Consider the following 142,572-nt stretch of genomic DNA (forward strand, 5'->3'; position numbering starts at 1 on the left):
ACTTTAATAAAGTTGTATTTCCTGCAACCACATGAAATATCACCCTCTAGCTGATATTCCAGGGCTGAATAAGAGCCACTGCCTGACCAGCCACAGAGAACGTAGACCATCTGGAGCTGTGGTCAAGTCAGTTGAGGAGCCCCTGAAAGGGCACTGCCTGGAGTGGGAAATCAACTCACTTGGTGCCTTTACACCAGCTTGTGGACTTTCTTGTTGGGGACCAGCAGGCCTTCAGAGGCTTGACAGACATGAGACATCACCCAGCAAGTAGGGGAGACAGAGGCTGAGGCTGGAGACCCCATATGCACGTGCATGTGTGCGTGTTCAGTTGTGTCCGACTCTGTGATTCTATGGACTGTAGCCTTACGTCCATGGAATTTCCCAGGTAAGAATACTGAAGTGGGTTTCCATTTCCTTCTCCAGGGAATCTTCCCAACCCGGGGATCGAATCTATATCTCCTGCATTGACAGGCAGATTCTTTACCACCGGCACCACCAGGGGAGCCTGGAGAACTCCATCTTTCTCCACAAACCAGTGTCACATAAGGTGTTGAAAGTCCATGGGAGGAAATAAATACAATGGTTGCAGAAACTGTCTGAGTCGCCTACATGGAGACTGGACTGTATCTAAAGGGGCCATTTCTTTTTTTTTTTCCTTCCCTAAGTCTTTACTGAATTTGTTACAGTATTGCTTTTCTTTTATGTTTTGGTTTTGGGGCTGCAAGTCATGTGGGATCTTTAGCTCCCCGGCCAGGGATCAACCCCCCACCACCTGCATTGGAAGGCAAAGTCTTATTAACTGGACCACGAGGGAAGTCCCTAAAGGGGCTCTTTAATACATCAGATTGGACTGGTTTTTACATGAGAGCAAACATTTAATTCTGTGTTTTCTCTGGAAATAATGGATAAGACCTAGGAAAGATTATGAAATTTGAGACAATGGAAACATATACTTTTTCTCTCTATTCCCTAAACATAATATATGTTTAATTTGCCACAGAGGCCATTTCCAGTGGATTCGAAATTGTTCCGCAGGGAGTGATTGACTTATAGTCTCAGAGGACTCATTTCCATACACTTGTTCAAAACTTCAGGTTTGTACAGGCAACTATTACCTCAAGAAGAATTAAACCTAAACAACATTTTCCCATCTCATTATCTTTTATCACAAATCCTATATCAACAATATGAAGCTTAAGAAAAGTTCAGTTCAGTTCAGTTGCTCAGTCATGTCCAGCTCTTTGCAATCCCATGGACTGCAGCATGCCAGGCTTCCCTGTCCATCACCAACTCCTGATGTTTGCTCAAACTCATGTCCATCGAGTCGATGATGCTATCCAACCATCTCATTCTCTGTGGTCCCCTTCTCCTCCTGCCTTCAGTCTTTCCCAGCATCAGAATCTTTTCAAACGAGTCAATTCTTTGCATCAGGTGGCCAAAATATTGGAGTTTCACCTTTAGCTTCAGGCCTTCCAATGAATATTCAGGACTGATTTCCTTTAGGATGAACTGGTTTGATCTTCTTGTAACCCAAAAGACTCTCAAGAGTCTTCTCCAACACCAAATACAAAAGCATCAATTCTTTGGCACTCAGCTTTCTTTATAGTCCTAATCTCACATCCATACATGACTACTGGAAAAACCAGAGCTTTGACTAGATGGACCTTTGTTGGCAAAGTAATGTCTCTGCTTTTTAATATGCTGTCTAGGTTGGCCATAACTTTTCTTCCAAGGAGCAAGCATCTCTTAATTTCATGACTGCAGTCACCATCTGCAGTGATTTTGAAGCTCCCCAAAACAATGCTGTCACTGTTTGCCCACCTATTTGCCATGAAGTGATGGGACTGGTTGCCATGATCTTAGTTGTTTGAAGGTTAAGTTTTAAGCCAACTTTTTCACACTTTTCTTTCACTTTTCATCGAGGCTCTTTATTCTTCTTCATTTTCTGATCATAATGAGACAAAAGCAGAAATTACTTCTAGGAAAATGTGCTTCCATCTGGAAACTAAAATGGCGCATTGTGTTAAACAACTCTGGTTGAAAACAAAAATACAAACTGACTCTTTAGAATTTCTTAAAGATCATAATAATGAAAACACTAAATATCAGAAGCTTAGGCTTCATTGAAAGAAGTGACCAGAGAAAAATGCATTGCACCAAAAACTTTTTCAATAAAAGTAAAAGAAAGAAAGGGCTTCCCTGCTGGCTCAGCTAGTAAAGAATCTGCCTGCAATGTTGGGAGACCTGGGTTCAATCCCTGGGTTGGGAAAATGCCCTGGAGAAGGGAAAGGCTATCTACTTCAGCATTCTGGCCTGGAGAATTCCATGGACTATACAGTCCATGGAGTTGCAAAGAGTTGGATACGAGTGACCTACTTTCACTTTCACTTTCACAAGAAAGAAAATAAATTCTCACTTAAAAAACAAAACCTGCAAAAAGTAAAGTAAGGTAAATTAAAAGCAAGTACAAGTACAAAAGACAAAACTTTATGTATTAGCAAATAGGTGCCAACACCACCATTAAGAATGTGATACTTCATGACCAAGAGGGATAGAAAACAGAGGTTGGTTGAATATTGGGAAATCTGTTAATGTCATTCACTCAATTATTTTCATGGATGATTCTTTAAAAGTCTTTAATAAAATTCAATAGTCATTCATGATAAAACCCCCAAGAAAATAGTGATCGTGGGATACTCGCTTAATATGATTACACACCACACGCAAACACAAATACTTGTAATACCCTGCTGGAGTTCAGCTGCTATCTTACTTGCCTAATTGGGAAACACTCAGGGTGGGTGTGATATCTGGTCGGGAAGATCCTTTGGAGTAGGAAATGACAACCCACCCAAGTGTGCTTGCCTGGAAAATTACATGGACAGAGGAGCCTGGTGGGCTGCAGTCCATAGGATTTCAAAGAGTCTGACACAACTGAGCGGACACACACATGCACAAATGAAGACATTTCCAGGGAGAAAGCAAGCGTTCCCATGCACTTCTATTCAGTGGTATAATGGAGGTTTTAGCAAACAAAGAGCAATCAATTAGGGGCATAAGAATACATGGAGGCATGCACGGCTCTGTGGGGCTCCTGGGCCCAAGGCCTTTGTGTCCCCTCTTTCTCTGATCACAGGAAACAGCCTTCACTCAGCCTCCATGACCTTCCCTGAGCTCCAGTGGGCAGATTCAAGCAGTTGTCAATTAGGGAAGGAAGGAATTGGGAAACCAGAGAAATAGTCAAGAGGAGCCTTGGGGTAAGGTCTTGCTTCCCCATCAAAGGATACACACAGTAACGCCTTTGTGTTTGTTTACAGGTACTGAAACCACTCCTGGTGGCAGCAGTTAACAATTAACCATGGTATGCTCCCCACAGCTTGTAGACCCTAGACCAGTTGGACCTGAAGGATGATGATACTGACTCTTGCTTACCTCACCACCAAGCCATCAGAAGACCATCCAAGAGCTGATCACACCCTCTTTGGACAATAAAACTTCTCACTGTCTTCCCCAAGTGGGGATAGAGGGCTTTGAAAGCATGAGCCCACTGTGTCCCCATTTGCCTGGCAAAGCAATGAAACGCTCCTTTTCTACCCAAAACTCTGTCTCCAAGATTTGACTCAGCGTTGGTGTACAGAGAAGCTGAGCTTTCTCTGGTGACCCAAGGACAACAGAGCAGATAAAACCAAGGCGGGTCTTGGAATGCAGGAACAGAAAACCAGACCCTTATCATCCTTCCCTCCCCCGTGTTGAAACTATTAATGGATTTCAGGTCCTCCTGAGCAGTATAACCTGTCTCCCTTCCTACCCCATAGGGAGAAGGCATTTGCCTTACTCTTCCCCCCAACCCAGTATATGTGACTCATCCAGTCAGCAAATGACCCCTATCCCACTCCTTGCACTCTGGGTATAAAAGCAGACTAAGGACCCCTGTTTAACATCAGTTTTGCCTCGAGCTGGCCCGCTGTTGTAACAGCGTCTCCCACTCTAATAAACTTCATTTCCCTTTCATTCTGTCTCATGTCTGGAAATTCTTTTCCAATCTGCGCCTGGACCATGGCACCTTCTTCATCATAAGTGAAGGAGAAGTGAGAAGCTGGGATACATCAGTAAGATGGAACACTATGTAGCAATAAAGGAGAACAAGCTCTTGGCACATACAACTTGAATGACTCCCCAAATCATTATGCTAAATGAACGAAGTCAGTCTCAAAAGGGACTTTGTTTTCCTTATCTCTAGATTCTCAGTGTCTAGTATAAAACCTACCAGCCAGTGCAAACAACCAATCAACGTCAATAAAAAGATGAACAGGCACAAACTTCCAAAACTTTTGAGAGAAGGAAATAAGCTTCATTCTTCTATTGCACTAATCACAGTGCATAGTATTAATCTGTCTGTCTTCTACCCTGGGAGGCAATGGGCACTACTGCCCTCAGCATATGCCACATGGGCTACTCTTCCCTGTGATGCTCAAGAGCAGAACCGGTTTTCTTAGAAGAAATCTAAGAATTGGAATTTGAGGATTTGGGAGGCAGTTCTTCCTGGGTTACTAGATCAGCTTTGCAAAATTTCCTAATTGTCTTATCTCGAGCAAGTTATTTAAGCTTTCTATGTTTTTATATTTCCTTCTGTAATAGAAGGTAATCAATCATAATTTCTGGAAAGTTGGGAGAATTAGAAAAGTACTCACTTAAAGTACTCAGGACAGTGTTGGGCACACAGGAAGCACCTGGAAGTTGTTAGCTGTGATGATCACCAGTTCATTTTACAGAGGAGGCAGCAGAAATCCAGATGTGGTTAAGGACTTGCCAGAGGTTAAAGTAAGAGGGGCAGAACCAACCGTGCTTGTGCAAGTCATGACTGCTTTAAGCCTCTGTCACTTGAGCTGCAAAATGAGGGGGTTGGACAACATCTTCTCTAGAGAGCTTCCAGTTCTACAGTTCTCATTCTACTAACTGGCAGCCTAGGACTTAAAGAATTAATTTACCTGCCTGAATGGTCTAGTGGCTTCCCCTACTTTCTTCAATTTGAACCTGAATTTGGCAATAAGGAGTTCATGATCTGAGCCACAGTCAGCTCTGTGTCTTGCTTCTCCATTTCAGCTTCTCCATCTTTGGTTGCAAAGAATATAATCAATCTGATTTCAGTATTGACCATCTGGTGATGTCCATGTGTAGAGTCTTCTCTTGTGTTGTTGGAAGAGGGTGTTTACTATGACCAGTGCGTACTCTTGGAAAAACTGTTAGTCTTTGACTTGCTTCATTCTGTACTCCCAGGCCAAATTTGCCTGTTACTCCAGGTATCTTTTGACTTCCTGCTTTTGCATTCTAGTCCCCTATAATGAAAATTACATCTTTTTTGGGTGTTAATTCTAGACGGTCTTGTAGGCCTTCATAGAACCATTCAACTTCAGCTTCTTCAGTGTTACTGGTCAGGGCATAGACTTGGGTTACTGTGATATTGAATGGTTTGCTAAGGAAACAAACAGAGATCATTCTGTCATTTTTGAGATGGCATCCAAGTACTGCATTTCAGACTCACTTTTTTATCCTATGATGGCTGCTGCATTTCTTATAAGAAATTCTTGTCCACAGTAGTAGATATAATGGTCATCTGAGTTAAATTCCCCCATTCCAGTCCATTTTAGTTCTCTGATTCCTAAAATGTCAGTGTTCACTGTTGTGATCTCCTGTTTGAACACTTCTAATTTGCCTTGATTCTGGATCTAACATTCTATGTTCCTATGCAACATTGCTCTTTACAGCATTGGACTTTACTTGCATCACGAGTCACATCCACAATTGGGTATTTTTGCTTTGGAAGTGATGGGATTCCAGTTGAGCTATTTCAAATCTTAAAAAATGATGCTTTGAAAGTGCTGCACTCAATATGCCAGCAAATTTTGAAAACTCAGCATTGGCCACAAGACTGGAAAAGGTCAATTTTCATCCCAATCCCAAAGAGAGGCAATGCCAAAGAATGTTAAAACTACTGCACAATTGTACTCATCTCACATGCTAGTAAAGTAATGCTCAAAATCCTCCAAGCGAGGCTTCAATAGTATGTGAACTGTGAACATACAGATGTTCAAGCTGGTTTTAGAAAAGGCAGAGGAAGCAGAAATCAAATTGTCAACATCCATCGGATCATCAAAAAAGCAAGAGGGTTCCAGAAAAACATCTACTTCTACCCTATTGACTACACCAAAGCCTTTGATTGTGTGGATCACAACAAACTGTGGGAAATACTTCAAGAAGTGGGAAATACTTCAAGAAATTGGAATACCAGACCACCTGACCTGCCTCTTGAGAAACCTGTATGCAGGTCAGGAAGCAACAGCTAGAACTGGACATGGAACAATAGACTGGTTCCAAATAGGAAAAGGAGTACCTCAAGGCTGTATATTGTTACCCTGCTTAGTTAACTTCTATGCAATGCACATCATGAGAAATGCTGGGCTGGATGAAGCACAGCTGGAGTCAAGATTGCTGGGAGAAATATCAATAACCTCAGATACGCAGATGACACCACCCTTATGGTAGAAAGTGAAGAAGAACTAAAGAGCCTCTTGATGAAAGTGAAAGAGGAGAGTGAAAAAGTTGACCTAAAACTTAACATTCAGAAAACTAAGATCATGGTTTCCAGTCCTATCACTTCATGGCAAATAGATGGGGAAACAATGGAAACAGTGATGATTTTATTTTTGGGCTCCAAAATCACTGTAGATGGTGACTGCAGCCATGAAATTAAGAGATACTTGCTCCTTGAAAGAAAAGCTATGACCAACCTGGACAGCATATTAGAAAGCAGAGACATTACTTTGCTGTCAAAGGTTCATCTAGTGAAAGCTTTTGTTTTTCCAGTAGTCATGTATGGATGTGAGAGTTGGACTGTAAAGAAAGCTGAGTGCTGAAGAATTGATGTTTTTGAACTATGGTGTTGGAGAAGACTCTTGAGAGTCTCTTTGACTGCAAGGAGATCCAACCAGTCCATCCTAAAGGAAATCAGTGCTGAATATTCATTGGAAGGCCTGAAGCTGAAGCTGAAACTCCAATACTTTGGCCACCTAATGTGAAGAACTGACTCATTGGAAAAGACCCTGTTGCATGGAAAGATTGAACACAGGAGGAGAAGAAGACAACAGAGGATGAGGTGGTTGGATGGCATCACTGACTCGATGGACATGTGTTTGAGCAAACTTCAGAGGTTGGTGATGGACAGGGAAGGCTGACATGCTGCAGTCCATGTGATTGCAAAGGGTTGGACACGACTGAGCAACTGAACTGAACTGACCAGGCTGAATGCCTTTATTATTGTTTGGAAATGACTTACCACACAGCATCAGTAAATTGGTAAAAAAAAAAAAAAAAAAAAAAAAAGACAGACACCGGAGTGGGAGACTCTTCTGCTGCATTAATAATATACATATATTATCTATCTATCTATCTATCTATATTGATATATGTGTGTTTGTGTATATTGGAGAGGGGCATGGCCACCCATGTCAGTATTCTTGCCTGGATAATCTTCATGGACAGAGGAGCCTGGTGGGCTACAGTCCATGGGGTCCCAAAGAGCTGGACATGATTGAGCGACTAAGCACAAATGTGTATGTGTGTGTGTGTATAGCTGTTCAGTCATGTCCAACTCTTTGCACCCCATGGACTGCAGCACACCAGGCTTCCCTGTCCTTCACCTTCTCCTGGAGCTTGCTCAAACTCATGTCCATTGAGTGAGTGATGCCATGCAACCATCTCATCCTTTGTTGTTCCCTTCTCCTCCTGCCTTCAATCTTTCCCAGCATCAGGCTCTTTTCTAATGAGTCAGTTCTTCGCAACAGGTGGCCAAAGTATTGGCCCTTCAGCTTCAGCATCAGTCCTTCCAAAGAATATTCAGGCTGTTTTCCTTTAGGTTTGACTGATGTGATCTCTGTGTAGCCCAAGGGTCTCTCAAGAGTCTTCTCCAACACCACAGTTCAAAAGCATCAATTCTTTTGTGATCAGCCTTCTTTACAGTCCAACTCTCACATCCATACATGACTACTGGAAAACTCATAGCTTTCTCTATACAGACCTTTGTTGGCAAAGTGATATCTTTGCTGTTTAATACACTGTCTAGATTTGTCATACCTTTGCTTCCATGGAGCACGCATCTTCTAATTTCATGGCTGCAGTCATCATCCACAGTAATTTTGGAGCCCAAGAAAAGAAAATGTGTCACTGTTTCTACTTTTTCCCTTTCTACTTGAGATGAAGTGATGGGACCAGATGCCATGATCTTTGTATTTTGAATGTTGAGTTTTAAGCCAGCTTTTTCACTCTCCTCTTTTACTCTCATCAAGAGGCTGTTTAGTTCCTCTTTGATTTCTGGCATAAGGGTGGCATCATCTGCTTATCTGAGGTGATTGATATTTTCTTGGCAATCTTGATTCCAGCTTGTGCTTCATCCAGCCCAGCATTTCTCATGATGTTCTCCACATATAAGTAAAGTAAACAGGGTGACAGTATACAGCCTTGTCATACTCATTTCCCAATTTTGAACCAGTCTGTTGTTCCATGCAAGGTTCTAACTGCTGCTTCCTGACCTGCAAACAGATTTCTCAGGAGACAGGTGAGGATGTCTGGTATTCCCAACTCTTGAAGATCACAGTTTGTTGTGATCCACACAAAGTCTTCACCATAGTCAATGAAGCAGAATTAGATGTTTTTCTTGAACTCCCTTGCTTTCTCTATGATCCAACGGATGTTGGCAATTTGATATCTGGTTCCTCTGCTTTTTGTAAACCCAGCATGGAAAATTGTAAATATTATTATATATTTATTATATATGTGTATATATATCATGCATATCTTTTTAAAAAGTCACATGCCTTATGTATCAGGGAAGGGAGCCAAATCCTTGGTAATTAGTAAAGCTAGTGGAGGTGATAGAATTCTGGCCGAACTCTTTAAAATTCTGAAAGATGATGCTGTTAATGTGCTGCACTCAGTGTGCCAGCAAATCTGGAGAACTCAGCGATCCCCACAGGATTGGGAAAGGTCAGTTTTCATTCCAGTCTCAAAGAAAGTGAGTGCTAAAGTATGGCGAATAATTACATTGAATATATTTCAATCCATTCTTGGATGTGTCTCAGGGACATTTACACTGCACATTCTTATTACAAAACAAGTATTCATGTACCCATGTTCACATTATTTTGATGAAATGATTAAAGTAATGAGATGGGAAATAAATAGCAGAACGATTTTCTTTGTGTCATCTACAGCATTAACCTGGGATGCAAGAACAAGAATAACTGAATGTATTTATACTGAAAATTACCACTGCAGCTAGCTTGTTTTCTTTTTTCATCTTAAGCCTGAATTTAATTTTCTTTGAGGGGTATGCATGGTTCTTTGGTTGAATATTTGCTTGTGTTGTAATACAATACAACACAAGTTTTAATATAATAAATACAATATTACATTATTAATTAACAATTTCTTATAATTTACATTATAATATTACATTACTAATGCAATATTGTATTTATTGTAATACAATAAAGTTGTAATACAATAGCATGTTAAATTCACACCTAACAATTTTGATTGAGACACTGATGATGAAAACCGTAGAGACCAAGTCCTCCCACATTCTGCAGAGTGAAACAGAATCTGTCCACTCAGAGTGACCGCCTCTGCTGGAGCCCTGTGCTTCTTCGCCAAGTGCTTCTCATATCTTTGAGTCTTTGCTAAATTCCCGGGTGGCTCAGATGGTAAAGTGTCTGCCTACTATGGGGGAGACCTGGGTTCAATCCCTGGGTCAAGAAGATCCTCTGGAGAAGGACATGGTGACCCACTCCAGTACTCTTGCCTGGAAAATCCCATGGACAAAGGAGCATGGTAGGCTATAGTCCATGGGGTCACAAAGAGTTGGACACAACTGAGTGACTTCACTTCACTTTAGCAACAACAGCAATAGTTTCTTTCCAATAGTATGTTAGTTTCTACAGTACAGCAAAGTGAGGCAGCTATAGATAGATAGCAGCTGTGTTAAAGGTATAGTCCTGTTTGTTTGGGGGAAGTCAGGGCAAGGCATATGTCCTCTTTTGGACAGAATGAGTGAGGGCATGGAGAAGATGATTTTAAGATGACCAAGCAAGGAGAGTTGGCATAGGTCACATGTGACCTCCAGACCATGTTGGAAGAACATGGGAATGTGCTTGGGGAAAGCCTACAGTTACTAGGTGAAGAGGACCCATTGGAAGAGGAGAAAAGTGACAGGCATGTCTCTATTTTATCCATAGATTTAAAAGAATTTTTGTAGCAGGAAAGCCACAGTGGTCTCAGAAACCTTGGTTACACATAATTTCTACCAGTACATAATGATGAATCCAAGGAGAATGTAGACTTTGACTGACAGAGGGGTTGAGAATGTGGCTCAAACCTTCTGGGGGAAAAAGGGGATGGGAGATGTCTGGAGGGTGGACCAAGCCTACACCAAAATCATCTTGGACTTTCACAAAAAAGCTGAAATTCATCCCTGTGTTCTTAGAAGGAGTAGTGGTGCTCTCCAAGGGGCGGTGGAGGGGGGGAATTCAATTTGCACAAATATGAGAGAACAGAAAAGTTTTATTAAAATAACAATAAGCAAACAATTCATCTGCATGGGGCAGCTGTTAGTTTCACAGGAAAAGGAGAGAACTGGTTATTCAGCAAACTGGTTGTTGTTGGTCGAAGATTTCCTACAGATACATCTGAATACACCAAGCATTATTCTCTTATCTGTTGAATATCTTTTGGGACTTTTGGCATTTCAAGTAGTTGAGTTCTGAAAAATCTATTTGCCAGAGAACTCTTTGTTCATAATGGTCAGTTGATAAGGAACATTTTGAGGCCTTCAGTAAAATTGTAAGTGAACAAATTTTCACTCATCTAGAAGGATTTCTATCAGTACCTCCTTCTGTAAGCTTAACTAAAGGAAAGAATCGATCTTTCTAATAAACTAAAAGGGTAAGATGATCAGCGCCATCTAAAGACAAAATAAGTGAGAAAAGCTGTAGGGGAAGATCACCCACCAATCTAGAAAGAATCTAGAGGAGAAATCTCGTCTAGGGATAAAGAGAGAAAGCTCGGGGGCATCTTCTTTGGTCTCCTGCATTCTCTGTCTTGGTGTCTCTGAGAAAGAATTCACAAATAGGGAGCATCAATACTTTCTGCTTCAGAGTTTCACAAGTTGAGAATTTATCCCTTCCCTGTTAAATCAATCAAACATATACCAATTATCAATAGTGAGCTTACTCTCCTTAGCCCTGAGAGTCTCAGAGAAAAAGGAGAATTCTCTGAGTTACATGGGGCAGGACCACCCGAAAATATGCAGGAAATATAGACATATTTTCATGAAGTTTAATCCTTAAACAGAGAAAAAAAACCTCGTAACACATTAAGGATGATTTCAAGTATCTTATCCTGACTCAAAACATCTTCTCTGGCTGTTTGCTGCCTTGAAACCCAGTAAGCTTCCCTTTCTGCCAATTGCATTTCCATTTCCACCTTCCGCTTTTGCTGTTCTAGTTCATCCTTCAGCTTTCTGATTTCCTCTTCGAACTCCTGCTTTATCTGAGCTTTCGCTCTCTCAAGCTCTGCTCTGTAATATTCTTGTAACACTTGGGTTTGCTTCTGAATCTCCTCCTCGGTCTTCTGATACCGGCTATTCGTGTAGTATCTCCCCTTGCACTTGTCCACCATATCCTGGACCAGGGTCAGCAGCTGCTCCCTCTGGTCCTCCTGCTCAGCTCCTGTGGCCTTGTTGTTGAAAACACAGTAGCGACCTCTGAACTTGTGAATCAGCTCTTGGATGGCTGTAGGAGCTTGCTTTAAGTAATCACGGAAATCCATGCCATCTAAGTCATCTTTCCGGGTGAATAAGAGAATCATGTGTTCCCTAGCACTCTCTCCAAACATCGTCAGGATCTTCTCTGTGGCTTTCTGGCCTTCGGGTGTGTAACGGCCCAGTGGGATGACCAGGAGCAGAGCATGAGGCCCCGGGGAGGTCAGCACCATGCAGCGGGTAATCTCCTTGACAGTCTCAGCATCTGGGGCCTCCGTGTCAAAAAGGCCAGGTGTGTCCACGACGACAACTTCTCTCCCCTTCCAGGTGCTGCTTCCTTTCTCACAGTGCTTGGTGATGGATACAGCCGAAAAGCTAGACAGAAACACTTTCTTTCTGAGGATGTTGTTTCCTGTTGCACTTTTTCCTGCCCCAGTCTTACCCACTAAGACAAGTCTCAGCTGGAAATCTCCGGAGTTTGCAAGCCCTGGAACATAAGGAAACAGAAGATCCAGTGTTTGAATGAACTTCAAATGTCTCCCCTGCAAGGCTCTGGCCCACTGAATAAATATTCAACCCTGAGTATTCATTGAAAAGACTGATGCTGAAGCTGAAGCTCCAATACTTTGGCCACCTGATGCAAAGAGCAGACTCACTGGAAAAGATTCTGATGCTGGGAAAGGTTGAAGGCAAAAGGAGAAGGGGGTGGCAGAGGATAAAATGGCTAGACAGCATCACCAAATCAATGGACATGAATTTGAGCAAACTCCAGGAGAGAGTGGAGGACAGAGGAACCTGGCAAGCTGCACTCCATGGGCATGACTTAGCAACTGAACAGGAATAAAAACAGATATTTTTCAGGATCCCTTTCAGCTCTTACTTTGACCTTGTGAAAGCAAACAGCTCATAGAGGAGGAAACAGTGTGATTAAGAAGAGGACTCTGAGTTGCTGCCAGTAGCTGTTCTTCATAAGATAGGAGGTAACACAAAATTGACTATGCATATTGAGGTAACACAAAATTGACTATGCATATTCTACTTCCTAGGAAAGTTGAAAGTTAATATCAGAGCAGTAGAGCACAACAATTGAAACCTGAATTTAAACACCAAATCTTCTACCAGCTCTTTCTGTGCTGGTATTCAGCAAGTCTCTGCATATCTCTGCAATGTCAAAGTCCTCTGGATTTGTCAGGCATAGACCCAGGACCAGAGGGAAGGCAACTGACAATCACACGTGAAAGCTTGTTTTTCCGAGAAGGCAAACTTTACTGTCGGGCCCTTGAACTTAAGGGTCTGATTCCTGCACGAGGAATTCTATGTTATATTTACCCATTTCTGCTTTGAGACAATGCCTACATTATCCCATGTACAACATCATAGACACTGTTACCAACTCCAGTTTATTTTCAGAGCCATCACCATTCACCCAGGTCCTCAGACTGGAAAGCTAGGAGTCACCCTTGACTCCCCTCTGTCCCCATTTTCCAGACCCAACCCATCAGCATGTTCTCTTGGTTCCAAATCTGTTCGCCTGTCTCTGGTTTGAAGATCATCATTCCAGTCCAGATTCCACCACCACCCCTGCCTCAGCAGTCTCCTAACAGGTGTCTCCACTTCTGCTTTGTTCCTTTCAGTCTATTCTGTGAGGTGGGCTAACCTTGAAAAAATATCAGTCAAATAGGACCAGGAACTTGCAAAAACCCCTCCTGTGATGTCCACAAAAATCTGTAGTTAATCTCCATCTCCCACACACTTTCTGATGAAGTGTTTGCTGCTCCCTGAATCCCTAAGGCAGAGTTTTCCCCATTTCAGAACCAGAATCCTGGGATAAAAGAAGTAAATTTCCCAGTGCTGCAAACAGTGGATATGGGATGGCTAAGATTTATCTGAGACAAAATGTACATAAGAATTCAGAGTATTCTTAATAGTTAGCTTCACAGTAGAAACTTCAACCTAAGGAGATCCCAGGGCATTGGTTGGCCTTAGAGAGAGGGTGTAGGAAATTCATGGCATGACAGTGAAAATGCACCAAGGCCAGTGCCAACACCATAACCATTGGCCAGTGCTGATAATGAATGGATGGCAACCTCTGAAGATGGCAGCCATAGCCACGAAGGAGTCCATCTCTGCACTCGTGCCTCTTGGGAAGGTGGATTCTCAGCTCCTCTCATCAGGATGCTGAGTCTGTTTCTCCAACCCTTCAGTCTGACTGTGCCATGTGACTTGCTTTGGACCATAGGGTCATGGAAACATGGTTAAGCAGAGAATCCGAAAGCACTGACACATTGTGCTTGGCCTTCTCTCTGATTTTTGGAACCCTACACCTGCCCTGGACTAGCCTACTTGATGAGGGACACGAGGCCCTGTTACCCTGTCTGCCTGGCCAACCCAGAGCTTGCTGACCACCAGACACATCTGTGAGGCTATCCAAGATTCTTGTGTTGCGTCCTGAACCACCAGCCGAGCACCCACACATGAGTCAGTCTGGCTGAGATTAGCCAGGTGGGTCCAGACCCAAGCACAGCCCAAATGAGTGACCCTCAAAATTAAGAGTCAAGTAAATTGTTGCTGTTTTAGGTTCCTAAATTGCAGAGTGATTTGCTGAACCAGCAAAAGCTCAAATGATAGAGTCTATTCCTAGGACAAAGGGGTAGAGGGAGGGTTATATGAGAAAGGGAGTGATCAGTCTGTTGAGTGTGTTGCTTAGAGGGAGGCCACCGGGAGCAAGGAAATTGGGGGCCTGAATGAGGCATTGATCACCCGCATGTTCCTTCTTCCCAGTCCTCTCGGGCTGAAGAGAGGGGCAGAGAAACCACCTGGGAGGCCACAACCCCTGATTCGTGTGCCCACATGGCAGGAAGTAGCAAGTAAGAAACCTCATCAAGCCCGGGAGCAGTCAGGGTACTGGAACTCTCCTCCTGCTCGCTGTTAAGCTACATCACAAGGAGGATGCAGAGAGGGTGGAGAGAGTGAGAGAGCAGAGCAAATGAGGGGAAACTGAGAAATGTGGTTGAAGATGTTTTGCTCTTGTACAGGTTGGCTGGATGACAGGGCAGGAGAGTCCCAGCCCTCCCCACCAAGCCTGGCTGCCCTTCTCAAGCAGCGTCTCACCGTGGCTGGTCCTGGGGTCGCTGAGGTACTGGGCTGCCATTGTGGTTTGGATTCCTGGGAATAAAGAGACAGAACTATGTTATGTCAGGGAAATGCAGAACAAACGGGAAACATTGACCTCCTGTAAACAACATCTTCTCTTTATTCATAAACTTGCTAGTTGATCTCTCTTCTATTTCTCAATACTTAATTCTGCTCTCAGTCTCATTTTCAGACTGCCAAACTTCTTTACACAGATGTTAGTGCTTCAGGTGCTTCCTTGGCACTGGTTCTGGGTGCCCTTCCCTCCTCTATTCAATTACTACTCTGAGTGCCATTTATATGTAGTCTGCAGCCTGGACCCTTCCCAGTGTTACAACCTTTTCTATCCCAGTCAGATTCTCCATTTGGCAATTTTGTGGGCATCCCAAACCTATTTGGACAACATGAAACCCTGACTTTCATCCCCAGCCTGGTTCGAATTTCAGTAAGTGGCATCACAAAATGGCTCATGAAGAACCTTGGGGTCATCTCTAAAACACTTCTTTCCTCACTTGCTTACAGTCCATCACCAAATCCTATAGATTTTAATTCCCCAAATGAAAAATTATCCTTTTCTCCCCATCTCCATGTGAGTCCAATCCTATCGTTTGATTGCACTGTAGTAGGCTCCCAGATGATACTGTATCTTCAATCCCCCCTCTACTCAATAGTCAGATGCCTTTTTAAAATTTATGATCAAAGGATAATTGCTTTACAGCATTGGGTTGGTTTCTACCAAACATCAACATGAATCAGTCATAGGTTTACCATGTTCGCTCCCACTTGAACATCCCTCCCACCTCCCTCCACATCCTGCCCCTCTAGGTTGTTACTGAGCCCTGTTTTCAGGTCCCTGAGTCATACAGCAAATTCCCATTGGCTACTTATTTTATATATGGTAATTATATTTCCATGGTCCTCTCTCTATACATAGTCAGATGCCTTTTTGATATTTGGCTTTTTTTCTCATTTAGATTTTCTAATGGATTGCTTTTTTTTTTTTTTTTTTCAAATAGTTGAAAGCCCTTGGAATGATCCCAAAGGCCTTGCACGATCAATTTCTCTCTCAAAAAGCTTTAATCATACTGGCCTCCTCAGTGTGCCCTGAATCCTCTAAGCTCCCCCCAACTCCTAGATCTTTGAGGAGCACTTACCCCTCCCCAGAGCACTCCCACCCCCACCCAATGGCCAACTGGTTTCTGCTCAGCGCTGAGGCCTCAGTGTTTTGTTATTTCTCCAGAGGGGTCTCTCCACCCACATCATCAACCAACAAGACAGGTTTTGTTCTAACTACACCCAAGAGTTTCTATAGAATACATACCACGATAGGAAGTGGTTTGATTTTTTTTTACTGTCTCCTTGTAGACTGCTAGCTTTGTGATGGTGAACCGTCTGTGTCTTGCATACCCCCTTGTTCCTGAGGAAAAAAGCACAGTATTGGACAAAGCATGGATCTCAAAAAATGTTTGTTTAATAAATTAATTGATTAAAAAATACCCCACTGTTTCTTGCCTCCTCTGTGACTGAGCTTTATATCTTGCTTGCATCTGACTGTGAAAAAACTTATCTTTTCCTTATTAAAAACACATTGCTCTTGAAACATGACATTACATTTTAGATGTTTTATTTTCTCACTACATTCTAAGGTTGGGCAATGGAGAAAGCCATTTGAAGAATTCTTAGCAGAGCAGATTTTAACTAGAACAGGCTGAAAATGCTATTTGCTAAAGATAGAGTCATCTGGTAGAAATGCATCAAATACAAATCTGAAACACTTTCTTTTGAAAGTTGATTAGGAATAAGAGTAGGAAACAGCTTCTTATAAACTGGGAGGTGAAATCACAGAATTTTAAAGAATAAGCTTTGTTCATAAAGCTGATGTTGGTTGTGGATGTTAGGAGAAGGAGTAACATACCCGAAATAGGAACACGCAAGGTTAGGGTTATTTCTTAAAGTCTGCTGTCCAGTCTGTGGACTCTGTCTTCAGCATTCTTTAATGCTGTTCTGTTTATCCTAGTTCAGATACTAAACCAGAGGACTGACGTTGTCTACACACTGACACTAGATGGCTGGATTCTCCTCCTACTGTTTAAGGAACAGGCATCAGTTGGTCCCCTGCTCCTCCTGAATGGTAGACAGTAATATGGGTTGGCGTCTCCCTCCTCCTGTCTTCTAAAAGCTTCTCTTCTCCAACTAGAGGTGAGGCCCAGGAAGAGGCTGTCCCTGAGGACGCAGGTCCAAAGGGGCAGCTCTGAGCAGAGAGTTAACTGGGTAACAGACTCACTGGTCCTGCTCTGTGTGCTGGTTTTGCAACAGGGGAAGTGCTGAGCTGTGCCTCTTACATCCCCTCGAGCTCTTCTCACCACCAGCTTCCCACAGAATGAATTCTGTCTGCTTGGTCAATGCTAATCCTGAAAACTTCAAGTTTTCTTATAAATTTTATGAATGGTGAGAGGAATCATTTGTTTGCACAAGAATCCTCTGAGCCATCACCATGGAAAGAGGCATCAATTTGTAGGGCTCAGCCTTCAAAACAGATTACAGCCTAAAACAGCAAAGAGAAACCCAATGAGAAATATATTCTGAGAGCAAGTTTGCAAGGAGGTTTAAGATATAGATCCAGGGGAGGAGTCCCCGTCCATCAGATCACACAATTCCCTCCCTCCCTCTCACTCCCACAAACACACCTCTTCCCTTACCTAGAAAATCTGGGGCCTGCTCCCTTCTCTTACTTTGAAGACAAGGCTGAACCAGGAGGTGATGCAAAGCTATTAAAAGGAGGAGGCAGGAGGAGACAGGAAGTGAGGGCGGAGCCATCCAAACTCTTGCAAAAGACCTGCTGCCCCTGTGATCATCTAGGAGAGTTAGAACTCTTTGCGAAGATGAAACTGTTTTGTGTGGTTCCGTAAGGTTGCCCTGAGCCACATGGGTTATTGAGCTCATGAAATGTAAGAAGTGTAATTGAAGAACTGAATTTTACTTTTTATTCCAAATTGTTTAATTGAAAGTTACAGTTGAATGGCCACACGTGCCTAGTCACTACCATATTAGGCCATGCAGAGAGTAGTACAAAAGGGAGGGAAACAAGATGGGGCATGCTGTGAAAGTTGAGAAAAAACTACTGGGTCAAAATCAGAGTGCTGACGCTCAGAGTCTGGCCAAGATGGCAGGGCAGGAAGACCCTGAGCGCAACTCCTCCTATGGGCACGCCAGAATTATAAGCATCTAGAAAATAACTATGATCTAAGAAGTAGTAGAAAAGATTTACCACAGCTAAAGGTAAAAAGAAGGAACCACAACAAGACAGATAGGAGGGAGTAAGGTCAAGACCCACATCCCTAGGTAGGCGACTTGCAAATGGGAAGATAATCAGAACAACAGAGGTTTTCCCCAAGGAGCAAGGGATTGGGCCCCACTTCTGGCTCCCCAGAGAGGGGGGGTCCTGTAGAAGAAAGGTGAGCCACCAAAATATCTGACTTTGTTATATCATTGTTAAGTTGTGTCTGGCTCTTTGTGACCCCATGGACTGTAGTCCGCCAGGCTCCTCTGTCCATGGGATTCTCCAGGCAAGAATCCTGGAGTGGGTAACCATTCCCTGCTCTGGGGGACCTTCCTGACCCAGGGATCGAATGCACGTGTTCTGCATTGTGGGCAGATTCTTTACAACTGAGCCACCTGAGAAGCCCCAAAACATGCAACTTTGAAGGCTACAGGGCTTACACATGGGAGAGCGAGAAGGCATGGAAAGCAGAGAGCCCACTCTCAAAGGGCATGGACAAAATCTCTCATGCTCTGAGACCCAGTGCAGAAGCAGTGATATGACAGGAGCCTGAGGGAGACCCACTTGCTGATCTTAGAGAGCCGCCTAGAGAGGCAAGAGGCAACTGTATATATATATATGTTCATGGATTGGAAGAATCAATATTGTGAAAATGTCTGTCTTGATACTGTTCTATACTATCCAAAGTTATCTACAGACTCAATGCAATTTCTATCAAGTAACCAATGGCATTTCTCACAGAATTAGAACACAAAATTTTACTATTTGTATGGGAACACAAATGACCCTGGATAGCTAAAACGATCTTGCCAATAAAATGAACAACATGGAAGAAGTGGACAAATTCTAGGAAAGGTACAATCTCCCAACAGTGAACCAGGAAAAAATCAAATATATGAATACACCAATAACCAGTTCTATAGTCTCCCTATTGTGAAATCTAACCCAGTCTCCCACTTGACAGGTGGCGATACTGGTAACAATCCACCTGCAATGCAGGAGACCCAGGTTGAGAAGATCCCCTGGAAAAGGAAATGGCTACCCACTACAGTATTCTGGCCTGGAGAATTCCATGGACTGTAGAGTCCATGGGTTCACAAAGACTCGGATACAACCGAGGGACTTTCACTTTCACAATAACTAATCATGAAACTGAATGTGTTATTCAGACCAAGAAACAAAGTCTAGGACCAGATGGCTTCACAAGTGAGTTCTACCAAACATTTATGAAAATGTTAACAGTTATCTTTCTCAAATGATTTTAAAAAATTGCAGAGGAAGAAATACTTCTGAACTCACATCTGAGGCCAGTATCACTCTGATATCAAAATCAGAAAAGATAACACACAAAAAGAAAAGTATAGGCCAATATCACTGATGAACATATATGCAAATGTCCTCAACAAAATATTGACACACCGTGCTGGGCTTTCACTCTAGAGTCACCTTCTGCATCTCTCAGATGGTGCCTGCAAGCCACTCCCCTACCCTGCCTGGCTGGGCCCTCCTCTTCCAGGGACCAGGCAATGGGTGGGCAAGGGGTCGATGGGTTAAAGGGACGCTGGCCTGGAGGTAGGCTGCCTCTGCCCACAGCACCTTATCCCCTCAGTCCCGCCAGGGTGGAAGATGCTCCTTGAAGGCAGGTTGTGTGTGGGTGGCCCAGAATCAAGCAGTTGGGAAAAGTTTCTTGACCCAGAAATCACAGAGAGCTATTCCAAAGTAGAAGGAATGCACTCAAACTAGCTTGGCCTGAAGGTAGAAAGTGAGAAGAGGGTCCTTCACCAGTTGCATTGAGAAATGAAGAGCTCCTGTGTGAATTCGCCAATCTGATTTCTTGCTCAGGGAGGCTGGAACATCTATCTCCAGAAATGTCTTTGAAAAATAAAAACCAAGATAACCTTTCATCTGAGGACTCTGTTAAAGGAAATAAACAATGCAGGTCTCCATGTAGGATCCCCCTGGAGCATGAAGAGGAATCACATAACAACTTTCAGCAATTTGAGACCAATGATCATAGCAGACCTCATCCTAGGGCCCACTTGGAGCCTTAAGAGAAACCAGATACTAACTTCAGGCAATTTGTCACAAAACCTACAGTTTCCAGTGCAATCCAACCAAACCCCAAAATATCATTTTTGGTTTCCTTCCTGTTTTGCAGTGGCTCCCAAAATGCAATCTGGAGGAAAACATTTTAGGGGATGTGATGTCTGTCTTGATTGTGGGCATCTTGTTGGTGCCCCAGCCCACTGCTTATTCTCTCTCGCCTGGCCAGGAACATATCCATGGTCTACACACATCTTTTGTCGGCTTCATTTACTTCCTTTTGGGGACCTCCATCACATCTCTGTGGGCATTTTGCAGTGTTGTGCCTTATGATCAGTCAGCTGTAGTTGACTGACAACTGTACGGAACTGTCTATGACGCTGCCCATGTTGCGCCTTCTTTGGGAGTGGTTTCAGGTGGGAGCACATTATTAAGCCAGACATCAGGCAAGATATGTAACACAAGTAGCTATGACATTATAGTTGACAGTACGGTAACCTCGAAGGTTGAAGTGTATCAGGCAGCCATGGGCTCTATCAAGCGGGCTTTGTTTCAGTCTATCTCTCAGATGCCTTGCTGAGGGGATTTGTCACCTGTGCCTCCTTCACAGCTGATACATCTCAGGCCAAGTATCTCCCTGGACTCAGACTCCGTTGGAGTAATGGCGGGGATCATTCATTACTGAAAGTGAAAGTGTCAGAAGCTCAGTCATGTCCGACTCTTTGTGACCCCACGGACTGTAGCCTACCAGGCTTCTCTGTCCATGAAACTTCTTCAGGCAAGAATACTGGAGTGGGTTGCCATGCCCTCCTCCAGGGGATCTTCCTGACCCAGGGATACAGCCCATGTCTCTTAAGTCTCCTGCATTGGCAGGCACATTCTTTACCACTAGTGCCACCTGGAAAGCCAGATCTCTGGAGAGCCCTATGTAAATTTAAGAATCTGCCCAAGATGTGGGGCTTTCCTGGAAGCTCAGCTGGTAAAGGATCCTCCTGTGATGCAGGAGACTCCTATTCGATCCCTGGGTTGGAAGATCCCCTGGAGAAGGGAATGGCTACCCACTCTAGTATCCTGGCCTAGAGAATTCCGTGGATGATGTGGAGAATTAGCTGAATGGATACAGTTATCTCATTTGGTACTGCGATGTCCTCTGAACTAAGTACTGAAATAGGCCTGCTTATTGGGGTTGGTTTTTCTATGTTTTGGCTCATCCTCTACACTCAGAAGTAAGACTTCACTGCTTGGCCCAACAAAAGAGCCTGAAATCTTTGAATCCATGTCTGCCTACAAGACCTATCAGGCTAAGTCAGCCATCAAGGTTGTCCACTTTGAATCCGCTCTCTATTACATGAACAGAGAATATTTTAAATCTTCTTTATAAACTTCCCCATCCCCCAATCCAGTCTTAGTAACTTCAGTTCAGTTCAGTCGCTCAGTCGCGTCCTACTCTTTGCAACCTCATGGACTGCAGCTCGCCAGGCCTCCCTGTCCATCACCAAATCCCAGAGCTTGCTGAAACTCATGTCCGTTGAGCCGGTGATGCCATCCAATCATTTCATAGGCAGCTCAGAAGAAGGTAGCAAAGAAAAAGATCAAAAGGGAAATAGCCGCTCTCACTGGAATCCAGGATGAAGTTTCAGTGCGACTTTCCCATGACTCCTTAGAATTCCACACCATTGTGATTGACTGCTGTGCAGCACAGCTTTTAGATCCAGCAGGGATCCACATGATGAAAGAAGTTCTCAGGGTTCATGAGGCCATTGGCATCCAGGTTCTGCTGGCTAAGTGCAATCCCTCTGTGAGGGACTCCCTGGCCCAGGGAGAGTGCTGGAGAAATGAAGAGGAAAATCTCTTTTACAGTGCATGTGAGGCATGACTTTTGTAGAAGACTCTCAAAATTTGAAAGATGTGTATGTTCCTAATGGTCTGAGCTTTTCCAGTGATTGAGAGTAGATGGAAGGGAGGAGTACTGTCTAGCCAGTTGTTTAAAATTTCAGGTGTGCAGCATTTTGTACCGTGGACCTGGAAATTGTCACACCCCCCTGCTCCCCGGGAGATGTTGGCCTTTTGGCTGGACAGAACTGTTCCTTTGAAGCTGATGGCCATCGTCAGTACATAAATGCAGCAGAGCTTTTAGTTAGGCAGAATCAAAAAGAAGAAACTACCGAGGTTTTCAGCTTTCTTGCACATATGGAATTAAATGAGTATCTGTTGAATTGAACTGTAGTTCAGTTCAGTGGCTCAGTCGTGTCTGACTCTTTGCCACCCCATGAACTGCAGCATGCCAGCCTCCCTGTCCATCACCAACTCCCGGAGTTCACTCAAACTCACGTCCATCAAGTCGGTGATGCCATCCAGGCATCTCATCCTCTGTCATCCCCTTTTCCTCCTGCCCCCAAATCCCTCCCAGCATCAGAGTCTGTTCCAATGAGTCAACTCTTCGCATGACCAAAGTACTGGAGTTTTAGCTTTAGCATCATTCCTTCCATAGAACATCTAGGACTGATCTCCTTTAGAATGGACTGGTTGGATCTCGTTGCAGTCCAAGGGACTCTTAAGAGTCTTCTCCAACTGTAGAGTAGCTCCCAAATTTAATGACCATCTTCTTTTAGGAGATAAGCATCTGGACTCTTCCTTCCTCGGGAGGTGAAGGGGTAGAGATGGCATTTACATGAGAAGTACTGGAGCCTGTCCCAGGGCTCCCTAGAGAGGGAGTAGAAAGGAAATAGGGAAAGAATACTGTGTCTGCTCCTGTAAGAGCAGGTCAAGAGGCTTCCTGAGTGCAGGTTAGTAATTAGACAAGCTTGTGGGAGAAGGCAATGGCACTCTTGCCTGGAAAATCCCACGGACGGAGGACCCTGGTGGACTGCAGTCTATGGGGTCGCTAACAGTCGGATAAAGCTGAGCGACTTCACTTTCACTTTTCACTTTCATCCATTGGTGAAGGAAATGGTAACCCACTCCAGTCTTCTTGCCTGGAGAATCCCAGGGACAGGGGAGCCTGATGGGCTGCCATCTATGGGGTTGCACAGAGTCAAATATGACTGAAACGACTTAGCAGTAGCAGTGGTCACTTTGGGCTTCCCTAGTCTTTGTCTTCCCTGCCCACCCCACCCCTCCTCCCCACCCCCAGATGGCACTCAGGTCTCTGACAATTCCTTTCAGACAAAGTCTTACCAAGAGTCTAATGGCTAAGCAGGTTTACAAAATCCTACCAGCCAGCCCCACTTTATACAGAACACTCTTGATGATATATTTGATGCTTTTAGTCAGGCTTTGTGTTTAGGGTAAGTAGGTAAGAAAAGAACTCCTCAAAATCAGCCAGCGCAATGAGAATCCTCCCTGTCTCTTCTGTGATCCCTACCTGTCCCTGTTTCTGAGGACTTCTTCCCATTAAGTGCCATGTGCTTCCCATGGAATCTGTCCTAAACTGCTCTATCTGATGAGCAGTGAGTAACGAGTTGGCCAGGCAAAAGGAAAAATGCTGGCTGGGTAATTTTGTGTAGCCTTTACTTTTTTTTTTGGCTGCACTTGGTCTTTGCTGCTGCACCTGGGCTTTTCTCTAGTTGCAGAGACTGGGGCTAATCTCCAGTTGCAGGGAGTGTGGGTTTCTCTTGCTGGGAAGCATGGGCTCTAGGGCACGTGGGCTTCAGTAGTTGTGACACGTGGGCTCTAGAGCACAAGCTCAGTACTTGTGGCATACAGGCTTAGTTGCTCTGCAGTATGTGAGATCCTCCCAGACTAGGGATGGAACCTGTGTCTCTTGCATTGGCAGGAGGATTCTTTACCACTGAGCCACCAGGGAAGCCCATAGGCAGCCTTTTAAATGAGCCTGAAGCAAATTGTTCAGGATAGATTGCAAAAAAGCATGATTGACAGCTTCCCTCAAGAATTTATTTATTTAGCAGTGCATTGTTTTTTCCTTCCCATGGTATTTTAGCAAGGTCAACTGGAAATTGACAGTCTTTTGCATATTGAGAAGCTGCTGGTCATCTTTATTTACTCTGCAAGAAAAATTTATTGTAACCAATGGAAAAGAATGCACATAAGTGATAGTCTGCCTCCCAAAGAACATCAGTATTTAGTCTGTAGATATTTTTAGTGAAAATAGAGTGAAAGCTTACTGCCATGCACCCTGTTGATGTACAAAGAATACTAATGACAGTGACAGCTTTTAACTCTGTGAAACAAGGTAAAAATGAAAGTCACTTAGTCATGTCCAACTTTTTGCAACGGGAATTCTCCAGGCAAGAACACTGGTGTGAGTTGCTATGTCCTTCTCTAGGATGTTTTCCCAACCTAGGGATTGAACTCAAGTCTCCTGTATTGCAGGCTCTTTGGATCATCTAAACCTATTATGTAAGAGGATATAGAAGCATCACGTTCATACAACCCAGATTCTGTGGGTGGATTATTTATGATAGCTGATCACAGGTTGTGGCATAGCAATATTTCCTTTTCAAAAGCAAGTACGTCCAACATTGAAAGCTTACAGTTCTGTATCTGGACTTTCGTGGGTGAAGAAAATAAACAGATTTTCCAAAGCTAGGACTAGGAGACTAGTTTATGTGAAAATGAATAGCACATAATTTTAAACAAATGAGATAAACATAGAAAAAATGCAACATCATTTTTAACCCACTCCTACATTCTAAAATGACTACTGGTTTTTCCAGTAGTCATGTATGGATGTGAGAGTTGGACCATATAGAAGGCTGAGTGCCACAGAACTGATGTTTTCGAACTGTGGTGTTACAGAAGACTCTTGAGAGTTCCTTGGACTGCAAGGAGATCAAACAAGTCAATCCTAAAGGAAATCAATTCTGGATAGTCATGAGAGGGACTGATACTGAAGCTGAAGTTCCAATACTTTGGCTATCTGATGCAAAGAGCTATCTCATTGAGAAGACCCTGATGCTGAGAAAGATTGAAAGCAGGAGGAGAAGGGGAAGAGGATGAGATGGTTGAGGGTATCACCAACTCGATGGACACGAGTTTGAGCAAGCTCCGGGAGTTGGTGATGGACAGGGAAGCCTGGCATGCTGCAGTCCATAGGGTTGCAAAGGGTCAGACAGCACTTAGTGACTGAACAACAACAACATTCTAAAACGTTAAAGTATTTAGGAAAAGCAAAACTGATGAGTAGAGCAGCTATTAGAGGGGGAGACTTAAAAAGTGTTTTTATATTTTGTTTTGGAGTATAGCTGATTAAGGAGTGGGACACTTTAAAAATATCTTTTTTGTTGGCTCCATAAATTGCAAGTGTTGCTTTTCTTTGTGGAAAGCTCTGCCCATCATGAAAAATGCCTTTCTGTTATTAAAACAAAGCATGAGCTAGATTTCTGTTTTGAGGTGATTGACATCATGATTACATGTCATAGGGTCCTGAGTGTTGTCATCCTTTTAGAGCTTAAGTCTAGAAATTCAGAAATGTTAGCCACTGTTTGTATTTGCTTTTTGTTCATAGTTTGTAGCCAATATTTGCTTTTTCTCTTCAGTCTTATGAATAGTAAAATTTTAAAAATTAGCAAACCAAATCAAATAATACATTAAAAGTGTCATATACCGGGATCAAGTGGAATTTATCCTAGGGATATTAGGATTTTTCGATTTCTGCAAACCCATCAGTGTGATATACCATGTTAACAAACTGAAGAATAAAAAAAATCCAATTATCTCAATAGATGTAGAGAAAGTTTTTGATAAAATTCAGCATACATTTATAATTTAAAAATCTCCAGGAATTGGACATAAAGGGAACATCAGTACAGTTCAGTTCAGTCACTCAATCGTGTCCGACTCTTTGCCATCCCATGAACTGCAGCATGCCAGGCCTCCCTGCCCAGCACCAACTCCCAGAGTTCACCCAAACCCATGTCTATTGAGTCGGTGATGCCATCCAACCATCTCATCCTCTGTCGCCCCCCTCTCCTCTCACCTTCATTCTTTCCCAGCATCAGGGTCTTTTCAAATGAGTCAGCTCTTTGCATCAGGTGGCCAAAATATTGGAGTTTCAGTTTCAACATCAGTCCTTCCAATGAATATTCAGGACTGATTTCCTTTAGGATGGACTGGTTGGATCTCCTTGCAGTCCAAGGGACTCTCAAGAGTCTTCTCCAACACCACACTTCAAAAGCATCAATTCTTTGGCGCTCAGCCTTCTTCACAGTCCAACTCTCACATCCATGCGTGACCACTGGAAAAACCATAGCCCTGACTAGACGGACCTTAGTCGGCAAAGTAATGTCTCTGCTTTTCAATATGCTATCTAGGTTGCTCATAACTTTTCTTCCAAGGAGTAAGCATCTTTTAATTTCATGGCTTCAGTCACCATCTGCAGTGATTTTGGAGCCCCCCAAAATAAAGTCTGACACTGTTTCTACTGTTTCCCCATCTATTTCCCATGAAGCGATGGGACCAGATGCCATGATCTTCATTTTCTGAATGTTGAGCTTTAAGCCAACTTTTTCGGTCTCCTCTTTCACTTTCATCAAGAGGCTTTTTAGTTCCTCTTCACTTTCTGCCATAAGGGTGGTGTCATCTGCATATCTGAGGTTATTGATATTGCTCCCGGCAATCTTGATTCCAGCTTGTGTTTTTTCCAGTCCAGCGTTTCTCATGATGTACTCTTAATATAAGTTAAATAAGCAGGGTGACAGTATACAGCCTTGACATACTCCTTTTCCTATTTGGAACCAGTCTGTTGTTCCATGTCCAGTTCTCACTGTTGCTTCCTGACCTGCATACAGATTACTCAAGAGGCAGGTCAGGTGGTCTGGTATTCCCATCTCTTGAAGAATTGTCCACAGTTTATTGTGATCCACACAGTCAAAGGCTTTGGCATAATCAATAAAGCAGAAATAGTTGTTTTTCTGGAACTCTCTTGCTTTTTCCATGATCCAGTGGATGTTGGCAATTTGATCTCTGGTTCCTCTGCCTTTTTCTAAAACCAGCTTGAACATCAGGAAGTTCACGGTTCACATATTGTTGAAGCCTGGCTTGGAGAATTTTGAGCATTACTTTACTAGCATGTGAGATGAGTGCAATTGTGTGGTAGTTTGAGCATTCTTTGGCATTGCCTTTCTTTGGAATTGGAATGAAAACTGATCTTTTCCAGTCTAGTGGCCAGTGCTGAATTTTCCAAATTTGGTGGCATATTGAGTGCAGCATTTTCACAGCATCATGTTTCAGGATTTGAAACAGCTCAACTGGAATTCCATCACCTCCACTAGCTTTGTTCATAGTGATGCTTTCTAAGGCCCACTTGACTTCACATTCCAGAATGTCTGGCTCTAGATGAGTGATCACACCATCTTGATTATCTGGGTCATGATCTTTTTTGTACAGTTCTTCTGTGTATTCTTGCCACCTCTTCTTCATATCTTCTGCTTCTGTTAGGTCCATATCATTTCTGTCCTTTATTGTGCCCATATTTGCATGAAATGTTCCCTCGGTATCTCTCATTTTCTTGAAGAGATCTCTAGTCTTTCCCATTCTGTTGTTTTCCTCTATTTCTTTGCATTGATCACTGAAGAAGGCTTTCTTATCTCTTCTTGCTATCCTTTGGAACTCTGCATTCAGATGCTTATATCTTTCCTTTTCTCCTTTGCTTTTCGCCTTTCTTCTTTTCATAGCTATTTGTAAGACCTCCCCAGACAAGCAAATCCTAAATGAAACTCTGACCAAATTAACAATCAAACTCCATCAAGATTGGATTAAATTCCTCCCTTTAGACCTCTTAAAGGTCTGGGCCTTACCAAGAAACCCTGTAAATATCAGTCCATTTGAGGCCATGTATTGGTGGCCCATAGTACCTTTAAGACCCTCCCCTCCCAGGACAGTCCCAAACTGCCATCCCACCTTCCTTTTCCCTTACTTGCCCAGATACACGATGCCCTTTGGCAACATATAGATAACCTCGACCACTCTCCAATCTTCCATACGCATCCCTCCAAATAAGAGACGAATTCTCTATGACAGTTCAGTCCCACTCAGATCTAACCCCTAAATGGCAAGGACGCTACAAGGTATTCTGCTGGCCCCTACCGCTGCAAAATTAAAAGAATACCTGTGGTGGATTCATGTTGATGTATGGCAAAACCAATACAATATTGTAAAGTAATTAATCTCCAGTTAAAATAAATAAATTTATATTTAAAATAAAAAAGAAACCACCCCTTGGGAGCACATCACTCAGCTTAAAAAGGTTATGCAGCCCACTGATGAGAATGCTTACCAGACTAATACTTATCAAGTTTCTCACACAGACCCTACAGCTCTAAAGTTCTCATGGCTTCCACCAGCCCCAACTGGTGATGGATGAGCCTGTTGATTTCACGGTTACAATTATTTCTGGAACAACTCCCGGCAGATATCTGGGTCTCGAGTCATCAAGGATCCACATTTGAACACGTTGAAGATTATATCTTCACCCTGTGGCTGCAGGGAACCATTTATAACTTTTACCCTTCTGAAATCCAATTTTTATCCATAGTCAGTTCAGCTCAGTTAAGCTTTTTCACTCTCCTCGTTCATGTTCATCAAGAGGCTCTTTTGTTCTTCATTTTCTGCCATAAGTGTGGTGTCACCTGCATATCTGAGGTTATTGATATTTCTCCCGGCAATTTTGGTTCCAGCTTGTGCTTCTTCCAGCCCAGCATTTCTCATGATGTACTCTGCCTAGAAGTTAGATAAGCAGGGTGACAATATACAGCTTGACGTATTCCTTTTCTTATTTGGAACCAGTCTGTTGTTCCATGTCTAGTTCCAACTGTTGCTTCCTGACCTGCACACAGGTTTCTCAAGAGGCAAGTCAGGTGGTCTGGTATTCCCATCTCTTTCAGAATTTTCCACAGTTTATTGTGATCCACACAGTCAAAGGCTTTGGCATAGGCAATAAAGCAGAAATAGTTGTTTTTCTGGAACTCTTGCTTTTTCCATGCTCCGGCGGATGTTGGCAATTTGATTTCTGCTTCCTCTGCCTTTTGTAAAACCACCTGGAACATCTGGGAGTTCATGAATTGCTGAAGCCTGGCTTGGAGAACTTTGAGTGTTACTTTGCTGGGGTGTGAGGTGAGTGCAATTGTGCATAGTAGTCTATCTTATATTCACTTACCCAAATGCTGGTTAGCGTCTTCTTATCTTTTTCCTTTCCTCTGCCCCAAGAACTCTTTCAAAACCCTGACCACAACTATCTACTCCAGATCCTTAATGTAACCCATACTCTCAATTCTGCTAACCCATGATTGGCTAAAGACTGCTGGATATGTCTATCCATAACTCCTCTAAGAGATTCAGCCCTCCCCATATCCATCCTCGACTGGACACTGGTAACATATCCTTACAATACTCATATCGTGGGGAGCCTTTATTCATCTCATATCTTAAACATCTTCACACAAGTGATCAAATCTGGATTCGGACAAAGTCTTAGAATCTTTACTCACTGACCTTCCCTCCTACAACAGTAAATCTCCTATGACGCTCTATCACCTAGAAAGTAAGACTATTACAACCAGCTCCTTTTTGCATATTTAGACATTCCCAAAACAGTTCATATGACCAATCCCTGGGCATAATCCCTAAACCCATGTGTAACCATACCTTCACTTTACTCTTTGCCACTGGAAAGGCTATATATATATTTCTGGTCCTACAGGACAATCTTTAAGCTTTATAGGACGATTTCCCTCAGCATAGTCCTCCACTTCTCCCATCGTTGGGGCTACCTTAGCAGGGGCCCTGACCATTCTTGAACGAAAGATCAAACCCCCTCCCCGTCGACTCCTCTTAGCCATCGACTTCAGCTGTTGTGTTGAGACACCTGGCCTGTTTTTCTTGTGTGCGGCATCTACATATCTCTGTTTACCTACTGATTGGGCTGGAACCTGCACCCTGATATATTCCAGTCCTAACATTTTTATAGCCCCCAATGATCAACCCCTACCTATTCCTTTCATTCACAAGCAAATGAAACAAGCCATTCATTTCATTCCCCTTTTAGTGGGACTAGGAATAGCGGCTGGAAATGGAACAGGAATGGCCAGCCTAACCACCTCCATCCAAAACTACAGGTACTATCTAACGATCTATCAGACAGCCTCTAGCAAATGTCCCAAGGTCTAATAATTATTCAAAATCAACTTGATTCCTTGGCGGCTCTAGTGTTACAAAATAGAAGGGGATTAGATCTACTAACTGTAGAAAAGGGGAGGGGGTGGTTGTGCCTTTTTCTGGATGAATCCTGCCGCTTCTATGCCAACCAGTTGGGTGTTGTCCAGGAAGCTGCAAAAAACCTTACAGATAGAGCCTATCAAATTGGCCAGAAATTAAGCAACTCCTGGCAGTCATGGTTGACAGACTGGAACTGGATGCCTTGGGTTTTGCCCCTTCTCGGACCATTCATATTCATTATCCTCCTATTCATATTTGGACCGTGTTTGTTTAATCTTTTCCAGGGATTCCTCCAGGACTGAATTTGAGCCATTTCTCAACATCAAGTCAGCACTGTTCTTCTGCTCAAGACCCTGGCAGCTAGGATGGAAAATCAACATTACGGGCCTTAGACTTCCTTCCTCCCAGACCACAAGCCCCCGCCCCTCATTTACCAGCACGAAGAAGCCAAAACATTGACAACGCCCATCTCTCTTTCTCTTTCTATATATTCCCTAGGGCCAGGAATGAAGGAACGCTACCTGGCTCAAAATAGCCTGGAGTTAAAACTCCCCTCTAGGTCCTCCCCACCATTTTATACAGAATAAAGAACTTTCTACCTGAAGAAAGGAATGAACATGAAGCTTGGTTACGTTCAGCTCCCAGCTGATCCCAGTCTCCGGCCCGTCTCAGGAATTCCTTGCCCCAGTGGTTGAAAGTGAGCTAATCAAAAGTAATCTTGAGGAAAAACAGACCCCCTCAAAACAATATATCTCTGCATACATATGTTTTTTATATATACCGCTCTCTTCTTGACTTAGTGCAGCAGTTCCGTGGTCTGACTGCTGCCCCTTCTCGCCTTATTAAAGGTGATCTGTTTCTGTAGAGTATTGGTCTCATTCTTTCTCCGAACCTTGCCTTCTCTAGTTCCTTTACCCTATGATGACTACATCAAAAAGTCAAGAAACAACAAGTTTTGTGAGGATGTGGAGAAAAGGGAACCTCATGCACTATTGATAGTGTTAGGTAGTTAGAATAGGAAACAGGTGTCCAAAATGGCAGTGGCTAAAAGACAAGGAAGGGAAAATCCCATGAAAATAGAACAAACCAAGGTCAAAGAAAGGTCCGAGGACCTGAGTGAGGACCTCAGGTAGTACAAACAGCACTCCTGGCTAGCCCAGTTTACATAGGGCAGGCCCATGGGCAGGAAAAAAACATAAGAAGAGGAGCCAAAGGAGGAGCCAAAAGCCTCTCTCACTCTCTCTCTCTCCGTATCTTTCTCTCAGCACTGGTTCACGTCTTTGGGCCGGCATGCCCTCACACCTGGAGGATGGATTCTCCTGCTATTTTCTAAATAAAATAGAGGTGTAACACAGAGCTGTAAAACTGATTTGTCTAAGAGCTACAACACGGTCTGTTCGAGACCTTAGAGCTGTGACACGCCAAGGACTTTAATGTCTGTCACTTCAAATCATTGTTGTGATGAGAGAGAACTGAGGAGCATACACTCGCCTGACATCTATGGTGCTGTGACTCGGATTTTACCTGGCTGAAAGAACCTCCACGTGGCCCCCGCAAGGTGGAGGCCAACTACAGCAGGAGCCCAACTCAGCAAAAGCTCCCACAGTAGAAGCAGAACAAGAAGAAACCTCAGCTCAAGGAAACTGACAAGAGGCCCATCGTGCTGGAAACTGGGACAGCGAAAAATGAACTCAGCAGAAAGCTCACGCAGCTCAGTCTCAGATTCCAGAAGACGTCCAATTAGGGTAGGAGGTCCTCGCTCCTATGGCTGTAGGGACAGATGCCTAACGAAATCTCAGTTCCGTTACAATCTCTCATTCCTTGTTTCCTCGAACCCCCCATGAACAGATGGGCAGAGTGGGCACAGTTCAGGGACTCTTGAGAGGCTAGTCTTTGATATGTCCCAAAGGCACTATCTGCTGAGCCCCAGTAGCTGTTACCCAAGCCGGTGGGGGTTCAGCTGTCCTTACTCTTCTTTGTGCCAAGGATCAGGCCAATGAAAACTGTGAGCACCGGTCAGATTTTGGATATTTAGCAGATTTTTAGCAGATATTTAGCGGATTTTCCAGCAGGCTATGAAGGGGATTCCTTGGCACGTTTTCCCCACTGCTTTTTCCTTCTTTCCTTCATATCTCTCCTGGGACTCAAGACAGGCCAAAACCCAGGATGCCTGGCTTCAGGACCTAATGAAGCTCAGGCTCTGATGTCTCATTGCAAAAATTCAGTGAGAGACAAAGCAATAAGTAAGAGGTGAATTTGTTAGGATTCAGAGAGATGTGCACTCTTTAGGGTGTGGGCCATTGCTAAAGACAAGGGCTTGGGCCATGGAATGCTGCCTGGCTAGGTTTTGCTAGCCAAAATGAATTCATATGCTGATGAGGGGGAGGATCATCCCAACCATTGGGGAATCACCCACTCCTCCATCTTTTGATGGTGACTTAGAGCTGTCCTGCCACCTCTGGGTGTGTCTTTGGCTTTCAGATTGGAGATTAAGGTTTACTTGAATTTGACTTGTCATCTTGGACACAACTGATTTCAGTCGGTGTACGTTATGCCCTTGTGCTATGTGATTCTTTCAAAGGTTGTGCCCTGCCCCCTTCCCTCCTGTTTCATGCTCTTTTCCTGAGCCCCGTCCAGGCCCACAAGGTTACCTCTACAATCTTCTGGAGGGACAACCAGAAAATAGCTGGCCCTTGGGAGGGAAATACTGTATAATATCCAGTCCATCTAGATATTCAGGCCTTCATCTTCCATGTTTCCTACAATGTATGCAACATCAGCATCTCTTAGTGAACCCCATAGAGTGGGAGACAGGCACACAATACCTGCTAGAAGTCCATCAGTTGGCATCCCTTCAAAGGCAATTGGACTTCCAGGGATAATGTTTGCCACTTTGGGAGTTAACCCTGCAGGCTGTTTGGGCTCAAACCTTTACCACCCTTCTCCTAAAGTTACAAACATACCCCTGGATCAAATCTCCACTCCACTTTTCTGGAACATTTGGTCTGTTGCCTCTTGACAAATTTGTTCTTAAGCCATTACTAACTCCTACAATCAGGACCCTGCCCCCATGTAGGCAATGTTGCTCCATCAGGGCCAGATAACCCACTTCTTTGTCACTACTTGTGTTATTACCTAAAGTGGGTCTATGACAATGAAATGTTTACCTGTGGAGATACCCTGCTCTTAAGGAGGACTAGGGGAAGAAATCAATGACTTAAATCCCTTAGAACAGTAAGAGGACAAGGCTTGTGACTGTTTCACTGTTTCCCAGTCCCAGGGCGCAGGCTTGGATTGCTTTACATCATGATATCTCTTCCCATCTGTGGCGAACAAACTGGCAATGAGTTAAAATTACAACCCCTTAATCTTCCCCAGCAGTGGTCACACTGGAGACCTTGGAGATGCCCAACTCCAGTCCGGAGGTCCCAGGAGGTCAACCTGCCTTGACCTGCCTAGGGGTCTGGTCCTTGAAAGGTTGTCATGCCTCAAGCTGCTCTGGGATCTGCCAGTCCAGGGTCCCAGGAGGTCGTCATGCCTCGACCTACCCAGGGACCCAATTCTTGGGAGGCATTCATGCCTTGACCTGCCAGGGGATTCCATATCCAGGAGGCTGTCACCCCTCAGCCTGCCTGGGGATCTACACCCTGACCTGGGGATGCCTGGCTCTCAGGTTGCAGCAGTACTGGGTAGGATAAGCCTCAGAAAGACTCACCCCTAAGAAAGTCCACCCATGGAAATAGAAGGAAGCCTATTACTTGTTGGACTATGCCCAGTCTCAGCAATAACTCGGGAGCCCAATGAGAACCCCATTGCCTTTCTGGAAAGGCTAAAAGAGGCCCTCCTAAAGTTTACCAATCTGGACTTAGAATCTTATGAGGAACAGGTGATTTTTTTTTTTAAACTTTATTTTACTTTATAATACTGCATTTGTTTTGCCATACATTGACATGAATCCACCACGGGTGTACATGCGATCCCAAACATGAACCCCCTCCCACCTCCCTCCCCACAACATCCCTCCAGGTCATCCCTGTGCATCAGCCCCAAGCATGCTGTATCCTACATTGGACATAGACTGGTGATTCGATTCTTACATGATAGTATACATGTTTCAATGCCATTCTCCCAAATCATCCCACCTCTCCCTCTCCCTCTGAGTCCAAAAGTCCGCTATACACATCTGTGTCTTTTTTGCTGTCTTGCATACAGGGTCATCATTGCCATCTTTCTAAATTCCATATATATGTGTTAGTATACTGTATTGGTGTTTTTCTTTCTGGCTTACTTCACTCTGTATAATTGGCTCCAGTTTCATCCATCTCATCAGAACTGATTCAAATGCATTCTTTTTAATGGCTAAGTAATACTTTAATGGCTAATATAATACTTATATATATGTATCACAGCTTTCTTATCCATTCATATGCTGATGGACATCTAGATGGTTTCCATGTCCTGGCTATTATAAACAGTGCTGCGATGAACATTGGGGTACAGGAACAGGTGATTATAAAGGACAAATTCCTGTCCCAATGTGCATCAGACATCAAAATTAAGTTACAACAGCTTCAGCAGCAGGACCCTGCTTCCTCTTTAGATGAGATGGTCCAGACAGCCACCAATACCTTTTATAACAGAGAACAGGAGAAAGAGGCCAAGGCCAGGAAAGGGAGAGAAGGAAAGAGGCAAGGCATGCCCAGATGCTGGCTACCCTCCAGGGAAGCCCAATTTCAAACCCTGAGTCCTTAAAGGACAAGGCATGAGGCAAATGCCTAACCTATAAGCAGGTGGGGCATTAGGACAAAGAGAGTCTAAACTGTGACAAGTCTCCTAAAACGGCTTGCTACAAATGCCATCAACTGGGACATTGGGTGGCACTCTGCCCTGGGGACCCAAGAGCCTCAAGGTCAAGCACCAAGCCTTCCCTCACGATGGTTCAACAGGACTGAAGCAGTTCACCCCAGCCAGCCCACCTGTCACAGATAACCACCATGGGGATGGAGCCAAGGGCACAATTGGATGAGGCAGATAGGTCTGAGAATTTCTTGGTTGACACAGGGGCTGCCTACTCTACCTGACTTCCTACTCCGGAGCCTTCTCCTCCCAAATCTGTACTAGTTTGGGTGCTCCAGGAAAAACAATTACAAAAAGATTCACTTGAGCACTTCTTTGTTGCTGGGATGGACAAATATTTTCCCGCCAGTTTCTGGCAGTCCCTGAGTGTCCTACTCCCTTATTGGAAAGAGATATACTCACTAAACTGGAGTGCACCCTTGTGATGGGAAGCTTTTCAGCCCCTAGAGCCCTACAGCTCCTGGTTACTACTGAAGAACCCATTACACCTTATACAATAGAGGGGCCAAAAACTATGGGAGGACAAAATTAACCCCCACGTGTGGGATGAGGGGATTCTTGGACGAGCCCACCAAGCTGAACCAGTCACCATTGTCCTCCGAGATCCCACTCGGTTTTCTAACTGAAAACAATATCCTCTCAGAAGAGAGGCTCGGGGGAGGGACTACAGCCTTTAATAAATAAATTCCTTGCTTGTGGGCTATTGGTCCCCACCAGTTCACCATGTAACACCCCAATCCTCTCAGTAAAGAAAAAGGATGGAACCCGGCAAATGGTTCAAGATCTCTGGATCATAAATGAAGCTGTAGTCCCCTCCATCCCACAGTACCCAATCCCTATGTAATCTTGGGAGAAATCCCACCCAACGACAAGTGGTTTACAGTCTTGGATCTCAAAGACGCTTTTTTTTTTTTTTTTTTTTGCATCAGTTCAGTTCAGTTCAGTTGCTCAGTCGTGTCCGACTCTTTGCGACCCCATGAATCTCAGCACGCCAGGCTTCCCTGTCCATCACCAACTCCTGGAGTTCACTCAGACTCACCACCATCGAGTCAGTGATGCCAGCCATCTTATCCTCAGTAGTCCCCTTCTCCTCCTGCCCCCAATCCCTCCCAGCATGAGAGTCTTTTCTAATGAGTCAAATCTTCTCATGAGGTAGCCAAAGTACTGGAGCCTCAGCTTTAGCATCGTTCCTTCCAAAGAAATCCCAGGGCTGATCTCCTTCAGAATGGACTGGTTGGATCTCCTTGCAGTCCAAGGGTCTCTCAAGAGTCTTCTCCAACACCACAGTTCAAAGGCATCAATTCTTCGGTGCTCAGCCTTCTTCACAGTCCAACTCTCACATCCACATATTACCACAGGAAAAACCATAGCCTTTACTAGACGGACCTTAGTCGGCAAAGTAATGTCTCTGCTTTTGAATATACTATCTAGGTTGGTCATAACTTTTCTTCCAAGGACTAAGCGTCTTTTAATTTCATGGCTGCAGTCACCATCTGCAGTGATTTTGGAGCCCCCCAAAATAAAGTCTGACACTGTTTCCACTGTTTCCCCATCTGTTTCCCATGAAGTGATGGACCGGATGCCATGATCTTCATTTTCTGAATGTTGAGCTTTAAGCCAACTTTTTCGCTCTCCTCTTTCACTTTCATCAAGAGGCTTTTAGTTCCTCTTCACTTCACCCCGAAGAATTGATGCTTTTGAACTGTGGTGTTGGAGAAGACTCTTGAGAGTCCCTTGGACTGCAAGGAGATCCAGCCAGTCCATTCTGAAGGAGATCAACCCTGGGATTCCTTTGGAAGGAATGATGTTAAAGCTGAAACTCCAATACTTTGGCCACCTCATGAGAAGAGTTGACTCATTGGAAAAGACTGATGCGGGGAGGGATTGAGGGCAGGAGGAGAAGGGGATGACCGAGGATGAGATGGCTGGATGGCATCACGGACTCGATGGACATGAGTCTGAGTGAACTCCGGGAGATGGTGATGGACAGGGAGGCCTGGTGTGCTGAGATTCATGGGGTCGCAAAGAGTCGGACATGACTGAGCGAATGAACTGAACTGAACTGAACTGAACCTGTTTTGCCTCTGACCAGGTCAAGCTACAACATGCAGTGCCAGTTCAACAAATATATAAAACTAAAGCTGACCAACAGAATATATTACTCACCCTTAGGTGGACACTGCTTTAAGGAGTCTGAGGCCTGAGCCTAGCAAGAGGGGGAGGCCCAATTCCCCTCGCCAACCCAGTTCAGGGGTAAGTAGCCAGAAAGACCTCGGCATCCCTGTTCTGAAAGAATTGGGCCTTCCCTTTGTTGAGGGGCTGAATGTTAGGTAGTTAGGATAAGAAACAGGAGTCCAAAATGGCGGTGGCTAAAAGACAAGGAAGGGGAAAGCCCGGGAAGGTAGAAAAAAAGAAGGTCAAAGGAAGGTCTGAGGACCTGAGTGAAGACCTCAGGTAGAACAAACAGCACTCCTGGCTAGCCCAATATACATAGGGCAGGCCCAGAGGGAGGAAAAAACATATAAAAAGAGGAGACAAAGAAGAAGCCAAAGGGCTCTCTCTCACTCTCTCTCTTTCTCCTGTGCACTCGTTTGCATCTTTGCGTTGACATGCCCTCACGCCTGGAGGATGGATCTCTTGCTATTTTCTAAATAAAATAGAGGTGTAACACGGATCTGTAACACTGATTTGTCTAAGAGCTACAACACGGTCTGTTCGAGACCTGAGAGCTATAACAAGGTCTGTCCAAGACCCGAGAGCTGTTGCCGAGGGCTTTAATGTCCGTCACTTCAAATCTTTGTTGTGACGAGACAGAACCGAGGAACAGACACTCACCTGACAATAGGAATACAAAAAAGTACAGCCACTGCAAAAAACACTATGGAGGCTCCTCAAGAACCTAAGATAGAACTCCATATGATCCAGCAATCTCAGCTCTGAGTATTTATCTAGAGAAGATGAAAACACTGACAAGTAAAGATGGTTGTGCCCCCACGTTCATTGCAGCATTATTTACAATAGTCAAGATATGGAGACAATTTCCGTGTCATTGATGGATGAATGAATAAAGGAATTTTGGTATATACACACACATACACACACGAATAGTATTCATCCATAAGAGAGAAGGAAATCTTTCCCCTTTGACAACATGGATAGACGGGAAGGCATTATGGTAAGTGAAATAAGTCTAACAGAAAAACAAAGACTTTGCAAACCAATTGATATATGGAATCTAAACAAAACAAACGCCAAACTCATAGATGCAGAGAACATATTGGTGGTTGCCAGAGGTCGGGACTGACAGTGGAAGTGGGAGAAATGGGTGAATGGGATCAAAAGGCAAAAATAATAAAATAAAATGCATACTCATTGCAACATGTATACACATATATGCTAATGGGAAATACCAAGACTTAGAAATATTTTTGATTGATGTTTGAATCTCCTGGAAAATGCACAAATTTTTATTTCATGCAAACTGAAATTCAATAAAGTTGAAAAACTGCAGTCATTTAGGTACAATTGGATGTGAGCAGCATAGTCAAATGTAAGAGATTGATGGTAAAATTGGTCTAAGTTGTCAAACTACCTTGTCTCCAGGCCCTTTTATGATGTTAATTTGGATCTCTTCTAATGCTGAGTTAGGACCTATTTTTGCACTTCTTGAAGCTCAAAGACTCAAAAGCTTTGCAGTTTTACTTTCAATAGTTTTTAGTCTTTTAAGCATTTGCTGGTTTTTTATTTTTCATTTCCTGTTTTTTTCAACCCACAGACAACCTTCTCATGCATGTAAAAATATCTGTACCTATTTGCTAGAAATTCTATGATAAAGAGACCAGAGGATGATTTTCACAGTCTGCAAGAAGTTTGTGGTTGACCCATTTCTCAGAATCTTCTCACAATAACAAGAGTGGCTGTTATAAATTCACATGTACACAGGCAGAACCATTTCCTTCCTGCCTCATCTCCTTCACCTTTGGCCTGACCAAGGTCCCCTTCCCCTCCTCTACGTGCAGTGATGTTCATCAGACTTGCTGAGGAGGCCTGACTGAGGGCAGTCGCAGCTCTGTTGTGAGCTGAGGGAAAGAACCAGTGCAATCAGTGGATGCAGGCTCTTCTGCCTTCCTGACAATGGAGTTTTAAAAGCCTGAACATCACAGAAAACTTAAGAAGCCAATTTTCTTTCTCTTTGCCTATTTTGAAGTAATAAAAATTTGAAATTAGTATTAGAAAGTCTCTATCTCCAGGTTGTAGATGACCACAAATAATCCTGTGTATAAATATGTAAGAGTAGTTTGCACGTTCTCTCTTATTGCCCTTTATTTCTATGTATCAGGAGATCAGAGATTTCAGCATCAATTTAGCAAACTAGTCGTATGCCAACCATTCTGAAAATGGATTGAGATCAATTATAGACCACAGACATTTCATTTTTGAAATCCCTAATCAAACTGGGATGTCACAGCAAACTTAGGAGCATACATATGAGATACAAGAGGATGCAACAATTTCTGGAAGGAGCACTGGGGCCAGACATTCACAGTCAGCATGGGCCCAGAAAGGCTATAGCTGAGGCGTCCACAGAGGAGGCAGAAGCACCGTGGGGAGGTTGGCCTCAGACATTTCAGCTGTGAAGGGATGGGGCTGCGGATTCATTGAGGATGTGACCGTGAGATGGCTGGCCTAATTGTCTCTTCACATCCCCCTGTTCAGAGGCTCACACTTCAAGGTCTCTCTTCCCAAGTGCATAACTGAAGGATTCTGCCCTTTGATTAGAGCATCTCCAGAGAAAATCTTCCACATTTGGGCATTTTGTGTTTCGTCTCCATAACAGCCTGTCCCACAGTCACCTCAGGTGAGACCTGCACTTAGGACCCTCACTCACAGGTGAAACTTGCAGCTTTTTGAATGATTTATTCCAAAATTTGAAAAGATAAACAGGGAGAACTGCCATTTGAGGACAAACTGCAATATGATGGAGAGATGCAAGAGACAAAGATAAACAGAAAAAATAACCTAAAGGGGCCATTAACTCAGCAAACAAAACCATGAAAGAAACTAACCAAGGGAAAATAAATTTCTCTTTCAGATATCTAGATTAATCATCCTCCCACTGAAATCAACTAAAAACGCTGAAAATGTATTAGATACATTTTCTTAAAAGCACGTATGAGTAGGCAAGTAATAAGTACTCTCAGAACTAAGTGGGTGACAAGTGGAGTGCAGCAGCAGGCTGTCTCTCTGAGGATACTTTACCAGCTCTGGAAAATTTAAACTTTACTTCTGGTAGCCACTTTGACATGAAAATCATAGTCAAGGCAAAGGGGGAATTCAAGGTGGGAGGGGGTGGGTATCTAATAGAGGAACTTGTATCTCTAAGTCCAAAGGGACACTCCCTCAGTGAAGAGTGACATAGGGGTCAGTGACTTCTAGCCAGTGAAATGGATGAGAGATTTGAAAAAGAAAAGATCAGAATGAAGTTTAAGGAGCAAAAGATGCTTATAGAAAAAGAGAGAGAGAGAATAGGCTAGAGGAAGACTTTAAAGTAATAATGGTTGGAATTTTTTCTTTTTTTCCTGAGCTGACAAATTCAGCAATCAACACATTCACAAAATCTGATACAAAAGAAATTCATTAGGAAAGAATTCACACCGTAATGTGTAGTAGTGAAACTGTGGGGAAAGAAATGGACCAGAATGAATAGACAGATGACCTTTGAAAAAAGAAAGTAGGAACTGGTCTGATTTCTTAGTAATGACAAGCTGCTGCTACTGCTGCTAAGTCGCTTCAGTAGTGTCCGACTGTCCGACTGTGCGACCGAATAGACGGCAGCCTACCAGGCTCTGCCGTCCTGGGATTCTGCAGGCAAGAACACTGGAGTGGGTTGCTAAATGACAAAGGAAGCCACAAAACAGTGGATCAGGCTTTCGGTGTGCTCAAAGAAAATAACTGTCAACTTAAAATTCTACACCCAGGGAAAATAGCTATCAAAAAGAAGGCAAAAGAAACACATTTCAGACAATACAGACTGAGCATCTTGCCACCAGCAAAACTTAACTAGGATTTGTAAGAGTGTACTTGAGCAAGAGAAAAGTAATCCCAGATGAAAAAGAAGAAAGAAAGAAACAAAGAAGAGATACTATTAATAATTTCTAGGGCTTTCCTGGTGGCTCCGTTGGTAAAGAATCCGCCTACAATGTAGGAGTCCAAGTTTCAATTCTTGGGTCGGGTAGATTCCCTGGAGAAGGAAATGACAATCCATTCCAATATTCTTGCCTGGGAAACCTTATGGACAGAGGATCCTGGTGGGCTACAGTTCATGGGATCATAAGAGTTGGACTCGACTTGCAGACTAAATCACCAGAGCTTAAAAAGGAAAAAAATAAGAAAATTAAAATACACAACAACAATACTGTAGATATAGGGGTGGCAAGTAGGAATAAAAACTAAAATATTCTAAAGTAGTTGTTGTATAACAGAAAGATGAAAACATAGAATTCCTTTTAAACTTTGACAAATTAAAAATATATGTTATATAGGGAATAAAGCCAATATTTTGTTATAACTGTAAAAGATATGTAACCTTCAAAAATTGAAGGAACATTAACAATTTCCATACAAGTAAAGGAAAAAATTAGAAAGTGAAAAAAATAGCCAGATAATCCAAATTAAGATGCAAAGAAGAAAGAAAACACAAATTATGAAACAGGTTGGTCACGTAGTCAGCAGAAAGTAAAATTATGAATGCATCCAAATAGATTACAGATTATAATTATGATAAATACAGCACAGACTTCAGTTACAAAAATAAATGTGTTTTGAAGTGGATTGCAAAAGTAATCTGAATCTAAAACATGAAACTAGAGATAGATTGAAAGCAGAAGTAAAGGCAAAACACAGCAATACAATTCTAAACAAACACAAACAATATATCAAATGAAATAGGCTTTTCATTCAGTGTCTAGTGAGAGCCTATTTCATGCCAAGTGCTGTTCTAGGCAACTGGCTATATTAGCACATGATAGCAGGTAAAGATCCCTGCCTCTCCAGACCTATCAGTGTTCCTTGAGGGGACAAACAATGAACAAAAAAGGAATAATTGATAAAATAAAGAATCATTATAGAAGATATTCCCCTATGTAAGAATAAGACCTCAGGGAGCATGGTAGAGAGGACCCAGGGTGGGAAGGCAGGGGAAACTTCAACAGTGTGGAAAGAGAACGCCTAGCAAGTCCTATTCTGCAACATGACCACTGGTTAATTCCAAATCCCAGAGAATGCAGCCCAGGTTAGGAAGGGATTTAGATAATTAGGATGCTGTTTCACAAGAATAAAGAACTTTGAGATTGGTTGCCCTGGATATTCCAACAAATATATGTTCATAAATATAGATGAGACTGATTTTTTTAAAATGTACGTTGGTTTGCAGCTTCCTTGGGATCTATCCAGGTTTCATCTGAAACCTGATGGTGAGGCAGACCACTCCAGGCTGCAAGCTGGCAGGTTTAATACACAGGGAACTGACTCAAGATGCTTGTCTTGGGCAGCCCCAAGAAAAGCAGTTCTTCACACCTGTCTGTCAGAATCTGAAACGCTTATAGAGAGGCCTTAAGTGGGTTCTATCATATATACCATCCAGACAGTATCAGTTTCTTCTCGAGGCTGTATCCTTGGAGGGACTTCTGGAAGTGGGAAAGGCAAGCAGAAAGCACATTTCTAGGACAAGGAGTGGCTGGGGAGCCCTTGATTGCATGGGTGCAGTTTGCTGGTCCACCTCTCAACCCCGTGACCAGCTCTCGCGATCTCACAGGCTCCCCTCTCCCTGGGCTTTCACCAGCATGGAGGTGGCTGCTCTGGTGGCTCCCTGGCTGCAGTGCAGGCAGAGGCCACAGTAACAATAGAATCACGTGTGAGAGAACATGGGTGAAGTCACAGTGATTCCCGATGGATTGACAAATTTTTCTGCTGAAAATCGTAGGACCTGAATCTTGGATTTACAACGTCCCCCATGTAGGGCGTGGGATCCCTCAGGTTGTTCACTTGTGCCCTCGTGTGACTTAATAAAGAGGACACATGAAGTTTCATCAGTAGGAACACACTACATTCTGTTTGGATAATGGTTCCGATACTTCCTAGGGAGGAAGTGACCATGTTCAAGGCCACTTTTTCAGTTCAGTTCAGTTCACTCACTCAGTCATCTCTGACTCTTTGCGATCCCACGAACTGCAGCATGCTAGGCTTCCCTGTCCTTCACTGTCTCCTGGAGCTTGCTCAAACTCATGTCCATCAAGTCGGTGATGCCTTCCAACCATCTCATCCTCTGTTGTCCCCTTCTCGTCCTGCCCTCAATCTTTCCCAGCATCACAGGCTTTTCTAGTCAGCCAGTTCTTCTCATCAGGTGGTAATATTTGAGCTTCAACTTCAGCATCAATTCTTCCAATGAATATGCAGGATTGATTGCCTTTAGGATTGACTGGTTTGATCTCCTTGCAATCCAGGGACTCTCAAGAGTCTTTTCCAACACCACAGTTCAAAAGCATACATTCTTTGGTGCTCAGCCTTCTTTATGGTCCAACTCTCACATCCATACAGGACTACTAGAAAAACCATAGCTTTGACTAGACAGACTTTTGTAGGCCAAGTGATGTCTCTCTGATTTTCAATATTTTGTCTAGGTTGGTCATAGCTTTTCTTCCAAGGAGCAAGCGTCTTTTAATTTCACGGCTGCTGTCACTATCTGCATTGACTTTGGAGTCCAAGAAAAGAGCGCCTGTCACTGTCTCCATTGTTTCCACATCTATTTGCCATGAAGTGATGGGACTGGATGCCATGAGCTTCATTTTTTGAATGTTGAGGTTTGACCCAGCTTTCTCACTCTCCTCTTTCACTTTCATGAAGAGACTCCGTAGTTCTTCTTTACTTTCTGGCATTCGGGTAGTGTTTTCTGCATACCTGAGGTTATTGATATTTCTCCCTGCAATCTTGACTCCAGCTTGTAATTCATCCAACCTGGCATTTCGCATGACGTATTCTGCATAGAAGGTAAATAAGCAGCGTGGCAACATACAGTCTTGACATGTTCCTTTCCCAATTTGAAGCCAGTCCATTGTTCCATGTCCAGTTCTACCTGATACTTCTTGATCTGCAAACAGATTTCTCAGGAGGCAAGTAGGGTGGTCTGGTATTCCCATCTCTTGTAGAATTAGCCATGGTTTGCTGTGATCCACACAGTCAAAGTCTTTAGCGTAGTCAATGAAGCAGATGTTTCTCAGGAATTCTCCTGCTTTTTCTATGATCCAATGGAAGTTGGCAATTTGATCTCATGTTCCTCTGGCTTCTCTAAATCCAACTTGAACATCTAGAAGCTCTCAGTTGATGAACTGTTGAAGCCTAGCTTGGAGAATCTTGAGCATTACTTTGCTAGCATGTGAGGTGAGTGCAATTGTGCAGTAGTTTAAACATCTTTGGCATTGCCTTTCTTTGGGATTGAATGAAGACTGACCTTTTCTGGTCCTATGGCACTGCTGAGTTTTCCAAATTTGTTGGCATATTGAGTGCAGCACTCTGACAGAATCATTTTTTAGAATTTAAAATAACTCAGCTAGAATTTCATCACCTCCACTAGCTTTGTTCTTAGCGATGTTTCCTAAGGCCCACTTGACTTCACATTCCAGGATGTCTGGCTTTAGGTGATTGATTACTCCATTGTGGTTATTTGGGTCATGAAGATTTTTTTTGGTATAGTTCTTCTATGTATTATTGCCACCTCTTCTTAAAACCTTCTGCTTCTGTTAGGTCCATACCATCCCTGTCATTTATTGTGCCCATCTTTGTATGAAATATTCCCTTGGTATCTCTAGTTTTCTTAAGGAGATTTCTAGACTTTCCTATCCTATGAGCTTCCTCTCTTTCTCTGCACTGACGGCTTAGAAAGGCTTTCTTATCACTCCTTGCTATTCTTTGGAACTCTGCTTTCAGATGGATATATCTTTCCTTTTCTCCTTTGCCTTTAGTTTCTCTTATTTTCTTAGTTATTTGTAAGGCTTCCTCAGACAACCATTTTGCCTTTTTGCTTTTCTTTTTCTTTGGGATAATCTTGATCACGGCCTCCTGTACAAATGTTATGAACCTCCGTCCATAGTTCTTCAGGCACTCTCTCGGTGAGATCTAACCCCTTTAATCTATTTGTCACTTCCACTGTATAATCATAAGGAGTTTGATTTAGTTCATACTCAAATGGTCTAGTGGTTTTCCCTACTTTCTTCAACTTAAATCTGAATTTGGCAATAAGGAGTTCATGATCTGAGCCACAGTCAATTCCCAGTCTTGTTTTTGGTGATTGTATAGAGCTTCTCCATCTTTGGCTGCAAAGAATATAACAGTCTGATTTTGGTGTTGACCATCTGGTGATGTCCATGTGAAGAGTCATCTCTTGTGTTGTTGGCAGACGGTTGTTGCTATGACCAGTGCATTCTCTTGGCAAAACTGCTAGGCTTTGCTTTGCTTCATTTTGTAGTCTAAGGCCAAACTTGCCCGTTATTCCAGGTATCTCTTGACTTCTTACTTTTTCATTCCAGTCCACTACAAAAAGGACATCTTTTTTTTTTTTGCTGTTAGCTCTAGAAGGTCTTGTAGGTCTTCATAGAACCATTCAACTTCAGCTTCTTCAGCATTAGTGGTTTGGGCATAGACTTGGATTACTGTGATACTGAAAGTTTTGCCTTGGAAACAAACAGAGATTATTGTGTCATTTTTTGAGACTGCACCCGTGTACTGCATCTCGGACTCTTTTGTCGAATATGAGGGCAAGTCCATTTCTTCTAAGGCATTTTTGCCCACGCAGTAGATGCAAAGGCTATCTGAATTAGATCTGCCCATTCCGGTCCATATGAGTTCACCAATTCCTAAAATGTAGATGTTCACTCTTGCCATCTCCTGTTTGAGCACTTCTAATTTACCTTGATTCATGAACCTAACATTACAGGTTCCTATGCAATATTGTACTTCACAGCATTGAACTTTACTTCCATCACCAGTCACATCCACACCTGGGTGCTCTTTTTGCTTTGGCTCAGCTTCTTCATTCTTTTCTGAGGTATTTCTCCACTCTTCTCCAGTAGCATATTGGGTTTCTATCGAATGTTCAGTGTCATATCATTTTGCCTTTTCATACTGTTCATAGGATTCTCAAGGCAATACCGAAATGGTTTGCCATTCATTTCTCCAGTGAACTAGCTGATTCACAAGGGAAGCCCAAGCATACTGGAGTGGGTATTCTCCAGTGGATCTTCCTGACCCAGGAATAGAACAGGGGTCTCCTGCATTGCAGGCAGATTCTTTACCAACTGAGCTATCAAGAAAGCCCCTCCAGTGGACCACACTTTGTCAAAATTATCCACCATGACCCTTTCATCTTGGGTGGCCCTACATAGCATGGCTAATAGTTTCATTGCATTAGACAAGGCTTGGATCCATGTGATCAGTTTGATTAGTTTTCTGTGACTGTGGTTTTCATTCTGTCTGCACTAACAGATATGGTTATTTTGAGGACAGCTTTTCTCATTAGAGATATGTCAATGTTTATAAGGACAGGCTTTGATGGCCACCACTCAAGACTTGCTGAGTGTAGTCATCAGGGGCTTCTATGTGTGCTATCTTCCAGGAATATGTAATTTTGAGTCTACATTCAACAGATTGATTGTGACAAACGTTTGGTTGTTCATGGGTTCTGTACACAGCATTGTACAAATGACTGCTGCATTTCAGACATGCTTCCTTGACCTTGAGGACTCTTTACTCAACATCTCTGGAACCCTTCTGGTGAAGTCATCTTTGAACTTAAATGCACAGTGGAAAGAAAACAAGTCTGTGATTTGTAGCTTCTTTTTATTTTCAACCAAAGCATGTATTCAAGCTTGGTCATTGACTTTATTCACCAGATTGAGACTCTGTCAAAAACTAAAGTCATTCTCATCAGGTCAAGTCATGATCTCTAAGACCAGTCAAAGCGTTTGCCAGAGTTATCCCCTACACTTGTTGTGAGAATCTCCATTCACCTGCTTTCTCTTCAGTCACAAGGACCTGGAGACTCCACCACACAGATGCTTAACTGGTCAAGGCTGGTTTTTGGCTGATCTTGAGTACATAAGGATCAGGGCTCTGAGGGACACTTCTACCATTTCACATATGCACATTCTACTTCTGACTGTGGGATTTATATATAAATACCAGTCTGTGAGAGGGATATGGCCACCTCAAACTTCTTCCCATAATCTGAAGGAGCACAGTGCTTTTCTGGACTCCTGCTACACCACTCAGAGCATCCAATGCTGCTATTTCAGGAATAGAAGGGGAAGATCTTGGGGTTCTTCTGTAGAGTGCTCTCCTCCACGGCAAACAAGGTGATCTATATCTAAGCCTTGCACTAAGTAAGAAAGACATCACAAAGAAGGAAGACATTTATTCTTGGCTCCTACAGACCCGTCATGCTGGCTCCATTTGTGTCTCATGAAGGAAATCTTGGATAGCTGCTACCCTAAGCAGAAACTCTCTCCATCCACTGCTCATCCCGTTTGTGTAATTAAAGCATCCAACCCAATAATCAAGCTGAATTTCATTGAAGGGTAAAGCCTCTCCTTCCCATGGCTTGTGCCGGCTTCTGCTGAAGGTTGAGCAGTGTGTACAGGGCTGCTTCCATCGTTGTACCCCTGCCCTCACCTTCTCCTCCTCCAGCTGCAGGCCTTGCTTCTGACTCCTCCTTGGTTGGAGGAGAGAGAAGAAACCACTGAAGACAAGTCTGGCACAGTCTGGTCTTTGCCGAATGGAGACACACTTAGTGTCTCTTTTTCTCATGGGGCTCCATTAATGACTCTGCAGATAGCCTCCCCTGGAAATCTACCATGACATGTCCAACTGCTGACTGCTGTCTGCCCTCCAGATGGTCCTTTCAACTCCAGTTCTTGGCAGAGTTGGGATCCCTGGTAAACTTCCAGTCAAGTCCCCTTTAAGCCGGCTTTGGCTGGCTCCCTCCTGTGTGGCCTATAGCTGATTAGTGGGAAGAACACAGTTGGGTCCCACAGGCAGTGAAAGCTATGGTTGCTTCAAATCAGGCTCCTCAGTTATTATCCTCTGGCACATGACAACATCTTTTATATTTCCCCCAAGAGCGTCTGGCTCTAAAGTTTCGCTCCTGAAGACACTGGTCTTGTCCCCCCAGGAATCTCTTACCATGCAGCACTCATGTCCTCAGGCAGCACCAAGACCCAGGGGGCCACCTTATTGGTGTGAGGTAAGAGAGAACTCTTGTCCTGTTGGGTAGATCACAAGAGGATTCCCCGTGGAGCCTCCCTTATGAAATGCCATGGTTACAGAGAGATTACCCTCTTGACTAGGGGAGCCACTACTCTAGGCATAAACCCCCCAAATTTGCCAATCCTGAAGGTTGTTGTCCTTCTAATCAAACTGTCCTCTTTTACAAAGCCCTTTCTTCATAGCTCAATTGGTAAAGAATCCGCCTGCTATACAAGGAGACCCCTGTTCGATTCCTGGGTCAGGAAGATCCCCTAGAGAAGGGAAAGGCCACCCACTCCAGTATTGTGGCCTGGAGAATTCCATGGACTACACTCCATGAGGTCGCAAAGAGTTGGACACAACTGAGCCACTTTCACTTTCACTTTCCTCTTAAACTCTTCAAATACCTACTGAATTATTTGAACAACTACACCTCACAGAACTGGTCACCACCTGCTTCAAGTTCTACACAAATTTTTTAGTACATAAGACTGGAATGTGAGGATGTTGTCAGTAGTGAGTCAGTCAAAATCAATATTTATTGTTAATATCCTGTCACATTCACCCTAGGCCTCTCACATAACCTTTGGGATACTCAGCTTGTCATGAACCTAATTGAAGGCTGTCACTTCTGAGTCTACCCTGATGGTCTCACCTGCAGACCCTAACTTTCCTCTTTCTGCAAAGTAAGGGGCTTATCATCCCATCATCCACATGCACACATCGTATACATCCTTCAGAGTAGACCTCAAGCCCGGAATTCTTCCTCAAGTCTTCTCCTATCAATCCTACTTTCCCCAACTATGGATCATGGCTATGCATATTTCAACCGTAGGAATAGTACATACAGTGAGTGCGGGAACTTCCTGAGATCTCAGGATTCAGAACCACCTTCAGAGAAAACTGGGATATAATGAAAGAGAAGATACTCTAATGGTCAAGAATTCACACATCAAGGAAAAGATGATACCTATATGATTCACTTGAATTACTCATTTTTCTTCTGAGTATGTTTTACCTTCAATAATAGAACATAGTTCTGGGAGAAAAGAAATCAACTCCTTTAAGTTGCATCTTCATTAGGTCCTAACACAAGCCTAGAAACACACAAGCTGACTTACTTCATAATGCTTCTGCAAATCCTGAGAGAAAATATCCAAATGGTTCATAAAGGAAATATGTCTGGGCAGTGCACGATTGTTTGCTCTCTAGAGATAATGTTGCACTGATGAATCACTCACCGGGAACTAACTAGAAACATAAGACTGTGTTATAGCAAATAGCAGTTGGGGCCCACAGTGTTATTTCACATATACTATGAATGTTTCTCACAACAGACTTTTCTTCCACGTTGTCTCACTCCATTCAAAGTATTTTTGATGAACCTTAGAATAAGCAGGTATTTGAGATGTTATTTTCTTGAGATTTAATCTCCAATCCCTATGTCCCTAAGTTTCATGGGTGCAGTAAACACTCTGTCACTTTCACAGACAAAACAAAGGACAGCTGTAAAAATTCCAGATATTTGAGTTTGAGTTACCTGCCATATTTATTTTAGTATAAACTCATCTCTGTATCACTGAAGTTTTGTAATTATTTTAGCAAGAGAGAAGGTTTAATGTGCTCAGTGTCTATGTGGGTAAAATTTTGCCAAGGATTTCAACAGTCACGTGAGACTTTCCTGCTATGAGGGGACTGAAAAAAAAAAAAAAAACCCTAACAACAAAAAACAATAAAAATCAGGGAATGCTTTCAAAAGAAAAAGAAGAAGGCATCATAAGATGTATCCATCAGGATTCTAGCAGGAAAAATATGGTCTATAGTGATATGCTTGAAGCTGAGTCTAGTGAAGAGGCTTCCTATGAGCTACAGATACAAGGTTTGGAAATGAAAAGGGAGAGGTCCAGTAACAGTGAGGAAATTGTATCAGTACCCTAAGTGGTAAACAAAAGGTGGAATCCAGAAGGAGATTCAGATGGAGAGATCTCAAAGAGAGGAGCTATGACCTTCAACTTAGGGCTAGCAACTACTCAGAGATGACCCTGCAGGGAGAGAGGCAGGAGAAGAGGTATACTGATCTTGCTTTTCTACCTTCAAGAGATCTCCTGCTTGGATTTCCTTTGGCAGAAAACAAGCAGAGGACCGACAGCAAGAGACCCACTGATGTAGTCCATGCAGATCAGTCTCCCAGGCAACAAGTTAGATTGAGGGGGAGACAGGGGTGAAGTTTGAATGTACAGGGGCAAAAGAAAACTATTTGATAGAGAAGAGGTTTTTATATTACAGTTAGGTGCATTTGACATTAGGGCAGTATGTTAAAAGAGGAAGAGAGCCCACTGGTGGGGTTGGACCCATGTCTTCTGAAAGTTTCTTCTGAAAGCTGGGAGGACTTGTGCCTCTGCTCTGGTGGATAGAACTGGATTTTTGTCTCTCTGAAGGGTAGTGCTGTGTCTAGCAGTGTGTGCTTGGGTGTCTATGGGCTTGATATGGCTTTGGGCAGTCCTTCTGCTAATGGTCAGGGTTGTGTTTCTGTTTTGCAAATGGTTTGGCATGAAGTGTCTAGGACTGAGGTTTTGGGTCTTTGGGTGGGGCTTCGGCTTAGTGTTTCTATGGAGCCCTTTGGGAGAGCTCCTGTCAATTAACATTCCATTAGCAAATGTGCTGTTTGATGCAGAGATCTCGAATCCCTAGGTTGTGCCCTGTGACAACCAACAGGGGTGGAAGGAGGGTTCAAGAGGGAGGGGACATATGTGTACCTATCACTGATTCATGTTGATATATGGCAGGAACCAACATAATACTGGAAAGCAATTTCTTCCAATTAAAAAAATTAAGATGTCTAAAAAGATCAAACTAGTTCCTTTGAAAGAGCTTTAACTTTAAAAGCAAGCAGATATGAATTAAAATTCAGCTCTATTGATCACTAGGCAAGAATTCAGATGGCTCTAGTCAAATTACTTATAGTCCTGAGACTCACTGTCATCTTTTCTATAAGGTTGTTATCATAATTAATTTAAATAAAATGACATACAAAATAGTTTTGTATAGAATAACAGTCATGTTAACCTGTACTATACTTAAATGGCATTGATAGCAGAAAAAGAGACACCTTTAATAGCAAAAAGAGTAGAGAAATAAACAAGAGAATTTGCCAACCTCCACATCTCCATGAACCACAGAATAATGGTGCCAGAGAAGCCCATGCTTCACAAACAAAGTTCTCCTAGATGTGGACTGAAATAACACACCAGTTATTACATCAGTGAGCCTGCACTTAACATAGGCAAGGTTTCTTATTTGAATTCTCCCAAATTGAATCTTTGAACTCTACAAAGTGGATCATTATCTGGTTATGTCAATTTCATAAACGCTTAAATTTGTTGGCATTGTGTGGAAGGACAGGTAGGAGCTAGGAGTGCTGGGGAATGAGCTGGGAAGATATGTAATTCTAGTTAATTCTCACTGCATGGATTTCCCAGATGATGCTAGTGGTAAAGAACTCCCTTACCAATATATGAGAAGTAAGTGATGTGGGTTGACCCCTGGTTCAGGAAGATCCCCTGGAGGGTGGCATGGAAACCCACTCCAATAGTCTTGCCTGGAGAATCCCATGGACAGAGGAGCCTGGTGGGCTATAGTCCATAGGGTCGCAAAGAGTCGGACAGGATTGAAACAACAGCCTGCTTGCATGCAGCCCTCAGTCAGTTCAGTTCAGTTCAGTTCAGTCACTCAGTCATGTTCAACTCTTTGCGACCCCATGAGTCACAGCACGCCAGGCTTCCCTGTCCATCACCAGGTCCCGGAGTTCACTCAGACTCACGTCCATCGAGTCAGTGATGCCATCCAGCTATCTCATCCTCCGTCGTCGTCCCCTTCTCCTCTTGCCTCCAATCCCTCCCAGCCCTCACTGCATAACAAATCATCCCAAAACGTAGTGGTTTAAAACAACAGCAATCATTTATTTTTCTCATGAATCTGTAATTTGGGCAGGACCCCATGGGGATGACTCATCTTTGCTCTTTGCAGTTTCATCAGTTGGCAGCTGCAGAATCCACTCTGTGTTGCCTCACTTGCAAGGCCAGCAAGCTGATTCTGGATGCAGATGAAATGTCAGCCAGGGGAGTGGACCAGTGACTTCAGGTTCTCTTCATAAGAGCGACTTGATCTTCTACTCAGGCTTTCTCAAGGGAAGGAAGGGTGAGCAAATTCCAAGGGTAACCAATGTGGAAGAGCAGGAGGCATTTTTCCCTTCTAATCTTAGAAGTTACATGGTGCTGCTTCAACCACCCACTGTTTCTCAAAGCAGTCACAAAGTCCCTCCAGTTTCAAGGTAGGGGACATAGACCCATAGTGCAAGAAAGAGAGATCATAAGAGGAAGTCAGAATGTAAGAAGTCAGAAAATATGGTTTTAACCATCTTTGGAAACTATAAACTACAGTGTTAACAAGTTATAGTAAAATGAGGAGTAAAAATAAAGTTTATACTACCAGAATATGTGCCATATTCTTGAAAGAAGATTCTAAATCATGTTGAATGCAACTTGAAATATATTTTCATCTCAGCTTCTTACCTTATATTTTTCATTCGTTCCTCATGCTTCTGCTTTAGCAACTTTATTTGTTTCTCCTTTTCTTCTGGGTTATGTGCATATTCCTTTTCTACTAGTTTAATTTTGCTTTGTAATTCATCAGCATAGACTTTCTTCAAGTGTTCCATCTGCTGTCTCAGCTTTTGGTCTATGTTCTTGTAAATGGGGTCAGAAAAGTAAGCCCCTTCGTTGTTCTGCACCATCTTGTCTATCAGCTCCACCAGCTCCTGCACCTGAGCTTCCTTCTCGGCCTGCTCTGTGTTTCTGCTGTTACTGATGGCACAGTGGCGGTCCCCACACTCCTCTAGGAGGCTTCGTAGGTTTACATCTGCATCCTTCAAAACGTCGCTCAGGCTATGGTCGCCCAGTTCATCTCTGCAAGTGAATAAGATGATCATATGCTTCATGGCTGCTTTCCCAAACAGATTCTTAACCAACGCCACAGTTTGCTGGTCTTCCTGTGTGTAGCGGCTCAGCCTCATGACCAAGACGATGGCGTGAGGCCCGGGACAGGAGGCGAGGACACATCGGCTGATTTCCCTGCAGGTGGTTTGCAGAGTCTTCTCGGTGTCAAAGAGCCCTGGGGTGTCAACAACGAGAAGATCTCTCCCCTTCCATTTCCGGGATGCTTTCTGACAAGTTTTGGTAACAGCTTGCGCAGCAATCCTAGAGTCGAATACTTTTTTCCCGAGGATGGTGTTTGCAGTCGCACTTTTCCCACTTCCGGTCTTCCCGACCAGCACGATCCTCAGAGTGTTGTTTGGTGTGGCAGCCATGTTTATATCACGAGATTCTGGCGCGCAGGCACCCACACCACTAGGGAGAGGGGGAAAGGGTCAATTTAGGTAAGTAGGAACCATTTCCAATTCTCTCTCTCTCTCTCTTTTTTTTTTCTTCTTTTCCTCACTGAAAGTTCTAATATTCGCTTATGCATATTGACCCCGGTTAGAGACAGAAAATTTAAACAGTTTAATTGTTATTGAAGAAATAACCAACTAGTTAGAGTATCTCCACAAAAATGTCAGGTCCTGATGGTTTCATAGGGAACTCACTGAAACCTTTAAAGACCTGATAATCTCAGTGTTACTCAAACTATTCCTGATCACATAGCAATACAGGAAAATGTTCAGCTTTTTCTCTGAAGCAAGTGTAATGTTGATTCCAAAGCTAACAAAGATTTCACAATAAATAAAGCTATAGACATGGCTCATGTGTAAATATTGATACAAAAGTCCTAAGTAAATTATTGCATGCAAAAAGCAGTCACAAAGTCCCTCCAGTTTCAAGGTAGGGGACATAGACCCATAGTGCAAGAAAGAGAGATCATAAGAGGAAGTCAGAATGTAAGAAGTCAGAAAATATGGTTTTAACCATCTTTGGAAATTATAAACTACAGTGTTTACAAGTTATAGTAAAATGAGGAGTAAAAATAAAGTTTATACTACCAGAACATGTGCCACATTCCTGAAAGAAGATTTTTAATCATGTTGAATGCAACTTGAAATATATTCATCTCAGCTTCTTCCCTTATATTTTTCATTCGTTCCTCATGCTTCTGCTTTAGCAACATTATTTGTTTCTCCTTTTCTTCTGGGTTATGTGCATATTCCTTTTCTACTAGTTTAATTTTGCTTTGTAATTCATCAGCATAGACTTTCTTCAAGTGTTCCATCTGCTGTCTCAGCTTTTGGTCTATGTTCTTGTAAATGGGGTCAGAAAAGTAAGCCCCTTCGTTGTTCTGCACCATCTTGTCTATCAGCTCCACCAGCTCCTGCACCTGAGCTTCCTTCTCGGCCTGCTCTGTGTTTCTGCTGTTACTGATGGCACAGCGGCGGTCCCCACACTCCTCTAGGAGGCTTCGTAGGTTTACATCTGCATCCTTCAAAAAGTCGCTCAGGCTCTGGTCGCCCAGTTCATCTCTGCAAGTGAATAAGATGATCATATACTTCATGGCTGCTTTCCCAAACAGATTCTTAACCAACGCCACAGTTTGCTGCTCTTCCTGTGTGTAGCGGCCCAGCCTCATGACCAAGACGATGGCGTGAGGCCCGGGACAGGAGGCGAGGACACATCGGCTGATTTCCCTGCAGGTGGTTTGCAGAGTCTCCTTGGTGTCAAAGAGCCCTGGGGTGTCAACAACGAGAAGATCTCTCCCCTTCCATTTCCGGGATGCTTTCTGACAAGTTTTGGTAACAGCTTGCGCAGCAATCCTAGAGTCGAATACTTTTTTCCCGAGGATGGTGTTTGCAGTCGCACTTTTCCCACTTCCGGTCTTCCCGACCAGCACGATCCTCAGAGTGTTGTTTGGTGTGGCAGCCATATTTATATCACGAGATTCTGGCGCGCAGGCACCCACACCACTAGGGAGAGGGGGAAAGGGTCAATTTAGGTAAGTAGGAACCATTTCCAGTTCTCTCTCTCTCTCTCTCTCTCTTTTTTTTTTTTCTTTTTTTCCTCACTGAAAGTTCTAATATTCGCTTATGCATATTGACCCCGGTTAGAGACAGAAAATTTAAACAGTTCAATTGTTATTGAAGAAATAACCAACTAGTTAGAGTATCTCCACAAAAATGTCAGGTCCTGATGGTTTCATAGGGAACTCACTGAAACCTTTAAAGACCTGATAATCTCAGTGTTACTCAAACTATTCCTGATCACATAGCAATACAGGAAAATGTTCAGCTTTTTCTCTGAAGCAAGTGTAATGTTGATTCCAAAGCTAACAAAGATTTCACAATAAATAAAGCTATAGACATGGCTCATGTGTAAATATTGATACAAAAGTCCTAAGTAAATTATTGCATGCAAAAAGCAGTATCACATGAGTAAGTACGATTGTCAGATATCCTAGGGTGATTCAACAAGAGGATTTTGATTGTTACAATATATCCCATCAAGAGATTAAGAAGAAAAGTAACTAGGTGCAGAAAAGTCATTTGGCCAAATTCAATCCTGATTCATGTTTAAAGCAGTTCATCAAATTTAAATTAATTGATTCTTCTTTAACATGATTGTATGTATATATAAAATAAAAAGTTTTATCACTTTTCTTTTTCATCCAACTAAAATTGTAGTTCAGCCACTAAGTTGTATCGAACTCTTTTGTGACCCCATTTATTGTAGCCTGCCTGGCTCCTCTGTCCATGGCATTACACAGGCAAGAATACTAGAGTGGTTTGCTATTTCCTTCTCCAGAGGATCTTACAGACCCAAGGATCAAACCTGAGCCTCCTGCATTGGCAGGTGGATTCTTTGCCATTGAGCCACCTGGGAAATTCAGCAACTAAAGCAGTTGATTATAAAATTTATTTGGATGAAGGAAAAAAAATTAGCCTGGGCAATCAAGCACAAAAAAAAAAAAAAATGAGATAAGACTAGCTTTGCCAGATAGTAGAATATAAGTTTCTATAATTAAAGCAGTATAGTATTGGTGCATGGGTAGACAGAACAGTGAAACAAAAACAGAAAATTCAAATATAGGCCAAGTTGATCCACAATATTCATTTATATTCAAATCATTTATATTATGCTACATTTATATTCAGTAAGGTAGCATCTCACATCAATGCAAAGAAAGATGGACTAATAAGGAACATTGAGATAACCATATAGAAAAAATAAAACTGCGTCCATTTCTTCTTGCCAGTCAACTTCCAAACTGATTAGAAATATAAATGTAGAAAAAGTTAATCCATATAAAGAATAGAAGAAACATGAGTAAATCTTTGTAACCTAGGTATAGGTAAAATATTTATAAGATTTGGAATAGAGTAAGGTTGTGTGAAAATCACTTAGTCACTCTTTGCGATCCCATGGACCATTCCATCCATGGTACTCTCCAGGCCAGAATACTAGAGTGGGTAGCCTTTCCGTTCTCCAGGTTATCCTCCAAACCCAGGGATTGAACCCGGGTTTCCTGCATTGGGGGTGGATTCTTTCCAGCCTGAGCCACAGGGAAGCCCAGAGTAAGGAAAGAGACTCCTAAATTTGATTACATAAAAATCAAACAGATATTGTGGGGATATACAAATTAAAACACAAATGTCAAACCAGGGGAAAAATTTTTCCTGCTTATATAAAAGAAGGGCCATTTCCCTTTTATACAAATAATATCTCTACAAATGGTCAATAAGCACATGAAAAGATGCTCAGCATCACTAACTACTCAAGAAATGCAATCAAAAATACCTTGATGTGTCACTCACAGCAGTCAGAATTGCCACCATCAAAAAGTCTACAAATAATGCTGGAGAGAGTGTGGAGAAAAAGGAACCCTCCTCCACTGTTGGTGGAAACATAAATTGGTATAGCCTCTATGAAGAACAGAATGGAAGATCCTCAAGAAACTAGAAATAGAGTTGCCATATGATCCAGCAATCCAACTCCTGGGCATATTAGCCAGATAAAACTCTAATTAAAAAAGATACATGCAGCCCTATGTTCATAGTAGCACTATTTACCATAGCCCAGACGTGGAAACAACCTAATTGTCCATCTACAGATGAATGTGTAAAGAACTGTGATTTGCATATACAATGGGGTATTACTCAGCAGTAAAAGAGAAGGAAATAATGTCATTTGCAGCAACATGGATGAAATGAGAAGTTTTCACACTGAGTGAAGTAAGTCAGATAGAAAAAAAAATATTATATGGTACAATTTATATGTGGCATCTAAAAAAAAAATGAATGACCTTATTTACAAAACAGGAACAGACTCACTGACACAGAAAACACACTTACGATTACCAAATAGGAAAGTCAGCTGCTGCTTCTGCTGCTGCTAAGTCGCTTCAGTCGTGTCTGACTCTGTGCAACCCCATAGACGGCAGCCCACCAGGCTCCCCCATCCCTGGGAGCCTCCAGGCAAGAACACTGGAGCGGGTTGCCATGTCCTTCTCCAATGCATGAAAGTGAAAAGTGAAGTGAAGTCTCTCAGTCATGTCCGACTCTCAGCGACCCCATGGACTGAAGCCTACCAGGCCCCTCCATCCATGGGATCCTCCAGACAAGAATACTGGGAAAGGGATAAATTAGGAGTATCGGATTTATGGATACATACCACTATATATTCCTTGTGGCTCAGCAGATAAAGAATCCACCTGCAATGTGTGAGACCTGGGTTCGATCCCTGGGTTAGGAAAATCCCCTGGAGAAGGGAAAGGCTACCCACTCGTATTCTGGCCTGGAGAATTCCATGGACTACAGAAGAACTGCACAAAAAAGTTCTTCATGACTCAGATAATCACGATGGTGTGATCACTCACCTAGAGCCAGACATCCTGGAATGTGAAGTCAAGTAGGCCTTAGGAAGCATCACTATGAACAAAGCTAGTGGAGGTGATGGAATTCCAGTTGAGCTATTTCAAATCCTGAAAGATGATGCTGTGAAAGTGCTGCACTCAATACGCCAGCAAATTTGGAAAACTCAGCAGTGGCCACAGGACTGGGAAAGGTCAGTTTTCATTCCAATTCCAAAGAAAGGCAATGCCAAAGAATGCTCAAACTACCGCACAATTGCACTCATCTCACACGCTAGGAAAGTAATGCATAAAATTCTCAAAGCCAGGCTTCAGCAATACGTGAACCGTGAACTTCCAAATGTTCAAGCTGGTTTTAGAAAAACCAGAGGAACCAGAGATAAAATTGCCAACATCTGCTGGATCATTGAAAAAGCAAGAGAGTTCCAGAAAAACATCTATTTCTGCTTTATTGACTATGCCAAAGCCTTTGACGGTGTGGATCACAACAAACCATGGAAAATTCTTCAAGAGAGCGGAATCCCAGATCACCTTACCCGTCTCCTGAGAATTCTGTATGCTGGTCAAGAAGCAACAGTTAGAACTGGACATGGAACAACAGACTGGTTCCAAATAGGAGAAGGAGTACATCAAGACTGTATATTTAACTTGCTTATTTAACTTCTATGCAGAGTACATCATGAGAAACGCTGGGCTGGAAGAAGCACAAGCTGGCATCAAGATTGCCGGGAGAAATATCAAGAACCTCAGATATGCAGATGACACCACCATTATGGCAGAAAATGAAGAACTAAGCCTCTTGATGAAAGTGAAAGTGGAGAGTGAAAAAGTTGGCTTAAAGCTCAACATTCAGAAAACTAAGATCATGGCATCTGGTCCCATCACTTCATGGCAAATAGATGGGGAAACAGTGGAAAGAATGACTGAATTTATCTTTCTGGGCTCCAAAATCACTGCAGATGGTGATTGCAGGCATGAAATTAAAAGACACTTACTCCTTGGAAGGAAAGTTATGACCAACCTAGACAGCATATTAAAAAGCAGAGACATTACTTTGCCGACAAAGGTCCATCTAGTCAAGGATATGGTTTTTCCAGTGATCATGTATGGATGTGAGAGTTGGACAATAAAGAAAGCTGAGCACCGAAGAATTGATGCTTTTGAACTGTAGTGTTGGAGAAGACTCTTGAGAGTCCCTTGTACTGCAAAGAGATCCAACCAGTCCATCCTAAAGATCAATCCTGGGTGTTCGCTGGAAGGACTGATGTTAAAGCTGAAACTCCAATACTTTGCCACCTGATGTGAAGAGCTGACTCATTGGAAAAGACCCTGATGCTGGGAAAGATTGAGGGCGTAAGGAAAAGGGGATGACAGGGGATGAGATGGTTGGATGGCATCACCGACTCGATGGACATGGATTTGGGTAGACTCCGAGAGTTGGTGATGGACAGGGAAGCCTGGTGTGCTGCGCGGTTCATGGGGTCCCAAACAGTCAAACACGACAGACTGACTTTCACTCACCACTGTATATAAAATACATAAGCAACAAGGATTTACTGTATAGTAAAAAGGAACTATCCAACCAGTCCATTCTAAAGGAGATCAGTCTTGGGTGTTCTTTGGAAGGACTGATGCTAAAGCTGAAACTCCAATACTTTGGCCACCTCGTGGGAAGAGTTGACTCATTGGAAAGGACTCTGATGCTGAGAGGGATTGGGGGCAGGAGGAGAAGGGGACGACAGAGGATGAGATGGCTGGATGGCATGACCAACTCGATGGACATGAGTTTGAGTGAATTCTGGGAGTTGGTGATGGACAGGGAGGCCTGGCATGTGTGCTGCAATTCATGAGGTCACAAAGAGTCAGACACGACTGAGTGACTGGTCTGAACTGAAAAAGGAACTATATTCAAAATCTTGTAGTAACTATAATGGAAAAGAATCAGAAATGTATACATATATATAAAACTAAATCTCTTTGCTGCAATTATAATAAATTGACTATACTTCAATAAAAATATTTTAGAAAACAAACAATATCTAAAAGTAGATAAACAAAAGACCAATAACTCAATAGAAAATGTTATAAGAGATATGAATGAACAAGTTCATGAAAAATGTAAATATCCTTTGAATATATAAAAAGATATTAACATTCGCTCATAGAATAATATATCAAAACATAAAAAACCATAAAATTAATTAATTAAAGTTAAACAATGATGTTATTTCTCACGTACAGGTTTGGCAAAATTCAAGTTTGTTGGCATAATCTATTGGTAAACAGTATAGGGGAGGGACTCCTTGGTGGCCCAGTAGTTAAGAATCCGCCTTGCAATACTGGGGATGCAGGTTCTACTCCTGGTTGAGGAACTAAGATCCCATATGCCATGGAGCAACTAATCCCACCACAACCAGAGAGTCCATATGTCCCAAGGAAAGATCCCACATGAGGCAACAAAGATCCTGCGTGCTGCAACTAAGACCCAATGCAGGCAAATAGATAGATAACTATTTAAAAACAAAAGGTTTAGGGAAGACAGGTCCTCTCCTGCATGACTACTGGGAAGAGAAAAACAGTCTAAAAGAACCAGAGAAGAAGTTAGCAAGAACCTGCAACCGTACATATTCATTTACTCTTTGATTATCAATCACAATTTTAGGACTTATCCCAAAGATACACTGACAAAAAAAAGAAGAAGAAGAAGAAAATTATGCAGAAGGCTGTTAACTGCACCACTGTTTGAAACCTCAAAAGACCAAACATTTATCAAATGACTATCACTGGGGACCTGATTGGAGAAAGCAATGGCACCCCGCTCCAGTACTCTTGCCTGGAAAATCCCATGGATGGAGGAGCCTGGTGGGCTGCAGTCCACGGGGTCGCTAAGAGTCGGACATGACTGAGCGACTTCACTTTCACTTTTCACTTTCATGCGTTGGAGAAGGACATGGCAACCCACTCCAGTGTTCTTGCCTGGAGAATCCCAGGGACGGAGGAGGCTGGTGGGCTGACGTCTATGGGGTCGCACAGAGTCGGACATGACTGAAGCGGCTTAGCAGCAGCGGCACCAGCAGGAACCTGATTGAATTAACTAAAGTATATTCACACAGTGAAGTACTAGCCAACTGTAAAAAGGAATGAAGTATATCTCTATATCCCAGCATGGAGACATCTGTAGAATACATCATTAAGCAAAAAAAGGAAAGTGAAGAAAATAATGCACAGTATACTAGCATTTCTCTAATACGGAGGAATGTGACCGACATGTATAAATGTAATATATGCGTTTTTCATTCATCTGTAGAAGCAATGGAAGAATAATCTGAAAACTAAACAAATAATAAGTTACTTAGATGGGGATGGGAAAAAGAGGAAGGAGAACACAGGGATAGACGTTGGGAACTAGACTTGTTGGGATATACTTACATTTCATAGATTTACTCTTAAAGCCACATAAATAGTTTAAACAATTATACAGTAAAAGTTATGTTTCAAAATACTAGTAGAAATCAAAAGCAAATGAAGCAAACGAGCCTAATTGTATTTTGTGTTGTGAATGAAGCACACAAAATATCATTCCAAGAGACCTGACAAAGCGGTCATTTCTTTGTCCATCCCCAGTGGGATATATTTAACTTCTCCCACTACTCTCCCCCGAGAAAGACCTGCAAAATATTATTTTCAGGAATCCTATTCTTGGTAGTGTATGTTTGTATAGTTTTGAACTTCATTGAAAAGGCATAAAAACAATGAGCCAAGTATCAACAAGCACCCTTAGGGCCAGATTTCAGTCTTCAAATACCATTTACCACCAAAAAAGTAGTTGATTTACAGTCAACTATACTGCAATATAAAATAGGAACTAAATTTTAAAAAAGAGAGATTTAGACTAGGTGGCCTCTATTTGCATTCCAACTCTAAAGACCTGCCTTGGGAACGGATTTCTTCTTAAGAGAAATGTCTGGGTTATCAAGTGTAATCAATGTCTATCCCAACAACAACTGGATGGACGGTGTAGTATTCAGCAAAAGATCGTCATGTTAAAATGAGATGCATGGATATTATGCTAACAAACACCATTACTCCCCTCCCTACCCCACCACTCCCGCTCTGGCAGCATCCTCTTGGTGGAGTTGCTTGCACAGCACGTGGTCCCTTACCAGGCCGGAATCCACACCCTCTCCAACTCCAGGTATCCTACTGCCCCTACAGCTCTGTGCTCTGGAGCCTCTTCTCAGCCAGGCTCACCTTGTTTTGAAGGATTTGATGAGCTGTCCGGTTTCTTCCAGAGAGCTGTTTGAGCCCGTTTTTGCTTTAACTGCTGCACCTCTGAGACCTCAGAGCCAGGAAGCAAAGTTGGGTGTGGTTAGTGAAGACACTATTTTTTTTTTTTTTTAAAGAGACAGAAGTATTGCCCATAAATGTTTAGGTTTGCCCGGTTGGAAGCTTTTTCTCCATGTGCCTGCAGTCACAGCAAAATTTCCAAAAATTACACTTGTTGTTTGGGGTTATAGTAAATGACCTAAATCTTGCCCAGAAAGCCAGACACAGTGTCTGATCATCTCTCCTGGGAGCTGTGAGAGACCACAGGGTGCTTCAGGAAAGAAGTAAGTCAGACACGTGGCTCACTGTTTCCTGGGGATACTGCCTGTTCTACTGTTGGGTGGAAAGTAGAACTTGTAAGTGATGAACCTGACCATTTAGCTGAAGTGATTTCCAAGCAAAGTGTGGAAGGTGCAGCCTGGTTCCTCCTTCTGCTTATAGTGAAAGGCAAGAGGAAAGAGGTTGCAGTGATGCATCTAGAAGCTGAGGGTTGCACCAGCCCCAGAAGCCCGGAAGAGGCCAGAAAGCAGCCTTCTTGAGAGCCTTCAGAGAGCACGGCTCTGCCAGCATCTTGAGTCTGAACTCCCAGAACTAGGAGGTAATAAATGTCTTTCTTTTAAGCTCCATAGTGAAAGTGAAAGTTGCTCAGTCATATCCTACTCTTTGGGACCACATGGACTATACAGTCCATGGAATTCTCCAGGCCAGAATACTGGAGTGGGTAGGCTTTCCTTTCTCCAGTGGATCTTCCCAACCCTGGGATCGAACCCAGGTCTCCCGGATTGCAGGCGGATTCTTTACCAGGGTGGCTCAGATGGTAAAGCATCTGTCTACAATGCTGGAGATCTGGGTTCGATCCCTGGGTCGGGAAGATCCCCTGGAGAAGGAAATGACAATCCACTCCAGTACTAGTGCCTGGAAAATCCCATGGACAGAGGAGCCTAGTAGGCTACAGTCCATGGGGTCGCAAAGAGTCAGACACGACTGAGCGACTTCACTTTCACTTTCTTTGCCAGCTGAGCCACCAGGGAAACCCAGGAATGCTGGAGTAGGTAGCTTATCCCTTCTCCAGTGGATCTTCCCAACCTAGGAATTGAACTGGAGTCTCCTGCATTGCAGGTGGATTCTACCAACTGAACTATCAGGGAAGCCCTTTCATGCTCCATTCAGTTCAGTTCAGTTCAGACACTCAGTCGCATCTGACTCTCTGTGACCCCATGGACTGCAGCACGCTAGGCTTCTCTGCCCATCAGCAACTCCCAGAGCTTACTCAAACTCATGTCCATGAGTTGGTGATGCCATCCAACCATCTCATCCTCTGTCGTCCCCTTCTCCTCCCACCTTCAATCTTTCCGAGCATCAGGGTCTGTTCCAATGAGTCAGTTCTTCACAACAGGTGGCCAAAGGATTGGAGTTTCAGCTTCAGCATCAGTCTTTCCAATGAATATTCAGGACTTTTTCCTTTAGGGCTGACTGGTTTGATCACCTTGCAGTCCAAGGGACTCTCAAGAGTCTTGTCCAACACAACAGTTCAAAAACATCAATTCTTCAGCTCTCGGTTTTGTTTACAGTCCAACTCTCACATCCATACATGACTACTAGAAAAACCATAGCTTTGACTAGACAGACCTTTTTTGGCAAAGTAATGGCTCTGCTTTTTAATATACTATCTAGGTTGCTCATAGCTTTTCTTTCAAGGAGCAAGCATCTTTTAATTTCATGGCTTAAGTCACCATCTGCAGTGACTTTGGAGCCCAAGAAAAGAAAGTATGTCACTGTTTCCATTGTTTCCCCATCTATTTGCCATGAAGTGATGGGACTGGATGCCATGACCTTTGTATTTTGAATGGTGAGGTTTAACCCAGCTTTCTCACTCTCTTCTTTCACTTTCATCAAGAGGCTCTTTAGTTCCTCTTCGCTTTCTGCCATGAGGGTTGTGTCCTTTGAATATCTAAGGTTACTGATATTTCTCCCAGAAATCTTGATTCCAGCTTGTGCTTCTTCCAGCCCAGCATTTTGTGTGATAAACTCTGCATATAAGTTAAATAAGCAGGGTGAATGAAAATACACAGTCTTGATCAAGTACTCCTTTCCCAATTTGGAACCAGTCTGTTGTTCCATGACTGGTTCTAACTGTTGCTTCTTGACCAGCATACAGAGTTCTCAGGAGACAGGTAAGGTGATCTGGGATTCCCATCTCTTGAAGAATTTTCGATGGTTTGTTGTGATCTACACAGTCAAAGATTTAGTGTAGTCAATGAAGCAGAAGTAGATGCTTTTCTGGAATTCTCTTGCTTTTTCTATGACCCAGCAGATGTAGGCAATTTGATCTCTGGTTCCTCTGCCTCTTCTAAAACCAGCTTGAACATCTGGAAGTTCATTGTTCATGTACTGTTGAAGCCTGGCTTGGAGAATCTTGAGCACTACTTTGCTAGCATGTGAGATGAGTGCAATTGTACGGTAGTTTGAGCCTTTTTTGGCATTGCCCTTCTTTGGGATTGGAATGAAAACTGACCTTTCCCAGTCCTGTGGCCACGGCTGAGTTTTCCAAATTTGCTGGCATATTGAGTGCAGCACTTTCACAGCATCATCTTTTAGAATTTGAAATAGCTCAATGGGAATTCCATCACCTCCGCTAGCTTTGTTCGTAGTGATGCTTCCTAAGGCCCACTTGACTTCACATTCCAGGATGTCTGGCTCTAGGTGAGTGATCACACCATTGTGGCTATCTGGGTCATGAAGATCTTTTTTATATAGTTCTCCTGAAAGATGCTTACTCTTTGGAAGAAAAGTTATGACCAACCTAGATAGTATATTCAAAAGCAGAGACATTGCCGACTAAGGTCCGTCTAGTCAAGGCTATGGTTTTTCCTGTGGTCATGTATGGATGTGAGTGTTGGACTGTGAAGAAGGCTGAGCACCGAAGAATTGATGCTTTTGATCTGTGGTGTTGGAGAAGACTCTTGAGAGTCCCTTGGACTGCAAGGAGATCCAACCAGTCCATTCTGAAGGAGATCAACCCTGGGATTTCTTCGGAAGGAATGATGCTAAAGCTGAAACTCCAGTACTTTGGCCACCTCATGCGAAGAGTTGACTCATTGGAAAAGACTCTGATGCTGGGAGGTATTGGGGGCAGGAGGAGAAGGGGACGACCGAGGATGAGATGGCTGGATGGCATCACGGACTTCATGGACATGAGTCTGAGTGAACTCCGGGAGATGGTGATGAACAGGGAGGCCTGGTGTGCTGCGATTCATGGGGTCGCAAAGAGTTGGACACAACTGAGTGACTGAACTGAACTGAAATGTGTATTCTTGCCACCTCTTCTTAATATCTTCTGCTTCTGTTAGGTCCATACCATATCTGTCCTTTATCAAGCCCATCTTTGCATGAAATGTTCCCTTGGTATCTCTAATTTTCTTGAAGAGATTTCTAGTCTTTCCCATTCTACTCTTTTCCTCTGTTTCTTTGCATTGATCGCTGAGGAAGACTTTCTTATCTCTCTTTGCTATTCTTTAGATCTCTGTATTCAAATAGGTATATCTTTCTTTTTCTCCTTTGCCTTTCACTTTTCTTTTCTCAGCTATTTGTAAAGCCTCCTCAGACAACCATTTTCCCTTTTTGCATTTCTTTTTCTTGGGGATGCTCTTGATCACTGTCTCCTTTATAATGTCATGAACCTTCATCCATACTTCTATTAAATCTAATCCCTTGAATCTATTTGTCACTTCCACTGTATAATCATAAGGAATTTGATTTAGGTCATACCTGAATGGTCTAGTGGTTTTCTCCACTTTCTTCAATTTAAGTCAAAATTTTGCAATAAGGAGTTCATGATCTGAGCCACAGTCAGCTCCAAGTCTTGTTTTTGCTGTTTATATAGAGCTTTTCCATCTTTGGCTGCAAAAAATATAATCCAACTGATTTTGATATTGATCATCTGGTGATGTCCATGTGTAGAGTCTTCTCTTGCGTTGTTGAAAGATGATGTTTGCTATGATCCATGCATTCTCTTCTCAAATTCTGTTAGCCTTTTCCCCGCTTTGTTCTGTACTCCAAGACTAAATTTGCCTGTTACTCCAGGTTTTTCTTGACTTCCTACTTTTGCATTTCAGTTCCCTATGATGAAAAGGACATCTTTTTTGTGTGTTGGTGCTAAAAGGTCTTGTAGGTCTTCGTAGAACAGTTCAACTTCAGCTTTTTCAGCATTAGCGGTTGGGGCATAAACTTGGATTGCTGTGATACTGAATGGTTTGCCTTGGAAACAGTCAGAGATCATTCCGTCATTTTTGAGAATGCACCCAAGCACTGCATTTCAGACTCAAAGTCGACTATGAGGGCTACTCCATTTCTTCTAAGAGATTCTTGCCCACAGTAGTAGATATAATGGTCACCTGAGTTAAATTCACCTACTCCAGTCCATTTTAGTTCACTGCTTCCTAAAATGTCGATGTTCACTCTTGCCATCTCCTATTTGACCACTTCTAATTTACCTGGATTCATACACCTAATATTCCAGGCTCCTATGCAATATTGCTCTTTATGACATTGGACTTTACTTCCACTATCAGTCACATCCACAACTGGGCATTGTTTTCTCTTTGGCTCCATCTCTTCATTTTTTCTGGAATTATTTCTCCACTCTTCTCCAGTAGGATATTGGGTGTCTACTGACCTGGGGAATTCATCTTTCAGTGTCATATCTTTTTGCTTTTTCATACTGTTCATAAGGTTCTCAAGTCATGAATATGGAAGTGGTTTGCCATTCCGTTCTCCAGTGGACCACGTTTTGTCAGATGTGTCCACCATGACCTGTCTATCTTGAGTGGCCTTACATGGCATGGTTCATAGTTTCATTGAGTTTGACAACGCTATGGTCCATGTGATCAGTTTATTTAGTTTTCTGTGATTGTGGTTTTCATTCTCTCTGCCCTCTGAGGGATAAGGATAAGAGGTTTATAGAAGCTTCCTGATGAGGGAGACTGTGGGGGCTGGAAACTGGGTCTTGTTCTGATGGGCAGGCCCATGCTCAGTAAATCTTTAATCCAATTTTCTGTTGATGGGTGGGGCTTTGTTCCCTCCCTGTATTTGACTTGAGAGCAAACTATGGTGGAGGTAGTGAAGATAATGGTGACCTACTTCAAAAGGTCTCATGCACACAGTGATGCACTCAGTGCCCCTGACCCTGCAGCAGGCCACCATGGACCCACAGCTCTGCCAGAGATTCCTGGACACTCACAGGCAAGTTTGGGTCAGTCTCTTGTGGAGTCACTGCTCCTTTCTCCTGGATCCTGGTGCACACAAGGTTTTGTTTGTGCCCTCCAAGAGTCTGTTTCCCCAGTACTGTGTAAGTTCTGTAATCAAATCCCACTGGCCTCCAAAGTCAACTTCTCTGTGAGTTCTCAGTCCCTTTGCCAGGTCCCCAGGTTGAGAAATCTGTTGTGGGCCCTAGAACTTTCTTAACAGCATGAGAATTTCTTTGGTATAATTGTTCTGCAGTTTGTGGGTCATCTACTCTGTGGCTCTATGGCAGGATTAATGGCGATCTCCTCCAAGAGACCTTAAGCTACAGGCTGTGTGAGCAGGTAGCTGCACTCAGAACCCCTGCCCCTGTGACAGGCCATTTCTGTTCTGTACTTCCACAAGAGACTCAAACAGAGGTCTGGCTCAGTGTCTGTGGGGTCTCTGGGTCCTGGTGTGCATGAGGTTTTGTTTGAGCCCTCCAAGCATCTCTGGTGGGTATGAGATTTGATTCTAAACACAATTTTGCCCCTCCTACCATCTTGCCATGGCTTTTCCTTTGTTGTGGGATATCTTTTTTCTGGTGGGATCCAGTATTCTCCTGTCAATGGTTGTTCAGCCATGGGTTCAATTCTTGGGTCAAGAGGATCCCCTGGAGGAGGGCATAGCAACCCACTCCAGTATTCTTGCCTGGAGAATCCCACAAACAGAGGAGCCTGGCAAGCTACAGTCTATAGGGTTGCACAGAGTTGGACATGACTGAAGCGACTTAGCATGCACTCCCACAGAACAGTAACTAACATAATATTGTAAAGCAACTATGCTCCAATAAAAATTAATTAAAAAAAACTTCCAGTGTGAAGTTTTATAATATTCTCTGAGGGTAGGATGTGATAAGTTAAAGGTGCATATTGCAATTGTGGAACAACCAATAAAATAAGAAAATGAGGTATAGCTAATAAAGCAATAGTGGAAATAAAAATTTAAAAATTACCCAGAGAAAAAGTAGAGAAAAGCGGGGGAAGAAAAGGAACAATTTAGATGGGACAAACAGAAACAAACAGCAAGACAATGAATTTAAACACAACTGTTGTTGCTGTTGTTTAGTCGCTGAGTTGTGTCCAACTTTTCTGTGACCCCATGGACTGTAGCCCACTAGGCTCCTCTATCCAAGAGATTCTCCAGGCAAGAACACTGCACTGTGTTGCCATTTCCTTCTCCAGGGGATCTTCCCAACCCAGGAATCAAACCCATGTCTCCTGCATTGGCAGGCAGATTCTTTACCCGCTGAGCCATCAGGGAAGCCCCAAACACAACCATGAAAGTGAAAGTGAAGTCGCTCAGTCGTGTCTGACTCTTTGCAACTCCGTGGACTGTAGCCTACCTGGCTTCTCCACCCATGGGATTAACCAGGCAAGAATACCGGAGTGGGCTGCCATTTCGTTCTCCAGGGGATCTTCCCGACCCAGGGATCTAACCCAGGTCTCCTGCATTGCAGGCAGATGCTTTAACCTCTGAGCCACCAGGGAAGCCCAAACACAGCCATAGAAGTAATCATATTAGATGTAAATGATCTAAATTATTCAAGTATAAGACAGATGGAATAAAAAAGCAAGGCCTACCTTCATGCTGTCTAAAGGAAATCCCAGGTTGAATATAAAGATACAGAGAGGCTAACGTTCAGTTCAGTTCAGTTCAATCGCTCAGTCATGTCTGAATCTTTGGGACCCCATGGAATGCAGCACGCCAGGCCTCCCTGTCCATCACCCACTCCTGGAGTTTCCTCAAACTCACGTCCATTGAGTCAGTGATGCCTTCCAATCATCTCATCCTCTATTGTCCCCTTCTCCTCCTGCCTTCAGTCTTTCCCAGCATCAGGGTCTTTTCCAATGAGTCAGCTCTTCACATCAGGTGGCCAAGTATTGGAGTTTCAGCTTCAACATCAGTCCTTTCAATGAACATTCAGGACTGATTTCCTCTAGGATGGATTGGTTGGATCTCCTTGCAGTCCAAGGGACTCTCAAGAGTCTTCTCCAACACCACAGTTCAAAAGCATCAATTCTTCAGCACTCAGCTTTCTTTGTAGTCCAACTCTCACATTCATACATGACTACTGGAAAAACCGTAGCCTTGATTAGACGGACCTTTGTTGGAAAAATAATGTCTCTGCTTTTCAATATGCTATCTAGGTTGGTCATAACTTTTCTTCCAAGGAGTAAGCATCTTTTAGTTTCATGGCTGCAGTCACCATCTGCAGTGATTTTGGAGGCCAAAAAAATAAAATCTGACACTGTTTCCACTTTTTCTCCATCTATTTCCCATGAAGTGATGGGACCAGATGCCGTGATCTTCGTTATCTGAATGTTGAACTTTAAGCCAACTTTTTCACTCTCCTCTTTCACTTTCATCAAGAAGCTTTTTAGTTCCTCTTCACTTTCTGCCATAAGGGTGGTGTTAATGTCTCTGCTTTTTATTATGCTTTCTAGGTTTGTCATAACTTTTCTTCCAAGGAATAAGTGTCTTTTTATTTCATGACTGCAATCACCATCTTCAGTGAATTTGGAGCCCAAAAGGATAAAGTCTGCCACTGTTTCCACTTTTTCTCAATGTATTTGCCATGAAGTGATGGGACTGGAAACTACTAGCCAATCTGATCACATGGACAACAGCCTTGTCTAACTCAATGAAACTAAGCCATGCCCGCAGGGCCACCCAAGATGGACGGGTTATGGTGGAGAGGTCTGACAGAATGTGGTCCACTGGAAAAAGGAATGGCAGAACACTTCAGTATTCTTGCCTTGAGAACCCCATGAACACTATGAAAAGGCAAAATGATAGGATACTGAAAGGGAAACTTCCCAGGTCAGTAGGTGCCCAATATACTACTGGAGATCAGTGGAGAAATAACTCCATAAAGAATGAAGGGATGGAGCCAAAGCAAAAACAATACCCAGCTGTGGATGTGACTGGATAGAAGCAAGGTCCGATGCTGTAAAGAGCAATATTGCATAGGAACCTGGAATGTAAGGTCCATGAATCAAGGCAAATTGGAAGTGGTCAAACAGGAGATGGCAAGAGCGAACATCACATTCTAGGAATCAGTGAACTAAACGGGACTAGAATGGGTGAATTTAACTCAGATGACCATTATATCTACTACTGTGGGCAGGAATCCCTTAAAAGAAATGGAGTGGTCATGATAGTCAACAAAAGAGTCTGACATGCAGTACTTGGATGCAATCTCAAAAATGACAGAATAATCTCTGTTCATTTCCAAGGTAAACCATTCAATATCATAATAATCCAAGCCTATGTCCCAACCAGTAACGCAGAAGAAGCTGAAGTTGAACCATTCTATGAAGATCTACAAGACCTTTTAGCACCAACACCCAAAAAAGATGTCCTTTTCATTATAGGGGACTGGAATCCAAAAGTAAGATGTCAAGAAACACCTGGAGTAACAGGCAAATTTGGCCTTGAAGTACAGAATGAAACAGGGCAAAGACTAATAGAATTTTGTCATGAGAATGCACTGGTCATAGCAAACACCCTCTTCCAACAACACAAGAGAAGACTCTACACATGGACATCACCAGATGGTCAACACCAAAATCAGATTGATTATATTCTTTGTAGCCAAAGAAGGAGAAGCTCTATACAGTCAGCAAAAACAAGACTGGGAGCTTACTGTGGCTCAGATCATGAAATCCTTATTGCCAAATTCAGACTTAAATTGAAGAAAATGGGGAAAACCACTAGACCATTCAGATATGACCTAAATCAAATCCCTTATGATTATACAGTGGAAGTGAGAAATAGATTGAAGTTACTAGATCTGATAGAATGCCTGATGAACTAGGATGGAGGTTTGTGACATTGTACAGGAGACAGGGATCAAGACCATCCCCATGGAAAAGAAATGCAAAAAACAAAACGGCTGTCTGAGGAGGCCTTACAAATAGCTGTGAAAAGAGAAATGAAAAGCAAAGGAGAAAAGGAAAGATATAAGAATCTGAATGCAGGAGTTCCAAAGAATAGCAAGAAGAGATAAGAAAGTCTTCCTCAGCGATCAATGCAAAGGAACAGAGGAAAAGAACAGAATGGGAAAGACTAGAAATCTCTTCAAGAAAATTAGAGATACCAAGGGAAAGTTTTATGCAAAGATGGGCTCGATATGGACAGAAATGGTATGGACCTAACAGAAGCAGAAGATATTAAGAAGAGGTGGCAAGAATACACAGAAGAAATGTACAAAAAGCTTCACGACCAAGATAATCACGATGGTGTGATCACTCACCTAGAGCCAGACATCCTGGAATGTGAAGTCAAGTGGGCCTTAGAAAGCATCACTATGAACAAAGCTAGTGGAGGTGATGGAATTCCAGGTGAGCTATTTCAACCTGAAAGATGATGCTGTGAAAGTGCTGCACTCAATATGCCAGCAAATTTGGAAAATTCAGCAGTGGCCACAGGATTGGAAAAGGCCAGTTTTCATTCTAGTTCTAAAGAAAGGCAATGCCAAAGAATACTCAAACTACCGCACAATTGCACTCATCTCACACGCTAGCAAAATAATGCTCAAATTTCTCCAAGCCAGGCTTCAGCGATATGTTCACTGCGAACTTCCAGATGTTCAATCTGGTTTTAGAAAAGGCAGAGGAACCAGAGATCAAATTGTCAACATCCGCTGGATCATTGAAAAAGCAAGAGAGTTCCAGAAAAAACAACTATTTCTGCTTTACTGACTATGCCAAATCCTTTGACTGTATAGATCACAATAAATTGTGGAAAATTCTGAAAGAGAAGGGAATACCAGACCACTTGACCTGCCTCCTGAGAAACTTATATGCAGGTCAGGAAGCAACAGTTAGCACTGGACATGGAACAACAGACTGGTTCCAAATAGGAAAAGTGCCGGGAGCTGGCATGGGGAATTCTGCCCATGGCAAAGGTCATGAGGAAGGAGGAAATTCTCGAGCATCTAGAATTCTCGAGCACCTCCCAAACCACAGTCTGCCTACTTTACTGCTTTATGCCTTCACTTACACTTCTGACATTAACAGGGGCTATTCCCGACCACCTTTCTCTGGAAAAAGTTAACTTAGAGCTCCAGTTAACAGTCTCCTGCATATAAAAGGAATGTCTCAGATCAAACCCCCTCTGTTAGCATTCTAGCTTGCTTGGCAGGTCTATCCAGACTTTTACCGCTATGCCTCCCAACTGTGAGAGGCATGAGAAGCCTGAAACATAGAGCCTTTCAAAGAGTTAAAAGTTATTAGAGTAGTGCTGGTGTAGGAGTTCATTATTGGGCCAATGCTTGTTGCTAAGTTCCCATATCTCTTATCCACTGTGCACCTGGGAGTGCGTTAGCTAACATAGTTGGAATGTAAGAAAACAAAATAGTAGCCTTGAAACTAACCACACCAGACTTTTGAGCTAATTGGTTCTTTCTTTGTTGTAACTTAGTGCATCTTTGCTCCGTGAGAAATGTAACTTTGTTTCATACTTTCTGAGGCTGACATAGATTAGAAATAAAAAGAAAAAACACTTCAAGGGAAAATAAGTTTTCTGGTTGAGCAGCCTTTATCAAAAGAGGGTCTTAAATGTTCACAGGCCTCCAAGGCCAGAAGATAATGTACACATCGTTTGTGGGAAAAGGCATAAAAGTCTTTTTGAAAATAAAGTTATTGGGCCTCGCTCACTGAAGCAACTTGGTCTCCCCGTGTCAATCATTTTCTCTCCCTCTCCCTCTGTGTTTCAGGCCATCCCTTGGAGCGTAGAGGCTCCCTGTGTTCACTTATCTGCCCGGGTTTCTAAGACCTGAAAGGGAAGACGTTCTATGTCTTCACTCCCTTGGGAGACCAGGAGGGCACCTGTGGCCTCCGTGAACATGGCAAACTTCTTGTCTCGAAGTTTTATTGGTTCTCTATGTAAACCAAGGAATATCAGCCTCTTTCTCGCCTCTATTTTCTTATCTACAACATTCTTTCCTTATCTCTCGCTAAATCTCCTCGCCGACTCCATCTCCCCTTCGAATTCCCTGGATCCACCAGGGTCCACAGTGGATCAGTCAGTTAGTTTAGTTGCTCAGTCGTGTCTGACTCTTTGCGACCCCATGAATCACAGCACTGCCAGGCCTCCCTGTCCATCACCAACTTCTGGAGTTCACTCAGACTCATGTCCACTGAGTCAGTTACGCCATCCAGCCATCTCATCCTCTGTCATCCCCTTCTCCTCCTGCCCCCAATCCCTCTCAGCATCAGGGTCTTTTCCAATGAGCCAAATATTGGAGTTTCAGATTCAGCATCAGTCCTTCCAATGAACACCCAGGACTGATCTCCTTTAGGATGGACTGGTTGGATCTCGTTGCAGGCCAAGGGACTCTCAAGAGTCTTTGCCAACACTACAGTTCAAAAGCATCTACTCTTCGGCGCTCAGCTTTCTTCACAGTCCAACTCTCACATCCATACATGACCACTGGAAAAACCACAGCCTTGACTAGATGGACCTTTGTTGGCAAAGAAATATCTCTGCTTTTGAATACGCTATCTAGGTTGGTCATAACTTTCCTTCCAAGGAGTAAGTGTCTTTTAATTTCATGGCTGAAATCATCATCTGCAGTGATTTTGGAACTCAAAAAAGTAAAGTCTGACACTGTTTCCACTGTTCCCCCATCTATTTCCCATGAAGTGATGGGACCAGATGCCATGATCTTAGTTTTCTGAATGTTGAGCTTTAAGCCAACTTGTTCACTCTCCGCTTTCACTTTCATCAAGAGGCTCTTTAGTTCTTCTTCACTTTCTGCCCTAAAGGTGGTGTAATCTGCATATCTGACGTTATTGATATTTCTCCTGGCAATCTTGGTGCCAGCTTGTGCTTCATCCAGCCCAGAGTTTCTCATGATGTACTCTGCATAGAAGTTAAATAAGCAGGGTGACAATATACAGCCTTGACGTACTCCTTTTCCTATTTGGAACTAGTCTGTTGTTCCGTGTCCAGTTCTAACTGTTGCTTCCTGACCTGCGTACAGATTTCTCAAGAGGCAGGTCAGGTGGTCTGGTATTCCCATCTCTTTCAGAATTTTCCACATTTTATTGTGATCCACCCAGTCAAAGGCTTTGGCATAGTCAATAAAGCAGAAATAGATGTTTTTCTGGAACTCTCTTGCTTTTTCCATGATCCAGTGGATGTTGGCAATTTGATCTCTGGTTCTTCTGCCTTTTCTAAATTCAGCTTGATTTAGAAAGCTTGAACATCTGGAAGTTGATGGTTAATGTAGGCTAATGTAGCAAAGTTGGAAAAGATATATCATACATCAATTAAGTATATGAAACCTACAGCAACTATAATATCACACAAAGTGGCTGAGAAGGATCCTATCTTTTTATCAGGGCTAAAGGAGGACCCTTCATCTTGGTAAACAGGTTAGTTCATCAACAAGACACAGTTATGCTGAGTGTGATGCTCCTCATAAGTAACTGAGCTTCAAAAAATCCCAGAGAACTTCAAAATTCAAGAAGTAAAAGCTGACAGAAATAAATGGAGAAACAGGCAAATCCATAGAGTTGGTGATTTCACCACTTCTTTATCAGTAATGTTTCTTATTTCCTTTTTTCCCCCTAAACTGAGCACAAACAAGGGAAGAGAAATTGTATTTCATATTCCAGATTTCTTCCCATCAAACTGTGGCTTGTGGTTTCATTTCCCCATTTCCCACAACCTATCCTTGAGGTGATAGATTGGAGCTGAAAATATGCATGAAGGAACAGAAGGAGAATGAATTAAAAGACTTAAACTGTAGTTGTAGATACTGCATGGGGAGGAGGGGTGCTTTGTGTGTGTCATCTAAGATTTCTGAGCCTCAGTTTCCTCCTTTTTTTCTAAAAAGGATTGTAATCTCTCTTATGCTTCGAGAAAAGAGCCAGAGCCCCTGAAATCACTCCAGGCAGATGGAGGCCGATGCTACTCATGGTGCTTCAGAGATGGGACCCATGGTGCTTTCAGTGTTCTGTGAGGCTGATTCTTGACATGGCCCTAGATGTGCACCGCTGACCAGGCAGCCGCCCTCAGAATTTTCACCAACATTAATGACAACCAATGATGCCTACAGTGTCAGCTATGCTGTGAGAGGTGGTCAGAGGCTGGTAAGTAGAGACTGAATTGGCTCATTCTTGGCCAAAGTCATCTACATGCACTCAAAGTGGAAAAGGAGTGGGTGAGTGGTGAAATTAAGGGATAGATGTAGTGTGGAGAAAATCTTATCCTCTCTTCTCTTCAACAACAAAGGAGATTAGCTTCAGCAATGGGTAGGAAAAGGGGGAAATGATCATTTACCCCTTACTCTTCCATCCTTCACCACAGTGTCATGAGTGTTTTCCAAGGCCAGAAAAGTCCCTTGGAGTTTAAGGGAAACTTAAGCGTTTGGCTTGGAGGGCCACCCCAAGCCCTCTTCTCAGTTCTGATGATCCTTCTGTTGTTCAGTTGCTCAGTCGTGTCTGACTCTTTGCGACCCCATGGACTGCAGCATGCCAGGCCTCCCTGTCCTTCACCAACTCCTGGAGCTGCTCAAACTCTTGTCCATCGAGTCAGTGATACCACCCAACTCCCTCATCCTCTGTCGTCCCCTTTTCCTCTTGCCCTCAGTCTTTCCCAGCATCAGGGTCTTTTCCAGCGAGCCAGCTCTTTGGATCCCAGGTGATCCTTTAGGGAATCATAATGCTGCTGATAGGGTGCTGAAGAATTTCTGTTGTCTTTCTGTTATTGGTTTCTAGCCTGATAACACTGTGGGAAGGGAGCAAGAATGGTTTAAGTTTGTTGACGTTTGGTTTATAGCCCAGGATATTGTCTATCTTAGTGCACTTTCAATGTGCACTTGAAACAAGTGTGGTAGAATGTTGTCTAAATATCAGTTTGATCCTCTTTCTTGATGGTGTCACTGAACTCTTCTATATCCTTGCTCATTTTCACTGTAGTTATTCTATCAATTGTGGAGAGAGAGGAGTGGGAAGTCTCTAAATGTAGTTCTGTATTTGTCTATTTCTTCTTTCAGTTCTGTCAGTTTTTGCTTCACAAATTTTACATGTCTATTTTTGGGAATACATATTTAGGATTGCTTTGTCTTCTTGGTGGATTGACCTTTTTATCACTATATAATGTCTCTCTGTATCTATTAATAGTAATTTTCTATGTTCTATAGTCTATTTTGTGTGTGTGCATGCTAAGTCACTTCAGTCATATCCAGCTCTTTGCAACCTTATGGACTGTAGCCTGCCAGGCTCCTTTACCCATGGGATTCTCCAGGCAAGAATATTGGAGAGGGTTGCCATGTCTTTCTCTGGGGAATTTTGCTGAACCAGAGGTTGAACCCATGTCTCTCATGTCTCCTGCATTGGCAAGCGGGTTCTTTACTACTAGCTCCACCTGGGAAGTCCAAAGTCTATTTTATTTGATGTTAATTTAGTCATTTCTTCTGTCTTCTATATGATTAATATTTGTAGATTGAACTTTTCCACCCTTTTATTTTCAACCTATTTCTACCATATTTGAAACATTTTTCTTGTAAGAAGTACATAGTTGGAGTGTGTTTTAATATACTCTGCCAATCTCTGCTTTTAATTGATGTATTCAGATATCTTACATTTAGTATAATTACCAAGATGTTAGGACACAAGTCTGCCATTTTATTTTATTATTCTTTAAGTTTTCTCCATTTTTCATTTCTCTATTATCCCGTTACATTCCTGTGGGGTAGTTGACCATTTTTAGATTGCTATTTTGACTTATGGGCTTCCTTGGTGGCTCACTGGTAAAGAACCCACACCTGCCAATTCAGGAAAATCAAGTTTAAATCCTGGGTTGGGAAGATCCCCTGGAGAAGGAAGTGGCAACCCATTACAATATTCTTGCCTGGGAAATCCCATGGACAAAGGAGCCTGGCGGTCCTACAGTCCATAGGGTTGCAAAGAATTGGACACAACTGAAGCAACTTAGCATACAGCATAACTTTTTAAATGGCAGTTTTGGGTATTGTAATATGTGTATTTAACTTATCACAGTCCACCTATATTATTATTTTACCAGTTAGAGAGAACTTTACTTCCCCTCCATCCTTTAACTTTCCCTGTTTACAATAAAATTATCTAAAATTTCCTCCCTCTACATAAATTTAGAACCACATCCATCAGTGTTATAATATTTTCTTAAACCATTAAACATAATTTAGAAAACTCAAGAGGAAAAGGAAAGTCTACTTACCCTCTTTTTTTTTTTTTTTTTTTTTTTTGCTACTTTCTTCCTTCTTGGTACTCCAAGTCTTCTTTTACTCTTTCCTTCTGCTTCAGAACATCCCGTTGGTCATTCTTTTAGTTAGATCTGCTGGTTGCAAATTCCCCTGGTTAATGTTCCTTTACCTGAGAATGCACTAATTTTCTTCTCATTGTTGAAGGATGTTTCCCTGGTTATAGATTCTGGGTTGACAGCTCTTTTCTTTCAGTTCAGTCGTTCAGTTGTGTCTGACTCTTTGCAACCCCATGGATGGCACGCCAGGCTTCCCTGTCCTTCACCAACTTCCGGAGCTTGCTCAAACTCATGTCCAAGAGTAGGTGATGCCATACAAACATCTCATCTTCTGTCATCCCCTTCTCCTCTAGCCTTCAATCTTTCCCAGCATCAGGATCTTTTCCAATTAGCCAGTTCTTCACATCAGATGGCCAAAGTGTTGGAGTTTCAGCTTCAGCATCAGTCCTTCCAATAAATATTCAAGACTGATTTCCTTTTAGGATGGACTGGCTTGATCTCCTGGCAGTCTAAGGGACTCTTCAGAGTCTTCTCCAACACCACAGTGCAGAAGTATCAATTGTTTGATGCTCAGCCTTCTTTATGGTCCAACTCTCACATCCATACATGACTACTGGAAAAACTATAGCTTTGACTAGACAGACTTTTGTTGGCAATGTAGTGTCTCTGCTTTTTAATATGTTATCTAGGTTGGTCATAGCTTTTCTTCCAAGGAGCAAACATCTTTTAATTTCATGGCTGCAGTCACCATCTGCAGTGATTTTGGAGACCACAAAAAGAAAGTCTCTCACTGTTTCCATTGTTTCTCCATCTATTTGCCATGGAGTGATGGGACTGGAAGCCAAGATCTTAGTTTTCTGAATGTTGAGCTTTAAGCCAGCTTTTTCACTTCCTCTTTCACCCTCACCGATGGGCTTTTTAGTTCCTCTTCACTTCCTGCCATAATGGTGGTATCATCTGCATATCTGAGGTTATTGATATTTCTCCCAGCAATCTTGATTCCAGCTTGTGCTTCATCCAGCCCAGCATTTTGCTTGATGTACTCTGTGTATAAGTTAAATAAGCAGGGTGACAATATGCAGCCTCAATGTACTCCTTTTCCAATTTGGAGCCAATCTGTTGTTCCACATCCAGTTCTAACTGTTGCTTTTTGACTGGCATACAGATTTCTTAGGAGGCAGGTAAGGTGAGGTGATCTGGTATTCCCATCTCTTGAAGAATTTTCCATGGTTTGTTGTGATCTACACAGTCAAAGGCTCTGGCATGATCAGTAAAGCAGAAGTAGATGTTATCTGGAGTTTTGCTTTTCCCATGACCCGATGGATGTAGGCAATTTGATCTCTGGTTCCTCTGCCTTTTCTAAATCCAGCTAGAACATCTTGAAGTTCACGGTCCATGTACTATTGAAGCCTGGCTTGGAGAATTTTGAGCATTACTTTATTAGCATGTGAGATGAGTGCAATTGTGCAGTAGTTTGAACATTCTTTGACATTAGCCTTCTTTGGGATGGAAGGAATACTGACATTTTCTAGTCCTGTAGCTACTGCTGAGTTTTCCAAATTTGCTGGCATATTGAGTGCCGCACTTTCACAGCATCATTTTTTAGAATTTGAAATAGCTCAGTTGGAATTCTATCACCTCCACTAGCTTTATTCATAGTGATGCTTCCTAAGGCCCACTTGACTTCACATTCCAAGATGTCTGGCTCTGGGTGAGTGATCACACCATCGTGATTATCTGGGTCATGAAGATCTTTTTGTACAGTTCTCCTGTGTATTCCTGCCATGTCTTCTTAAAATCTTCTGCTTCTGTTAGGTCCATACCATTTCTGTCCTTTATTGTGCCCATCTTTGCATGAAATATTCCCTTTGTATCTCTCATTTTCTTGAAGAGATCTCTAGTCTTTCCCATTCTGTCTTTTCTTTCAACACTTGGAAAATATTGTGTCCCTTCCTCCTGGCCTCTGATTTCTGATGAACAGTCTGGAGATGGTTCTGAACCACCGTGGAGGCAGAGCATGACATGCTCTCAAGCATCTGCCATTTCTCTCTCCCTGTCTAAAGAATAGGATCCAGACACTACTCCCTTTTCGAGTATGTAAGTAGGGTTGGAGGTAAAGGTCTCCTGTTGTTTCCGAGTTTGTCCTTGCACATCAGCTACTTCATGATCACGGTTTACTTGAATGTCACTCAGCTCTGTAGTGAGTCTCAGCTTGATTTAGTTTTGGTTAGCAGCTGACCTCCAGGATCCATGTCCTCCCTAGGTCATTGCTGCCACCACCATGCCATTCTCAAAGGAGACTAATGTGGAGGCAGCCTGCATTCCACTCTAGTGTCCTGCTGACCCACACCTATGTAAGACCTGCCATTTCATCTATCTGAATGGCAACAAGAAGTAATCGTCGTGTGTTGACCACAGATAACTAGAGAAAATCACCACAGGGAAGACATGTTCATTTCCTAGGACTGTCGTAACAAAGCAGCACAAATGAAGTGGCTTATAATAACAGAAATTTATTCTCTCACAGGTCTAGAGGCCAGAAGTCCAGAATAAATGTGCTGGCAGGGCCATGCTCCTCCTGAAGGCTGTTAGCAAGGCTCCTTCCTTGCCTCTTCTAGCTTCTAGTGGCCCCAGGCAGCATTATTCCAACCTCTGTTTCTGTCTTCATATGACTGTCTTTCCAATGCATGTGTCTGTGTCCAATCCCCCTCTTGTAATAAGGACCACTTGTATGGATTACAGCTCATCCCAATGGCCTTACCTTAACAATCAAATCTACAAGGACCTTATTTGCAAGTAAGATCACATTCGTCGTAGTGTTAGGGTTTCAGCATCCTTTTGGGGACCACAGAGGAAAAAGGCTTAAAAAGTGAAGCTGAATATAAATGTTAACAGAGTACAAGCAACTAAAGCTAAAACCTTGTTGACAACACTCTCATGAGCCCATTCTTGCTTTTGGATGTTTCATGTAAATGCAATCATATCTTCATGTGATCTTTCCCCTGGCTTCTTTCACTTAGCATAATGCTTTCAAAGCTTATTCATATTGTTGCATGTAACTGTACTCCATTCCTTTTAAAAAATATTTGTTTATTTATTCACTGTATCAGGTCTTAGTTGCAGCACATGGAATCTTCATTGTGTGCCCGATCTCCCTAGTTGTGGCATGCAGCTTCAGTCGTTGTGGCACACAGGCTCTCTAGTTGTGGCACATGGGCTGTGGACAGGAAGGCTCAGTAATTGTCGAGCCCAGTCTTAGCTGTTCCATGGCCTGTGAAATCTTAGTTTAAAAACTAGAGATCATACCTGTGTCCCCTGCTTTGGAGTGGATTCTTAACCACTGGACCACCATGGAAGTCCCTACTCCATCCCTTTTTATGGCTAAGTAAAACTCCATTATATGTATATATACATTGTGTGTGTGTGTGTGTCCATTCATTAGTTGTCCATTTGGGTTGTTTTTGTTTTATTTTACTATTATGAATAATGATACTTTACCATTCATGTAGAATTTTTTTGGACTGAACATGCATTGTCAGTCCTTTGGATATATATCTAGGAAGTGAAATTACTGCATCGTATGGTAATCTATGTTTACCTTTTTGAGGCAATGCCAAACTGTTTTCTACAGCAGTTGCATCATTTTACATTCTCACCAGCAGTGGACAAGAGTTAAGTTTATCCACATACTTATCAGTATTTGTTATTTTTTTCTCTTTAAAAAAACCCCAGGGAGTATGAAGTGGTATCTTGTTTTGATTTGCATTTCTCCAATGACAAATATGTGAACCGGGAACTTCCAGATGTTCAAGCTGGTTTTAGAAGAGGCAGAGGAACCAGAGATCAAATTGCCAACATCCACTGGATCATGGAAAAAGCAAGAGAGTTCCAGAAAAACAACTATTTCTGCTTTATTGACTATGCTAAAGCCTTTGACTGTGTGGATCACAATAAAATGTGGAAAATTCTTCGAGAGATGGGAATACCAGACCACTTGACCTCCCTCTTGAGAAACCTATATGCAGTTCAGGAAGCAACAGCTAGAACTGGGCATGGAACAACAGACTGGTTCCAAAGAGGAAAAGGAGTACCTCAAGGCTGTATATTGTTACCCTGCTTATTTAACTTCTATGCAGAGTACATCATGAGAAACTCTGGGCTGTGAGAAGCACAAGCTGGAATCAAGACTGCTGGGAGAAATATCAGTAACCTCAGATATGCAGATGATACCACCCTTATGGCAGAAAGTGAAGAGGAACTAAAAAGCTTCTTGATGAAAGTGAAAGTGGAGAGTGAAAAAGTTGACTTAAAGCCCAACATTCAGAAAATGAAGATTATGGCATCTGGTCCCATCACTTCATGGGAAATAGTTGGGGAAACAGTGGAAACAGTGTCAGATTTTATTTTTTTGGCCTCCAAAATCACTGCAGATGGTGACTGCAGCCATGAAATTGAAAGATGCTTACTCCTTGGAAGAAAAGTTATGATCAACCTAGATAGCATATTCAAAAGCAGAGACATTACTTTTCCAACAAAGGTCCGTCTAGTCAAGGCTATGGTTTATCCAGTGGTCATGTATGGATGTGAGAGTTGGACTGTGAAGAAAGCTGAGCACCAAGAATTGATGCTTTTGAGCTGTGGTGTTGGAGAAGACTCTTGAGAGTCCCTTGGACTGCAAGGAGATCCAACCAGTCCACTCTAAAGGAGATCAGCCCTGGGACTTCTTTGGAAAGAATGATGCTAAAGCTGAAACTCCAGGACTTTGGCCACCTGATGAGAAGAGTTGGCTCATTGGAAAAGACTCTGATGCTGGGAGGGATTAGGGGCAGGAGGAGAAGGGGACGACAGTTGATGAGATGGCTGGTTGGCATCACTGACTTGATGGGCGTGAGTCTGAGTGAACTCCGGGAGTTTGTGATGGACAGGGAGGCCTTGTGTGCTGCGATTCATGGGGTTGCAAAGAGTTGGACACAACTGAGCGAGTGAACTGAACTGAATTGAATGGCAAATGATGTTCATTTTTTAAAATTTGTTTATTGGCCATTTGTCTATCTTATCTGAAGAAACTGCTAATCAAATCTTTCACTCATTTAAAAATTGGATTATTTGTCTTCTTGTTGTAGAGTTGTAAGAGTTCATTATATATTCTGGATATGAGATCTTTATCAGGTTGGCAAATATTTTCTCCCATTCTTTAGGCTGTCTTTTCACTTTCTAGATAGTGTTATTTAATGGGAAAATGTTTTAAATTTTGATTAAATATAACACCTGTTTTTCTTTGGTGCTTTTGATGTCATATACTAGAAACTGTTGTCCGATACATGGTCATGAAGATTTGCACGTGTTTTCTTCTAAGAGTTTTATAGTTTTAACTCTTATATTTAGGTCTTTGATCCATTTTGAGTTAATGGTTTTATATCGTGCAAGATAAACATACAAATTTACTATTTTGCCTGTGAATATCCAGTGGTCCCAGCACTATATGTTGTTTCTATCCATTAATCTGTTACAGACATTCTTCATGGCATTCCTTATCCTCTTGTGTATATCCCACATATATACAGACAGCTCTCTAGTGTTGAACTAGGTGATTGCCTGCCTCCTGGGATCACTGGCATGTTCCTCCCCACATGCCCATCAGCTCAACCAGGGTCACTTAGGAACTTCCTAGCCGTCATTCCTTCCCAACGTAAGAGCAAGAATCAGATGTTTCTCATTATTTGACTCATAGATTAAAACTACCCATTGTTCACATGGGGCACTTTGTCATTCTATTTTCATTCTTTTTTCACATTTATTTTCACCAGTCACCATCCCTGGTGATATTTCTTCGGAGTGACAATGGCAGGATATTTCTCTGTTTACTCTAAGAGTGTATTGAAAAGTGAACAAGAAGAAAAGCAAAATCCCCTATCAGGACCTCTGCTGAGATCTGCACACAACTCCTTAAGCCAAAATGGCCTTTGCAGCTGAGGAAATTTCAAGCCTCAGCATTGGGCATTGGTGTTCCTGTTAGTGTTTGCAATGGCATCCGTGCAGGGTTTGTGGGCCTCACAAACCCTCAGAGGGTTTGAGGGCCTCACAGGGTTTGTGGGCCCAGTTGTTGCAGATCATTTTTTTCTTTTCACACGTCTCTTTAGTGATCTCAGGGCTTCCCTGGTGGTTCAGCTGGTAAAGAATCTGCCTGTAATGTGGGAGACCTGGGTTTGATCCCTGGTTGGGAGGGTGCCCTGGAAAAGAGAAAGGCTACCCACTCCGGTATTGTGGCCTGGAGAATTGCATGGACTGTATAGTCCATGGGGTCACAAAGAGTTGGACACAACTGAGCAACTTTCACTTAGTGATCTGAGGTCATCAGTAACCTTGAGAATCTCTGGCTGGGTAGGCAAGAGGCAGAGGATACTGTAGGGAGAGACCTGGAAGTGCATAGCTGTATTAGAGATAGGCTTCTGTTGGTGTGTGAAGACGGTGGTGTTGGGGATAAAGCAAATGTGAATAAAGAGATAGGGAGTCACACCTAGGACTGATGATACAGGCTAACCTGGCTCACTTGTCTGCACCAGACAGCTGATTTTTCCAGGCATGCCTGGCACAGGGGTGACTCTCTACCCCACAATCGTATCACCAGCTCTCAGCCCACAAAGACATATTTCCCTTTTGAGATTCACATAAAGTAAAAATCTCCAATCCACTTAAATCTTTAAATTTATCCCCGAATTGAAAAGCCATACCCTTGCTTTCCCTGTGAGTTGGTCAGCTAGTGGGAAAACTCCTTCTTGGGAGGAGACTTTCTGGAGGACCTCCATGGGCCCTAGGGAACCAAGTCTCCAATGACAGTCTCTTTGGATGTGCAGAAACATCTGCATTTAAGCTGCTGGGGGGCGACAATTCCCTGCCGGTACAGAGGGTCAGGTCTGCACTAATGTCTTCTCTCCTTGCCATCACACACCTGAGTGAGTGTGTGGGTGCATGGTTGTTTGTTGGTGGGGTCAGGAATGAGACAGCAGCATCTGTGTTCAATGTGTATATAAAGTGGATGAAGAAACATCTGCAAATACTGATTTCTTTGAACACAATGTGACTGTACAGTACATTTATTTCTTCCATTCAGTTCAGTTCAAGCAAATCAATATGTACTCAGACCCTGCCTCAGTTCTGCCCTTGGTTCACCAGGGAGTCCAGGGGGTAAGAGAGCAAATGGTCCTCATCTCCTTTCAGGATTAAAAACAGTTCAATGACAGGACGGAGTCAAAGGCAGTCTGAGGCAAGGTGGAAAACACCTAAAATTAACAGTGGCTTTTAGGCTCTGCAAAGTGGGGAGTTCAGGGACCACCAGGTAACAGAGGAAGGTTTCAGGTGGGAGATTTGCCTGGCACGCCTCTGAGGTTGGTAGATTAGGCAAGGTGAGGGAGAAAAGAAGAGAATACGTGCCCTGAAGCAGCAGAGCACCTGAGATGTCCGTGATTATCACTGCAAGGGACGAAGTGTTATTAACAATGTGTCAGGACTGACCTCACCAAAGGCATCAGGCAGCTACCTGCAGAGCAGGTACAGCAGGAACAGGGCGCCCAGCAGGGCAGCCAGACCCAGCTTACACCAGGTCCCAGGTGCTGCCTTGGGCCACCGCCACAGCCCGGCCAGCGGCCAGTCGCTCGGAGACCCTGCGCAGCCTCTCCTCGGGGCTCAGCCCGCCCAGGGTCTGCGCCAGGCGGTACACGTCGTTGGTGTAGGGGGCGCCGCTGTGGTCCCTCACCAGCTCCTCCACCAGCCCCATCAGCTCCCCGACCTGCGCCTCCCGCTCCCCGTCGGCCGCTCAGTTGTCGAAGGCGCAGCAGCGGCCCCCGCACTCGGCCACCAGCTCTCGGAGCGCGCGGTTGTCGGTGTCGCGCACGTACTGCTGCAGCGAGCCCCCCTCCAGGTCCTCCCTGCGGGTGAAGACCACGACGGCGCGCGCCGCGATGCCCGCCCCGAAGAGCGCCTTCACCCCGCGCCAGGCCCGCAGGTCCTGGGCGGTGAAGCGGCCGAGCTGGGTCACCAGGAGCACGGCGTGGGGCCCCGGGGCCGACAGCAGGTAGCAGCGGCCTCTCTCCTCGAAGCCCGGGTCTGCCTGGGCGACCTCGGGGCTGAAGAGGTCGGGGGTGTCGAGGACTTCCACGTCCCACGAGGCCCAGCGGCAGCTCCCCGTGGCGCAGGCGCTGGTCACCGCCGTGGCCGCGAGCCTGGAGAGGAAGTGCTTCCGCTGGAGGATGGTGTTGCCCGTGGCGCTCTTCCCGGTCCCCGACCTCCCGGCCAGGAGGAGGCGCAGCCTGCGCTCCTGCAGGGCGGACCTGAACTCCTGGAAACCTGTGGGCACCGGTGGTCTGTAAGCTTCGGGATCTGAGGGCAACATGTCCCGGTCCCCGGGTCTCCTAGACGCCTTGCGAGCAAAGGAGAACAGAGCGCTTCCACGGTTGTGTTTGGGACCAAACCTTTACTGGTTTCCCTTGTGGCTCAGCTGGTAAAGAATCTTCCTGCACTGTGGCAGACCTGGGTTGGATCTCTGGGTTGGGAAGATCCCCTGGAGGAGGAGGTGGGCTACCCGCTCCAGTGTTCTTGGGCTTCCCTGGTGGCTCAGCTGGTAAAGAATCTGCCTGCAATGGGGGAGACCTGGATTGAATCCTTGGGTTGGAAAGATCCCCTGGAGAAGGGAAAGGCTACCCACTCCAGTATTCTGGCCTGGAGAATTCTATGGACTATCTAGTCCATGGGGTTGCAAACAGTTGGACAGGACTGAGTGACTTGCAATGTCACCTGGAATTTAACATGTATGACTGTGACTTCTCTTTCCTTGATGATAATAAAAATCTGCAAGGATCACTGAAGGGAGATAACTACCTGTAAGAACTAGGAAATATCAAGAAGAGTCTGTGTAGGCTATGGTCTGAATGTTTGTGTCCGCCCCCTCCCCTCCTCAACATTCACAGGTTGAAAACCTAGTCTGGAGAGGAGGGTGCTAGGAGGTGGTGTTATTGGGAGGGTCTTAGGTCAGGAGGGTAGATTCCTCATGATTGGACTTAGTGTTTTGTTCTAAATGAGTGTGAGGGCACAGTTAGAAGTTGGCATTCTGCAATCTCAGAGAGGACTCTCCCCCAAACCCGACCATGATCGTGGACTTCCAGCATCCAGAACTGTGAGGAATAAATGTCTGTTGTTTTTAAGCCACTCAGACTCTCTCTCTCTGTTTAAAATAGCAGTCCAAAGAGAGGAAGGCAGTGTCTAAACAAACCAGCAAACAGACACACACAAGCTCAAAATAAAGAGTGGGTTTTCCCTTTGCTATGAATCCATTTTCTACTGAAAACTGCCAGTCATTTTACGATTCTCACAGATGACCAATACATCAAGATAACTAAACACATTTTAAAGGATGTTTTAAAGTGGTACAACTTTATTTAAACTATGTGCTGGAGTAAACATGAAATTTCTGAAAACTCTGATTCCTTTGAAATACCCCTTCAGATCCAAGTGTCCAGGTCCTTTTTTGCCAGGTGATCTGCAAGAAGGTCACGCAGTCACCGCCTCGGGCCAGCGCCTGCAGAGTAGGTACAGCAGGAATAGGGCACCCAGCAGGGCCGCCAGGCCCAGCTTATACCGGATTCCCGGCGCTGGCTTGGGCCACCACCACAGCCCGGCCAGGGGCCACGTCGGCGCGCGGGCGGCCAGTCGCTCTGCCACCCTGCGCAGCCTCTCCTCGGGGCTCAGCCCGCCCAGGGTCTGCGCCAGGCGGTACACGTCGTTGGTGTAGGGGGCGCCGCCGTGGTCCCTCACCAGCTCCTCCACCAGCCTCATCAGCTCCCGGACCTGCGCCTCCCGCTCCCCGTCGGCCGCTTGGTTGTTGAAGGCGCAGCAGCGGCCCCCGCACTCGGCCACCAGCTCCCGGAGCGCGCGGTTGTCGGTGTCGCGCACGTACTGCTGCAGCGAGCCCCCCTCCAGGTCCTCCCTGCGGGTGAAGACCACGACGGCGCGCGCCGCGATGCCCGCCCCGAAGAGCGCCTTCACCCCGCGCCAGGCCCGCAGGTCCTGGGCGGTGAAGCGGCCGAGCTGGGTCACCAGGAGCACGGCGTGGGGCCCCGGGGCCGACAGCAGGTAGCAGCGGCCTCTCTCCTCGAAGCCCGGGTCTGCCTGGGCGACCTCGGGGCTGAAGAGGTCGGGGGTGTCGAGGACTTCCACGTCCCACGAGGCCCAGCGGCAGCTCCCCGTGGCGCAGGCGCTGGTCACCGCCGTGGCCGCGAGCCTGGAGAGGAAGTGCTTCCGCTGGAGGATGCTGTTGCCCGTGGCGCTCTTCCCGGTCCCTGACCTCCCGGCCAGGAGGAGGCGCAGCCTGCGCTCCTGCAGGGCGGACCTGAACTCCTGGAAACCTGTGGGCACCGGTGGTCTGTAAGCTTCGGAACCTGAGAGCAACATGTCTCGGTCCCAGGGTCTCCTGGATGCCTTGCGAGCAAAGGAGAACAGAGCGCTTCCACGGTTGTGTTTGGGGCCAGGCCTTTACTGAGTGACCTGGTGTGAGATCTGGGCACTCCAAGGGGTCTCTACCCGTCTGTTTCTCTGGTCTTTGGCGTCACACGTGCACCTGTCCAGCAGCTGCTGAACGTCTCTCTAGAGGATGCCCCTTTGTAATACAGGCCATTACTTCGTCTGATATGATCTGTCATCCAGGCTGTGCAGAGCTGGTCCCCAATGTCAATTTCTGTCTTATTTTCCCTGATACTGTCCCACTGGAGAAAGAGGTGGGGCAGTGGGCCCAGCAAGGAGGGCTATCTAGAGTCCCAAGGCCGGGGTTTGAATCATAGACCTGTCCTCTACCAGCCTTGTAACCCTGGGGAGCTGCTTAATCTAAGTGGTAAACACAAACGCAATCAATACTGTAGCACTGTCCTCATAGGACACTGTCAGAAAATAAGATGAGATCAACTCTCTTCCTTCCCTTCCTGCCTCCCTCCTCCTCTCTTGTCTCTTAAACGTGCGGCCTAATAAGACACTTGTGTAGCCCTCCATCCTTGTTCCCTAACACCTTCTACCTGGTGAACCATGTTCCCTCTAATACACGACTTGATGCCCTCTACATCCACTTCTGTTTATTCATTTTATTTTGGAAACAGAGATACAGGTTAGTCAAAGAAGTTGATATCTCACAGCAGGGTGGGGACAAAGATCCAGGTGAAGTGCCAGCCCCAGGGCTCTTGCTGCTTCACACCAGCATCAAGTCACCTCTCGGCTTCTCTTGTTTAGTCTTGAATTAGCCCATCCCCCTACCATCCAGGGTTCACACTTGGGGGCAAATACGCATTGTGAGACATGTTCTTACCATAGGCATTTTCTTCATCTCTTGCCACCTTCCGTCCTCCCATGATTACCTGAAAGAGTCCCAGACACAATTTGTTCATTCACTCTTTCATCAAATAGGTGTATCTGCCTACAGAGTGTCAGGCCAGGTCTAAAATGCTGGTGACCCTACAGTGAGAAGGTCGTAGTTCCTGCCTTCCCTGGGGGCATTGGAAAGAGATTGGAGGAAATGTTCAGCAAAGACATTTGGAGGAGCCTAGTCTGGGGTTGGGATGATGCTGGGAGAACACCTGGTAAGCTTGGCTTTGTCTTCTCAGGGCCGCCAAATGCAGAGAGCAGAGGGGAGATGATAACATTTACTCCGTGTCAAGATGAGCCCCTTAGCTGGTCTGGAAATCAGTAGGGCTTATTGTAGGGGCTGTAAGATACTGAGACCCTGGTCTTGAAGAGCATGTACAGCTTGCTTGCCCTCAGTCCCAGTGCAGAGGCAGTAGATTGAACACTGCTTGGTGCTCTGGCCAGCCTGCCAGGACTGCCCCCAGAGCACCTCCCAGCGCCCAGGATCCTACTCCATCCACTACTGCTCAGAGGCCACCACTGCCAGTGGGTAGGTGAGCACCAGGGAAGGAGCAGAGAAAGCTCTGTGGTCTGGCTCCAACTCTTTGGTTCCCCATCCTGCCTTGATGTGTACCCCTTGGTACTGAAAAAATGAAACCAGCTCAGAAGTGAGGCCCCAAGCCCTCAGGCCCTGGCTATGCCCCCAGACAAGGTGAAGACAGTCATCAATCTGGGGGAAGATTAAGCTCCCTTAAGACTCCCACTCCTGCCACTTGGCTTTCGACTCCTCCCACAATAGGGTGGCAACTGGTATGGAGCCTAGGAGAAGCCCTGGCTGTAGCCCCTCCGACTCCAGCCCTGCCTCCCACCACTGTGGTGGCTGCCAGCACACCCTGGGAGAAGACGCAGTCACCACTCACTTCCGGTCCAGCTCTCCCACCAAAGCCACCAGGCACATGCACACTGCAAAGGGACACTTCCACGAAGGACATGCCTTCAAGACAGGGTAGGTGACCGTTCACCTAACTTCATGCCAGCAGACTGAGGAAGTTAAAGAAAATGAGAAAACAGAGGCATACATTTTAAATGAAAGAACGAGAAAACAGAGACAGATAATTTGCTTGCCAAAGAGTCCAAGGCAACAGTAGTAAAAATGCTAACTGAACTTGAGGAAACAACAGCTGAACACAGTGGAAACTTCAGCAAAGAACTAGAAAATATAAAAACCAGTCAGAGCTGACAATTATGATAACGGAAATGAAAAACGTGCTAGAAGGAATTCAAGCCAGCTGAGGTGACAGAGAAGAACACGTAAGACAGAAGAATGGAAATCACCTAACCAGAACAGCAAAAAGGAAAACACGTTTAAACAATGGATGATAGTTTACGGGTCCTCTGGGACAACATCAAGTGTACTAACATTCATGTTATAGGAAGAGACGAGAGAGAAGTGGGTCAAAATGTGTTTGGTGAAATTATAATTGAATAATTTCCTAATTTGAGGAAGAAAACAGATATTCTGGTACAAGAGGCACGGGGCACCGCTGTCAGAATGGCTGTCATCAGAACACAAGAAATAACACGTGTTGGCGAGGATGTAGAGAAAAGGGAGCCCTAGTGCCCTGAGTGGGAATGTCAGTTGCTACAGTAATGGCAGAAAACAGTATGGTGGGTCCTTGAAAAATTTAAAATAGAACTTGCATATGATCTAGCAGTTTTATCTCTGGGTATATATCCAAAGGAAACGAAAACACTAATTCAGAAAGATGTATGCTCTCCAATATTCATAGCAGCATTATTGATAATAACCAAGATAGGAAAGCAACCTAAATGTCCATCAATAGATGATTGGGTAAAGTAGGTGTTTTATATATACACATATACAGGACTCAGGTTAGCTTTACCGCCCGTTTCAAAGTCTGCCTCTTCACGTCGCCACCTGGTTCTTACAGATAACAGTGTTCTCCCCCATTGGCTCCAACAACAAAGGAAAAGCAAAGAGAGAGACTGGCTCAATAACCCGTCTCAAAGAGCTCAGAGGGCAGTTTTGTCCAGAACTCAAGCCAAAACTGTTTGCATTTCTGCAGTATCTCTCCTGCACCCCCCCACCCTCCAAAGCTTTCAGTAAAGTTTGTCCCAGGGGCAAATCCTTTGATGTGATTAGTTATTTTGTGTCTAGAAATCAACAGGCTCCCTTAATTGACACCAGAAGTGACATGAAGAAAGAGCTACAAGATTCACAACCAGGAGAAAGACTTTACCTGAAGCAAGATGTCCCCGTCAATGGTGGAAATGAGAAAGTGTGCTACAGGGAATCCACAAAACTTTTGGGTATGCCCTTTGGAACTTCCTGCAAAGTTTGGAATGGAATTTGGAAAGTTCTTCTGAGGTTCTTAACAGCTAAAATCTGGGGTTACAAAGGTATGCAGTTATTGGAAAAAATAAAACTTGTACAATCCTTTCTTTTAAAACTTCAAGGGGTCGAGATTTATTTAGCTAGTCCAATACTCATTGAACCTGGCATCTTTTGGAATTATTTAGGAGATTGTTAAACATGTATGTATTTTTATCTTTTGCAATACTTTTTATTTTCTATAGTTCCTTTGATCTTACTGTCCATGTGCAATGCACATTTTTATGTAGCTGCAATGCTATCACATACACTATTCACAGTCTGTGTTTTTTCTTAATATTATACACACCTGCCATATTGCTCCAATTTTTATTTTATGGCTGCAGAAATGCCATTGTGGTGATTCACAATATATAAAAATGTGTATTTCTTAGATTTATATTCCTATATCTGTACTTAAAAATAGTAAGTTCCCCTCCATGCCAAATTATTTTTAATCATTCAGCCCATGACTTGTTTTTGAATCAGTTATCCTAGTCCCACACCTTCAGTACACAGTTGGGATGAGGAAATTAACATGGTACAGCAGCCCACAAAGCCCAGCTTGACTTGGGGAGAAGATATTCAAGAGTCCCTGTAGGGCAAGGGGTGAGGACCAAGTTCATAACCTTAGTTGTTTCCTGCACTATTGTGGATAGTGCTAAGGAGAGTGGAGGTTTTAGGAGAATTACAGAGTTTTCACTTTGTAACTTGTTCTGAGGTTAGCTTTCCTTGTAAGTCCCCAGGAGTACCTTTTGCCTTTGCTGAACATGCTTTTGGGGGGTGTTTGTTGACTTTGAAAATGTGTTTTGGTGTCTGCAGTAGTCCTAGCAATCGCCTTTCTTTTTTACCAGGGGACTAGGGAAGGAGAGGGGCTTCCCAGGTGGCTCAGTGGTAAGAATCTTGCTGCAAATGCAGGAGACACAAAAGATGTGGGCTTGATTCCTGGGTCAGGAGGATCCCCTGAAGTAGGAAATGGCAACCCACTCCAGTACTCCTGCCTGGAAAATTTCATAGATGGAGGAGCCTGGTGGGCTACAGTCCATGGGGTTGCAAAGAGTCGGACATGACTGTGTGGCTTCACTTTCACTTTCAAGAGTATGTGCATCACGTAGCATCACTGATTCAAGGGACGTGAATTTTGAGCAAACTCCGGGAGATAGTGGAGGACAGAGGAGACTGGTGGGCTACAGTCCAGGGGCTGCAAAGAGTTAGACACGACTGAATGACTAAACAACAACAGGAGCATGTGCAACAAGAGCTGGAGAGTGATGCTTACCACTTCTGAACTTACTCTATTTGACACGCAAAACATCCTTACTAACCTACACATGTGAAGTTACTGTCTCTAGGTCTTGCTTCCCTTTCTCATACTTACTAGAATGCACATGCTCGCTAGTCAGTTTCACATGGGCTCTTCCTGTTGCCCACAGGTCCTACTCCCAGACTGACTCCCTTCCCCTTACACTCACCTTTCCTGCAGAATTGGTGACAGGCTCTAACGTTAGATCCAAGAAGCTCCTGATCTGCTGCCTGCCCTTGGCTGTGGGTGCAGTGACTGGTTTCCTCCCCACCAACGAGGAAGTCTCTGTGCCACTCCAAGCTCAAGAAGCTCAGGGAGGGGAGGGCCCAGAGGTGATGACTTAAAGAGACAGCAACATTAACCAGTGAACTGATGGGTATGCAGTCACTGCATATCCTATCCTTTGCTGATTCCCTGGTAGCTCAGCTGGTAAAGAATCTGCCTGCAATGCAGGAGATCCTGGGTCAGGAAGATACCCTGGAGAAGAGATAAGCTACCCACTCCAGTCTTCTTGAGCTTCCCTGGTTAGCACAGTCAGTAAAGAATCTGCCTGCAATGCAGGAGACCTGGGTTCAATCCTTGGGATGGGGAGGTTCCCTGGAGGAGGGCATGGCAACCTACTCCAGTATTCTTACCTGCAGAATCCTCATGGACAGAGGAACCTGGAGGGCTGCAGTCCATGGTGTCACAAAGAGTCAGACACGACTGAGCAACTGAACACATCCTATCCCATAGCTCTGGGCTATGGTAGTTTTCCAAAGGTTTCTGTGACACCAGCATCTTGTCCCCAACAAGGGCTGGGCTATAACATCAGTGAGGAAGAGCATTTTAGGTTTCTGAGATCTCTTTTTATTTCCAACTTTTGACCAATAATCTTATCTCCAGTTGTCTCTTGCTTTTTAGGCATTTTTAAATAAAATGGCCTTTTGAGTGTCTCCTTTCCTAGGATAGGAATTTTTGAGTGAACATCAGTGTGGACAATGCCACAAAAGTGATTCTACCTGGCAGGAACATCACCCTAAAGGTTTATTGAGATATAATTGAATGTAATATCATATACATTTAAAATTCTGATGTATTGATTTGATATACTTATATATTACAAAATGATTACCATAACAACATTAGCTAACGTTTGTATCACTTCACATAATTATCATTTCTTTTTGGTGGTGAGATCTACTATCTTGGCAATGTTCAAGTAGGTAATACCAAATTGCACTATAATCACTGTGTGTACCTACTCATCTTCTCCCTGGAGGTTTGTACTCTTTGACCAACATCTTCAAATTTCTCCCACCCATCAGCCCTTAGTAACCACCATTCTACTCTCCATTTCAAGGAGTTTGATTTTTTAAATTCCACATTAAAAAGTGATACCATATAGTATTTGTTATTCTCTGTCTGACTTATTTCACTTAGTAAATGCCCTCAACTGCACACATTTGCACTCATCCCACATGCTAGCAAAGTAATGCTGAAAATTCTCCAAGCGAGGCTTCAACCATACATGAACTGTGAACTTCCACATGTTGAAGCTGGATTTAGAAAAGGCAGAGGAACCAGAGATCAAGTTGCCAACACCCGTTGGATCATAGAAAAAACAACAGAATTCCAGAAAAACATCTACTTCTGCTTCATTGACGACACTAAAGCCCTTGACTGTGTGGATCACAAACAACTGTGGAAAATTCTGAAAGAGATGGGACTACCAGACCACCATACATGCCTCCTGAGAAAGCAAGGAGCAACAGTTAGAACTGGATGTGGAACAACGGACTGGTTTCAAATTGGGAAAGGAGTATGTCAAGGCTATATATTGTCACCCTGCTTATTTGACTTATATGCAGAGTACATCTTGTGAAGTGCCGGGCTGGATGAATCACAAGCTGGAATCTAGATTGCTGGGAGAACTATCAATAACCTCAGATATACAGATGACACCACCCTTATGGCAGAAAGTGAAGAGGAACTAAAGAGCCCCTTGTTGAGGGTGAAAGAGGAAAGTGAAAAAGCTGGCTTAAAATTCAACATTCAAAAATGAAGATTATGGCACCTGGTCCCATCACTTCATGGCAAATAGATGGGGAAACAATGGAAACAGTGACAGACTTCATTTTCTTGAGCTCCCAAATCACTGCAGATGGTGACTGCAGCCATGAAATTAAAAGACAGTTGCTCCTTGGAAGAAAATCTATGACCAACCTAGACAGTATATTAAAAAACAGAGACATTACTCTGCCAACAATGGTCCATCTAGTCAAAGCTATGGTTTGTTCAGTAGTCATGTATGGATGGGAGAGTTGGACCATAAAGAAGGCTGAGCACTGGTGAATTGATACTTTTGAACTGTGACATTGGAGAAGACTCTTGAGAGTCCCTTGGACTGCAAGGAGATCCAACCAGTCCATCCTATAGGAAATCAGTCCTGAACATTCATTGGAAAGACTGATGCTGAAGCTGAAGCTCCAATACTTTGGCCACCTGATGTGAAGAACTAACTCATTGGAAAAGACCCTGGTGCTGGGAAATACTGAAGGCAGGAGGAGAAGGGGACAACAGAGGATGAGATGTTTGAATGGCATCACTGACTCAATGGACATGAGTTTGAACAAGCTCCAGGAGTTTGTGATGGGCAGGGAAGCCTGGCATGCTGCAGTCCATGGGATCGCAAAGAATCATACATAACTGAGTTACTGAACCAAACTGAACTGAAATACCCTCAAGTTCCATCCATGTTGTTGTAAACAGCAAGATGGCTTTCTCTCTTGTGGCTGAATAATATTCTACTGTGTGTGTGTGTATATATATATACATATACACGTATGTGTGTGTGTGTGTATATATATATATATACACGGCTTCCCTGATGGCTCAGTGGTAAAGAATCTGCCTGCACTGCAGGAGCTGCAAGAGACATGTGTTTGATCCCTGGGTTGGAAAGACTCCCTTGAGGAGGAAATGAGAACTGACTCTAGTATTCCTGTCTGGAAAATTCCATGGACAGAAGATCCTGGCAGGCTGCAGTTCATGTGGTCACAAAGAGTCAGACCCTACTGAGCACACGTATATATATGCATACACTCTACATCACCTTTATCCATTCATCCATAGACAGAACCTTAGGTTGTTTACATATCTTGGCTACATGAATAATACTGCAGTGAAGATGGGAGTGCAAATACCACATCAAGATTCTGTTTTCCTGTCCTTTGGATAGATATCCAGAAGTAGGATTGTTCAACATATAGTGAACGTGAAGTCGCTCAGTCGTGTCCAACTCTTTGTGACCCCATGGACTGTAGCCTACCAGGCTCCTCTGTCCATGGGATTTTCCAGGCAATAGTACTGGAGTGGATTGCCATTTCCTTCTCCAAGGGATCTTCCCAACCCAGGGATTGAACCCGGGTCTCCCGCATTGTAGACAGATGCTTTACCATCTGAACCACCAGGGAAGTCCAGTCTGTATGGTACTGTATATCAACATATAGTAGTTATTAAAAAAAAAAAAAAAAAGACAAGCAATAGCAAGTGTTGGTGAGGATATGGAGAAAAGGGAACCTTTGTGCACTGTTGGTAAGAAAGTAAATTAGTGCAGTCACTATGGGAAACAGTATGGAAGTTCCTCAAAAAATTAAATATCTCCATATACTCATCAACACTTGCTATTGCTTGTCTTTTTTTTAAATTTATTTTTAATTGAAAGACAATTGCTGTATATTGTCACCCTGCTTATTTAACTTATATGCAGAGTATATCATGAGAAATGCTGGATGAAGCACAAGCTGGAATCAAGATAGGCGAGAGAAATATCAGTCCCTTCTGATATGCAGATGACACCACCTGTATGGCAGAAAGCAAATAAGAACTAAAGAGCCTCTTGATGAAAGTGAAAGAGGAGAGTGGAAAAGTTGGCTTAAAACTCAACATTCAGTAAACTAAGATCATGGCATCTGGTCCCATCACTTCATGGCAAAAAGATGGGGAAACAGTGGAAACAGTGACAGACTTGATTTTATGGGCTCCAAAATCACTGCAAAATGGTGACTGCAGCCATGAAATTAAAAGACGCTTTCTCCTTGGAAGTAAAGTTATGACCAACCTAGACAGTATTAAAAAGCAGAGACATTACTTTACCAACAAAGGTCCATCTAGTCAAAGCGATGGTTTTTCCAGTAGTCATGTATAGATGTGAGAGTTGGACTGTGAAGAAAGCTGAGCACCAAAGAATTTATTCTTTTGAACTGTGGTGTTGGACTCTTGAGAGTCCCTTGGACTGCAAGGAGATCCAACCAGTCCATCCTAAAGGAAATCAGTCCTGAATATTCATTGGAAGGACTGATGTTGAAGCTGAAACTCCAATACTTTCATCACCTGATACAAAGAACTGACTCATTTGAAAAGACTCTGATGCTGGGAAAGATTGAAGGTGGGAAGAGAAGGGAACAACAGAGGATAAGATGGTTGGATGGCATCACCGACTCAATGGACATGAGTGTGAGTAAACTCCAGGAGTGGGTGATGGCCAGGGAGGCCCGGCATGCTGCAGTCCATGGGGTCACAAAGAGTCGGACACAACTGAGCGACTGAACTGAACTAAACTGCCTGCAGTGCAGGAGTCCCCAGGTTGATCCCTGGGTCAGGAACATCCCCTGGAGAGGGAAATGGCAGCCCACTCCAGTATTCTTGCCTGGAAAATCCCATGGACAGAGGAACCTAGTGGGATCATTCCATGAGATCACAAGAGTTGGACTAGTTGCTAAACTACACCACCACCAGGCTCTTTTGGTGACATATGTTTCTCAGACCCATTCCTGTCCATTTTGCTGTTGGGAGAAATACCAATGACCTGAGATATGTAGATGATACCCCTCTAATGGCAGAAAGTGAAGAGGAACTAAAGAGTCTCTTGATGAGGGAGAAAGAGGAGAGTGGAAAAGTTGGCTTAAAATTCAATTCTCAACAAATCTAAGATCATGGCATCTGGTCTCATCACTTCATGGCAAACAGAAGGAGAAAAATGGAAAACTGTGACAGATTCTATTTTCTTAGAATCCAAAATCACTATGGACAATGACTGCAGCCAAGAAATTAAAAGACACTTGATCCTTGGAGGGAAAGCTATGACAAACCTGGACAGCATATTAAAAAGCAGAGACAGCACTTTGCCAACAAAGGTCCAAACAGTCAAAGCGATTTTTTTTTCACTAGTCATATATGGATGGATATGAGAAGTCATATATGGGTGGATAAAGAAGACTGAGCACCAAAGAATTGATGTTTTAGAACTGTGGTGCTGAAGAAGATTCTTAAGAGTCCCTTGGACTGCAAGAAGATCAAACCAGTCAATCCTGAAGAAAATCAACCCTGAATATTCATTTAAAGGACTGATCCCAAAGCTCCAATACTTTGGCCACCAGATGCAAAGAGCTGACTCATTGGAAAAGATCTTGATGCTGGGAAAGATTGAAGGCAAGAAGAGAAGGGGGTCACAGAGGATGAAATGATTAGATAGCATCACCAACTCAAAGGGCATGAAGTAAGCAAACTCTCGGAGATAGTGGAGAACAGGGGAGCCTGGCATGCTACAGTCCATGGGGTTGCAAAGAGTTGGGCATGACTTAGCAACTGAATAACAACAACAACAATAACAATAACAAAAGTTTCCCCTGCAGTGTGAAATCTCAGATCTTGCTCCTCAGAAGGTGCAGTCACTAGCATTCACACAGTTACCTGGGATGACAATAGTTTTAGCAGTGCTCTTTCTGAAAGTTTCTTTCCCTAATCTCTCTGCTTATCTGTGTGTCTCTATTGGTATTATACCCAGCTGTTAGGCTTACTAGTAGCCTGTTGATTGCACTCTAATTTTTAACAATGCCTATGGACATAAATTGGTCCACAGTCCTATCTAACTAAATTTGCTTTACTTTGCAGGGATAGTTTTCTTGGCCAGCTTTTCAGGTTTCTCTGATCCTAGAAGGACTCTTCTTACCTGTTTTTCTGCTTCTTGCTGGTAAACTTGTTGGCCTATGGTTTCTCTTACGGCTCTCAAAGGATTACCAGTCCCCTTTAAATTGCTTACCATTAAAATCTGTATCATTTGCAAGAGAATACTTTGACCTGAGCTTACTACCCTATGTTTCAAATTTCCTTTGGGGAGGGCTTTGGAGTTTTCAGTTATTATGAACTTCTTTTCTTCCTGAACAAAATCTTTTGAGTCACAGCTCTAGGCCAAGAGCAGGGGATTGTAGTCTTTGGTCTTTTCAACTTGCCTCTCCTAGCATAAAATCGCCATCTTATGAAGGAGCTGGACCTGTAATGCCTGGAGTAGAGCCTCTGCTCTACCAATAGAGAAGCTGCAGTGTACTGCTAGCTGCACTCACCATGAATTTAGTCTCTGGAACTCAGAGTTGGAGGGAATGCTGTTCCTATTGGTAAGATACTACACTCTTGATGAGTAGCTATGGGGAGAGGGAGCCTCATCTTCTCGACCACCCTTGCCCAGAATTCCTTCAAGTTTAGCTGATGGTGATTTGGGGAAGGAGGAATTTGGTCATGGCTCAAGTATAATGCAGACTCTCACTGTTCTAAGATTCAGTAGACTTTTTTTTGAATAAATATTTCTTCTTCATTATATGATCATAGGACAATGTTTAGAGATTTCATTATTTTTTTAAAAAAATAATGTTCACCAGTTATGGTAGTTCCTCAGTAATAAGTTTGCAAGGCTTCTCACAATGCATTGTGGAGCTGGAAACTGTCAATAGTTTTAAATTAAATTTTGGTCACACTGCTAGCTCCCCTCTTCTTCCTTCCTTCCATGTGCATGGGTTGTACATAGTTTACTTTCCCCTTCATGTTGTTCTTTATTGTAGTTGAATAAAATATAGCTAACAGGGACCTATGTGATGGCTGCCGTTGTCTTCCAGGTTGCTATTTTATTTGGAACTCTTGGCTCTACACTAAATGCAAATATGTTACACTTGTAGAGGATCAGATAAATTCTAGTGTCTCCTTATATTTCCAAATAGTCATGTGTGACCTCCCAAAGTTTAGAAATGAGTCATTTAAGTAACACTTTCAAGTTACTTATTTCATGATAAACAACAATCAAAAGCAATAAGACTGTTCAGCTATTTACTAGCTACCTAGGCTTTGAGAACGTTATTGTTAGGATTTTGAAAGAAGTTTGTGGTGTGATATACTGAGGTGTTCATTACAGTTATTCCTGCACCCCTTGTTAAAACTTTATTTATAGCATCCATCTTCAATAAGAAAGCACTGAAGAATATTCTCTTTAGGGAAGGATTGAAGTGAAGCAACAAAAGCTGTGAAATTGAAACCAAAAAGAAATAAAAATAGTGACAGAAATTGTGCAAACTAAATGACAAATCCCAGAAAGAGGGAAAGTTATTGAATGCTGTCAGATGATTTATTGCAGCCTCTAAATTCTTTTCCCAATTCCTTTTCTCCTAATCAGCCTCTTCTTCCATTATTAGGATCATGGAATGGCTAAGAATCCAGGGGATATAAAAGTTAACATTGTGAATTTTGGAGGTGTGGGACTAAGAAACCTAGGTAGGTAAATAAGGAAGGGAACAGTGGATTTCTTGAGAGTAACAGAAAAATGTGAAAGAATACCTATTTCCTTGCTTCTTGGTTTTTTTGGCTGTTGAAGCCAAGCAGTAAATACAGCCAATATCTGTAACTGTCTGTAACCATCCAAAGCTCTGATGACCCTTGGGACTAAGGAACACTGGGAGAAGAGGGCCTGGACTAACAGTGGTTCCTCATCCCAGGCCCATAAATACAAGAGCCCAAGAAATTGTCTGCACATGGTGGCTGCCCTTTTAGGACCTCTGTTCTCTGTACCTCTCTCTACTGGAGGTTTATAACTATAACCAACCAACATATGAGAAGCAATGTTGGTAAGCAGGCCAAGGTTCATGATTCCTACCAGTGGAACCTCTGAGAGTTCATTCTCATTGGCTGAAGCCAAAATATTAGAGTCGATACCATTCCATAAGTGTTAGTCGCTCAGTTGATCCCATGGACTGTAGCCTGCCAGCCTCCTCTGTCCATGAGATTCTCTAGGCAAGAATACTGGAGTGAGTTGCCATTCCCTTCTCCAGGGGAACTCCCAGACCAAAGGATAGAACCTGGGTTTCACACATTATAGGCATTACCATCTGAGCCACCGGGGAAGCCCATTAATATTCCGTCAGTTCAGTTCACTTCAGTCGCTCAGGCATGTCCAACTCTTTGTGACCCCATGGATTGCAACAAACAGGCCTCCCTGTCCATTACCAACTCCCAGAGTTTACGCAAACTCATGTCCTTTGAATTGGTGATGCCATCCAACCATCTCATCCTCTGTCGTCCCCTTCTCCTCCTGCTCCCAATCCCTCCCAGCATTGGGGTCTTTTCAAATGAGTCAGCTCTTCGCATCAGGTGACCAAAGTATTGGAGTTTCAGCTTCAGCATTAGTCCCTCCAATGAACATTCAGGACTGATCTCCTTTAGGATGGACTTGTTGGATGTCCCAGCATCAGGGTCTTTTCAAATGAGTCAGCTCTTCGCATCAGATGGCCAAAGTATTGAAGTTTCAGCTTCAGCATTAGTCCCTCCAATGAACATTCAGGACTGCTCTCCTTTAGGATGGACTGGTTGGATGTCCTTGCAGTCCAAGGGACTCTCAAGAGTCTTCTCCAACACCACAGTTCAAAAGCATCAGTTCTTCAGTGCTCAGCTTTCTTTATAGTCCAACTCTCCCATGCATACATGACTACTGGAAAAACCATAGCCTTGATGAGATGGACCTTTGTTGGCAAAGTAATGTCTCTGCTTTTTAATATGCTCTCTAGGTTGGTCCTAACTGTCCTTCCAAGGAGCAAGCGTCTTTCGATTTCATAGCTGCAATCACCATCTGCAGTGATTTTGGAACCCAAAAAAATAAAGTCCGCCACTGTCTCCCCATCCATTTGCCACGAAGTGATGTGACTGGATGCCATGATCTTAGTTTTCTGAATGTTGAGCTTTAAGCCAACTTTTTCACTCTCCTCTTTCACTTTCATCAAGAGGATCTTTTGTTCTTCTTCACTTTCTGCCATAAAGGTGGTGTCATCTGCATATCTGAGGTTATTATTTCACCTAGCAATCTTGATTCCAGCTTGTGCTTCTTCCAGCCTAGCATTTCTCATGATGTACTCTGCATAGAAGTTAAATAAGCACGGTGACAATATGCAGCCTTGACATACTCCTTTTCCTATTTGGAGCCAGTCTGTTGTTCCATGTCCAGTTCTAACTGTTGCTTCCTGACCTGCATACAGGTTTCTCAAGAGGGAGGTCAGATGGTCTGGCATCTCTTTCAGAATTTTCCACAGGTTATTTCCACACAGTCAGAGGCTTTGGCATAGTCAATAAAGCAGATATAGATGTTTTTCTGGAACTCTCTTGCTTTTTCAATGATCCAGCAGATGTTGGCAATTTGATTTCTGGTTCCTCTGCCTTTCTGGAGAAGGCAATGGCACCCCACTCCAGTACTCTTGCCTGGCAAATCCCATGGATGGAGGAGCCTGGTAGGCTGCAGTCCATGGAGTCACTAAGAGTCAGACATGACTGAGCGACTTCACTTTCACTTTTCACTTTCATGCATTGGAGAAGGAAATGGCAACCCACTCCAGTGTTCTTGCCTGGAGAATCCCCAGGGACAGGGGAGCCTGATGGGCTGCCATCTATGGAGTCGCACAGAGTTGGACACAACTGAAGTGACTTAGCAGCTGCCTTTTCTAAAACCAGCTTGAACATCTGGAAGTTCATGGTTCCCATATTGCTGAAGCCTGGCTTGGAGAATTTTGAGCATTACTTTACTAGCATGTGCTGCTGCTGCTGCTGCTGCTAAGTCGCTTCAGTCGTGTCCAACTCTGTGCGACCCCATAGATGGCACCCCACCAGGGTCCCCCGTCCCTGGGATTCTCCAGGCAAGAACATTGGAGTGGGTTGCCATTTCTTTCTCCAATGCATGAAAGTGAAAAGTGAAAGTAAAGTCGCTCAATCATGTCTGTCTCTTAGCAACTTCATGGACTGCAGCCTACCAGGCTCCTCCATCCATGGGATTTGCCAGGCAAAAGTACTGGACTGGGGTGCCATTGCCTTCTCCTACTAGCATGTGAGATGAGTGCAATTGTGTGGTAGTTTGAGCATTCTTTGGCATTGCCTTTCTTTGGGATTGGAATGAAAACTGACCTTTTCCAGTCCTGTGGCACTGCTGAGTTTTCCAAATTTGCTTGCATATTGAATCCACTACATAGAAAAGCACTAAATTCATTAAGTTGAGATGCCTGGTTTTCTTTAATTAACAGTAATCTTTTGATGTTCCTGACCACCTGGTTTTTGTTGCAAAATCCTACACATCCTGGCTCTTTCTTTGAGTCTTGGGAGCAGTCCCTCAGAGCTACCTGAGAGGCTGCCTTCTGGATTGAAGTTCTCAGGAACTCCATCAAATGAAACAATACCCTCAACTTTTAGGTTGTGCACTTTTCCCAGTTGATTTGTTGTATGAACTGTTGACAAAAGCTAAATTCTCTTGAGAATTTGAAAGCTAAAGTCTCCTGAGAAAACCACAACTTCTCGAATCACTAAGACTTCCATGGCCCATCCTGGCCAGATGTGTGGGTAGGGAATGGGGAAGGACACATTCTAGTAATCTTACACCAGTCAGACCCTGTAAAGCAGGAGGGGAATGTGTGGGTCTGTAAGAGAAACAAAAAGCAGGCAGGAGAAAAGGTAGAGGAAAAGAGAATGGTGATCGATTAGATTCCTAGAGCTGCTCCATCAGATTACTACAAACTGAAAGCAGAGACATTTACTGGGTAATAGTTTGGGAGTTCAAGCTCGAAATGTTGACAGAGCCGTGCTCTCTGAAGGCTCTCAGATCCTTCCTGGCCTCTTCTGGGCTTCTGGGGTTGCTGACAATCCTCAGCTTCTAGACATATCACTGCAACCTCTTTCCTCTTGCATTTCACTATAAGCAGGAGGAACCAGGCTACACCTTCCAGACTTTGCTTAGAAATCTCTTCAGCTAAATGGTCTACTTTCCACCCAAATAGTAGAACAGGCAGTATCCCCAGGATACAGCAAGCCATGTGTCTGACTTCCTTCTTCCCTGAAGGGCCCTGGGGTCTCTTCCAGCTCCCAGGAGAGATGATCAGACACTGAGTCTGACTTTCTGGACAAGATTTAGGTCATTTAACAGGGGTCTTTTGGATCCACTATGATAACTCCAAACAATGACTATAATTTAAGAAATCATGTGCTATAGCAAGCACATGAAGAAAAAGCTTTCCACTTCACAAAAATGAAGCACCCAACATATTATAAGGCAACATTTCTGTCTCCTTTTAAAACAGTTTCTTCACTGGCCCCACCCAATCTGCTTTCTGGCTCCGAGGTCTCAGAGGTGCAGCAGTTAGAGCAAAAGCAGGGGCTCAAACAGTTTCTCTGGAGGAAACCAGACAGCTCATCAAGTCCTTAAATCAAGTGAGCCTGGCTGAGAACAGATCCCAGGGAGACAGAGCTGTAGGGACAGTAGGATAGGGGACTCTGTGGAGGGTGTGGATTCTGGCCTGAGAAGGGACCAGGTGCTCTGCAAACAAGTCAGGAGGATGCTGCTAGAGTGGGGGAGGTGGCGGTAGGGAGGGGAGTAAGGATGTCTGTTAACACATTGTCCATGCATCTCATTTTAACAAGACAACCTTTTGCTGGTTATTGCAACTTTCCTCCAGGAATCCCCAGAGGCTCAGTGGTAAAGAATCCACCTGCAACGCAGAGATGCAGGAGATATGGGTTCACTCCCTGGGTGGGGAAGATCCCCTGGATGAGGAAACGGCAACCCACTCCAGTTATTCTTGCCTGGGAAATCCCATGGACAGTGGAGCCTGGCAGGCTGTAGTCCATGGGATCACAAAGAGTCAAACACCACTCAGAATACATGCAGGCACCTTCTATCCAGTAGCTGTTGGGACAAACATTAAGTACCACTTGATAACCCAGAGTTTTCTCTTAGTGTCTTCAAGGCAGGTCTTTAGAACTACAAGGCAATTTAGGCCATTCAGTCTAAATCCCTTGTTAAATTTAATTTTATATTGCAATACCATTTATTTTTAATGTATTAGTTTCTGGTGTACAGGTAAGCGACTTAGTTATACATATACATATACCCATTCTTTTTCAGATTCTTCACCATATAGGTTATTACAGAGTATTGAGTGGAGAAGGAAATGGCAATCCTCTCCAGTGTTCTTGCCTGGAGAATCCCAGGGATGGGGAGCCTGGTGGGCTGCCGTCTATGGGGTCGCACAGAGCCAGACACGACTGAAGCGACGTGCAGCAGCAGAGTATTGAGTAGAGTTCAATATGCAACATGCTTTACAGTAAGTCCTTGTTGATTTTATGGAAATAGAATCCCTGAGAGCATGGTGACTCCATGAGACCTTGGTGAATTCATGAGACAATGGATTACCCAGGTCACTTATGGCAGAGGAAACCTAGAACTCAGTTTGAATTCTTTTCAATACTTAACAGAGAGAAGTTGTGTCCCTAGTAGGATGACAGATAAGTTGAGGGGCAGATGCTCTGTGGACAGGGTTAGCTATTCTAAAGAAACAGTATTTGTGAAACCCTCCCCTTGCCTTCTCTAATTACAGACCTGCTACCTGTTCACCATTTGGGAAAGAGAGTGAACTATTTCCCCCTGATCTACTCTGATCTGATGTCATCTATGAAATGATGAAACAGAGAAGGAACCTAGAAGCAGCTGGAGTGTGCAGTGGTTAAGGGTGACTGTGGTAGTCAGGCAGACTTTGAATTGGATCTCTCCCTGCTCAATACCAGTTGGCGCCATGATTGTGGGCGAGTGTCTCAGAATTCTTAAGCCACATCAGTTTCTTCATTTAAACAATTCTGATAATAAAATTAGCTTCCCTGCAGGTCTTTTGGGGAGTGAGACACAATTATCTCTTGAATAGCACAGGTTTGATTTGTGTGTACTTTATATATTGTGCATTATTTTGGCATCACATTATCTTCTTGATCTTTATGTAATCAAATTGATATTTGCTTTCCTTACTCTTTTTCAAATTTTGGACATATTTTCTCCCACCCCCACATTACAAAGATTTACCTATGCTTCTGTTATTTATATGGATTAATTTTTTTATGTTTAAATTTCTAATTTATTTGGAATTTGAATGGCATCAGGAAATGGATTCAGTTTTATCTTTTTCTATATCGTTATGTCAATATTGCTTTTTTAGTTCAGTTCAGTCACTCAGTCGTGTCCGACTCTTTGCGACCCCAGTAAGTGATGAACCTGACCATTTAGCTGAAGAGATTTCCAAGCAAAGTGTGGAAGGTGCAGCCTGGTTCCTCCTTCTGCTTATAGTGAAATGCAAGAGGAAAGAGGTTGCAGTGATATGTCTAGAAGCTGAGGATTGCCAGCAGCCCCAGAAGCCCGGAAGTGGCCAGGAAGGATCTGAGAGCCTTTAGAGAGCACGGCTCTGCCACCATCTTGAGTTTGAACTAGAACTGTGAGGCAATAAATGTCTTGCTTTCAAGCTCCATAGTTTGTAGTGATCTGTTGGAGCAGCTCTAGGGATCTAATCTATCACCTTCCTCTTTTGCTCTGCCTATGTTCTGTTCCTCTTACTGACCCACACATTCCCCTCCTGCTTTACGGGGTCCGACAGTGCATGGTTACTAGCTTGTGTCCTTCTTCATTCCCTACCTACACCTCTGGCCAGGATGGGCCATGGAAGTCTCAGGGATGAGAGAGTTGTGGCTTTCGCAGGAGAATTTAGCTTTCAAATTCTCAGGAGAATCTGTCTTCTTCAACAGTTTAAACAAGAAATTGACTGAAAAACGTGTATAACCTTAAAGCTGAGAATTAATTTTATTTGAGAATTTGGCCCAGGAGGCAGCCTCTCGGATAGCTCTGAGAATCCACTCCCAAGAGACAAGGGAAGAGTCACTATGTATAGGATTTTGCAACAAACACCAGGTGGTTGGAAATATAAAAAACTATGGTAAATTACAGAAACTCAGATATCTCCAGTTAGTGAATTTAGTAGTTTTCTATGTAGGAAAGGTGCAATGAAATGATTGCACCTTTGAAATGATTCCTTTGGTGTACACTGAGCTATCTGGGGCCAGCATCTGGTGCTTTCACATCGAGTGCCCTCACGGTGCCCCATGGGGATGACTGCAGTGGCTGAAGGCACCGCAGCAGGCAGCGGATTTGTCTCCATCCAAAGGGCCCTCCTTGGAAGAAAAACTTGCTCCTGGGAAGAAAAGCTATGACAAACCTAGACAGTGTATTAAAAAGCAGAGACTTTGAGGACAAAGGTCTGTATAGTCAAAGCTATAGTTTTTCCAATATTCATGTATGGATGTGAATTGGACTATAAAGAAGGCTGAGCACTGAAGAATTGATGCTTTTGAACTGTGGAGCTGGAGAAGACTCTTGAGAGTTCCTTGGACATCAAGGAGATTCAACCAGGCAATCCTCAAGAAAATCAATCCTGAATATTCATTGAAAGGACTGATGCTGAAGCAGACACTCCAATATTTTGGCCACCTGATGTGAAGCAGTGACTCATTGGAAAAGACCCTGATGCTGGGAAAGACTGAAGGCAGGAGGAGAGGGGATGACAGAGGATGGGATAGTTGGATGGCATCATCGACTCAATGGACATGGGAGTTTGAGCAAACTCTGACAGATGGTGAAGGACAGGGAAGTCTGCTGTGATGCAGTCCATGGTGTCACAAAGAGTTGGACATGACTGAGTGACTGAACAACAAAGACAACAGCAACAACAAGAACATATACCCACACTTCCACTGGCAGAAATTGTGAACCCTGGTCTGTTTACCCACACTGCTTCTCAGAGATTGGTGGTTATAGTTATAAACCTCCCGCAGTGGTGAAGAGAACAGTGGTCGTAAAAGGGAGGCTACATGATGGGGACTGTTCTTGGTGCCCTTGGCTTCAGGGGCCTTGGAGTGAGAGACCACTTCTAGTCCAGGCCTTTTCATCCCAGTGTTCCTGAATCTCAGCAGTTATGAGAGCGATGGATGGCTACAGACAGTTATAGATATCAGCTTTATTTACTGCTTGTTTCCAACAGTAAGAAAATAAAAAACAAGGAAATGTGTTTTTCTCCCACATTTTTCTATTATTCTCAGAAAAGACAATTCCCCTCTCTATTTGCCTAGAAATGTTTCTTAGTCCCATAACCCAAAACCCATATTTGCTTTGATAATCCCTGAATTCTTAGCCATTCCATGATCCTGATGGTGGAAGAAGAGGCCATTATTAGACACTAAAAAGGAATACATCATGATAGTATGGTCATTTCAGAAATACTAGGGTGGCCCAACATGAAAAAATTGATTCTTACAACCCACTCTAGTTATAGACTAAGAAGGAAACTAACTAGGTGCAAAAGAGTCATTTGGCCAAATTCAACACTGATTCATGTTTAAGGCAGTTTATAAAATTTACATTAGATACTTCTTTAACATGTCTTTACATAAATATAAACTTAAAACATTTTTTTCACCACTTTTTTTTAATGCAACTAATATAGTTGATTATAAAGTTCATTTGAATGAAGAAAATAGAAAAGGTAGCCTTGACAGTAAAGGAGAATCATCAGTGAAGGATGACCAGAAAGACCAGAAACTTTACCAGATAGGAGAACATTATCATTTCTATAATTAAAACAGTATGGTGCATGAATAGATAGAACAGTGAAACACAAACAAAATTCAGAAATAGACTAAATTGATCACACTATACTCATTTATATTCAGTTTAGTTATATTTATATTCACTAAAGTATCATCTTACATCAGTGGGGAAAAAGGTGGAATAATAAGAAAACTGTGGAAAATTCTGAAAGAGATGGGAATACAGACCACCTGACCTGCCTCTTGAGAAACCTATATGCAGGTCAGGAAGCAACAGTTAGAATTGGACATGGAACAACAGACTGGCTCCAAATAGGAAAAGGAGTACGTCAAGGCTGTATATTGTCACCCTGCTTATTTAACTTATGTAAACAGTACATCATGAGAAATGTTGGGCTGGAAGAAGCACAAGCTAGAATCAAGATTGCCAGGAGAAATATGAATAACCTCAGATATGCAGATGACACCACCCTTATGGCAGAAAGTGAAGAGGGACTAAAAGCCTCTTGATGAAAGTGAAAGAGGAGAGTGAAAAAGTTGGCTTAAAGCTCAACATTCAGAAAACTAAGATCATGGCATCTGGTCCCAACACTTCATGGGAAATAGATGGGGAAACAGTGGAAACAGTGTCAGATTTTATTTTGGGGGGCTCCAAAATCACTGCAGATGGTGACTGCAGCCATGACATTAAAAGACACTTACTCCTTGGAAGGAAAATTATGACCAACCTAGATGTCATATTCAAAAGCAGAGATATTACTTTGCCAACAAAAGTCCATCTAGTCAAGGCTATTGTTTTCCAGTGGTCATGTATGGATGTGAGAGTTGGACTGTGAAGAAAGCTGAGCACTGAAGAATTGATGCTTTTAAACTGTGGTGTTGGAGAAGACTCTTGAGAGTCCTTTGGACTGCAAGGAGATACAACCAGTCCATTCTAAAGGAGATCAGTCCTGGGTGTTCTTTGGAAGGAATGATGCTAAAGCTGAAACTCCAATACTTTGGCCATGTCATGTGAAGAGCTGACTCATTGGAAAAGACCCTGATGCTGGGAGAGATTGGGGGCAGGAGGAGAAGGGGACAACCGAGGATGAGATGGCTGGATGGCATCACCGACTCGATGGACGTGAGTTTGAGTGAACTCCGGGAGTTGGTGATGGACAGGGAGGCCTGGTGTGCTGCATTTCATGCAGTCCCAAAGACTCGGACACGACTGAGCAACTGAACTGAACTGAAAGCTAATCTTACCTCTTTTTTTTTTTTTTTGCTTCATTGCCCAAGCTAATTTTTTTTTTCTTCATCCAAAGAAGTTTCATAATTAACTGCTTTAGTTGCTGGGTTTCCCAGCTGTGAAAAGTGAAAGTCACTCAATCATGTCCAACTCCGCAAACACATGGACTATACAGTCCATGGAATTCTGGAGGCCAGAATACTGGAGTGGGTAGCCTTTCCCTTCTCCAGGGGATCCTCCCAATCCAGGGATTGAACCGGGGTCTCCTGCATTGCAGGCAGATTCTTTACCAGCTGAGCTATTAGGTCCCAGGTGGTTCACCAACGGAGCTATCAGAGCCCAGGTGGCTCAATGGCGAAGAATCTGCCTGCCAATGTAGGAGACTTGAGTTGGATCCCTGGGTCAGGAAGATACTCTGGAGAAGGAAATGGCAACCCACTCTAGTATTCTTACTTGGGAAATGCCATGGACAGAGAATCCAGGCAGGCTACAGTAAATGGGGTCATAAAAGAGTTGGACACAACTTAGTTCCTGAAAAAAGATTTTAGTTGCATGAAAAAACAAGTGATCAAAACTTTTAAATATATATATATATGTATATATATATATATATATATATATATATATATATAATCATGTTAAAGAAGAATCAATTAACTTAAATTTGATGAACTGCTTTAAACATGAATCAGGGTTGAATTTGGCCAAATGACTCTTCTGCACCTAGTTACTTTTCTACTTAACCTCTTAATGGAATGTATTGTAACAGTCAAAATCCTCATGTTGAATCACCCTAGTATTTCTGAAACAATCATACTTACTCATGTGATACTGCTTTTCACATCTAATAATTTATTTAGGACTTTTGTATTAATATTTATATATGAGACACATCTATAGTTTTATTTATTGTGAAATCTTTGTTAGCTTTTGGAATCAATATTACACTTGATTCATAGAAAAAACTGAACATGTTCCTTCATAGCTATGTGATCAGGAATAATTTGAGAAGCACTGAGATTATCAGGCCTTTAAAGGTTTCATGAGTTCCCTGTGAAACCATGAAGACCTGACACTTTTGTGGGGAAACTCTTAACTACTTGGTTATTTCTTAAATAACAATTCAACTCTTTAAATTATCTGTCTCTACCGGGGTCAATATGCATAAGAGAACATCAGAAACTTTCAGGGAGGAAAAGAAGGGGGGAAAAAGAGAGTGGGAATGGTTCCTACTTACCTATATTGACCATTTCCCTCTCTCCTACCTTTTCTTAAAGTGGTGTGGGTGCCTGCGCGCCAGAATCTCGTGATGTAAACATGGCTGCCACGCCAAACAACGCTCTGAGGATCCTGCTGGTCGGGAAGACCGGAAGTGCGAAAAGTGCCACTGCAAACACCATCCTTGGGGGGAAAAAGTATTCGAGTCTGAGATTGCTGCCCAAGTTATTACCAAAACTTGTCAGAAGCATCCTGGAAATGGAAGAAGAGAGAGCTTCTCCTTGTTGACACCCCAGGGCTCTTTGACACCAAGGAGAGCCTGAACACCACCTGCAGGGAAATCAGCCGATGTGTCCTCGCCTCCTGTCCCGGGCCTCACGCCATCGTCTTGGTCATGAGACTGGGCCGCCACACACAGGAAGAGCAGCAAACCGTGGCGTTGGTCAAGAATCTGTTTGAGAAAGCAGCCATGAAGTATATGATCATCTTACTCACTTGCAGAGATGAACTAGGCGACCAGGGCCTGAGCGACTTTTTTGAAGGATGCAGATGTAAACCTACGAAGCCTCCTCCAGGAGTGTGGAGATGGCTGCTGTGCCATCAGTAACAGCAGACACACAGAGAAGGCTGAGAGGGAAGCTCAGGTGCAGGAGCTGATGGAGCTGATAGACAAGATGGAGCAGAACAACCAGGGGGATTACTTTTTTGACCCCATTTACAAGGACAGAGACCAAAAGCTGAGACAGCAGGAGGAACACTTGAAGAAAGTCTATGTTGATGAATTACAAAGCAAAATTAAACTAGTAGAAAAGGAACATGCACATAACCCAGAAGAAAAGGAGAAACAAATAAAGTTGCTAAAGCAGAAGCATGAGGAACGAATGAAAAATATACGAGGAAAAGCTGAGATGAAGTTACATTCAACATGATTAAAACTATGCTTTCAAAAATATGGTACATGTTGTGGTAGTATAAAGTTTATTTTTCCTCCTCAATTTACTAAACCTTGTTAATGTGGTAGTGTTTATTTTCCAAAGATGGTTAAAACCCTATCTTCTGACTTCTTACAATCTAAATCCTCTTATGATCTCTTTCCCTTGAGCTATGGGTCTATGTCCCCTACCTTGAAATTGGAGGGACTTTGTGACTGCTTTGAGAAATAGTGGGTGCTTGAAGCAACACCATGTGACTTCTAAGATTAGATAGGGAAAAGGCCTCCTTGCTCTTCCACATTGTTTACCCTTATAATTTGCCCACCCTTCCTTCCCTTGAGAAAGCCTGAGTAGAGGTCGCCCCCATGAAGAGAACCTGAAGTCACTGGTCCACTCCCCTGGCTGATAGTTCATCTACCATCCAGAATCAGCTTGCTGGCCTTGCAAGTGAGGCAGCACAGAGTGCATTCTGCAGCTGCCAGCTGATGAAACTGCAAAGAGCAAAGATGAGTCTTCCCCACGGGGTCCTGCCCAAATTGCAGATTCATGAGAAAAATAAATGATTACTGTTCTTTTAAACCACTATGTTTTGGGATGATTTGTTATGCAGTGAGGGCTGCATGCAAGCAGGCTAAGTTGTATCCGTCCTGTCCGACTCTTTGCAACCCTGTGGACTGTAGCCCACCAGGCTCCTCTGTCCATGCAATTCTCCAGGCAAGAATATTGGAGTGGGTTTCCATGCCACCCTCCAGGGGATCTTCCTGAACCAGGGGTCAAACCCACCTCACTTACATCTCATACATTGGTAGGGGGATTCTTTAGCATTAGCATCATCTGGGAAACCCATACAGTGAGATTCAACCAGAATTAAATAACTTCCCAGCTCATTCCCCAGCACTCCTGGCTCCTACCTGTCCTTCCACACAATGCCAACAAATTTAAGAGTTTATGAAATTGACATAACCAGGTAATGATCCATTTTGTAGAGTTCAAAGATTCAATTTGGGAAAATTCAAATAAAAAACCTTGCCTATGTTAAGTGTAGGCCCCACTGATGTAATAACTGGTGTGTTATTTCAATCCACATCTAGGAGAACTTTGTTTGTGAAGCATGGGCTTCTCTGGCACCATTATTCTGTGGTTCATGGATGCCGGGGGCCAGCGTGAGGAATTCCGCCCATGGCAAAGGTCATGAGGAAGGAGGCTTGGCATACGCAAAGGCGTGATCAAGCCTCAGGAAACCCCCTGTTCCTGAGCATCTAACCCCAAAACCAGAGTCTGTTTTATGCTCTCACCTGCACCTCTGACTTTACGGGGGCTCTCCCCCATAACCGTTTCTCTTGGAGAAGGAGTAAACGTGCAGCTCCAAGGCAATAAAAATTCTTGGGTGTGACAAGAGTGTTTCAGCTTACAGACTCCTCTGAAGGTTATCTAGCCCACCTGTATAGGTTTGTCCGGCCACATGTGATTGCTTACAGCCTCCCAACCTGAGAGGCATGAGATGTTTTAGACTTACTAAAGGCAAATTATTTTGGGGAGTTAAAATTATTAGTATAGTGTGTTGGTTAGGAATTATTTGGTGAAGGGTTCTTCATTTGTTGTGTCAATAATTGTTGCTAATTCCCTGCGCTGGGTGGGACAAGGATGTCTCAGGTCAAACCTCTCTGCTGACAGACTAGCTTGTGTGACAGGATTATCCATACTGCTGCCACTAGGCACATGATTGTTTACTACCTCTTAGCCATAAACAGCACAGAGAGTTTTGGAGTATTTTGAGAGTCTTAATTAGCGTAGGACTTTTTCTTCTTGTTGAGTCAATGATTGCCGCCAGGCCTCCATATCCTTGGACACCTGGGAATATACTAATCAATGTATTTGGAATATAGCAAAGGAAATATAGTAGTTTTTGGTGTTAGCGATACTGGACTTTTTGAGTTAATGGATTTTCTCTTTTGCAATAGATCACTGTACTTTGTTATATATCACTGTGTCCTTGCTGTGTAAGAATGTAACTTTATCATATCTTAAGACTAAATAGATCTTAAGGGGAGCATTGGTGAAAGGATTTTCATTTGTTGGGCTGATGTTTGCTGCTAAATCTCCATGTTCCCTACTCTTATAATGAATATAACTAGCATATAGGAAGAAATAAGTATTAACCTTTAAGCATATAGGAGAAATAAGTATTAACCTTTAAGACTAATCATGGTAATCTTGGGTTAAATAAATTCCTTTCTTGATTGTAACTCACTACACCCTCACCCTATAGGAATGTAACTTTATTTGGAGGGTGGTGCCTGGTTTAAGAAAAAACACCCTTGGAAGAAATAAGTTTTTTTGGTTATCAGAAAGAAAGGATCATAAAATGTCAGCAGGTCTCACTCATGGCCAGAAGATGATGTAATATCCCTAAGACCTTTTTTTTTTATACATTTATGTGAGGCACCTGATTTTGATAAAGGTCAGGACTGCTGACCCCCACGTGACTCTGTATTCATCCCTATGTGTAACAAAAGGTATATAAGCAAACCCAAAATAAAGAAATCGGATCAGTTTCCGGAAGGACTGATTCCTTCATGTCGTTCTTTTCTGCTCCCCATTTTTCGGGCTGAATTCCCATCTGGAGCGTGGGTGCGCTCCAAGTCTACTTATTCGCCCCGGTTTTCAAGACCACGAGAGAAGGAGCCCAAGGAGGGGCACCTTCCGATATTCAAGTGGCACCGGTGGCCCAACGTAGATGGTGCAAATTCCTTGTCTTGGAATTTTATTGGTATCCCACGTAAACCAAGTTATTCAGCCCCCTTTTTTCTCTCCTACTATTTTCTGGCCGAATTCCCATCTGGTACATGGGTACCCGCCAAGCCTACTAATTTTGCCTGGGCTTCTAAGATCGGACCAGGGGGGCCTCAGTGCCACCTCTACTTCTGGAGAACGGGAAGACGCCTGCGGCCTACGTAGGTGGTGATAGGTATCCCATGTGAACCAAGTTATTCAGCCTCTTTTTCTCCGCTAATCTTTTAATCCCTTTCTATCTGTAATTAAATAAGTTATTTCCAGAGACGCCGACTCCGTCCCCACCTTCGAATCACCCTGGATCCACTGGGGCTGGACCCCGGCACATGGAGATGTGGAGGTTGGCAAATTCTCTTGTTTTTTTCTCTCCTCTTTTTGCTATTAAAGGTGTCTCTTTTTTTGCTATCAATGCCATTTAAGTATAGTACAGATTAACATGACTGTTATTCTATACAAAACTATTTTGTATGTCATTTTATTTAAATTAATTATGATAACAACCTTAGAGAAAAGATGACAGTGAGTCTCAGGACTATAAGTAATTTGACTAGAGCCATCTGAATTCTTGCCTAGTGATCAATAGAGCTGAATTTTAATTCATATCTGCTTGCTTTTAAAGTTAAAGCTCTTTCAAAGGAACTAGTTTGATCTTTTTAGACATCTTAATTTTTTTAATTGGAAGAAATCACTTTCCAGTATTATGTTGGTTCTTGCCATATATCAACATGAATCAGTGATAGGTACACATATGTCCCCTCCCTCTTGAACCCCCCTTCCACCCTTGTTGGTTGTCACAGGGCACAACCTAGGGATTCAAGATCTCTGCATCAAACAGCACATTTGCTAATGGAACATTAATTGACAGGAGCTCTCCCAAAGGGCTCCATATAAACACTAAGCTGAAGCCCCACCCAAAGACCCCAAACTTTCAGTCCTGGACACTTCACACATTTGCAAAACAGAAACACAACCCTGACCATTAGCAGAAGGACTGCCCAAAGCCATATCAAATCCATAGACACCTGAACACACACTGCTAGACACAGCACTGCCCTTCAGTTCCATCCACCAGAGCAGAGGCACAAGTCCTCCACCTAGGAAACTTTCACAAGACATGGGTCCAATCCCACAAGTGGGCTCTATCCCTCTTTTAAGGTACTGTCCTAACTTCAAGTGCTCCTAACTGTAATATAAAAACCTCTTGTCTATCAGATAGTTTCGTTTGCCTCTGCACATCCACACTTCACCCCCATCTCCCCCTCAATCTAACTTGTTGCCTGGGAGACTGATCTGCATGGACTACATCATTGGGTCTCTTGCTGTCGGTCCTCTGCTTGGTTTCTGCCAAAGGAAATCCAAGCAGGAGATCTCTTGAAGGTAGAAAAGCAAGATCAGTATATCTGTTCTCCTGCCTCTCTCCCTGCAGGGTCATCTCTGAGTAGTTGCTACCCCTAAGTTGAAGGTCACAGCTCCTCTCCTTGAGATCTCTCCACCCAACTCTCTTTCTGGATTCTACCTTTTTGTTCACCACTTAGGCTACTGACACAATTTCCTCACTGTTACTGGACCTCTCCCTTGTCATTTCCAAACCTTGTATCCATTGCTCATAGGAAGCGACTTCACTAGACTCAGCTTCAAGTATATCACTATAGACCATCTTTTTTCTGCTAGAATCATGGAGGATACATCTTATGATACCTACTTCCTTTTCTATTTGAAAGCGTTCTCTGATTTTTATTGTTTTCTTTTTTTTTTTTTTTAATCCCCTGACAGCAGGAAAGTCTCACGTGACTGTTGAAATCTCTGGGAAAATTTTACCCACATAGACTGTGACACTGGCAGTGAGCACCTTAAAGTTTCTGTCTTGCTAAAATCATTACAAAACTTCAGTGATACAGAGATGAGTTTATATTAAAATACATATGGTAGATAACTCAAACTCAAATATCTGAAATTTTTACAGCTGTCCCCTGTTTTGTCTGTGAAAGTGACAGAGTGTTTACTGCATCCATGAAACTTAAGGACAGAGGGATTGGAGATTAAATATCGAAAAATAACATCTCAAATACCTGCTTATTCTAAGGTTCATCACAAATACTTTGAATGGAGTGAGACAACGTGGAAGAAAAGTCTGTTGTGAGAAACATTCATAGTATATGTGAAATAACACTGTGGGCCCCAACTGCTATTTGCTATAACACAGTCTTATGTTTATAGTTAGTTCCCGGTGAGTGATTCATCAGTGCAACATTATCTCTAGAGAGCAAACAATCGTGCACTGCCCAGACATATTTCCTTTATGAACCATTTGGATGATATTTTCCTCTCAGGGATTTGCAGAAGCATTATGAAGTCAGTTAGCTTGTGTGTTTCTAGGCTTGTGTTAGGACCTAATGAAGATGCAACTTAAAGGAGTTGATTTCTTTTCTCTCAAATCTGTGTTCTATTATTGAAGGTAAAACATACTCAGAAGAAAAGTGAGTAATTCAAATGAATCATATAGGTATCATCTTTTCTTTGATGCATGAATTCTTGACCATTAGAGTATCTTCACTTTCATTATATCCCAGTTTTCTCTGAAGGTGGTTCTGAATCCTGAGGTCTCAGGAAGTTCCTGCACTCACTGTGTGTACTATTCCTATGGCTGAAATATGCCATGATCCATAGTTGGGGAAAGTAGGATTGATAGGAGAAGACTTGAGGAAGAATTCCGGGCTTGAGGTCTACTCTGAAGGATTATACGATGTGTGCATGTGGATGATGAGATGATAAGCCCCTTACTTTGCAGAAAGAGGAAAGTTAGGGTCTGCAGGCGAGACCATCAGGGTAGACTCAGAAGTGACAGCCTTCAATTAGGTTCGTGACAAGCTGAGTATCAGAGTCAAAGGGAGGGTCTGACACTGAAATTTTGAACTGAAGCTTATGTGAGAGGCCTAGGGTGAATGTGGCAGGATATTAACAATAAATATTCATTTCAATTGACTCAGTACTGACAACATCCCCACATTCCATTCTTATGTACTAAAAGATATATGTAGAACTTAAAAGGAAGCAGGTGGTGACCAGTTCTGTGAGGTGTAGTTGTTCAAATAATTCAGTAGGTATTTGAAGAATTTAAGAGGAAAGTGAGAGTGAAAGTGGCTCACTTGTGTCCAACTCTTTGCGACCTCATGGATTATAGTCCATGGAATTCTCCAGGCCAGAATACTGGAGTGGGTAGCCTTTCCCTTCTCCAAGGGATCTTCCTGACCCAGGAATCAAACAGGCATAGCAGACGGATTCTTTACCAACTGAGCTATGAAGAAAGGGGCTTCGTAAAAGAGGACAGTTTGGTTGGAAGGACAACAACCTTCAGGACTGGCAAATCTATTCAATTTATATGGAGAGTACATCATGAGAAATGCTGGGCTGGAAGAAGCACAAGCTGGAATCAAGATTGCTGGGAGAAATATCAATAAACTCAGATATGCAGATGACACCACCCTTATGGCAGAAAGTGAAGAAAAACTAAAAGGCCTCTTGATGAAAGTGAAAGAGGAGAGTAAAAAAGTTGGCTTAAAGCTCAACATTCAAAAAACGAAGATCATGGCATCTGGTTCCATCACTTCATGGGAAGTAGATGGGGAAACAGTGGAAACAGTGTCAGACTTTATTTTGGGGGGCTCCAAAATCACTGTTGATGGTGATTGCAGCCATGAAATTAAAAGATGCTTACTCCTTGGAAGGAAAGTTAGGACCAACCTAGATAGCATGTTGAAAAGCAGAGATATTACTTTTCCAACAAAGGTCCATCTAGTTAAGGCTATGGTTTTTCCAGTGGTCATGTATCAATGTGAGAGTTGGACTGTGAAGAAAGCTGAGCACTGAAGAATTGATGCTTTTGAACTGTGGTGTTGGAGAAGACTCTTGAGAGTCCCTTGGACTGCAAGGAGATCCAACCAGTCCATTCTAAAGGAGATCATCCCTGAGTGTTCTTTGGATGGAATGATGCTAAAGCTGAAACTCGAGTACTTTGGCCATCTGATGAGAAGAGTTGATTCATTGGAAAAGACTATGATACTGGGAGGGGTTGGGGGCAGGAGGAGAAGGGGACGACAGAGGATGAGACGGCTGGATGGCATCACTGACTTGATGGGCATGAGTCTGAGTGAACTCCGGGAGTTGGTGATGGACAGGGAGGCCTGGCGTGCTGCGATTCATGGGGTCCCGAAGAGTCGGACACGATTGAGTGATTGAGCTGAACTGAACTGAACTGATGCCTAGAGTAGTGCCTCCCCTAGTCAAGAGGGTAATCTCTCTATAACCATGGCATTTCATAAGGGAGGCTCCATGGGGAATCCTCTTGTGCTCTACCCAACAAGACAAGAGTTCTCTCTTACTTCACATCAATAAGGTGGCTCCCTGGGTCATCGTGCTGCCTGAGGACATGAGTGCTGCATGGTAAGAGATTCCTGGGGGGGCAAGACCAGTGTCCTCTGGAGTGAAACTTTACAGTCAGATTCTCTTGAGGGAAATATAAAAGATGTTATCATGTGCCAGAGGATAATGATTGATGAGGCTGATTTGAAGCAACTATAGCTTTCACTGACTGTGGGACCCAAGCTTGTTCTTTCCACTAATCAGCTATAGGCCACACAGGAGGGAGCCAGCCAAAGTCGGCTTAAAGTGGACTTGACTGGAAGTCTACCATGGATCCCAACTCTGCCAGGAACTGGAGTTGAAAGGACCATCTGGAGGGCAGACAGCAGTCAGCAGTTGGACATGTAATGGTAGATTTCCAGGGGAGGCTATCTGCAGAGTCATTAATGGAGCCCCATGAGAAAAAGAGACACTAAGTGTGTCTCCATTCGGCAAAGACCAGATTGCGCTGGACTTGTCTTCAGTGGTTTCTTCTCTCTCCTCCAACCAAGGAGGAGTCAGAAGCAAGGCCAGTGTCTGGAGGAGGAGGAGGCAAGGGCAGAGGTACAGATGGAAGCAGCCCCGTCCACACTGCTCGGCCTGCAGCAGAAGCCAGTACAAGCCATGGGAAGGAGAGGCTTTATCCTTCATTGAAATTCAGCTTGATTATTGGGTCGGATGCTTTAATTGCACAACTGGGATGAGCAGTGGTTGGAGAGAGTTTCTGCTTAGGGTAGCAGCTATCCAAGATTTCCTTCATGAGACACAAATGGAGCCAGCATGACGTGTCTGTAGGCTGTAGGAGACAAGAATAAATGTCTTCCCTCTTTGTGACGTCTTTCTTACTTAATGCAAGCCTTAGATATGGATCACCTCGTTTGTTGTGGAAGAGAGCACTCTACAGAAGAACCCCAAGATCTTCCCCTTCTATTCCTTAATTAGTGGCGTTGGATGCTCTGAGTGGTGTAGCAGGAGTCTAGAGAAGCACTGTGCTCGTTCAGATTATGGGAAGAAGTTTGAGGTGGCCACATCCCTCTCACAGACTGGTATTTATATGTAAATCCCACAGTTAGACGAGTCATAGAGGTGGAGTAGAGCCTGCATATGTGAAGTGGTAGAAGTGTCCCTCAGAGCCCTGATCCTTATGTACTCGAGATCAGTCAAAGACCAGCCTTGACCAGTTAAGCATCTGTGCGGTGGAGTCTCCAGGTCCTTGTGACTGAAGAGAAAGCAGGTGAATGGAGACTCTCACAGCAAGTGTAGGGGATAACTCTGGCAAACGCTTTCATTGGTCTTAGAGATCATGACTTAACTTCATGAGAATGACTTTAGTTTTTGACAGAGTCTCAATCTGGTGAATAAAGTCAATGACCAAGCTTGAATACATGCTTTGGTTGAATATAAAAAGAAGCTACATATCACAGACTTGTTTTTTTCCACTATGCATTTAAGTTCAAAGATGACTTCACCAGAAGGGTTCCAGAGATGCTGAGTAATGAATTCTCAAGGGCAAGGAAGCATGTCTGAAATGCAGCAGTCATTTGTAGAATGCTTTGTACAGAACACACGAACAACCAAACATTTGTCACAATCAATCTGTTGAATGTAGACTCAAAATTACATATTCCTGGAAGATAGTCACTGGGAGGTGACTGTGGCTCAGATCATGAACTCCTTATTGCCAAATTCAGATTTAAATGGAAGAAAGTAGGGAAAACCACTAGACCATTTGGGTATGAACTAAATCAAATTCCTTATGATTATACAGTGGAAGTGACAAATAGATTCAAGGGATTAGATCTGACAGAGAGAGTGCCTGAAGAACTATGGACGGAGGTTCATAACATTTGTACAGGAGGCTGTGATCAAGACCATCCCCAAGAAAAACAAAAGCAAAAAGGCAAAATGGTTGTCTGAGGAAGCCTTACAAATAGCTAAGAAAATAAGAGAAACTAAAGGCAAAGGAGAAAAGGAAAGATATATCCATCTGAAAGCAGAGTTCCAAAGAATAGCAAGGAGTGATAAGAAAGCCTTTCTAAGTGGTCAATGCAAAGAAAGAGAGGAAGCTAATAGAATGGAAAAGTCTAGAAATCTCTTCAAGAAAACTAGAGATACCAAGGGAATATTTCATGCAATGATGGGCACAATAAAAGACAGGAACTGTATGGACCTAACAGAAGCAGAAGATTTTAAGAAGAGGTGGCAAGAATACATTGAAGAACTATACAAAAAAAAATCTTCATGACCCAAATAACCACAATGGAGTAATCAATCACCTAAAGTCACATCCTGGAATGTGAAGTCAAGTGGGCCTTAGGAAGCATCATTTATAACAAAGCTAGTGGAGGTGATGAAATTCCAGCTGAGTTAAATTCTAAAAATGATTCCATTAAAGCGCTGCACTCCAACAAATTTGGAAAACTCAGCAGTGCCATAGGACTGGAAAAGGTCAGTTTTCATTCAATCCCAAAGAAAGGCAATGCCAAAGATGTTCAAACTACCACACAATTGCACTCTCCTCACATGCCAGCAAAGTAATGCTCAAGATTCTCCAAGCTAGGCTCCAACAGTTCATCAACTGAGAGCTTCTAGATGTTCAAGTTGGATTTAGAGAAGCCAGAGGAACATGAGATCAAATTGCCAACTTCCATTGGATCATAGAAAAAGCAGGAGAAAAAAAAAGAAAAAAAGAAAAAGCAGGAGAATTCCTGAGAAACATCTGCTTCATTGACTACACTAAAGACTTTGACTGTGTGGATCACAACAAACCATGGCAAATTCTTCAAGAGATGGGAATACCAGACCACCCTACTTGCCTCCTGAGGAATCTGTTTGCAGATCAAGAAGTATCAGGTAGAACTGGACATGGAACAATGGACTGGTTCCAAATTGGGAAAGGAACATTTCAAGGCTGTATGTTGTCACGCTGCTTATTTAACTTCTGTGCAGAATACATCATGCGAAATGCCAGGTTGGATGAATTACAAGCTGGAGTCAAGATTGCAGGGAGAAATATCAATAACCTCAGGTATGCAGAAAACACTACCTGAATGCCAGAAAGAAAAGAAGAACTACGGAGTCTCTTTATGAAAGTGAAAGAAGAGAGTGAGAAAGCTGGGTCAAACCTCAACATTCAAAAAATGAAGCTCATGGCATCCAGTCCCATCACTTCATGGCAAATAGATGTGGAAACAATGGAGACAGTGACAGGCGCTCTTTTCTTGGACTCCAAAGTCAATGCAGATAGTGACAGCAGCCGTGAAATTAAAAGACGCTTGCTCCTTGGAAGAAAAGCTATGACCAACCTAGACAAAATATTGAAAATCAGAGAGACATCACTTGGCCTACAAAAGTCTGTTTAGTCAAAGCTATGGTTTTTCTAGTAGTCCTGTATGGATGTGAGAGTTGGACCATAAAGAAGGCTGAGCACCAAAGAATGTATGCTTTTGAACTGTGGTGTTGGAAAAGACTCTTGAGAGTCCCTGGATTGCAAGGAGATCAAACCAGTCAATCCTAAAGGCAATCAATCCTGCATATTCATTGGAAGAATTGATGCTGAAGTTGAAGCTCAAATATTACCATCTGATGAGAAGAACTGGCTGACTAGAAAAGCCTGTGATGCTGGGAAAGATTGAGGGCAGGACGAGAAGGGGACATCAGAGGATGAGATGGTTGGAAGGCATCACCGACTTGATGGACATGAGTTTGAGCAAGCTCCAGGAGACAGTGAAGGACAGGGAAGCCTGGCATGCTGCAGTTCGTGGGATCGCAGAATCAGAGACGACTGAGTGAGTGAACTGAACTGAGCTGAAAAAGTGGCCTTGAACATGGTCACTTCCTCCCTAGGAAGTATCGGAACCATTATCCAAACAGAATGTAGTGTGTTCCTACTGATGAAACTGTTAATGTGTCCTTTTTATTAAGTCACACGAGGGCACAAGTGAATACCCTGAGGGATCCCACCCCCTATGTGGGGGGCATTGTAAATCCAAGATTCAGGTCCTACGATTTTCAGCAGAAAAAGTTGTCATTCACTGGGAATCACTGACTTTGCCTGTGTTCGCTCACATGTGACTCTATTGTTGTGGGATCTGCCTGCACTGCAGCCACCTCCCTGCTGGTGAAAGCCCAGGGAGAGGGGAGCCTGTGAGATCGCGAGAGCTGGTCACGGGGTTGAGAGGTGGACCAGCAAACTGCACCCATGCAATCAAGGGCTCCCCAGCCGCTCCTTGTCCTAGAAATGTGCCTTCTGCTTGCCTTCCCCACTTCCAGAAGCCCCTCCAAGGATGCAGCCTCGAGTAGAAACTGATACTGTCTGGATGGTATATATGATAGAACCCACTTAAGGCCTCTCTATAAGCGTTTCAGATTCTGACAGACAGGTGTGAAGAACTGCTTTTCTTGGGGCTGCCCAAGACAAGCATCTTGAGTCAGTTCCCTGTGTATTAAACCTGCCAGCTTGCAGCCTGGAGCGGTCTGCCTCACCATCAGGTTTCAGATGAAACCTGGATAGATCCCAAGGAAGCTGCAAACCAACGTACATTTTAAAAAATCATTCTCATCTATATTTATAAACAATATTTTTTGGATTATCCAGGGAATCATTCTCAAATTTTTTTGCTTGTGAAACAGCATCCTTATTATCTAAATAATTTCCCTTCCTAACCTGGGCTGCATTCTCTGGGATGGTTCAGTTCAGTTCAGTTCAGTCGCTCAGTCATCTCTGACTCTTTGTGATCCCATGAATCGCAGCACGCCAGGCCTCCCTGTTCATCACCAACTCCCGGAGTTCACTCAGACTCACCACCATCGAGTCCGTGATGCCATCCAGCCATCTCATCCTCTGTCGTCCCCTTCTCTTCCTGCCCCCAATCCCTCCCAGCATCAGGGTCTTTTCCAATGAGTCAACTCTTTGCGTGAGGTGGCCAAGGTACTGGAGTTTCAGCTTTAGCATCATTCCTTCCAAAGAACACCCAGGGTTGATCTCCTTCAGAATGGACTGGTTGGATCTCCTTGCAGTCCAAGGGACTCTCAAGAGTCTTCTCCAACACCACAGTTCAAAAGCATCAATTCTTCAGCGCTCAGCCTTCTTCACAGTCCAACTCTCACATCACATTCCACATGATGGAATCAACAAGTTGCCACCTTGCAGAATAGGACTTGGTAGGTGTTTGCTTTCCACATTGTTGAAGTTTCACCTGCCTTCCCACCCTGGGTCATTTTTTGTTTGTTGTTTATCCCTTCAAGGAGCACTGATAGGTCTGGAGAGGCAAGGAGCTTCACCTGCTATCATGTGCTAATATATCCAGTTGGCTAGAACAGGGCTTGGCACAAAATAGGCTCTCACTAGACACTGAATGAAAAGCCTATTTCATTTGATATATTGTTTGTGTTTGTTTAGAATTGTATTGCTGTATTTTGCCTTTACTTCTGCTTTCAATCTATCTCTAGTTTCATGTTTTAGATTCAGATTACTTTTGCAATCCACTTCAAAAAATATTTATTTTTGTAACTGAAGTCTGTGCTGTATTTATCATAATTATAATCTGTAATATATTTGGATGCATTCATAATTTTATATTTTGCTGTCTACGTGTGCAGCCTTTTTCATAATTTGTGTTTTCTTTCTTCTTTGTATCTTAATTTGGATTATCTGGCTATTTTTTTCACTTTCTAATTTTTTCCTTTACTTGTATGGAAATTTTTAATGTTCCTTCAATTTTTAAAGGTACATATTTTTTACAGTTAAAATATTGGCTTTATTCCCTATATAACATATATTCTTAATTTGTCAAAGTTTAAAAGGAATTCTATGTTTTCATCTTTCTGTTATACAACAAATACTTTAGAATATTTTAGTTTTTATTCCCACCTGCCACCCCTATCTCTACATTATTGTTGTGTATTTTAATTTTCTTATTTTTTTCCTTTTTAAGCTCTGGTGATTTAGTCTGTAAGTCAAGTCCAACTCTTATGATCCCGTGAACTGTAGCCCACCAGGATCCTCTGTCCATAACGTTTCCCAGGCAAGAATATTGGAATGGATTGTCATTTCCTTCTCCAGGGGACCTACCCGACCCAAGGATTGAACCTGGGACTCCTGCATTGCAGGCGGATTCTTTACCAGCAGAGCCCCCAGGAAAGCCCTAGAAATTATTAATAGAATCTCTTCTTTGTTTCTTTCTTTCTTCTTCTTTTTCACCTGTGATTTACCATCTGGGATTACTTTTCTCTTGCTGAAGTACACTCTTACAAATTCTACTTAAGTTTTGCTGGTGGTAAGACGCTCAGTCTGTATTGTCTGAAATGTGTTTCTTTTGCCTTATTTTTGATAGCTATTTTCCCTGAGTGTGGAATTTTAAGTTGACTGTTATTTTCTTTGAGAACACTGAAAGCCTGCTTCTACTGTTTTGTGGCTTCCTTTGTCATTACTAAGAAATCAGCCCAGTTCCTTTCTTTTTTCAAAGGTCATCTGTCTGTTCATTCTGGTCCATTTCTTTCCCCACAGTTTCACTGCTACACATTAAGGTGTGAATTCTTTCCTAACGAACTTCTTTGATATTAGATTTCTTGAATGTGTTAATTGCTGAATTTTGTCAGCTCAGGGGAAAAAATAATTCCAACCATTATTACTTTAAAGTCTTTCTCTAGCCTATTCTCTCTCTCTCTTTTTCTATAAGCATCTTTTGCTCCTTAAACTTCATTCTGATCTTTTCTTTTTCAAATCTCATCCATTTCACTGACTAGAAGTCACTGACCCTTTTGTCATCCTTCACTGAGGGCGCATCCCTTTGCACTTAGTGATACAGTTCAGTTCAGTTCATTTCAGTTCAGTCGCTCAGTCATGTCCGAGTCTTTGTGACTCCTTGAATCGCAGCACGCCAGGCCTCCCTGTCCATCACCAACTCCCGGAGTTCACTCAGACTCACCACCATCGAGTCAGTGATGCCATCCAGCCATCTCATCCTCTGTCGTCCCTTTCTCCTCCTGCCCCCAATCCCTCCCAGCATCAGGGTCTTTTCCAATGAGTCAACTCTTCGCATGAGGTGGTCAAAGTACTGGAGTTTCAGCTTTAGCATCATTCCTTCCAAAGAAATCCCAAGGCTGATCTCCTTCAGAATGGACTGGTTGGATCTCCTTGCAGTCCAAGGGACTCTCAAGAGTCTTCTCCAACACCACAGTTCAAAAGCATCAATTCTTCGATGCTCAGCTTTCTTCACAGTCCAACTCTCACTTCGATACATGACCACTGGAAAAACCATAGCCTTGACCAGACGGACCTTAGTTGGCAAAGTAATGTCTCTGCTTTTGAATGCACTATCTAGGTTGGTCATAACTTTTCTTCCAAGAAGTAAGTGTCTTTTAATTTCATGGCTGCAGTCACCATCTGCAGTGATTTTGGAGCCCCCCAAAATAAAGTCTGACACTGTTTCCACTGTTTCCCCATCTATTTCCCATGAAGTGGTGGGACCGGATGCCATGATCTTCGTTTTCTGAATGTTGAACTTTAAGCCAACTTTTTCACTCTCCTCTTTCACTTTCATCAAGAGGCCTTTTAGTTCCTCTTCACTTTCTGCCATAAGGGTGGTATTAGCTACCTGCCTCTTCCCACCTTGAATCCTCTTTTGCCTTGATGCTGATTTTCATGTCAATGTGGCTTCCAGAAGTAAAGTTTAAATTCTCCAGAACTGGTAAAATATCCTCAGAGAGACAGCCTGCTGATGCACTCCACTTGTCACCCACTTAGTTCTGTTCTAAGAATGCTTATTACTTGCCTACTCACATATGCTTTTAAGAAAAGGTATGTAATATGTTTTCAGCATTTTTAGTTGATTTCAATGGAAGGATGATTAATCTAGATATCTGAAAGAGAAATTTATTTTCCCTTGATTAGTTTTTTTCATGGTTTTGTTTGCTGAGTTAATGCCCCCCTTAGGGTTGTTTTTTCTGTTTATCTTTGTCTTTTGCATCTCTCCATCATATTGCAGTTTGTCCCCAAATGGCAGTTCTCCCTGTTTACCTTTTCGAATTTTGGAATAAATCATTAGAAAAGCTGAAAGTTTCACCTGTGAATAAGGGTCCTGAGTGCAGGTCTCACCTGCGGTGACTGTGGGACAGGCTGTTATGGAGATGGAACGCAAAATGCCCGAATGTGGAGGATTTTCTCTGGAGATGCTCTAATCAAAGGGCAGAATCCTTCAGCTATGCACTCGAGAAGACAGACCTTGAAGTGTGAGCCTCTGAACAGGGGGACATGAAGAGATAGTTGGGCCACTGTCTCACGGTCACATCCTCAACCAATGCTCAGCCCCATCCCTTCGCAGCTGAAATGTCTGAAGCCCACCTCCCCACGGTGCTTCTGTCTCTTCCATGGATGCCTCAGTGATAGCCTCTCTGGGCCCACGCTGACTGTGAAAGTTTGGCCCCAGTGCTCCTTCCAGAAATTGTTGCATCCTCTTGTATCTCATATGTATACTCCTAAGTTCACTCTGACATCCCAGTTTGATTAGGGATTTCAAAAATAAAATGTCTGTGGTCTATAATTGATCTCATTCCATTTTCCAGAATGGTTGGCATATGACTAGTTTGCTAAATTGATGCTGAAATCTCTGATCTCCTGTTACATAGAAATAAAGGACAATAAGAGACTACTCTTACATATTTATACACAGAATTATTTGTGGTCATCTACAACCTGGAGATAAAGACTTTTTAATACTAATTTCAAATTTTTATTACTTCAAAATAGGTAAAGAGAAAGAAAACTGGCTTCTTAAGTTTTCTATTATGTTCAGGCTTTTAAAACTCCATTGTCAGGAAGGCAGAAGAGCCTGCATCCACTGATTGCACTGGTTCTTTCACTCAGCTCACGACAGAGCTGCGACTGCCCTCAGTCAGGCCTCCTAAGCAAGTCTGAGTCCACTGTGAGCATCACCCCACGTAGAGGAGGGGAAGGGGACTTTGGTCAGGCCAAAGGTGAAGGAGATAAGGCAGGTAGGAAGTGGTTCTGCCTGTGTACATGTGAATTTATAACAGCCACTCTTGTTATTGTGAGAAGATTCTGAGAAATGGGCCAACCACAAACTTCTTGGGGACTGTGCTGTAATGTGTGTGAAAATCATCCTCTGGTCTCTTTATCATAGAATTTCTAACAAATAGGGACAGATATTTTTACATGCATGAGAAGGTAGTCTGTGGGTTGAAAAAAACAGGAAATGAAAAATGCAAAACCAGCAAATGCTTAAAAGAGCAGAAACTATTGAAAGTAAAATTTCAAAGCCTTTGAGGCTTTGAGCTTCAAGAAGTGCAAAAATAGGTCCTAAGTCTGCATTAGAAGAGATCCAAATTAATATCATAAAAGGGCCCGGAGACAAGGTAGTTTGACAACTTAGACCAATTTTACCATCAATCTCTTACATTTGACTATGCTGCTCACATCCAATTGTACCTAAGTGACTGCAGTTTTTCAACTTTATTGAATTTCAGTTTGCATGAAATAAAAATTTATGCATTTTCCAGGAGATTCAAACATCAATCAAAAATATTTCTAAGTCTTGGTATTTCCCATTAGCTTATGTATGTGTATACATGTTGCAGTGAGTATGCATTTTATTTTATTATTTTTGCCTTTTGATCCCATTCATCCATTTCTCCCACTTCCACTGTCAGTCCCGACCTCTGGCAACCACCAATATGTTCTCTGCATCTATGAGTTTGGCGTTTGTTTTGTTTAGATTCCATATATCAATTGGTTTGCACAGTATTTGTTTTTCTGTTAGACATATTTCACTTACCATAATGCCCTCCCGTCTATCCATGTTGTCAAAGGGGAAAGATTTCCTTCTCTCTTATGGATGAATACTATTCGTGTGTGTATGTGTGTTTATATACCAAAATTCCTTTATCCATTCATCCATCAATGACACGGAAATTGTCTCCATATCTTGACTATTGTAAATAATGCTGCAATGAACTTGGGGGCACAAACATCTTTACTTGTCAGTGTTTTCGTCTTCTCTAGATAAATACGCAGAGCTGAGATTGCTGGATCATATGGAGTTCTATTTTAGATTTTTGAGGAGATTCCATAGTGTTTTTTGCAGTGGCTGCACTTTTTTGTATTCCTATTGTCAGGTGAGTGTCTGTTCCTCGGTTCTATTTCATCACAACAAAGATTTGAAGTGACGGACATTAAAGCCCTCTGTGTATCACAGCTCTCGGGTTTTGGACAGACCTTGTTATAGCTCTCAGGTCTCGAACAGACCATGTTGTAGCTCTTAGACAAATCAGTGTTACAGATCCGTGTTACACCTCTATTTTATTTAGAAAATAGCAAGAGAATCCATCCTCCAGGCGTGAGGGCACACCAACCCAAAGATGTGAACCAGTATGCGGGAAAAAGAAGGAGAGAGAGAGAGAGCCCTTCGGCTCCTCCTTTGGCTCCTCTTTTTATATGATTTTTCCTCCCTCTGGACCTGCCCTATGTAAATTGGGCTAGCCAGGAGTGCTGTTTGTTCTACCTGAGGTCTTCACTCAGGTCCTCGGGCCTTCCTTTGTTCTATTTTCGCAGGTTTTTCCCTTCCTTGTGTTTTAGCTACCACCATTTTGGACTCCTGTTTCCTATTCTAACTACCTAACATTCCCCCCCTCAAGAAAGGGAAGGCCCAATTCTTTGGGAATAGGGAATCCGAGGTCTTTCTGGCTACTTCCCCCTGAACTGGGATGGCTAGGGGCATTGTGCCTCCCCCTCTTGCCAGCCTCAGCCCTTAGAGTCCTTATAGCAGTGTCCATCTAAGGGTGAGTGATATTTTCCATTGGTCAGCTCTAGTTTTACATCTTTGTTGAACTCACACTGCATGTTGTAGATTGTTGACCTGGTCAGAGACAAAACAGGTTAGACAATTGATAATACTTGGAACAATCATAACCAGCATCAATATGGCATAACAAGGACTAATAGGGGCATTAGCCAATTTCAAATTCCCTTCACCATGATGGCTCAAGTCCCTCCTGTTCAGGGATCAGAAGATTTATCTCCTGCCTGTTTTGGAGTACAGTCTCTACGAAGCTGTGTTGGCTCTTTGGAGCTGTCCTGAGAAATCTTATGTCCAGAAACTAGATTTTGGGGTGTTTATTAGAATGGCACTCATTGGTAGTCCTGAATAGGTATCTGAGATCTCCCAGGGGCTCACAGGTGTATTGAGTGTCTTCTTCTGTCTTCTTCCATGGCTCAACTCATGAGTAGTGAATCCAGGAGTCATGTCCTGGTACCTTGACTGCTGTGGGGGTAGAAAGTATTATAGGGTAGGGGCCCTTCCATGTGGGCTGGAGCTGAGCCTTTGGGGACCCATCGTTCTAGACTTTAATTAGGATTTGAGTCCCTGGAGCATATAGTGGTGACTCTTTAGAATCTTTTGGGTCTTGGTTCATACCCCACAAGCGTATATCTTGTTGGAATTGCCCAACGGCCATGGTATAGGACTGGAGGGTCTGAACCTCTGGATCTAGGAAGAGGTCATTGACATAAACAAAAGGTCTCCCAGATAGCATCTCATAAGGACTAAGACCAACCTGTTCTTTAGGGGCAATATGGGTGTGGAGGAGAGCTATTGGTAAAGCCTCTTTCCATCCCAGGGAAGTCTCCTGGGTTATCTTTTTTATCACTGATTTTAAGAATTGGTTGGCTCTTTCTACTTTGCCTGAAGACTGAGGCCTCCAGGCACAGTGGAGATAAGTAATGCCCAGTGATTTAGAGACCCCTTGGGTGACCTTAGAAGTAAATGATGTCCCATTGTCACTTTGTAATGACCTGGGCAGACCAAATCTTGGAATGATTTCATGGAGCAGTTTTTTTTTTGTTTTGTTTTGTTTTTTTTTTTTACCATCTCCTCAGCGTTTTCAGTCCGGGTGGGAAAGCCTCAATCCATCCTGTGAATGTATCTATCATGACTAATAGGTGTTTATGTCCTTGTGAAACTGGCATCTGGGTGAAGTCCGTCTGTCAGTTCTCTCCTGGGTAGGTCCCATGTCATTGGATGGGCTGAGCCAGCTGGGGTCTTCGAGCTCCTTGGGGTTGTTTAATTAGCAAGTGAGACAAAAGAAGGCCACTTGCCTTATAGTTGTTTGGAGGCCTGTTCCTCTGAAAGACCTTTCTAGTAATTTTTGGATGGCCTTTTCTCCTAAATGAGTGATGGCATGTAAGGAGTTAACCAACTTCCATTGGAGGTTCCCAGGCAGAAAAAGAACTCCCTCCTTTTGGAACCACCCCATATGATCTTGAAAGCCCTCACTCTTAGCTTTAAGAGTCTCACCTTCAGGATATGAGGGAGTTTCTGGCAAATTAGTCTGTGGAACTAGGGTGGCAACCCCTATTAGGTCATTGTTCTGTAATGTTGCTCTCTTAGCTGCCTGGTCAGCTGCTTGGTTCCTTCATGCCACCTCCGTGCTCCCTTTTTTGTGTCCTTTGCAGTGGGAGACTGAAACCTCAGTGGGCAGATGGACTGCCTCCAGGAGTCTAAGAATTTGATCACCATATTTGATTGGGGACCCTCGGGTAGTCAAGTGGCCCCTTTTTTTCCGAATAGCAGCATGTGCATGTAGCACCAGAAAGGCATATTTGGGGTCAGTGTAAATGGCTATTCTTTTTCCTTTTTCCAGCTCTAAAGCTCGAGTCAGGGCTACGAGCTGAGCTAATTGGGCTGAAGTACCTGGTGGCAGAGGCTTAGCCTCTATGATCTCAAAATTGGAGACTACTGCATATCTGGCTCTTCTTTTTCCATCTAAGATAAAGCTGTTTCCATCAGTGTACCAGATTTCCTCAGGATTGGTCAGAGGATCTTCCGACAATCCCTCTCAGGGTTTTGTCCAGTGGTCCAAGGTTTCTAGACAAGAGTGAAAGGGGAGAGAGCCTTCGGGGGTAGACAGGAGGGTGGCTGGGTTAAGAACCTCACAAGGGGATAAAGTGAGGCCTGGATTTTCCATCAGCATTACTTGATATCTAAGGATTCTTTGATCAGACATCCATAAATGGCCTCTCCCATTTAGGAATTGTTTTACTTGGCGGCTGGTAAAAATAGTTAGTTTGCCCCCAAAGGAGAGTTTTAAAGCATCTTCTATCATGACTGCAATAGCTGCAAGATTTTGAAGGCAGCTGCCAACCTCAGGTGGTTGGAGCGAGCCTCTTGGATAAGTAAGCTACAAGTTGGTGCTCAGATTCCAACATTTGAATTAACACTCCCAAGGCTATTCCCTCTCTTTCATGGACATAAAGTTGGAATGCTTTTTCTGGGTCTGGCAACCTTAAGGCAGGTGCCTGAGTTAAGGCTTGTTTTAGTGTAGCCTCTTCCTTCTTATGAGGAGTTCCTCACATCAGTGGGATTGAATCATCTCGTCCGTTTAAGCTTTCATATATGGGCTGGGCAATTAGACCATAGTTGGGTATCCAGATTCTACAATATGCAGTTAGCCCCAGAAAGCTCGCAACTGTTTTCGAGTCGTGGAGGAGGGCAACTCTACCCGATCAGAGGACAGCCTCCTGGACCCGTGTGTAATCTAAACCCCCAGGTAAGTGACCTTTGTCTCGACCATCTATGCCTTAGCACGGGAAACTTTATATCCCCTTTCTGACAAAAAGTTTAGAACCAGAATTGCATGTTGTTGGGCATTTCTCTCATCTGGAGAGCAGATAAGTAGGTCATCTACATATTGTAATATTTTCCCATTAGTTCCCAGGTCCAGATGTAGGAGATCCCAGCTAAGAGCCTGTCCAAACAATTGGGGGCTATCTCTGAATCCCTGAGGTAATACTGTCCAAGTCATCTGTTGGTGTTTTTCTCCTGGGGCCTCCCACACAATGGCAAAAAGATATTGGGATTTTTTAGCCAGTAGTAAGCAAAAGAAAAAAAATATGCATCTTTGAGATCCAAGACTGTAAACCACTTGGCTCTGGGTGGGATTTCTCCCAAGATTACATAGGGATTGGGTAATGTGTGATGCAGGGGGACGACAGCTTCATTTACGATCTGGATATCTTGAACCATTTACCAGTTTCCATCCTTTTTCTTTACTGAGAGGATTGGTGGGGTGTTACATGGTGAATCGGTGGGGACCAATAGCCCACAAGCAAGGAATTTATTTATTAAAGGCTGTAGTCCCTCCCGAGCCTCTCTTCTGAGGGGATATTGTTTCCAGTTAGGAAACCGAGTGGGATCTCGGAGGACAATGGTGACTGGTTCAGCTTGGTGGGCTCGTCCAAGAATCCCCTCGTCCCACACGTCGGGGTTAATTTTGTCCTCCCATAGTTTTTGGCCCCCCTCTATTGGAGAAGATGTAATCGGTTTTTCAGTAGTAACCAGGAGCTGTAGGGCTCTAGGGGCTGAAAAGCTTCCCATCACAAGGGTGCACTCCAGTTTAGTGAGTATATCTCTTTCCAATAAGGGAGTAGGACACTCAGGGACTGCCAGAAACTGGCGGGAAAATATTTGTCCATCCCAGCAACAAAGAAGTGCTCAAGTGAATCTTTTTGTAATTGTTCTTCCTGGAGCACCCAAACTAGTACAGATTTGGGAGGAGAAGGCTCCGGAGTAGGAAGTCAGGTAGAGTAGGCAGCCCCTGTGTCAACCAAGAAATTCTCAGACCTATCTGCCTCATCCCATGCCCTTGGCTCCATCCCCATGGTGGTTATCTATGACAAGTGGGCTGGCTGGAGTGGACTGCTTCAGTCCTGTTGAACCATGGTGAGGTGCCGGGAGCCAGTGTGAGGAACTCCACCTGTGGCAAAGGTCAGGAGGAAGGAGGCTTGGCATATACAAAGGTGGGATTGAGCCTCAGGAGACCCCCTGTTCCCAAGCATCTACTCCCCAAAACCAGAGTCTGCCTACTTTACTGCTTTATGACTTTATGGGGGGCTGTCCCCCACTACCTCTCCTGGAGAAGGAGTTAACTTACAGCTCCAGTTAATAAAAATTCCTGGGTGTGACAAGAGTGTTTCAACTTACAAACTCCACTGATGGTTCTCTAGTCTGCCTGAGCAGGTTCGTCCGACCACATGTGATTGTTCACAGCCTCCCAACTGTGAGAGGCACGAGATGCTTTAAACTTTCTAAATACAGACTCTTTTGAGAAGTTAGAAAATTATTAGTATAGTATAGTGGGTTGATTAGAAATTATATTGGTGAAGGGTTTTTCATTTGTTGAGCCAATATTTGCTGCTAAATCTCCATATTCCCTGCCCTTATAATTAATATAACTAGCATATAGGAGAAATAAGTATTAACCTTTAAGACTAATCATGTTAAACCTTAGGCTAAGTAAATTCCTTTCTTAATTGTAACCCACTACACCCTCACCCTATAGGAATGCAACTTTATCTGGTGCCTTCGGAGGGTGGCGCCTGGTTTAAGAAAAATCACCCCTGGAAAATAAGTTTTCTGGTTGACTGACCGTTATCAGAAGAAAGGGTCATAAAATGTTAGCAGGCACCCTGGCCAGAAGATGATGTAAAACCCCTAAGACCTTTGTATACATTTATATGAAGCTGGTGATGGCATTTGTAGCAAGCCATTTTAGGAGACTTGCCACGGTTTGCACACTCTTTGGCTCAATGCCCCACCTGTCTACAGATTAGGCATTTGCCTCATGCTTTGTCCTTTAAGGATTCAGGGTTTGAAATAGGGCTCTCTGGAAGGCGGCCAGCATCTGGGCATACCTTGTCTCTTTCCTTCTCTCCCTCTCCTGGGCCTTGGCCTCCTTCTCCTGTTCTCTGTTATAAAAGGTATTGGTGGCTGTCTGGACCATCTCATCTAAAGAGGAAGCAGGGTCCTGCTGCTGTAGTTGTTGTAACTTAATTTTGACATCTGACGCACACTGGGACAGGAATTTGTCCTTTAAAATCACCTGTCCCTCATAAGAGTCTAAGTCCAGATTGGTAAACTTTTGGAGGGCCTCTTTTAGCCTTTCCAGAAAGTCAATGGGGTTCTCATTGGGCTCCCAAGTTATTGCTGAGACTGGGCATGGCATAGTCCCGCAAGTAATAAGCTTCCTTCTATTTCCATGGGTGGACTTTCTTAGGGGTGAGTCTTTCTGAAGCTTATCCTACCCAGTACTGTTGCAACCTGAGAGCCAGGCATCCCTGAGTCAAGGTGCAGATCCCCAGGCAGGCCAAGGCGTGACAGCCTCCTGGAGATCGAATCCCCGGGCAGGTCAAGATGTGACAGCCTCCAGAGAATTGGGTCTTTGGGTAGGTCGAGGCCTAATGACCTCCTGGGACCCCTGGACTGGCAGATCTCCTAGTAGGTTGAGGCGTGACAACCTTTTGAGGACCAGATGCCTAGTCAGATCAAAGCAGGTTGATCTCCTGGGACCCCCAGACTGGAGTTGGGTGTCTCCAAGGTCTCCAGTGTGACCAGTGCTGGGTAGGATTAAGGAGTTGTAATTTTAACTCATTGCCAGTTTGTTCACCACAGATGGGAAGAGATATCATGATGTAAAGCAATCCAAGCCTGTGCCCTGAGACTGGGAAACAGTGAAACAGTCACAAGCCTTGTCCTCTTACTGTTCTAAGGGATTTAAGTCATTGATTTCTTCCCCTAGTTCTCCTTAAGAGCAGGGTGTCTCCACAGGTAAACATTTCATTGTCATAGACCCACTTTAGGTAATAACAGAAGTAGTGACAAAGGAGTGGGTTATCTGGCCCTGTTAGGGACATTAAGGTATTTTAATAATAGGCTGGGTGGAGCAACATTGCCTACACGGGGACAGGGTCCTGATTGTAGGAGTTAGTAATGGCTTAAGAACAAATTTGTTACGAGGCAACAGACCAAATGTTCCATAAAACTGGAGTGGAGATTTGATCCAGGGGTATGTTTGTAACTTGAGGAGAAGGGTGGTAAGGGTTTGAGCCCAAACAGCCTGCAGGGCTAACTCCCAAAGTGGCAAACATTATCCCTGGAAGTCCAATTGCCTTTGAAGGGATGCCAACTGACGGACTTCTAGCAGGCATTGTGTGCCTGTCTCCCACTCTATGATGTTGCACACGTTGTAGGAAACATGGAAGATGAAGGCCTGAATATCTAGATGGATTGGATATTATACAGTATTTCCCTCCCAAGGGCCAGCTATTTTCTGGTTGTCCCTCCAGAAGATTGTAGAGGTGACATTGTGGCCCTGGACGGGGCTCAGGAAAAGAGCATGAAACAGGAGGGAAGGGGGCAGGGCGCAACCTTTGAAAGAATCACATAGCACAAGGGCATAAGGTACACTGATTGAAATCAGTTGTGTCCAAGATGACAAGTCAAATTCAAGTAAACCTTAATCCCCAATCTTTAAGCCAAAAGACACACCCAGAGGTGGCAGGACAGCTCTAAGGCACTGTCAAAAGATGGAGGAGTGAGTGATTCCCCAGTGGTTGGGATGATCCTCCCCCTCATCAGCATATGAATTCATTTTGGCTAGCAAAACCTAGCCAGGCAGCATTCCATGGCCTGAGCCCTTCTCCTCAGCAATGGCCCACACCCTGAAGAGTGTGCTTCTCTCTGAATCCTAACAAATTCACCTCTTACTTATTGCTTTGTCTCTCACTGAATTTTTGCAATGAGACATCAGAGCCTGAGCTTCATTAGGTCCTGAAGCCAGGCATCCTGGGTTTTGGCCTGTCTTGAGTCCCAGGAGAGAGCTGAAGGACAGGAGGAAAAAGCAGTGGGGAAAACGTGCCAAGGGATCCCTTTCGTAGCCTGCCAGAAAATCTGCTAAATATCTGACTGGTGCTCACAGTTTTCATTGGCCTGATCCTTGGCACAAAGAAGAGTAAGGACAGAAGAACCCCCACCGACTTGGGTAACAGCTACTGGGCCTCAGCAGATAGTGCCTTTGGGACATACCAAAGAATAGCCTCTCGAGAGTCCCTCAATTTTGCCCACTGCTGCCCATCTGTTCGTGGGGGGTTCGAGGAAACAAGAAACGAGAGATTGTAAAAGAATTGAGATTTCGTTAGGCATATGTCCCTCCAGCCATAGGAGCGAGATCTTCCTACCTTAACCGGAGGTCTTCTGGAATCTGAGACTGAGCTGTGTGAGCTTTCTGCTAAGTTCATTTTTCGCTGTCCCAGTTTCCAGCACGATGGGCCTCTTGTCAGTTCCCTTGAGCTGAGGTTTCTTCATGCTCTGCTTCTACTGTGGGAGATTTCACTGATTTGGGCTCCTGCTGTAGTTGGCCTCCACCTTGCAGGGGCTGCGCGGAGGTTCTTTCAGCCAGGTTAAATCTGAGTCATGGCACCATAGATGTCAGGCGAGTGTATGCTCCTCGGTTTTGTCTCATCACAACAAAGATTTGAAGTGATGGACATTAAACCCCTCAGCGTGTCACAGCTCTCAGATCTTGGACAGACCATGTTATAGCTCTCAGGTCTCGAACAGACCATGTTGTAGCTCTTAGACATATCAGTGTTACAGCTCCGTGTTACAGCTCTATTTTATTTAGAAAATAGCAGGAGAATCCATCCTCCAAGCGTGAGGGCATGCCGACCCAAAGACGTGAACCAGAGCTCAGGAGAGAGAGAGAGAGAGCCCTTTGGCTCCTCCTTTGGCTCCTCCTTTGGCTCCTCTTTTTATATGTTTTTTTCCTGCCCCTGGGCCTGCCTTATATAAATTGGGCTAGCCAAGACTGCTGCTTTTTCTACCTGTGGTCCTCACTCAGGTCCTCGGAACTTCCTTTGTTCTATTTTTGTGGGCTTTTCCCTTCCTTGTCTTTTAGCTACTGCCATTTTGGACTCTTGTTTCTATTCTAACTACCTAATACTATCAACAGTGCATGAGGTTCCCCTTTCTCCTCATCCTCACAACACTTGTTATTTCTTGGCTTTTTGATGTAGTCATTGTAAGGTAAAAGAACTAGATAAGGCAAGGTCTGGAGAAAGAACAAGACCGATACTCTACAGAAACAGATCACTTTTAATAAGGCAAAAAGGGGCAGCAGTCAGACCAGGGAACTGGTGCACTAAGTCAAGAAGAGAGTGGTGTATATGGAAAACATACATATGCAGAGATACATTGTTTTGAGAGGGTCTGTTTGATTAGTTAACTTTAAACCACTGGGACAAGGAATTCCTGAGACGGGCCAGAGACTGGGATTGACTGGGAGCTGAACGTAACCAATCTTCATGTTCATTTCTTTCTTCAGGTAGAAAGTTCTTTATTCTGTACAAAATGGTGGGGAGGACCTAGAGGGGAGTTTTAACTCCAGGCTATTTTGAGCCAGGTAGCTTTCCTTCATTCCTGGCCCGAAGGAATATATAGAAAGAGAAAGAGAGATGGGCGTTGTCAATGTTTTGGGCTTCTTTGTGCTGGTAAATGAGGGGCGGGGGCTTGTGGTCTGGGAGGAAGGAAGTCTAAGGCCCGTAATGTTGATTTTCCATCCTAGCTGCCAGAGTCTTGAGCAGAAGAACAGTGTTGACTTGATGTCGAGAAATGGCTCAAATTCAGTCCTGGAGGAATCCCTGGAAAAGATTAAACAAACAAGGTCCGTCCAAAAGTGAATAGGACGATAATGAATATGAATGGTCCAAGAAGGTGCAAAACCCAAGACATCCAGTTCCAATCTCAACCATGACTGCCAGGAGTTGCTTGATCTCTGACCAATTTGATAGGCTCTATCTATAAGGTTTTTTTTGCAGCTTCCTGGACAACACCCAACTGGTTGGCATAGAAGCAGCAGGATTCATCCAGAAAAAGGCACAACCCCTCCCTCCTTTTCTAAAGTTAGTAGATCTAATCCCCTTCTATTTTGTAACACTAGCGCCGCCAAGGAATCGAGTTGATTTTGAATAGTTATTAGACCTTGGGATATTTCCTGGAGGTTTTCTGATAGGTCTTTAGATAGTGCCTGGTAGTTTTGGATGGAGGTGGTTAGGCCGGCAGTTCCTGTTCCAATTCCAGCCGCTATTCCTAGTCCCACTAAGAGGGGAATGAAATGAATGGCTCATTTCATTTGCTTGTAAATGAAAGGAATAGGTAGGGGTTGATCACTGGGGGCTATAAAAATGTTAGGACTGGAATATATCAGGGTGCAGGTTCCAGTCCAATCAGTAGATAAACAGAGGTATGTAGATGCCGCACACAAGAAAAACAGGCCAGGTGTCTCAACACAACAGCTGAAGTCGATGGAGAAGAGGAGTTGACGGGGAGGGGGTTTGATCTTTCATTCAAGAATGGTCAGGGCCCCTGCTAAGGTGGCCCCAACGATGGGAGAAGTGGAGGACTATGCTGAGGGAAATCGTCCTATAAAGCTTAAAGATTGTCCTGTAGGACCAGAAATATATATAGCCTTTCCAGTGGCAAAGAGTAAAGTGAAGGTATGGTTACACATGGGTTTAGGGATTATGCCCAGGGATTGGTCATATGAACTGTTTTGGGAATGTCTAAATATGCAAAAAGGAGCTGGTTGTAATAGTCTTACTTTCTAGGTGATAGGGCCTTATAGGAGATTTACTGTTGTAGGAGGGAAGGTCAGTGAGTAAAGATTCTAAGACTTTGTCCGAATCCAGATTTGATCACTTGTGTGAAGATGTTTAAGATATGAGATGAATAAAGGCTCCCCACGATATGAGTATTGTAAGGATATGTTACCAGTGGTCAAGTCGAGGATGGATATGGGGAGGGCTGAATCTCTTAGAGGAGTTATGGATAGACATATCCAGCAGTCTTTAGCCAATCATGGGTTAGCAGCATTGAGAGTATGGGTTACATTGAGGATCTGGAGTAGATAGTTGTGGTCAGGGTTTTGAAAGAGTTCTTGGGGCAGAGGAAAGGAAAAAGATAAGAAGACGCTAACCAGCATTTGGGTAAGTGAATATAAGATAGACTACTATGCACAATTGCACTCACCTCACACCCTAGCAAAGTAACACTCAAAGTTCTCCAAGCCAGGCTTCAGCAATTCATGAACTCCCAGATGTTCAAGGTGGTTTTACAAAAGGCAGAGGAAGCAGAAATCAAATTGCCAACATCCGCCGGAGCATGGAAAAAGCAAGAGTTCCAGAAAAACAACTATTTCTGCTTTATTGACTATGCCAAAGCCTTTGACTGGGTGGATCACAATAAACTGTGGACAATTCTGAAAGAGATGGGAATACCAGACCACCTGACTTGCCTCTTGAGAAACCTGTGTGCAGGTCAGGAAGCAACAGTTAGAACTGGACATGGAACCACAGACTGTTTCCAAATAAGAAAAGGAATACGTCAAGCTGTATATTGTCACCCTGCTTATCTAACTTCTAGGCAGAGTACATCATGAGAAATGCTGGGCTGGAAGAAGCACAAGCTGGAATCAAAATTGCCGGGAGAAATATCAATAACCTCAGATGTGCAGGTGACACCACACTTATGGCAGAAAATGAAGAACAAAAGAGCCTCTTGATGAACATGAACGAGGAGAGTGAAAAAGCTTAACTGAGCTGAACTGACTATGGATAAAAATTGGATTTCAGAAGGGTAAAAGTTATAAATGGTTCCCTGCAGCCACAGGGTGAAGATATAATCTTCAACGTGTTCAAATGTGGATCCTTGATGACTCGAGACCCAGATATCTGCCGGGAGTTGTTCCAGAAATAATTGTAACCGTGAAATCAACAGGCTCATCCATCACCAGTTGGGGCCGGTGGAAGCCATGAGAACTTTAGAGCTGTAGGGTCTGTGTGAGAAACTTGATAAGTATTAGTCTGGTAAGCATTCTCATCATTGGGCTGCATAACCTTTTTAAGCTGAGTGATGTGCTCCCAAGGGGTGGTTTCTTTTTTATTTTAAATATAAATTTATTTATTTTAACTGGAGATTAATTACTTTACAATATTGTATTGGTTTTGCCATACATCAACATGAATCCACCACAGGTATTCTTTTAATTTTGCAGCGGTAGGGGCCAGCAGAATACCTTGTAGCGTCCTTGCCATTTAGGGGTTAGATCTGAGTGGGACTGAACTGTCATAGAGAATTTGTCTCTTATTTGGAGGGATGCGTATGGAAGATTGGAGAGTGGTCGAGGTTATCTATATGTTGCCAAAGGGCATCGTGTATCTGGGCAAGTAAGGGAAAAGGAAGGTGGGATGGCAGTTTGGGACTGTCCTGGGAGGGGAGGGTCTTAAAGGTACTATGGGCCACCAATACATGGCCTCGAATGGACTGATATTTAGAGGGTTTCTTGGTAAGGCCCAGACCTTTAAGAGGCCTAAAGGGAGGAGTTTAATCCAATCTTGATGGAGTTTGATTGTTAATTTGGTCAGAGTTTCATTTAGGATTTGCTTGTCTGGGGAGGTCTTACAAATAGCTATGAAAAGAAGAATGGCGAAAAGCAAAGGAGAAAAGGAAAGATATGAGCATCTGAATGCAGAGTTCCAAAGGATAGCAAGAAGAGATAAGAAAGCCTTCTTCAGTGATCAATGCAAAGAAATAGAGGAAAACAACAGAATGGGAAAGACTAGAGATCTCTTCAAGAAAATGAGAGATACCGAGGGAACATTTCATGCAAATATGGGCACAATAAAGGACAGAAATGATATGGACCTAACAGAAGCAGAAGATATGAAGAAGAGGTGGCAAGAATACACAGAAGAACTGTACAAAAAAGATCATGACCCAGATAATCACGATGGTGTGATCACTCATCTAGAGCCAGACATCCTGGAATGTGAAGTCAAGTGGGCCTTAGAAAGCATCACTATGAACAAAGCTAGTGGAGGTGATGGAATTCCAGTTGAGCTGTTTCAAATCCTGAAACATGATGCTGTGAAAATGCTGCACTCAATATGCCACCAAATTTGGAAAATTCAGCACTGGCCACTAGACTGGAAAAGATCAGTTTTCATTCCAATTCCAAAGAAAGGCAATGCCAAA

At 43.4% G+C, this 142,572-nt stretch overlaps 3 protein-coding genes and 2 pseudogenes across 14 annotated transcripts; 2 read left to right on the forward strand and 3 right to left on the reverse strand.

Annotated features, from left to right (window-relative positions):
* Positions 1-10,596: 10,596 nt before the first annotated feature.
* Positions 10,597-62,767, reverse strand: LOC101105810 (GTPase IMAP family member 4-like). Of its 6 annotated transcripts, XM_042249244.1 has the most exons (5): positions 17,644-17,691; positions 17,229-17,489; positions 16,266-16,361; positions 14,924-14,977; positions 10,597-12,299 (listed from the first exon to the last, which is right to left on the reverse strand). In XM_042249244.1, exons 4-5 carry the CDS (start codon positions 14,961-14,963, stop codon positions 11,389-11,391), a joined length of 951 nt encoding a protein of 316 aa, XP_042105178.1. In that variant the 5' UTR covers positions 14,964-14,977; positions 16,266-16,361; positions 17,229-17,489; positions 17,644-17,691; the 3' UTR covers positions 10,597-11,388. The 6 variants fall into 6 exon arrangements, with proteins under 6 accessions (XP_042105178.1, XP_042105181.1, XP_042105182.1 ...); XM_042249247.1 differs by lacking the exons at positions 17,229-17,489; positions 17,644-17,691 and adding an exon at positions 62,691-62,767; XM_042249248.1 differs by lacking the exons at positions 17,229-17,489; positions 17,644-17,691 and adding an exon at positions 62,603-62,767.
* LOC101122845 (sulfate transporter-like) lies at positions 20,093-22,143 on the forward strand (annotated as a pseudogene).
* Positions 52,526-62,767, reverse strand: LOC101123290 (GTPase IMAP family member 7-like). Of its 5 annotated transcripts, none has more exons than XM_042249240.1 (3): positions 62,691-62,767; positions 54,625-55,539; positions 52,526-53,995 (listed from the first exon to the last, which is right to left on the reverse strand). In XM_042249240.1, exons 2-3 carry the CDS (start codon positions 55,497-55,499, stop codon positions 53,158-53,160), a joined length of 1,713 nt encoding a protein of 570 aa, XP_042105174.1. In that variant the 5' UTR covers positions 55,500-55,539; positions 62,691-62,767; the 3' UTR covers positions 52,526-53,157. The 5 variants fall into 5 exon arrangements, with proteins under 5 accessions (XP_042105174.1, XP_060270887.1, XP_042105175.1 ...); XM_060414904.1 differs by having other exon boundaries at positions 54,625-61,533; XM_042249241.1 differs by having other exon boundaries at positions 62,603-62,767.
* Positions 62,768-87,707: 24,940 nt separating this feature from the next.
* LOC105615175 (GTPase IMAP family member 1-like) lies at positions 87,708-93,633 on the reverse strand. 3 transcript variants are annotated; one of them, XM_060414907.1, is made up of 5 exons: positions 93,546-93,633; positions 91,943-92,031; positions 90,602-90,722; positions 89,647-89,695; positions 87,708-88,699 (listed from the first exon to the last, which is right to left on the reverse strand). In XM_060414907.1, exons 3-5 carry the CDS (start codon positions 90,671-90,673, stop codon positions 87,846-87,848), a joined length of 975 nt encoding a protein of 324 aa, XP_060270890.1. In that variant the 5' UTR covers positions 90,674-90,722; positions 91,943-92,031; positions 93,546-93,633; the 3' UTR covers positions 87,708-87,845. The 3 variants fall into 3 exon arrangements, with proteins under 3 accessions (XP_060270890.1, XP_042105186.1, XP_027824792.1); XM_042249252.1 differs by lacking the exon at positions 90,602-90,722; XM_027968991.2 differs by lacking the exons at positions 90,602-90,722; positions 91,943-92,031.
* An 18,000-nt stretch (positions 93,634-111,633) lies between these two features.
* Positions 111,634-112,539, forward strand: LOC101111276 (GTPase IMAP family member 7-like; annotated as a pseudogene).
* The last annotated feature ends 30,033 nt before the right edge of the window (positions 112,540-142,572 follow it).

The sequence above is a fragment of the Ovis aries genome, chromosome 4 (genome assembly GCF_016772045.2).
Source record: "Ovis aries strain OAR_USU_Benz2616 breed Rambouillet chromosome 4, ARS-UI_Ramb_v3.0, whole genome shotgun sequence".
NCBI lineage: Eukaryota > Metazoa > Chordata > Mammalia > Artiodactyla > Bovidae > Ovis > Ovis aries.

What these genes read in the sequence shown, in the direction of transcription:
- LOC101105810 (XM_027968988.2), bottom strand. Translation starts at nt 17,761, where the DNA reads ATGGCTCCGCCCTCACTTCCTGTCTCCTCCTGCCTCCTCCTTTTAATA. An exon ending in TCAAACCACTTCCTATCGTG is followed by an intron (nt 14,978 to 16,265) that starts GTATGTATTCTA and finishes CTTTATTCCCAG; the next exon opens with GAATCCAAACCACAATGGCA. An exon ending in CGACCCCAGGACCAGCCACG is followed by an intron (nt 12,300 to 14,923) that starts GTGAGACGCTGC and finishes CTTATGTTCCAG; the next exon opens with GGCTTGCAAACTCCGGAGAT.
- LOC101123290 (XM_042249240.1), bottom strand. Translation starts at nt 55,499, where the DNA reads ATGGCTGCCACACCAAACAACACTCTGAGGATCGTGCTGGTCGGGAAG. An exon ending in GGAATGTGGCACATGTTCTG is followed by an intron (nt 53,996 to 54,624) that starts GTAGTATAAACT and finishes CCCTCTCCCTAG; the next exon opens with TGGTGTGGGTGCCTGCGCGC.
- LOC105615175 (XM_060414907.1), bottom strand. Translation starts at nt 90,673, where the DNA reads ATGTCCTTCGTGGAAGTGTCCCTTTGCAGTGTGCATGTGCCTGGTGGC. An exon ending in GTGGGAGAGCTGGACCGGAA is followed by an intron (nt 89,696 to 90,601) that starts GTGAGTGGTGAC and finishes GGACTCTTTCAG; the next exon opens with GTAATCATGGGAGGACGGAA. An exon ending in AGATGAAGAAAATGCCTATG is followed by an intron (nt 88,700 to 89,646) that starts GTAAGAACATGT and finishes CGGTGCCCACAG; the next exon opens with GTTTCCAGGAGTTCAGGTCC.